This window comes from Sander lucioperca, chromosome 1 (assembly GCF_008315115.2).
Source record: "Sander lucioperca isolate FBNREF2018 chromosome 1, SLUC_FBN_1.2, whole genome shotgun sequence".
Lineage (NCBI taxonomy): Eukaryota > Metazoa > Chordata > Actinopteri > Perciformes > Percidae > Sander > Sander lucioperca.
Window position 1 is genome coordinate 34,720,524 of NC_050173.1, and position 138,367 is coordinate 34,858,890.

General features: G+C 40.4%; 14 protein-coding genes across 34 annotated transcripts in view; 5 read left to right on the forward strand and 9 right to left on the reverse strand.

Annotated features, from left to right (window-relative positions):
* Positions 1–15,205, forward strand: part of si:ch211-203d1.3 (protein phosphatase Slingshot homolog 3) — a 15,709-nt gene extending 504 nt beyond the window's left edge. The window contains exons 1-18 of one of the 3 annotated variants that reach the window (XM_036007482.1): positions 672–826; positions 1,495–1,505; positions 2,218–2,255; positions 2,360–2,531; positions 4,331–4,446; positions 4,566–4,634; positions 5,494–5,559; positions 5,730–5,912; positions 8,076–8,169; positions 8,308–8,436; positions 8,677–8,723; positions 8,889–9,035; positions 11,511–11,711; positions 11,899–12,139; positions 12,230–12,334; positions 12,532–12,618; positions 12,989–13,999; positions 14,732–15,205. In XM_036007482.1, the coding sequence (XP_035863375.1) occupies positions 2,493–2,531; positions 4,331–4,446; positions 4,566–4,634; positions 5,494–5,559; positions 5,730–5,912; positions 8,076–8,169; positions 8,308–8,436; positions 8,677–8,723; positions 8,889–9,035; positions 11,511–11,711; positions 11,899–12,139; positions 12,230–12,334; positions 12,532–12,618; positions 12,989–13,126 (1,662 nt within the window). In that variant the 5' untranslated portion in view covers positions 672–826; positions 1,495–1,505; positions 2,218–2,255; positions 2,360–2,492 and the 3' untranslated portion in view covers positions 13,127–13,999; positions 14,732–15,205. Of the gene's footprint in view, positions 1–671; positions 827–1,494; positions 1,506–2,217; positions 2,256–2,359; positions 2,532–4,330; positions 4,447–4,565; positions 4,635–5,493; positions 5,560–5,729; positions 5,913–8,075; positions 8,170–8,307; positions 8,437–8,676; positions 8,724–8,888; positions 9,036–11,510; positions 11,712–11,898; positions 12,140–12,229; positions 12,335–12,531; positions 12,619–12,988; positions 14,000–14,731 lie in introns of those variants that run through there. The other 2 variants (XM_031319533.2, XM_031319534.2) reach the window with 2 other exon arrangements.
* A 45-nt stretch (positions 15,206–15,250) lies between these two features.
* On the reverse strand, positions 15,251–17,542 carry mrpl18 (mitochondrial ribosomal protein L18). 3 transcript variants are annotated; one of them, XM_031319535.2, is made up of 4 exons: positions 17,262–17,542; positions 16,961–17,144; positions 15,595–15,829; positions 15,251–15,490 (listed from the first exon to the last, which is right to left on the reverse strand). In XM_031319535.2, exons 1-4 carry the CDS (start codon positions 17,344–17,346, stop codon positions 15,413–15,415), a joined length of 582 nt encoding a protein of 193 aa, XP_031175395.1. In that variant the 5' UTR covers positions 17,347–17,542; the 3' UTR covers positions 15,251–15,412. The 3 variants fall into 3 exon arrangements, with proteins under 3 accessions (XP_031175395.1, XP_031175398.1, XP_031175396.1); XM_031319538.2 differs by having other exon boundaries at positions 16,961–17,161; XM_031319536.2 differs by having other exon boundaries at positions 16,961–17,129; positions 17,262–17,540.
* Positions 17,543–18,439: 897 nt separating this feature from the next.
* On the reverse strand, positions 18,440–28,117 carry LOC116064402 (V-type proton ATPase 116 kDa subunit a3-like). Of its 2 annotated transcripts, none has more exons than XM_031319596.2 (21): positions 27,873–28,117; positions 26,264–26,386; positions 25,770–25,848; positions 25,518–25,666; positions 25,307–25,402; positions 25,123–25,184; positions 24,904–25,030; positions 24,709–24,791; positions 24,504–24,597; positions 24,094–24,306; positions 23,849–23,999; positions 23,568–23,707; positions 23,289–23,446; positions 23,105–23,195; positions 22,880–22,998; positions 22,526–22,739; positions 21,443–21,553; positions 21,270–21,356; positions 21,050–21,170; positions 20,684–20,855; positions 18,440–19,315 (listed from the first exon to the last, which is right to left on the reverse strand). In XM_031319596.2, exons 2-21 carry the CDS (start codon positions 26,378–26,380, stop codon positions 19,222–19,224), a joined length of 2,478 nt encoding a protein of 825 aa, XP_031175456.1. In that variant the 5' UTR covers positions 26,381–26,386; positions 27,873–28,117; the 3' UTR covers positions 18,440–19,221. The 2 variants fall into 2 exon arrangements, with proteins under 2 accessions (XP_031175456.1, XP_031175455.1); XM_031319595.2 differs by having other exon boundaries at positions 21,270–21,362.
* A 1,207-nt stretch (positions 28,118–29,324) lies between these two features.
* prpf19 (pre-mRNA processing factor 19) lies at positions 29,325–37,607 on the reverse strand. Its single transcript, XM_031319642.2, has 16 exons — positions 37,377–37,607; positions 37,036–37,185; positions 33,731–33,807; positions 33,360–33,501; positions 33,107–33,180; positions 32,930–32,995; positions 32,789–32,830; positions 32,594–32,668; positions 32,367–32,442; positions 32,147–32,256; positions 31,797–31,952; positions 31,621–31,690; positions 31,362–31,535; positions 31,007–31,089; positions 30,235–30,340; positions 29,325–30,137 (listed from the first exon to the last, which is right to left on the reverse strand). Exons 1-16 carry the CDS (start codon positions 37,393–37,395, stop codon positions 30,040–30,042), a joined length of 1,518 nt encoding a protein of 505 aa, XP_031175502.1. The 5' UTR covers positions 37,396–37,607; the 3' UTR covers positions 29,325–30,039.
* A 1,216-nt stretch (positions 37,608–38,823) lies between these two features.
* Positions 38,824–45,995, reverse strand: LOC116064438. The gene is made up of 11 exons (XM_031319668.2): positions 45,861–45,995; positions 45,441–45,498; positions 43,481–43,495; positions 43,268–43,398; positions 43,045–43,180; positions 42,074–42,355; positions 41,546–41,884; positions 41,265–41,446; positions 39,651–39,752; positions 39,435–39,530; positions 38,824–39,351 (listed from the first exon to the last, which is right to left on the reverse strand). Exons 2-11 carry the CDS (start codon positions 45,490–45,492, stop codon positions 39,124–39,126), a joined length of 1,563 nt encoding a protein of 520 aa, XP_031175528.1. The 5' UTR covers positions 45,493–45,498; positions 45,861–45,995; the 3' UTR covers positions 38,824–39,123.
* A 1,378-nt stretch (positions 45,996–47,373) lies between these two features.
* Positions 47,374–62,880, forward strand: LOC116064435. Of its 6 annotated transcripts, none has more exons than XM_031319661.2 (10): positions 47,374–47,473; positions 47,584–47,632; positions 49,577–49,725; positions 49,891–50,023; positions 50,128–50,400; positions 50,497–50,772; positions 50,872–51,044; positions 51,129–51,245; positions 52,855–53,054; positions 62,293–62,880. In XM_031319661.2, the coding sequence occupies exons 2-9, from the start codon at positions 47,587–47,589 to the stop codon at positions 53,032–53,034; spliced, it is 1,347 nt and encodes a 448-aa protein (XP_031175521.1). In that variant the 5' UTR covers positions 47,374–47,473; positions 47,584–47,586; the 3' UTR covers positions 53,035–53,054; positions 62,293–62,880. The 6 variants fall into 6 exon arrangements, with proteins under 6 accessions (XP_031175521.1, XP_031175524.1, XP_031175522.1 ...); XM_031319664.2 differs by lacking the exon at positions 62,293–62,880 and adding an exon at positions 49,008–49,042 and having other exon boundaries at positions 52,855–54,223; XM_031319662.2 differs by lacking the exon at positions 62,293–62,880 and having other exon boundaries at positions 51,129–51,168; positions 51,211–51,245; positions 52,855–54,223.
* On the forward strand, positions 57,010–62,880 carry LOC116064437. 2 transcript variants are annotated; one of them, XM_031319666.2, is made up of 9 exons: positions 57,010–57,115; positions 57,255–57,306; positions 58,804–58,955; positions 59,119–59,251; positions 59,380–59,652; positions 59,749–60,024; positions 60,115–60,287; positions 60,372–60,470; positions 62,092–62,880. In XM_031319666.2, exons 2-9 carry the CDS (start codon positions 57,258–57,260, stop codon positions 62,269–62,271), a joined length of 1,335 nt encoding a protein of 444 aa, XP_031175526.1. In that variant the 5' UTR covers positions 57,010–57,115; positions 57,255–57,257; the 3' UTR covers positions 62,272–62,880. The 2 variants fall into 2 exon arrangements, with proteins under 2 accessions (XP_031175526.1, XP_031175527.1); XM_031319667.2 differs by lacking the exon at positions 60,372–60,470.
* A 12,157-nt stretch (positions 62,881–75,037) lies between these two features.
* Positions 75,038–79,357, reverse strand: si:dkey-74k8.3. Of its 2 annotated transcripts, XM_031319723.2 has the most exons (4): positions 78,371–79,357; positions 77,924–77,983; positions 75,916–76,018; positions 75,038–75,532 (listed from the first exon to the last, which is right to left on the reverse strand). In XM_031319723.2, exons 1-4 carry the CDS (start codon positions 78,608–78,610, stop codon positions 75,117–75,119), a joined length of 819 nt encoding a protein of 272 aa, XP_031175583.1. In that variant the 5' UTR covers positions 78,611–79,357; the 3' UTR covers positions 75,038–75,116. The 2 variants fall into 2 exon arrangements, with proteins under 2 accessions (XP_031175583.1, XP_031175584.1); XM_031319724.2 differs by lacking the exon at positions 77,924–77,983 and having other exon boundaries at positions 78,371–79,348.
* rnf20 (ring finger protein 20, E3 ubiquitin protein ligase) lies at positions 78,761–91,395 on the reverse strand. Of its 2 annotated transcripts, none has more exons than XM_031319720.2 (22): positions 91,261–91,395; positions 90,846–91,026; positions 90,644–90,712; positions 90,416–90,514; positions 90,191–90,338; positions 89,783–89,968; positions 89,523–89,638; positions 88,962–89,108; positions 88,772–88,846; positions 88,527–88,646; positions 87,748–87,927; positions 87,430–87,565; positions 87,156–87,277; positions 86,863–86,980; positions 86,385–86,709; positions 84,399–84,516; positions 83,740–83,889; positions 83,439–83,651; positions 82,850–82,975; positions 82,069–82,209; positions 81,369–81,473; positions 78,761–80,351 (listed from the first exon to the last, which is right to left on the reverse strand). In XM_031319720.2, the coding sequence occupies exons 2-22, from the start codon at positions 91,014–91,016 to the stop codon at positions 80,175–80,177; spliced, it is 3,042 nt and encodes a 1,013-aa protein (XP_031175580.1). In that variant the 5' UTR covers positions 91,017–91,026; positions 91,261–91,395; the 3' UTR covers positions 78,761–80,174. The 2 variants fall into 2 exon arrangements, with proteins under 2 accessions (XP_031175580.1, XP_031175578.1); XM_031319718.2 differs by having other exon boundaries at positions 86,863–87,019; positions 91,261–91,393.
* A 3,404-nt stretch (positions 91,396–94,799) lies between these two features.
* On the forward strand, positions 94,800–97,919 carry aldob (aldolase b, fructose-bisphosphate). Its single transcript, XM_031319722.2, has 9 exons — positions 94,800–95,061; positions 95,769–95,881; positions 95,974–96,185; positions 96,297–96,351; positions 96,478–96,638; positions 96,734–96,817; positions 96,923–97,097; positions 97,201–97,400; positions 97,652–97,919. The coding sequence occupies exons 2-9, from the start codon at positions 95,770–95,772 to the stop codon at positions 97,745–97,747; spliced, it is 1,095 nt and encodes a 364-aa protein (XP_031175582.1). The 5' UTR covers positions 94,800–95,061; position 95,769; the 3' UTR covers positions 97,748–97,919.
* Positions 97,920–99,838: 1,919 nt separating this feature from the next.
* LOC116064487 lies at positions 99,839–102,721 on the reverse strand. 2 transcript variants are annotated; one of them, XM_031319725.2, is made up of 7 exons: positions 102,614–102,721; positions 102,295–102,443; positions 101,724–101,834; positions 100,872–100,928; positions 100,626–100,772; positions 100,426–100,539; positions 99,839–99,955 (listed from the first exon to the last, which is right to left on the reverse strand). In XM_031319725.2, exons 2-7 carry the CDS (start codon positions 102,424–102,426, stop codon positions 99,905–99,907), a joined length of 612 nt encoding a protein of 203 aa, XP_031175585.1. In that variant the 5' UTR covers positions 102,427–102,443; positions 102,614–102,721; the 3' UTR covers positions 99,839–99,904. The 2 variants fall into 2 exon arrangements, with proteins under 2 accessions (XP_031175585.1, XP_035863739.1); XM_036007846.1 differs by having other exon boundaries at positions 102,295–102,437; positions 102,615–102,713.
* A 902-nt stretch (positions 102,722–103,623) lies between these two features.
* On the reverse strand, positions 103,624–112,749 carry tmco6 (transmembrane and coiled-coil domains 6). Its single transcript, XM_031319721.2, has 13 exons — positions 112,527–112,749; positions 110,631–110,737; positions 110,438–110,550; positions 110,144–110,327; positions 109,940–110,044; positions 109,667–109,758; positions 109,440–109,556; positions 109,221–109,335; positions 105,752–105,932; positions 104,537–104,631; positions 104,215–104,382; positions 103,956–104,090; positions 103,624–103,865 (listed from the first exon to the last, which is right to left on the reverse strand). Exons 1-13 carry the CDS (start codon positions 112,615–112,617, stop codon positions 103,842–103,844), a joined length of 1,527 nt encoding a protein of 508 aa, XP_031175581.1. The 5' UTR covers positions 112,618–112,749; the 3' UTR covers positions 103,624–103,841.
* Positions 112,750–114,346: 1,597 nt separating this feature from the next.
* Positions 114,347–121,438, reverse strand: tcof1 (treacle ribosome biogenesis factor 1). Of its 7 annotated transcripts, none has more exons than XM_031319447.2 (9): positions 121,322–121,438; positions 121,101–121,201; positions 119,941–119,993; positions 119,787–119,839; positions 119,214–119,272; positions 118,918–119,092; positions 116,789–117,928; positions 114,689–114,801; positions 114,347–114,570 (listed from the first exon to the last, which is right to left on the reverse strand). In XM_031319447.2, coding segments are annotated over exons 1-9 (1,731 nt in total). In that variant the 5' UTR covers positions 121,323–121,438; the 3' UTR covers positions 114,347–114,534. The 7 variants fall into 7 exon arrangements, with proteins under 7 accessions (XP_031175307.1, XP_035863443.1, XP_031175306.1 ...); XM_036007550.1 differs by having other exon boundaries at positions 119,941–119,996; XM_031319446.2 differs by having other exon boundaries at positions 121,101–121,370.
* Positions 121,439–129,254: 7,816 nt separating this feature from the next.
* Positions 129,255–133,723, forward strand: arsia (arylsulfatase family, member Ia). Its single transcript, XM_031319450.2, has 2 exons — positions 129,255–129,866; positions 132,194–133,723. The coding sequence occupies exons 1-2, from the start codon at positions 129,529–129,531 to the stop codon at positions 133,587–133,589; spliced, it is 1,734 nt and encodes a 577-aa protein (XP_031175310.1). The 5' UTR covers positions 129,255–129,528; the 3' UTR covers positions 133,590–133,723.
* Positions 133,724–138,367: the final 4,644 nt, after the last annotated feature.

Sequence of the window (138,367 nt, forward strand, 5' to 3'; positions counted from 1 at the left end):
ACCATTTATGGGAAGATCTTATATAGGCCTACTTTATTATTCATATTGGCTAATGCATGATGACCTAAACCATAGTCTATGCCTAAAACGCATCCTTATTTGCAAGACGGCTACTTAATTAGCAATCATTAAACTCTAATATGCACAAGAGGGAGTATTTTATCTTATTTCATTTTTATAGTCGGTCTTTTCTATCTGCTTTTATAACGTACACAATACAAGTGTGTGGCACTTTAGGAATGCAGTTTCGTTCCTGTATATAGAAAGAATCTGGGACATGTGATTTAAAATCGTCTATCAGTCTATGTCATTTTATACCATGTTATTGATATATCATGACAATATTATGACATTTATGACATTATTATAACAGTTACCAAAATATCAAGGCACTTCATCACATAGATTCAAAAATCCTGTAAATCCAGTAATGTCATTGAGCAATGTTGGCATAATACAACCTAGATGTGACAAAACCTCTGACATTATTTTGTACAGTCTATGTATTTATCCTTACATTTCCCAACTCTACTTCTACTGGATTAAACTATTCCTTCCATTTCATAGGACTCCATGTAGCAGACAACTACCGCTATCCTCTTCTCTAGGAATATCTGGCATAACGCCTATTTATTGGATGAATTCAAATCCAAATATCGTTGTCGTTTCAGAAGAAAATATCACTATTCGCCCGCCCACTTCTGGCTGAGGAACCTGCAGTGCCTGTCTGAGCCTGCCCGCAACAGCAGGTTTAGTGGAGACACATCTGTACTCTGCAATGGCTCTGTTGACTCTGCATAGACTCCCATCCATCTCCACTGCTCCAGTGAGTTCAGTCATCCACATGCTGTGTTGTACACACAAAAAGTAGGGCATTTTGCATCATATCCTCAGATATGTCATTTTTAAAGTTTTCTTTACAAATAGGGTTTCCGACCTGTACGAGCTGTTCATGCTGGACCGTCCAAGTTCTGCATGAAGAGCAGCCATCACTACGTTTGCCTGAAAGATAATAAGGGCCGTTTAAGTTTTTCAGTTGCTGCCAGTGATGTGATTGCATTGATGGGCTTACAGGGCAAACCTGCCACAGATTTAGTCGTCAACATCGTCAAAATGATTTAGCTGCATTTCACATTCATTACAGTGTCAGAGAGTGATTGGATCACCTTATTTCATAGCCACTGTAGGTGTTTAACTTTTATCTCCTCTCATTCTGTCACTCTATCATTAAGATTATTTAACTTTACATCCAAAGCCTGGCTTTTCTTCTGGTCTTTGTCATTGCTAGCTAAACCATAAATGACCTGACTGTGGGTCCAAGTCTCATTTTGTGCATATTTGGTCACATTATCTAATCACTCTACTATCTTAACTTGTGTTTTCTCCTTTTTTCTTCTTCTTCTTCTTCAAACCCTCATCATTCCTCTCCTGGCTCCTGCTCACTTCTCCTCTTTAATTTGTTTTTTTTTTCTTGACTCTGTCTGGACTTGTCAGTTGCGTAACAGGTAATGTTACTGTCTCAAGTTTCTTTCCCTGTTAACCCTTGTTACTACTGCTACTCCTTGCTCTTTTGTGTTTCTTTCTCCTTCCCCTCTCGTGCTCTGTGTTTCTGCTTAATTTGTTATCCTTTCACTAACTCCACCCCCTTAGATTCCTCTTCCCTGTGCTTACACGTCACTCTTTGTGTCTGTCCCCTCACTTCAGTCTTCCACTGCACCTTATCTTTGTTGCACCACATTTCACTCGAGAAATTACTGAACATTGTTTTCCAGCCTTTTCTGTCCACACTTCACAACAGGAAAGACATCACGCACACTGCCTCCAATGTTCCCAGAAGATTTGTCACAGTGTTCCAACACGTTAGTCCTCATCAAGTTAGAAATGTGCCATTTTGGGAGCATTAAAAACAATGTTTACTCATGTTATCTACTGTATTACAACTCCTCATCTGCTTAGAACTTTCTTTGGGGATGAGCATATGTCAACCCCTTTTTCACGATTTCAAACAGTCTGCACAACTGAAATGTTACAGTCTGCTGGAATGTATAGAACAGATCATGTGATTTACAAAAAACTAATTGTAAAAATCATCATTAAAAGAAAAAAAAACCCTTTGAGATAACTGAATCACACAAACACAATAGAAGTTAATTATCTAATTTTTCAGTCTTCTTGATGAGGCTTTCTTGTGATTTGATTTGATTGATTTTTTTTAAGGATGAAAGCCTCCAAAGAAGAGGGAGACTTCAGAAAAGGTAGATGTGCACCAGTGTTGTCTTTGAATTGCCATCTAATAACAGTCCTGACAAAATGATTCCCAGTTGGTGGATTACAGCGGCTGATCTCTGTCTATCTGTAGGGAGAGCTTTGCCCTCGTGAAGGGGGCAGCCCTTCTGCTGGAAGAGGGCAAGGGCGGGGGCCTCAGTGAGGGGGCTCCACCTTCTTCTGTAAAAGAAGGCGGTGGAGCTCCACGGCACAGACAACTTCATGCCATGGTTGAACAGCTCCGACCAGAAGATACCATCAAGCTGGTGAGGCCTCATGTTTACCTGCAGTTTGCAAATCAAATCAGTAAAAGTTGACATGCAGGAAGAATTTTGCTTGGTAAGCTAAGTAATCCTTTTCCATCAACATGTATAATCATATATCTCAGGTAAAGGTCATAACATCAGTACGTATAGTTCAATCATATATCGAGTTGATTATGGTGGAATCATCTTGCTAATTTGAGAGCAGTTCTGACTGTTGGAGTAATTCACTTCTTCTGTTCAGTCAGACCGTCACATAGTGAGAAGTTTAAACATGGTCCAACAGTTTACCTGTGAAAAATGATTAGGCTTGAGTTGATGCACCAGAGCAGGCACTCCGAATGCAAAACGTCTCACACACATCACACCTAATCAATTTAATTTGATTGTAATTATTATACGATTAATTGTACAGATGTAAGTGGAAAGTGTGCTGTGGCTGGGACACATCAGATAGACAGTCTTATTCTATAAGTTGTTAAAGGTCCCATGGCATGAAAATTTCACTTTATGAGGTTTTTTTTAAACATTAATATGAGTTCCCCCAGCCTGCCTATGGTCCCCAGTGGCTAGAAATGGCGATAGGTGTAAACCGAGCCCTGGTATCCTGCTCCACCTTTGAGAAAATGAAAGCTCAGATGGGCCAATCTGGAATCTCCTCCTTATGACCTCATAAGGAGCAAGGTTACCTCCCCTTTCTCTGCTTTGCCCGCCCAGAGAATTTGGCCCACCCATGAGAAAGAGAGAGACATCATGGCTTGCAAACAAGCAAAGTGGCAGTTGGTCAAGGCCACACCCCCACCCTCCACCTTGCCCCCCCCCTCTCTCCTCCTCAATAGCATTTAAAGCTACAGACACAGAAATGGCACATACTAAGTAAAGCTCATTGTGGGACAGGCTCTAGTGGCTGTAATTCTGCACCAAGGCTGAATTTCGGGAAAGAGACTTCAGATATAGTATTAAGGGACCACTAAAGGCCTATATAAAAGCATCCAAAAAGCAGCATGTCATAGGACCTTTAAGGACAACATGACTATGGGATATTAAAGTTTAATGTAAACATGTAAGCTGAACTCCACATCAATGGACTATACTGTATACTGTTCTGTACTAGCTATGCATGTTTCAGTCCAGTACTGCAAAACAACATATTTCTGATGCTTTCCAAAGCATTCCACAGATTTTTGGATTAAGCAGTAATTTGTTCAGGCAGCTGCTGGATTCATTTCAGCTCTAAAATGTGAAAGCGTGCTGCAGAGACCTGAAACATCCCTTATGCTGAACACTAAGTTGTTTTTTATTGCATCAGTTATGTTATTATTCCACAGTGATACAGCTGAAATCCTGACAAATTCAAATTCAGAAGATAAACAAAAAAATCGTACATCTTTTATTCAGTAGTCAGCTCTTATAGTCATGGTTTAAGAAATGCCCACTAGGACTTGAATACACCACTTTCACCTGTATCACCATGCATCAATGTGGGAAGAAGGACTAATAATTGTGTGTGATGGACTATCCAGAAATATATTTAAACCAGTGTGGATGGCAGAAAAAAATTAAACAATACATCTAAAACATAATGGAGTTACTGGGCTAAAACATGTGAAAAGAGCACAGGAGTGGTCATTTAAGCGGATTATAGCCAGTATATGTGTTTCTCTTTTAAAAACAACATTGACTTCCCTAATTTGATTTTCCCAGACTTCAGAGGAAACATGTTGCATATAAGTACATTAATTGTACTTGTCCTCTCTCCTTTTTGTCTCCCTGCTGCTCTCGTCCTCTGCACTGTCATGCAGGCGGTGCAGTTGGAGTCCATCAGCACGGTTAGAGTCAGGTATCTGATCATTGTCTCCACCCTCGGCAAAAAACACGAGAGCATCCTACTGGGCATGGATTTTCCCAACTCAGAGAGGTGTGTGTAACCAAGATGCAGGTGTACTGTGTCACAGAGATAAGATTTCCGTTCAGTTCATAATTTCTGGTTTAGCTACCACAAGTCACTATTCCTGTGTCCTCCCTGCCTCTTTGCAGTGATCAGTGCACCATCGGTCTGGTTCTGCCAGTATGGAGCGACACCCAGGTGTATCTGGATGGAGACGGGTAAGAACTATTTAAAAAAAAGGGAATGAGGAATAAATTGAAAGTGTAAATGCACAAGCAGGGAGTTTGTGAGGCTGCAGCACAGATGGTGCAGCCTGATGTCTGGGATTCTGGCCAGAGATAATGTGAATGAGTAATGGCCTCTCTATTTATGGAGCTGAATCATTCTTCATAAATTACAACTGCTCCTATCACTCACTCAGACCCTTACATAAGCATGGAGATCATGCATTTGTGCTCTGAAATGAAAGTAAAGTATGTTTGGCTTCTTTCTGAATCAGTAAAGATTCACTATCACTAAAAGCAACTCCCTTGTTACATTGTGGGGCATCCAGAACCCCAAACATCTACTAACTCAGTTTTAGTGTCGATTGTAGTGACCTTAACAACCAGCTATGCTTTGATTAAAATGGGTGAGGCTGTTTTTATGGCTTGTGGCCACTCATTTCAGTGTTCTTATTAGCCGTCGATGCTAAGAGGAGGATGTAGAGAAGGGCACTGAAACTGAGAGTTAACAGTGCTAAAAACAGTCGAGCTCTGCTGTGGACTGCTGTGTTTTAACTCATCTGCTGTCGCATGATGTGTAAAAAAAAAAAAAAAAAAAAAGCTCTGATCGGCTGCCATGTCACAGGAGCATGTTCACCCTCATCAGTCTGGTTCACACCTCCAACTGTGCTAATTCCTCTCTCTCTGTCCTCACATTCTTCACAAGAACCATCACAAATTTACACTGAATAATTTCTCTGTCTTCTTCGTTGTAGTCCAACAGTGCTTCTAATAAGTATTACTTCCTCAGTTCTCTCTTTCTGCTCTTTATTCTCAGTATTGTAGCTTATACTTCTTTCTTTTTTTTCCACAGTGGTTTTAGCGTTACGACAGCTGAAGAGATCAGAATTTTTAAGCCTGTTTCAATGCAGACCATGTGGTGAGTGAAAATGCTGACCCCCACGCATTAATGTTAAAACATTAATGTCCCTACTATGGCATGCAGTGCACATCACTTCTGCATTTCTAACCTCTGTAGCTCCTTTCTGAGGTTTTCATTGTCCTCAAATATACATCATCTTCTGTCCCCCGCCTCCCTGCCGCTGTAAGGTCAGTGCTGCAGGCGTTGCACGGCTGCTGCGAGCGAGCGGTCAAGGCAGCAGTGATCCCAGGCAACGGCCTGGAGTGGGCCCAGCACTACCACCAGCACATCGAGTCAGACCGCTTCTGCCTCAACGAGTGGGAAGCTATGAACGACCTAGAGTCGGTCCGCAGGGACAGTAATGGACAGAGGTAAGTAAAATACAAGTACTTCTAAACTGTAGTTAAAGTGCTCATATTATGCTTTTTTGCTTTTTCCCTTTCCTTTATTGTGTTATATATCTTTTTGTGCATGTTATAGGTTTACAAAGTGAAAAAGCCCAAAGTCCACCCCAAAGGGAGTTACCATCTCCAAAAGAAAACACTGTTCACAAACTGCTCCAAACAGCTCTGTTGTAGTCCAGCCTTCACTTTGTAACACGTTATAATGCTCGCCTAGCTGCTAGCATGGCACGACCTCATGCTCTGCAACTGACTAGCTAGCAGTGCTGACCTAGGTACTGCGCATGTGCGACTCCCAACAAAGATGGAACAGAAGTGAGATGCCTCACTTACAGATCCATTTTTTGCGACACGACTGAAGCGTAGTGTCGCGACGTCATACATCCATTGTTGATGATCCACGCCCTCGACCGGCAGCTGATTGGACGAACGCGTCACGTGGGTCTGGCTGCTCCTGAATTTCAAAACGACCATCATGGCACCTCATTCAGAATACGATCTCGTAGCAGCATTTTTTCAAATGCAGCGCTGCCTTCCCGGGATGCTTTGCAGGCGCGTTAAAGTCACTTGACGTCACTCATAGGAATAAAGTGGAGCGTGGCGCGACAGAAGCGTCGCACGGCCAGGTGGATCAGCACTGTCACTCTGCAGCTAAAACGGAGAGCTCAACACGCAGGGTGAAAAGAGGAGCTGCAGCAGTGTGCAGTACAACAAAAATATGGTGTTTTTTGAAAATTAAACCGTGTAAACCTATTCTGATATTTGAAATTTATTGTTAGGAGGATAACCCCTTGAGATGAAGCATCTCGTTTTCGAGGGGGTCCTCGAGACATAAGACAAAGACAATACAGCACATGTACATTCACACTCGCTAAAGCTCTCCCTCATCCCGCCTCACCCCACCCGCCCCACCGACTCCTTATTGGAAACAAATCCATGTATAAAACATATTGCAGTATTAAGAGGCATGACAACATTTAGCCCATACATACACATATGTATATACATACTGTACATATATACATATATATATACATACCCACACCTACACCCATACTCGCATGTATACACACAAATAAAAGGAAAGGACAAAAAGTATCCAGAATATTTGGGTATATAAAACAAAATGAGGAAAACATTTAGAGCAGCTGTTTGCATGCAAGTAAGTAAAGAGCGATGTTTTGAAGGAGTGCAAAGAAGTGACAGATCTTAGAGACCCAGGCAGGCTATTCCAGTCTGAAGGGGCTTTAAATTTAAAGGTATGTCTACCACTGTCTTTGTAGATGTTTGGCACAGTGAAGAAGAGATATTCAGTGTCTCAATCTATAGCTGGGCCTATATATAATTAAATATTCCTTCAGGTAAGGAGGATAATCAGAGTACACACATTTAAAAATAACCTGGTACCAGTGATACTGTCTTCTGGCTTTTGGTGATAATAAAAGTAATAAAAGTTCAGTGAGTCATACATTACGCTGTGGTGAGTAGTAAGAGGACATCTCAGCACAAATCTGCATATATTATTGAAAGCAACATTTAATGCTTTCAGATTTGATTCTGATGTGTTTTGATACATCCGCATAGTCTAATATAGGAAATATTAACTGACACAATTCTTAACCTAATCAATTGAGAGAAACAGTTAATAGAGCGATACAATATTCGTAAATTACAGTTGATCTTTTTTACAACAGAATTAATATGATACCTAAAGGAAAGTTGTGAATCAAGCCAAAGGCCCAGATATTTAAGTTCATCAACTTGTACAAGTGGAGTATCGTCTAAGAATGTAAGTGAAAGATTGTTATCTTGATTCATTGTAGCTGATCTGGTAGGGAACAGTATGCTATATGACTTTTTCTTATTCAGTAGGAGGTGGTTGGATTGGAACCAAAGTTGAATGGCATTAAAGTTAGATTGCAGTGAGGATTGAATCTTAGAGACAGACACATTAGATGTGTAGATCACTGTGATATAACCTCTAAATACAATTATGAACCTGAAAATAAGCAAAATATAAGCACTTTAAGTGTAGTAATATATTTAGTTACATTCCACCTCTGCTATGAATGTGGAAATACAATGAAAGTTGTCAGCTTGTACTTTAAGTTTCCCTTGTTCTTGCTTGGGAAGCTCGGCAGACCGCATTTCCAACGAGGTGCTGATCAAAGAGCATCTGAGAGACATCATGAGGACTGAAGACCTGGACAATCTCACGTCTAAAATGGTAAGACATGTGGGCCGATATAAAGAGGAAGTTGGCTTGAAGAGTGTCAGAGAACTACTAGGGGAAAATAATAATAGGTCACAAAAAAAGAGAATGTATGTATGCCTGTATAACTTGATCTTTCCTTTGCTACTGTAGGTGCACTCTGCCCTGGAGACCAGGATAGGCTTTGACATGAGACCCTTTAAGGAGTACATTGACAACGAGATCCTGGTCACTATGGCTCAGATGGACAAACCTTCCAAAATATTTGACTACCTTTACCTGGTAAGTGATTGCTGGGCTTCAAAGACAGTAATGATCTTCATTTTACCAGCATGGCAAGAAGCCTTTCTTATGCTTTAGGCAATAAACTGACGGAAGTGTGCTTTTTATCAGGATGTTAATGTGAGCGTAACTTCCCCTTTGTGGAACATCTGTGTTGACAACGATAGGGAAGACGTCTCTGTTGGCCCTTTCCTTTTTGTCATGTGACCTCAAGTGAACCTCTCCTTTATCTGGTTTCAGGGCTCTGAGTGGAACGCAGCTAACTTTGAGGAGCTGCAGAAAAACAAGTCAGTGTTTTTCACCTGCAACATTTTTCTATAGCTCTGTGTATTAGTGTTGTTGTTGTCCATCTCTAGTTCCAATTGTCTCATGACATGGGTAAAACTGAATTGTGCATTGTGTTTTGCTTAGTCACCACTGTTTTACTAAGTGTGTGTCTGTATGTTTTTCAGTGTGGGCTATATTCTGAATGTGACAAGGGAGATTGACAACTTTTTCCCAGAGTCCTTCACTTATATGAACATCAGAGTGTACGATGTGGAAGCCACCGACCTGCTCTCTCACTGGACAGACACGTACAACTTCATCAACACTGCAAGGTAGTCCTGAAACCCCAAACACACCAGAAAACAATTAAAATACAAACTTGTCAAAAGGCATTGTCCTGTATTTTGCAGTACTACAACTGTAGACAATCACATTGCTACCACATCACATTTAGATTTGTCCAGCTAAAATCATATCAGTAATAACATGTTTCATACTTCCGACTGCTGCAACCAGACTGAAGCTCAATCAGGAGGTGGAATGTTTGACACTAAATCCCCTGATACTAAAAGTTGATTTGTACCAACAGTCCATGATAACCTCCTGTATTGTTACACAGACCAGTACAGATTGTCTACAGTCCTTTAAAGCAGGTGTTCAACATTTTTGGAAAATACACATAGAGTTAGATGATAAGATTGATACCACTCTCACATGTGTCTGCCAAATATGAAGCTAGACCCACAAGATGGTTATCTTAGCACAAAGACTTGAATCAGATAGCCCAGCCTAGCCTAGCGTGTGGGGTACCTCAAGGTTCAATTCTGGTATCTCTCTTATTCAACCTATATATGCTCCCACTAGGCCTAATTATGAAAAAAAAAACAATCACTTACCATTACAATGCAGACGACACATTATACATAGCTCTCTCATCAAGTGACTTTGCCCCCGTAGACTCACTGCGTCTATGCATTGACCAAATCAATGGCTGGATGTGCCACAGTTCCCAGCAACTAAACAAAGATAAGACTGATGTAATTGTCTTTGGTACCACTGAAGAAAGGCTGAAAATGTAGGCACATCTTAATTCCCTTTTTTTGAAGCCTTAAAAGCCAAGTAAGAAATATTGATATCATTATTAAGTCAGATCTTGATTTTAACTCCCACATCCAATTTATTAAAAAGAATCTGCCTATTACCATCTTAAAAACATAGCAAGAATTAAAGGATACATGTCAAAACAAAGACCCAGAAAAAGTAATTCACGCTTTTATCTCCAGTAGGTTAGAATACTGTAACAGTATCTCAGGCCTTCCCAAAAACGCTACAGCTCATGCAGAATGCTGCTGCCAGAGTTCTAACTAAGACTAAGAAAATTGAACGTATTTCACTAGTTCTCAGGTCTCTGCATTGGCTACTAGTCTATCATAGAATTGACTTCAAAATACTGCTACTTGTTTGCAAATCAATCAATGGTCTATGCCCAAAATACATCTCTGACTTGCTTCTACACTATGAACCCTTTAATAATAATAATAATAATAATAATAATATTTCATTATATTTATATAGCGCTTTATCATAGACACTAAAAGTGCTTCTGGGGGGGGTACTCTCTACCACCACCAATGTGTAGCACCCACCTGGGTGATGCACGGCAGCTTTACGACGCCAGATGCTCACCACACATCAGCTCAGTAGCAGTAGACTTCTTAGGTCCTCAGGGATCGGTCTGCTAACTGTTCCTAGGACCAAAACAAAACACGGTAAAGCTGCTTTCAGTTCTTATGCTCCACATTATTGGAATAAACTTCCAGAAGGTCTTAGATCTGCCTCAACTCTGGTCATTTTTAAAAATAGGCTCAAAATGTTTGATTGCCTCTACTGCCTGGTAAACTCTGCCTAAATTGCTGCACTAAATTTGCACTAAAAATATCTTGTTGTCTTAGTATGTTTTATACACTTTTTTAAAATTATTTTCTTTTAAATGGTCTTTTTGTACATTTTGTGTAAAGCACTTTGAATTGTCTCTGTGTATGAAAATGTGCTATATAAGTAAACCCACCTTGCCTGGCTCTGTCCAATAGTAACAAATCTGTCCAACAGCTCCTCTAAAGCTCACTAATTGCTGGACTATTTCTTGGCTCTTAGCAGTTGCCTGGCAACCGGTGGACACTACAGGAAGTTACTGTGTTCCTGGCCAAGAAAATAGTCCCAAAAGAGCTCTTTAAAACGTTGTTTGTACACTTTGGTTTTTGTATGGATTAAACAAACGGTAATATAACGTGTTAATTTATGATTTTCAGAGGTGCTGGTAGGCAGATTTCTTTTAACTATGGACAGGCTAGCTGTATGCTAAGCTAAGCTTACTGGCTGTAGACTTAGAGACTTAGACTTAGACTTCTCTTTATTGATCCTTTTGGGATGACTCCTGCAAGGAAATTAAATATCCAGCAGCAGATTTTAGCAGCATACAAACAAAACACTCTTTAAATAAAGAGGTATAGAAAACAAAAAATACAGTATAGCTTAGCTTCATATTGAGCGCACACACACAAGAGAGTGCTATCAGTCATCTCATCTAACTCTGCCAGAAAAGTGAATAAGTGCATTTCTTAAAATGTTTAACTCCTGCTTTATATCATGTACTTTGTTCCTAGCTTTGCCTCACCAGCAAAGTTGCTGCAGTTTTGAGTTGTCACATTGTGACTAATACTTCCATTCAGTTAATTATCCTTTCACTATTTGTCAAGCAAAATACCTAAATAACTGAGTGAGTTCCTCTTGATCTTTGTGTATCGCAGGAAAAGTGGACAGGCCGTGTTGGTGCACTGTAAGATGGGCGTTTCTCGCTCGGCATCCACGGTGATCTCCTACGCCATGAAGCAGCAGCACTGGTCACTGGATATGGCGTTGTCCTACGTTAGGAGTTGCCGGTCCATTGTCAAGCCCAACGAAGGCTTCATGAAGCAGCTGCACACCTACAGCGGCATCCTCAATGCAAGGTCAGCCATGGTGTTTGGTATAATGCTCTATAAAGATCTCTGTTCCAAAATGGTAAAGCTTTGCTGACATAACAATTACAAAACAATATCAACATGTTTGTTTGTTTGCTGCTGTCTGTGGCTTTTTGAGGTATTGATTTGTGGGCTTATGTAAGAATTGTGCTGTTATGTTTTTTCATCGTTCCAGCCAGCAGCGTCACAGCGCACTCTGGAGGCGAAAGTCGAGAGACCAAAGACAAAAGTCAGTACGCAAGGAGGAGGGAGGGGAGAAAAGAAATCCAGCAGAGGAAGAAGAGGAGGATGATGATGATGATGATTATGAGGGACTTGATGATTATGAGCCGGGTGATGAGGAGGATGCAGAGAGTCTAGATGAAAAAGATTTGGGTAGCCCAGATGAAATAGAAGATCCAGAGGAACACACAGAGGTAATTAGTTACATCACTGATATGTTATTAGAGTTTTAAATCCTGCAGATGTTTAATCTTCAATCCTTTTATCTTCCAAAACACACCCAGGTGTTTGAAGAGCCCCCCCCCCAGTCTGAGAACAACCAGTGGCCGGGGCAGACAGGACCACCAGACGCCTGTCCTACTATCAAAGTAAATGAAGAACCAGACAAGGTGATCAGACTGCCTGGCACAAATGTACGCATGCACACACACACACACACACACACACACACACACACACACACACACACACACACACACACACACACACACACACACACACACACACACACACACACACAGAAAGACGTTCCTGCAATGTATAGATAGATGTGTCCACACTCACTTTTCCTCTCTCTCATCCCAAGGTTGCTCTGAGTGCTAATCGCAGTGGCAGGATGAACCTCTTCTCCCTCATGCAGTCCATCAGCGAGGAGGATAAAGGACGTGAACAGGTAAATGAAGCCGAGCGCCAGTATCTCTTTCATGCTCTTTATAGTTTAGTTGCACACACAAATGGCTGATTTGTAAGTTGAGGAAATTCAGAGGAGCTTTGTGTTGAAATTAACTCCAGAATGAGGTGTGCGATACAAGCAATATGAGTTTAGTCGGTACTGAAAGTGCAAAATACAATCTCACTTTAATTTTGATAGTTGAAGTTCTTTTGTATTTAAAATAAAATCTCACTTTTTGATTTAAAGAGATATATCTTATCGTTCTTTCCCGGATTTAAGGTTGGAAAACTGTCAAAATCTTTGTTGAGTGCCAATGCTTAAATTTAGCTGCTCTGTAAGATACACTTTCACTTCTTTGTTGCCTTCAAAGCTGCTTGGCAGTCCGAGGGAGTCTCCTGGGCAGCGGAGGCGTAGCCAAGGGCGACGGGGTCTGATTCACCAGAGAGCATGTGTGGATGTCTCACCTGAACCACGAAGCCTGCCAGACACCGGTCAAAGCAAACCCTAAAGTGATCAAAGGGATGGAAGAGCATAGACAGGAGGGAGAGGGATCCATTAAGGAGGAATTATATGGTGGGGAGAAATAATCCTGAAAACACCTGAAGGAAAGTGTGCGCTGGTAATATCTATGCTAAGGTTTTCATACAATGATACACTCTATCTTTATATTTGAGATATTTAGATGATGAACGTTTTAATTTGTTTCATTGCATATCTCTTTTAATAATTATTACAGCTGATGGTTCACTGTTGTTAAAATGATCTTGCTGTAGAGCCAGCATATCTGAAGGCTGAAGTCATTATCAGTGTACATTGTAGTATTATGTTTATCAGTGTTTTAGAGTCACATACATAAGTACTGGTCTCTCCCTCAGTGTTCCCTCTCCCCTTCTTCAGCTCTTGCATCAACACTCCAGAGATGATATCTATGCAATTACTGTTTTCCTTTCTTTTTTCTCTATATATGAGTATGCTGCCAATCCGAGGTAGATGGTTTTAAATGTTTTTCACAAGATGTTCATTGTTGACGGATGGGAGGGTTTCACTGTATGTAAGCTGTGCATCATGGACCAAGTCAGGGCCAGTTTTATGGCACTAGCCTGTTCCTGTTCCTATTCCAATGTGCCAATGAATATATTACATAGAAAATATTTTATCATGTCAGTATGTTAAGAACCAAAGTCTCCAATTTTAGTTTTGATTCATTCTATTTAAACACCAGGGCTGCATGAGTGCCTTGTACCTGAGAATGAAATACGACTCTATGACTGGTGTTTTTACTACGCGGTGGTGGCTGCATATTGTATGTATGAATCTTGTACTGTTTCTCTAATTGCAGTACAAATGTGACTCCCCAAAGTGTTGCATGTATGCATATACAGTCATGTGAAAAAATTAGGACACCCATGCTAAAGTTGACTAAAAAGAGGAATAAAAAAATCATCTTTTGGAAATTGATCTTAATGCCTTAATTACAAAAAATTAGGAAAAATCCAATCTTTTAAGGACACCAATTTTCTTTGTGAATGAATAATGTATCGTCAATAAATAAATGTTCTTCCTTAAAATACAGGGGGCATAAGTAAGTACACCCCTATGTTAAATTCCCATAGAGGCAGGCAGATTTTTATTTTTAAAGGCCAGTTATTTCATGGATCCAGGATACTATGCATCCTGATAAAGTTCCCTTGGCCTTTGGAATTAAAATAGCCCCACATCATCACATACCCTTCACCATACCTAGAGATTGGCATGGGGTACTTTCCATAAAATCATCTCTCAATGCAAATCAAACCAGCTATTAGGCTAACTGAAATAAAACCATGCCAATCTCTAGGTATTTATTTAAAAATAAAAATCTGCCTGCCTCTATGGGAATTTAACATAGGGTGTACTTATTTATGCCCCCTGTATTTTAAGGAAGAACATTTATTTATTTACGATACATTATTCATTCACAAAGAAAATTGGTGTCCTTAAAGATTGGATTTTTCCTCATTTTTTTAATTAAGGCATTAAGATCAATTTCCTAAAGATAATTTTTTTATTCCTCTTTTTAGTCAACTTTAGCATGGGTGTCCTAATTTGTTCACATGACTGTATATACACACAGTATGTATGTATCAACCCCTAATTGCTAATGACCTGGGTGCATGTTATGTGTGTTTATACAAACATGCGAGAGCAAATGTTCAGGGTTTTCTCATGTATTTATATTGACGTTTAATGGACTGAGGTAAATTATTAAAAATACTGTTTTTAGACTTCTGATCACTGGATGCTGATCTGGAATATTCGTATTTCATGCTGGTGTTACTTTAACTGAACCCAAGCTAAAGCTTACTTTATTTAACCTGCATGCTCTCCGTTAAAGAAAACATGCACTTTATAATCCCACAGCACACACTGTCCCCACTGCCTGAGCCAACATCACACTGTACTATGAATAAAATGATCAATTGTTTTTTTTCTTTTCTTTTCCGTATCTCTATGCCTTATTGTATTAAGCTCTTCACTGTCTGTGCCTCACTCTTGTTTACATGAAGCCCTATGAGTGGAAAAAATAAATGATTATACTCAAACCGAACGCTTTTTTTCTTGATTAACTAATACACCAGAGGAGGACTGCTTCTGCTCAGAAACATTTTATCTACAAGAGACAAAGCCCAGGAACAAGCAACCTTTACTTTCATCATCTTTATATCGGTACAGTCATAATTCACAAAAGAGTAGAGGCTAAGGGATACAGGGGACATTTTTACAAAACAATAGATGCAATAGATGACATCTAAATTCAGATACTGATGTATTTCCTTCTGGGTTCACTGAGGATGATTCCTCCCTCTTTCATTGCCGACCTAAATGACTGAACCTGTGAAAGAGAAAAGTCAACGAGAGAAAAACATGAAGCAGCTGATGACTTAAGGAAAAAGGCAAATCAATTTTCTAACGGCAGTTTGTGCTGCATGTACTCACAGCGTCAGAGCGGTACGTCCAGGGAATAGCCCTGTACACCATCCTGGTGATGCCAGCCTGCTGGCATCGGTGTGCCAGCACCTCACCCACAGCCTGGCACGCTGCCACGCAGCTTGTGGAAGCCAGCTCTTTCTTCAGTGACCACTCCTTGGTTGAACAGGAAAGCACCGGGACAGGAGAGCTGCTGGAGAACACGTGTGCCGTTACATGGTGCTGGGTGCGAGAAAACTCCAACCTGAAAAGACGAGAGATACAAACATGACGAAACGGAATTGAGAGGGGCAGGAGGAATAGAATATAGAAAAGTATCTTTTTTTTGTCCACCAGGGTGGCAATTTGTCTTTGACTCACCAAACAAGAAACAACAGCATAAAAACCAGACAAGCAGGTAGTCAAACAAATACATAGGGAATTTAGATCTGCAGGATTAAATGCCTGGTAAAGATACATTTATGTAGTTCTGATTTTACTCTATGTACTCAGGTCTCCCATAATAATAAGATATCAGTCTAACTGATTCAATTAAGGTCTGCAGTTACAGTACGAGCGTTAATACAGACTAAGGAAGAGCCACACAGAATGTGCATTTTTATCTTTTGTACATATGAAATTGACAGCAGTTGTTTGACAGTGTGATGAACATCAACAGGAAAATTAAACACTTGATTTTACGATGCACCTCTGTTACATGCTCCCTGCCCTGCTCTGTTTTTCCTCTGTTCATCTCAGGTGTTCCTGATAGCTGACTGAGGGTGGCCCCGCCCCCAGATATTAATAAGAGAGGCTGGGAGACAGAAATCTCTCTCTGAGACTGAAGCAGCACTGATCACCGTTGTCTTCTGCCGTTTTCTGTTATCTTCTTTTGTGTTTCATTGCTTTGAGGATGGAGGTCTGGTAGTCTAGTTTTCGCGGCTTTGTTTCTATTAGTTAGTCTACTCTTTAGTTTAGTTTGGGGGGGGGTTCTGGGTCCTAGGGCCCTTGATGGGTTGGCTCAGGCTTCTTCCCTTCTTTTTTTCTTTTTGGCCAGACCTCCAGACTCTCATAGTTTTGGTTTAATCAATAATAGTTAATTTGTGAATAAACCTTAATTTACTTTAACTATCCTCGGGTTTGGGTGTTATTAGATGTTGACGGTCACATTTAAATTGTGTTTGTTTGCTGTGGCCGTAGCACCTATCTAATCAAGTTTGTGATATTTTAACGCGCGCGCGCGCACACACACACACACACACACACACACACACACACACACACACACACACACACACACACACACACACACACACACACACACACACACACACACACACACACACACACACACACACACACACACACACACACACACACACACACACACACACACCTGTGGTAGAATTCCCGGTGAGGCCAGATCGTCTTCCAGCCCCGGTCCTTCACAGCCAGAGCCATCTGCTCCAGGTTCCGGGGGTTTCTGTTCACAAATGTCGGGTTCACGGCTTCATTGTCATGTGCGCGGGGCTCCGGCTGAGAGGCTGGCTGACTCAGACACCGTGCTGGACAACAGACAGCTTTCATAAAACAAATACTACAGATAAACACACCAAAGCTATACGGTGAGCTGTACACAAAATATGATTCGCATAACAGACAAAACAGCTGTGATTATAATAACTTAGCTAACTCACCTGTCTGGTTTGTAGCCATAACTGGACGACATCGTTGAATTTGACCTAACAACCGTACACTGCGACTGATTACGCGCAAAGCCATCTCCTTCTCAGCTTCTTTTACTTCATGAATTAAAATAAAAGTCCAGTCAACGTGCTACCATCCGGTAAAACGTTAAGCCCTTAAAAATACGAAAACATCTTTGACTCTTGCTATCGGATAAGAATTCACCGTGACATGTGGAGCGCCATCTTTGACATTCAGACAACATCCGGGTCACTTGCACTGACAGAAACAAACACCAGCGGTTCAGAAGTTCCGCTTACATATGGCTTAACAAAATAATAAAACAAAAAAGCGCTGTGCTGTCCATTAGGCTACTCTACAGAAACTTTCAGTGGGGGAAAGATTAAACAATTTTTGAGCTTAAGGTGCTGTATGTCTGTTTTTTTAGGTACTTTTACCATTTCTATTTTATACTGTCTCACTACCTTTCAGACTTTCCTCCACTAGCTACATCTGATCGATAAATAACTAGCATATTCAGATTTAACACATGTAATCATTTTAAAAATATGATGCATTATTAGAGATGAACATACTCACAGTATGGTATAGTTAAACCGAGCTCCACCTAGGTCAACTACATTAAAATGCCGTTCAAGTTAAGTTTAATTCGTCATATGTAGGTTAACACAGGGTCGACGGTACAATGAAATGCATTTGATAATAGAACGGGTCAGCTCAGCAATAAATAGCACTGGTCATATATATAAGCTAGAATAAGATAATAGACAATAAGATAAAATTACAAAAAAATTTAAAATGATAAGATGTAAGATGGGAAGATATATTACTATACAAATATATGAAAATGAGGATTGTGCGGAAGTAATTGACAAGTTTATCCAACAGAGCATGCTAATAAATCAATAATATATCATTCATACACCTCTCTGCTTAACAGGTTATTTTACTTCAGATTTTGAATGCTAGATTTCTTACTTGTAATGGCCTTTTTTTTTTTTTTTACATTGTGGTGTTACTTCTTATACTTACACCCAAGTAAAGGATTTGAATACTTCTTCCATCACTCGTGACTTCATAAATTAGTTAGAGACATATATGACAGTAAATAGTGTGACTACACAACAGGTTAGGTAGTCTGTTCAGTGAATGGCTTCCCACAATGAGATTAAACAAGAAAATCATATTTAATTTCAGTTCAAATTTGATCCATTTTACAATGCAAACAGGCAGGAAAAAAAGAGAAATGTCCAAGCAGAGTTTTGTTCAAAATAGTGGCATGATAATGGAGGTTACGATCTGCCCAAAATAATTAATGGATAAACAAGCAGTCAGTTCCAGTAAGGCACCTGAAAAAACTTTTGCTACCAATACATACCTTTGTGTGCTTGGAAGACATAAAAGAAAAGTATCTTTGGCTCATGAAAATCATTAAGATAACTCCCTGATATCATTTGAAGAATCCTACAGGGCTGGCTTATCAAAGCACAATACGTATACCAAATCCACAATCATACCTTCCCTTAAACTGCAGAACAATCATTAATGGTGTGTTTTCCCTTTTCATAACTGATGTCTTTAATACATGTTCATACAGTGAAAACTTAATGATAACTATGTTTTGAGTTACTAAAGGATTAATTAAAAAGCAGTGCATAACACTGATAGTGAAACAAAATTAGAAAGGGGATACAAAAGTATATTTTTTCATTTCCTATAATGCAATTATAATTCATTATATAGGGCTCATTCTACTGATGCAAAAATAACAGTCTTTAGCATCGTGATCATTGTGCAAGTCAATTAAACCATTCATAGCCTACAGGCGTTAGAACACCATTGTTAAGACGGAGAGACAAAGTCATTCTGTGTGTAGTTGTAGTCCAAGTACTCAATAACATACATAAGTTAACATAACCTTTTGGCAATCCTAAGAAAGGGTTTTGCCGATCATATTGGAGCTGATGGATTGATCAGATATGAGAAAGAGAAAGGGCTCAGCTTGTAGCCTGATCCACTGTAGAACTTGTTCTGAAACTCCACCCTGTAAGAGAGAGAAGCAAAGTCAACATGTGATAATACAAACTACTACAAACGTCCACTCCATTCCCCTACATCTCTTCACCACTCATCCTGTCCAGTTTATTCTACAGTGGACATAAAGCTGAATATAATTTCTCATTTAGAAATTATTGATGTGGTGCTGCTCTGACCTTTTTTATGGTACCCCTGTTTTAATCCATAAATGGATTAAAATAAGAAAGAAAACTAAAATGTGGATATTCATCGATCTAAATGAATTTTTGGTGACCTCTGAATCTCTTCTCTAGCACCACCATGAGGCAAACATTTCCATTTACACACAAATATCCAAATGTAATGTGCAGACGGCTATGAAATGTACTGAGCACATCTTTGAGCCTCCCTGAGCACCCTTAATCCAAAAAGTCAACTTTGCATGCAAAATGCATAACTCAATCAAATAGGAAGCTTTGCTGAGCATATTTATTACCTCCCACACATTTATGCTTGATGGTGTTTTAAGCCCCCAACGTCTCCTTCCAGGGAGTGCTGTGACCGTTGAATTCAAGGCACCTAACCCTAACCTTAACCCTAACACTAACCTTAACCCTAACCATTGCCTAATCCTAGTGCCTTCCAGTAATGCGCTGCCTGGAAGGAGACGTTGGGGGCTTAAATCACAGATAAAGCACATTTATCAGGTGAATAAATGTTAACAGAGTGCAATGTGTACACCAATATGAAAATAAGAAACATGTGTAAGGAAACTCGGTGAATGGATTACTAAATGATCTGGATAACTTTGATAGTAAATCCCAGGACTCTTTATCCATGAGGAAGGTGTGTTGATGTTTGTTACAAACCTAAATTACAAACATATTGTCTGATGAAAAATGACTACAGTGTAGAGCCTTATGTGAAGCAGATTTCTGTGTGCACAGTTATGTTGAGGTACATTGCATTGGCCATTAGAAACAGACACACTTTACACTTTGTTATGTGATTTAGATGAGACTAAAGATAAAGTGCATTTCATGGTTTATTGTTCATTGTATGCAGATTTAAGAGCTACACTTTTAGTAAAACGTCCATTTCTGATGAGTTCTACTGGTTAGATGATCATCAAAACTGGAGTTGTGTTTTAGGAAGGAAACCTTTTCTTGTGGCAGCTTGGGACAGGAGACAATGTACTTGTCAATGTCTGACTAATGTTTGTGTTTTTGGTGTCTTATAGGTCTATAAATAACATACCTGACTAACTAACTGCCTTAAACATGGACTAAAGCAAAAAGCTATTAAAGATTGTACTCAGTGCAGATATTTAGCCTACTTATTAGTATTGTTTAGCAACACATTTTCCCCTTTGTCTTCTCCTCCCTCCCATCCTTACCAGTGCAGACGGAGTGCGTGCAGGAAGGCTGAGAGTCCCTCCATAACCAGCAGGATGGAGACAGTCAACATAGCAAAGAAGGCAAAAACCACAAAGAGGACTACAGATCCCACATATCCCTCCCATTTCAGCGCAATACGCATCACCATCACCCACAACACCTCTGACAGCTCTGTGGAGACACAAATAACTCACTGTCAGACAGCCATCAGTGCTTGGTAAAAATCTATCATGTGCATGTGAATAACTGGCTGAAAAAAGAATAGTATGAGTGTGTAGTAGAGAGGAAGTCTGTCTGTGTGTGTACATCATGTGAGTATGAACATGTATATTGCGTTTGTGTGTGTCAGTATGGGTGCCACTAACGTGCGTGCGCCAAACTGAGAGCCCAGAGTCGGAGATAAGAGGCGGTGTTGGAGATGCAGCCCAAGCAGTACTCTATGGTGTGGATGGCCTGATGCATGAACACATCTGCAGCATCAAACTCCTGCAGACAACACAGATTAAACACTTCCAGAATCACAACAACACATCTCTGACTGTATTTAGTCTGTTCAGAATTAAGTTATTCAGGATTCTCTCTTACCTCCTCCTCAGCAGCTCCTCCCTCCACCTCCCCCTGACAAGTGTTGATGGAGCCTTCATCGACCACCAGCGGATGTCTTTCTTCCTCCTGATGCTGCAGAGAACCAGAAATCCCGTCAGAAAAGACATCCAATTTTAGAATAAGGATCAAAGTTCAGTCAAACACACACTCACAATGTGACGTCGTCTTCTCTTGAATGTGATGTATTCGTACATGGGCTTCCCGAGCAGGAGGACCGGGACAGAGCACAGGGCCAGCACCACCAGGATCTTCTGCACCACAATCTGCACATGAAGAGTGACAAGACTGGCTGTTATGCTTTTAGGCAACACATGCTCACTTTGCATATTGTTGCACATTTACTACAGAAAGCATGTACTTTAACTTCTGCAAACCATTTTCCAAAGTATGCCACAATTTTTGGGGGTTGAAGTGCTTTTTATTCCTACTTTCAAGATGTTCACTGGTTTCCGGGGGAATACACATAAAAAAAAACAATACTATGTCTTATGGCATGTTTTTGGTTAAAAGTATGCCTATTAACTGGAATTCTAACCATGCACTGCATTCAGCAGCACACTCTTCCATCACATACACAGATTATTTTCCAGCATCCAATGTAGCTTGATTGAGCATGCTAATTAAGTAGTTTTAATCAATCTATTTCCATTTATTCTTTATTGTAAAACATTTTTTATAAATTACTTTATTTTAAACACTATGTTTGCACAGAGCCCAATTGTCAGCTCAAATTTGGTATCCATTAGTTAAGTTGCTAGCTAGCCAACTCCCACATTGGCATTCACCTTGTATGTACAGTATCTGACAAATTAATGGATTATGTCTGCTTATGATATGGGAAAAGGTTTATTTCTATCTGCACATGACACGATAAATACAGCCTGAGCAAATACCCCTGTATTTAAACACCCCATTATTTCCCATATGTTCCCCATAAATTCCTGTTTATTCCCGTGAAAAGTTTTCATCTTGAATATTCCTGGAATTTTGCAACCCTAATATTGACATACGATAATGTTACACTAAATGTTCGCTGTGATAGGTTCCATGTCTCAACCAAGTTTCACTCATCTTCGAGGTGATTTTCATACTGTACTTAGAAAATAAAATATGACAAATGGTTTCCAGGAACATAGGAAAATGCATTCATCACTATAAAAAACTATAGCATAAATTGTAGAGCATGACTTAAAACACTGATCTGTTTCTTTTAGGGAAATCAACAAACCACACACCTGTCCTTCATAGAGCTTTGGGTTCTCAGGGTTGTCTGTGAAGAGGAACATGTCTATGAAGTGGATAAGTATACTCGGAGCGATTTTGGACTGGGCGGGAGTGTAGGCGATCCACTTGAAGACCACCATGAACACCAGGTAGCCAAACAGACACACCATGAAGAACAGCTCAGGGATCAGCACAAAGAACACACTGCTTATCTGACCAAAGTGCCTGGAGAAAACACAAACGACAACAAGGGAAAGCACCAAACAAGGATATGTGAAGCCAAGGCAGAATAAATATGAAAAGACACAAGAATGGAGGTGTACACACAACACAAGCCTACAGAAAAGTAAAACGTGATTGCTTACCAGTAGTTAAAGAATGACAAGCAGACTCCAAAAGTCATGTGTATGACACCGATGATGACTGACATCTTCATCTTGTACGAGTTAAGGAAAGTTAGTTTGTTGTTGGACAGCCCCCAGACCTGACACCACCACACAAAGCAAGAGAGAATGAGGATGGATGCAGTGACAAACAAGATGACAGCTTGAAAGACAATGGAGTCGGGTTCATGAGTGTGACGGCCATACCGGGTCAATGCCAAATGGATAGGGGCTGGTGAAAACACCAGACACAACGGGATCCATGGACAAGTACTGGTTGCCAGCGAGGACTGATGAACTGAAAGAAATAAAATACTATTAGGTAAGATGGACAAGAAACAACATGTGTGGAGATTGGAGAAAACAAAAAAAAGGTATGACATGTCCTCACTTCCAAATGTTCTTCTCGAACATCGGGCCGACGTGCCACGCTGAGTTGAAGGTAGTGAGGCCTCTGCTGAAGCACTCGTTGTAAATGGCCCCCGTGTAGATAGAGAACAGTCCCATCAGCAGAATCAGATACCGTCCTCCAAACATCATCCTCCAGATCTGAAACACACAGGGACAGGTAACAACTTCATTTCACTATTTCATTTGCAAGGTGGAAAACACGTTTCAGCTCTTTTGTTTGACAGTTGATTGCACTGTGAGTGAATATCCCCTAAATTACCTCATTGTTGTTGCTCTTTAGTTTAGGGTCCTTCTCCTCAAGGACCATCCAGAGGGCAGCCACAGTCATCAGTAAACCATGACCCACATCCCCAAACATCACAGCAAACAGGAAGGGGAATGTAATTATGGTGTACACCGCTGCATTGAGAGACAAGACTTGATTTAAAATACATGTGAAGTTGAGCATTCTCTGGATTCTACTTTGAACATCTGACATGTCCATTTTCTTTCAAGGCATTAATGAAGAAACGTTTTTTTAGCGGTGTGCAGCAGACGTACCTGGATTGACTTCACGGTAGCTGGCCACTCCGTAGGCATCAACAATGTTCTGGAAACCAGCTGTGAAGGAGTTGATGGGAAACAGGGTAGGTGGAGCGGTGGAGGAAGGCAGGCGGTTGTAGAAAGAGTCGACACCACTGCCACTCTTTCTCTGAGGATGGAGAAGAGGGTGGGGAAAAAGATGAAGAGAGGGAGAAATTAGGCACGTTACTTACTTATTTATGTCGAGTCAGCCTTTGTCTTACCCCTCCCTCTCTCAGAGCGCTCTGCAGTTCAGGAAGCTTGCCAACGGGACACCAGGCCTCAGCGATCAAGCATTTGTCTGTGACCGAGGGGCTGCAGAGATTCAAAACCATCTGGACCGCCTTACACTTCTGCACACGCACCTTCCACTGGGGCAACACAGCTACTGCCCGCATCAGCAGCTGCTGCAGGAAGGACTCGGTCTGTGACAAGACCTGAAGTAGAGGTAAATGAGAGGGTTTTAGAAGTACTGAGCAGAAGAAAAGAAAAAAAAACACATTACTGCTATTTTTGTGCTTTCTAGTATTTTCAAGTGTGATACAGACATTGGAAAAGACTGGGCAATGCTGGTGATTGTATCAGTGTTCAACAGATAGTGCTCTGTGCTTTTATAAACATGCACTACACTTACTGATTTGATATCTTCAATTCTGCTTTGAAGTCCCTGGAGAATCTCCTCTCTCTCAGCAGTGCTCTCAGGGTATGCAAATGTCTGTGTGCGAAAGCTGTGAGGAGGGGAAATCCAAAGATGTTCAACAGGTTCAACAGACATTGCAGTGTGGAAATCCACAAGTAAAAAAAAAACAAAAAAAAACCTGATGCACAGGTTTACGCACCAATCACATATCTTCTTGACCTTCTGTCCGATCTGATCTCCCCAATAGGAGATGAGGAACACTGTCCATTGCACCATTTCCCCCTGCAAACGAAGAAACAGCAAACGGAATGATCAGAGACTATCCCTGCCACACAAAAAACTTCCATATCCATCTCTCAACCATGATCCCCTCTCTCTTTCTCCCGGTTCCCACCGTGACCGGATGCTCGAGTCGATCCTCCATTTCTCTGAAATCCACGATGGTGTAACCGCGACATGCCCGCCATAACAACCGTTCAAATGAGGGGACCTTCCAAGGATGGACCACTCCAGCCACGAAACTGAGAGAGAGAGAGGCGATGCAGTGTTAAACACGTTGAATGTAGATTAAAAACATTAAACACATAATGGACATCTTAGAAAATTAATCTACCTGAGGTGGACATCTTGGCGGTTATCAAACAGACCTTGGCTTTCCAGTACAGGTGGTGGTGCCTGTGAGGTGAAGCCAACGTTTGTAGTTTTAGTTTGCAGACAGTTTGCTCACACCAACATAATAGCTAAAGAAAATGTAATACATGATGCAGGAATGTTTGCAGAAATGTAGTTTGTCCCACCTGTAAGGCTGTGAGAGAGTGCGTCCTGGTCAGGACTCCTTGGTACTGGCTGAGCTGGGTCAGCTGAGCCCGGAGGCTGTCTCTGTTCCTGGACACCTGGTGAGACACAAAAAAAACTGTCAGGCCAATAAGCTCAACCTTTTTTGATGGTGTATTAATGAGATAACAGAGGCTTTTCATTTATCATCTCAGCCTTGTTTTTAGCGCTCGCCTCTTTGAGCTCTCGGGCCAGCCTCTCGCACTCCTCTTCTATGGTGATGAGTTCACGGGGCTGAGGGGCCAAAGGCGTCGGGCATGGAGGAGGGAGGGGACACTGCAAGGGTGGAGACAGGGAGCGATTGATCTCCTGCTCCAGGAAGCCTGAAGGCCAGATAAAGAAGGTAAGAAAGGAGAATCTTAACAAAACTAATAAATAAAGAACATGGACGAAAATATAGGTGGGAAACAATGAGTCAATACTTACTTAAAGTTTTCTCAAGTTCCTCGCATCGTCTAACCTCGCCGACAAACTTCCTCTGAAAGGCGTTCACGTTAGGATTTAACTAAAACATCAGAGCAGAGGAAAAAGGTTACTCATGTTCATCTTATGACAATAATTTACTGCGTTTCACAGTGACTCACAGCAACCATCAGTTCACCATCTCATCTAAACTCAGATTTAGAAATGCTGCAGATTCCAAAGTGACTTCATAAGATAATCACATTCAGTTGTAAACCGATCAATTACAGTGTTCTGGGTTGTTTTGAGAATGAGAGGGATGATCAGCGGCTTCTGATATGAGCCAACTCACAAGCATTTAGGCTTAATAGGAGGCAAAATAGTTGCACATGGTATTCTGGCCCAAACAGTAGCTGACTAGTTCACGATGCTATTGGGCCTCCATTTGTATTGGACTCTGAGCTTTTCACCACATGATCACAAACCAAGATTGCGAACCAAGAGTTTAAGTTACTCACATCTCTGAACTCAACCAGGCCCAGTTCTCCCAGCTCACTGACACAATTGTAGGCCGAGCCGGACTGAAGGAAGAGCTGCACCAGGCACACCTCCTCACTGCGAAACATGGAGCCCATAACTGCCTGCACAGAAACATGTCCAAATTAATATTTTCCCTGACAACGTAGCCAAAGTACTGCAGTTTATAGTGGAATGAGGGGTATTGGTGAGAAAGTGAAGAGAAAAGAGGCAGTAAACGGTTAAAAGAATGTTAACAGAGGGCATTTATTTTTAGTTAGGACAATAAAAGCCTCTCTGTGACAATGCAGAAGCTTATGAGTGGAAACTGAAGAAAAGGGAAGCATTAATTCCTCCTGACTGTGAAGCTCAGGTGGGATTTCCATTCTTGCACAGAAATGTTTCTGCCAATTTTACAAGCTTAGTTTCGTTCATTTGTGAATTAAATCCCTCTTCAATGCACTAAAAAAATATAGCTGCATGTAGAAATATACAGTTGCCAGGTTATTAAATCCACCTTGGTCAAACTACAAGTGCTCTGCAATAAATCCTACCTGTACCTTTATGAAGGTTATAACATTCTGATTTTGTTGATCTCTGTTTCAGAGAGGATTCAACGTTGTCGTCATTTTGGAGGCTGCCGTTTGCGGTGCTGTATTGTTATATTTAGACTAATCTCAGTAATGTCATGCTGCCTTAGTTTTGATTGATTGATTGATTGATTTTATTCATGGATATAGAAGACGAACAATCCAAAGCATAACATGAAGTGCAAACACTCATTTCCAACATGGTCCCTGATGTCATAGAAAACAGGACATACCATCACACATAACATGCACACAATCCCTAAAAGAATAAGCAACAAAAGCACATCTTACAAATAAAAAAAACAAACAGCAGAAACAAAACTTAAAAACCTCTTCTATCTCATTATCTCCCTTATTTTTACAATATGTCCTAAAATCATTCCCCAAACCACTAAAATAGACATAATAAAAGTGTTCACAATAAAAAAAACAAGTAACAAAACATAATACAATTTGAAAAAAACTTACATACACAATAGCTAGGAGTACATGTGTTATTACATTCATGAAGACTAGGTGTTACCTAAATAAACATTAAAGGCAACATGACTTAAAACTGCAAACACATAGGCTAAATGCAAGTAACGTTATACAAAGAAAAAAATATATCTAAAAGGCACTTTGGCCTTTTTTAAAACGAATAATCCCAGCTATTCCACATCTGTAATTTCTACATTTTTTTTGCCATAATCATCAGAATTAGGGCAAGAAGTTTCGTTTCTAATGGTACGCCATGCTAATGAGTCTGAAGTCTGAAAGAATGGCAATCACACAAAAGATGTACGATAACGTAAAAGAATAGTCTGGCTATCACCAGACCAAGCTCAGTCTTTTAAGAGCTGCAGGGCGAAATCAAATCGCCGGCAGGTCGGGCTGGGTTTACCCAGTCTAGTAAAAAGAAGGACTGTCTTGATTGGTTCGGGGAATTCCATAAAGGGAAAAAGCATGACAATAGCGGTGGATAGAGGTAGAAAACCGCTTCATGTCAGAACAAAATGACGCTAAATATGAGATATCTCACCTGTCTGCCTCCTAAATCCCGCTGGACTCCAACCTGCTGTGTTTCAGGCTGTCCAGCTCCGTACCGACGGACAGACCAGTGACTGTTGTCGGGACAAACCAGACGTGTTTATCAGAAGTGCTCGGTTTTGGTATTGTGTCTCACTTCCCGTTTGGTCACGTTGCTGCAGCCTCACGTGACAGTTGGCGTTCGTCTCTCATTTGGCCACGAGGGGTCGAGATCTTCACTCAGTTCCTTAAATGGCGGTTAATAACGTAACGTTAAACGTTTGTCGGTTTTTGGATGAGTCGATGTTATATTGTTCTATAGATAATATCATTAACATATATAAAAGGATAATATGTGTGGAGTAGTTTGATTTGCTAACAGTAACTTTAGTTGCTTAGCGACACCATAATGATATGAGTGGCATATGACTGTCATTAAAGTATGGCTGGGACTACCTTAATCACTCATTCACTACTTCCTATAAAGCGGTTGAGAAAACGGATGCTTTTTAGAATATAATAGAATGTTGTGACAACCTAAAAATGCGTGCCCTGGGTGGTTTAACATGCAGTAACAATCTGGTGGAAGAAGTATTGAGATCTTTTACTACAGGTAAATTAATACCACAGTATAAAAATATAAATAAATAGAAGTAAAAGTAATGTTCTATTCATACTTGTATATAAGCATCAAAATGTAAAGTATAAGTCCATGAACCCACTCAGTGTTAATTGTCCAGGTATGGCTAATTTAACTACTTAATATACTGTTTACAAGAATGCAAACTGATCTTGTGTTTTATGTTAAATCTTGACCTGAAAAGTAACTCCAGCTGTCAGTAAATGTAGTGCAGTTAAAAGTACAATATTTCTCTCTGAAATGTGGTGGAATACAAGTATAAAGTTGCAGAAAATTTAAAAAGTACCTAAAATTGTTCTTTAGTACAGTACTTAAATAAGTGGACTTTGTTACATTCTACCACTACACTACAACTATTTGTGTGATATGGGTTTTCCCACAAAAAAGGTAAATTACTTTGTGATTGATCCATAAAATTACATCTTCTCATTCTCCCCCATTTCAAAATCAAAAATATATTAAACACTTGACTTTCACTGAAAAGTCAGTTGTCAGTGCATGTGTAGTGGTTGCTTCAACATTCCACATCAAACTTGTGTTAGAGGCTTTCCTGAACCATGATTGGCTTCTAAACTAGTTGTAATATCTCATAATCATAGTATATCTCATAAACAAGGTGAGGACAGAATCTTCTTAATGTTAAAACAGCTTTCTGTTGTTAAACTACACATACATCATTTTGCGATGAAGCTCAAACATTGAGGAAAAACACCTTGGAGTGCAGTGCTGGGACTTTAAGTACACGCACAGTGAAATCCTTCTAATTACTGCAGAGGATCCACAAGTGCCCTTGTTCTTGATCTGACAAACCAATGAATGGCAATAGAAAAGATATTTCATTTTATTGTAAAAAGGTCAGAGTTGCGACAGGTAAAATAGCAAGTAATGAGAAATATACAATTGGAAAAAGTCAAAAGTTTAAATGGAACAAATGAAAGAGGAAATTAAAGTGAAGGAAGGTTAAACAAGACAAATTTTTTTTAAGAGGAGCATTAATCTCATACACCGGTTTATTTTTCACTTAGTTGTACTGTACCTCACTACAGATGTATTTTCATCTTACCCTAAATAGACTGTAATGAAGAAGGTCTACATTAAGAAGCAAAGCAGATTGTTGTCACACCAATTTTAGTCCCCAACAGTGTACGACAACACTTTGGAGTTGTATTCCAAGCAACTTTAGACCCACACACACACAAAAAAAGAAAATACTACAGTAAAATCATAATTGCTAGAAAATCAGACAGGAACATTTCACTGGCTTCTGCATCGCAGTTCACATCATTTACATTTTGGACTTACAATGCCAACAAACATGTTATCCTAACCATGTTGCTGTAGTTTCATATAGCAGACAACTTTTTAGGGTCTCATTCCTGGACAGGGGGACTAAAACTAATGAAGCAAAGTTAGCAGTGATTTCTTTTCTCATCCTTTTCTAAGAATTACAGGTCTGTGTCCACGATAGTGACTGCTCAGACATAGAGACCAGTTTATCCTCCTCTAAATTGTCCTCCCTTAATCCAAAATGTATCATTTTCTACAAACTGTAAAATTTGAGACTTCTGTCCATTCCTGCAGAGGTGAGGAACTGAGCGTTCTCTCCAAAGGCCACTCCAGTCACCAATCCTGTATGGTCTACAATGACAACGGCAAAAAGCAAGGTCAGAAATCTGCTACTTCCTCAGCACGCACGCACACACACACACACACACACACACACACACACACACACCTGTGAAGTTGAGGACCTCAGACCACTGTTTGCAGATGTACACACGGATGTCAGACCCTCCAACAGCCAGGTAAGTTCCACTCTGGTCAAACACAAGGGACTTCACCTGAGAGAGAAAGAAAAAACACACAGAAATGAGATTCAGACGCACAGAGGGATAAGAGACTGGATAACAGAGGAATGGCGCTGTTAAAAAAAAATCCATGATTCTTTCTTGCATGCTCAGTGTTGCAGTTAAATCCACATACATGTGTATGCAAATCAACTTAATGATTGCTAAGCTCATATTCCAATTAATGATCTGTTCGTAGCACTTATCAGACTCTTCCTTCAAGTCATCTTAGTTTTAAGATCACATGAGATGCGGTTAATTGTTTTCTTGCCGAGAGTTAGATGTGAGGATCAATACCACTTTGGGTAAAAATGAAACTAGAGCTTAGCGTTAGCGTGGTTCTTTCCAAAGTTGAAACATCCCACCTACCAGCAACTTTATATTTTACTAATTAAAACATATCTCGTTTGTTTAACCCGTACACAAGCAGAAATGTAAAAGCACCAAGTTGAGATTTTACAGGTTACATGCTGTAACTATTTCTCTTTGGCCGCAGTGACTTCCTGGAGTCGGCACAAGATTCCTGCATGTCACTGTGCCAGGCCAATAAATGGTTTCCAGTCTTTATGCTAAGCTAAGCTAATTGCCTGCTGGTTTTAGCTTCATATTTAGTGTATAGACATTAGCATTTTCATAGGAGAACTACCCGCAATTTCCTACCTCATAGTTGTTGTCCAGAGTGATGGTCTTGAAGTTCTTCAGCTTCCTCAGATCCCACAGTTTCAGAGAGCTATCCTGGGCACCTGGAGCACAGCACCAGACATGGATGTTAGGGTATTTAAAACAAACAATTAAATATACAGTTCCAGATCCCTTTAGTGCAAAAACAATGGCTGAAGATGGTAGTAGAATTTTAAGATATTGTAGGCCAGTGTACAAGTTAATGTGACGTGTGTGTGCAATTGTTTGATATCTAAATATAAATGTTTCTGCAACTTTGCAACCCAATGTAGAACACTTGCACATCAAAGATTAGCAGCAACACTGTGTAAAAACAGTAGTTTGTAGTTCTAACCTGTGGCCAGATAGTATCCGTTCTCAGAGAAAGCAATGGAGGTGACGGGGCCAGAGTGGCCTGGGAAGTTGGCCACGTTGGTGCGCTCCTTCAGATCCCAGATCTTGATTTGGGAATCAGCCGTCCCAGTGCCAAAAATAAGACCATCAGGGTGGAACTGAGCACAGGTTAGAGCTGAAGAGGGCAGACAGAAACATTACCACCTGGAACAGGAAGACTCGTATTAAGACTGCCAAACAGTTTACATAGAGGCACTTACCACAGCCAGCACTTTCATCAGTAACTTTGGTGAGGACTCGACCAGTCTGGATATCAGAAAAGGCCCAGTACTGCAGAACAGCGAGTAAAAAAAGTCAGTGACCAGAAGAAGAAGTCAGAAGAGATCACTTTTACTTCAGTGTTAAATATAGCTAGGGTCTGTCAGTACACACACACCTGATCCTCAGAGGAGCTGAGCAGGTAGTCCCCAGTAGCGTGTAGAGAGAGTCCAGTGACACCTGCCTCGTGGGCACGCACAACCTGGACACAGTTACCCCCGGCGACAGACCACACACGGATGGTGTTGTCTGGAGACGCAGAAAAGACCACGGACTAGAGGGGGAGAGACAGCAAGGGTGCGAGGGACGGAAAAAAAGAGCAAACAATGAGAAAGAATAACCAATCATATTTAGCCTGTGTTTTAATAACTCAAACAGTTTCTTCACTTGTGTGAAGAGTGCAGTCACAGGATTTGTTTGTTGAAGTAAGATTGGACTGGTTGATGTTTGAAACAAAGAAAACGTTACCTGGGATGGATGATAAATGACAGAGGTGACCTTCTTGGTGTGACCCTTCAGTGTTGCAACAATCTGTTCCTCGCTCTTGTCAAACACCACCACGTTCTTATCAGCTCCACCTGAAGAACACCAGAGGGTCGATATCAAATACAAGTCTTCAACGTGTAGTGTGTAAACAAATCACAAAAATGAAAAAGATGCAGCCGAGCACTGGATGAAATCAACGTACCGGTGAGAACTTTGTTGGTGTCTGAGGGACACAGATCCAGAGCCAGAATACCAGGGATGCTGGCACTATGAAGACCCTGAAGACATCACAGAGATAGGATGTTGACACTATGTACATCAATTCAATAATCACTGTTTCAGCTCTCTGATTAAATGGAGGAAAAAAAAAAAAAAAGTAATTTATACTCAGAAACAAATTTATAACAAACTACAGAAATCTATGCTTACAGCATGCGAGGCCACTTGGCGGTATTTGCTGAGATCCTCAGCTCTAACGAGCTCCTCTGGGACAGTTTTTCCTCTCTGGAAAAATACAGTGAAGCAGTTAAAAGGAGTGCGAGTGTAAATTACATCATAACACAACAGTGAGATGTTACAACAGAAATGGGCATTAAGTAGCTAAATAAAAGAGAAATATAATACCTTCTTTCTTTCTGTAGTGAGGATAGTAGCTTTGTCTTGGAGCTGCAAACAGAAAAAGGCATATTGAAACATCTTAGACCTGCAAAATGGCCTGCTCATGGCCAAATAACCATTTATGTAGATAAAAGAAAACCTTTTTACCTTCTGGATGATCTCTGGGGTCATTCCCACCTGTTCACTAATCTCCATGGGCTCTCCACCAGCACCCTGAGATACAGAAGGCAAAAATAGAGATTGTTAGGAGGAAGTACAAAAAAGATTACGATGAGCATTTCTGTTCAGTATCTTATCGACTGGAATTAAAAGTCAATCACTCACTGCTGCGGCTGGCTGAGAGGCGGGGACTGCCTGAGGGGCAACCAATCCAGCCTGGGGTTTGAGTGTGGCAAGAGCTGTAAAAAGGAAATAGACCCCGTCAGAAAAACATGCTCTCCCAATATTATCTTTGAGCTCATGTTGGTGCGGGGCAGATTCTGGACAGACTCTAATGACCCTGTAAGAGCCGTCCTATGTGCTTTACAAGTGGAATTATGTCCTCCAATAGAGGACACACAAACTGCTCTCAACCCACCTTCTCTCGCAGCGGTGACCTCTTTGGTGAGTCGAGCGATGACTCTGCAGGCAGCATCATGTTGGTAGAGAGCATGAGACAGTTCTTGGCGAGTAGTCTGCAGCTGTTGCCGCAGGGTGAAGCTGTGAAGCATAACAGCATCCTAAAAGAGAAAACAGAAGGAACTCTTCTCATGTTCTAAAATCAATATTTTAAAAAATAAAGATTTTTTTTGCAATTATCAACTTGCCTCATAATTTTTAAACAAACTGTCAGTGGAAATATTGGTACATCCTGCTCCACCTAAGGTTTACTACCGTTACTTGTAAATTCACATTTACAGTGTGACTGTGTTTTGTATCTCATTTGCCACTAAGGATAACAATACTTACCCACTCATCTTGAAGGGACTTAAGAATGGCAGGAATACTTGTTGCTGATGGAGCCTTTGGTCTAATAGGATGGGACACTGAAAGAGAGAAAAGGTGCTCATGTTTAGAACAAGCAGTCATCTTATTTCAATAATTAAGTTGGTCTTGTTTATTTATTGTAATTTTTGAAGTTTCAATAACCATGCTGCAGGATAGGACGAGTTACACAATACTCTAATATACTACTATTGGGGATTTATTGATTCATCTTAAAGCAAGTACAACTGTACAATCAGATATTCGCCCAAACATACATTTAAAATCACGACAGCTAAAAAAATAAATTGGTAAACTAAGCAATAGATCAATTGACGGTCCGTGTACGTTTTGATAGTTTGTTTTTTCGTTTGAACCACAAAACAAAATAACGAGAAACCACCTGTTTTTCGTTTGTCGTTTCAAACCAAAAACAAAGAAATGATAAAAAAAAAGAGCCGTTCTCCCGTTTTTGGTTTCTGAATCCAAAAACGAAAAACGACTAAACCAAATTAAAATAACGGTCCGATTTTGTTTTTTTGAAATTCCTTTTTTCATTTCTCCGTTTGAATACCTACATTAAAAGAAAGACAAGTTGGCCAAGTGACCCAGAAGTAATTGTAAATATAGCCTATAAAAATAAAAGCCAAGCTTTCAGAACGGTGTGTGTGACGGCCGATGAGCCGTCACACACACACGCACGCAACAGACAAAGGCGGGGGAGAGAGAGAGATACCCTTTTCTCTTCGGGAGACTTGTTTAAATTATGACAAAAATGCTTTATACATTAGATTTAGTTCATACTTTTTTTGGTGTATTTGTTTTCTGATTTTAACGCTATAAAGACCGTCGCCGTGCTTACATCACTCTCTTACCCCTCCTACCAGTCCCTATGGCCACTTGGCCAGTGGGAATGCAAACGGAAAAAACGGTTTTGGGGGAGAGTAGCCTAGTTCTTAGAACTGCTTAGAAGTGTAGGCTACTTTTCCTCTAAAAAGTACAAGTACTATCCGGTTGGAAAGCCCCTATAATATGCAGCACTAACGTTATACCAGAGTAACGTTAGAAGAAAAAAAAAATCAATCAATAAATAGGCTTATATAAACCTGGACCGAAAGAAATATGTTAGCAACAGTAGTTTATTACAGTGATTTAATATCGTGCCTATCCACGTAGGCCTACACATCACCAGTCACGTTTAATGAGCGCATTGTTTGGTTCAATACAGTTGGTAATAGTTAACCTAAGAACTTATTGTGTGTGCAGAGTTGTTACTGTTAGCACTATATTATATAATTAAATTAATATTTAATGTGGTTTCCACCTTAATGGACCAAACTGTTCCCCCTTTCTACCAGCAGGTGGCAGTATTTAAATGACTGACTGTATTGTGTCTTTGGTAACTGTTTTAAATCAAGATTACTGATACAGATGTATTTATTGTTGTTCATTTCATTTGGATTTTGATTTTATTTGCAACCTAGTTATCATCATCATCATTCACCCCCAGCCCAGAGTTAAACCTGCATGCCCTTCTGTTTTAACCTGATTCTAACACTGCTATCAGCTTCTTAGCAGCTCAGACAACAAACTCACATCAGAAATGTCCTAATGTAGGCCATCTGGCCAAAAGAATGATTTACCCGTGTGCTATATACTGTGTGAATCGTTCTTCTCTATACACATTCCAGTGTGTATAACATACAACACTCCCATTGTGTCATGCAAGTGAAGAGAATCCATACAAGTCTTAAACATGTATTCAACATATATAGCACATACATGCTTTCAAAGGCATTGCATGTACAATCTATGGCTGCAGAACATTTACTGTGAAGCCCTAAGGTAAGAAGGCTAGGCAATAGCCTACATAATGATGGCAGTTGTTAAGTAGGCTATTCTGCTTAATATTACCAATATGCCTAGTAATTGCTGACAACAACTAGCCTTTATAATCAATCTGGAATGTAAACAAAACATTTTCAAGGTACACATTTCAAAGAAGACTACTTGAATGAATATGAGGTGCTAGAAAAACAAAATGCATCAGGCGGTATCCAATGATAGCCCCACCATGGGCCCAACACTTTTCTGTAGCTTTTCCATTATATTAATTTAATTATATAAAATAGTGCTAACAGTAACAACTCTGCACACACAATAAGTTCTTAGGTTAACTATTACCAACTGTATTGAAAACGGTGTGCTCATTAAACATGACTGGTGATGTGTATGTGGATAGGCACGATATTAAATCACTGTAATAAACTACTGTTGCTAACATATTTCTTCCGGTCCAGGTTTATATAAGCCTATTTATTGATTGATTTTTTTTCTTCTAACGTTACTCTGGTATAACGTTAGTGCTGCATATTATGACCGTTCTGAAAGCTTGGCTTTTATTTTCATAGCCTATATTTACTATTACTTCCGGGTCACTTGGCCAACCTGTCTGTCTTTCTTTTAATGTAGATATTCAAACGGAGAAATGAAAAAAGGAATTTCAAAAAACCAAAATCGGACCGTTATTTTAATTTGGTTTAGTCGTTTTTCGTTTTTGGATTCAGAAACCAAAAACGGGAGAACGGCTCTTTTTTTATCGTTTCTTTGTTTTTGGTTTGAAACGACAAACGAAAAACAGGTGGTTTCTCGTTATTTTGTTTTGTGGTTCAAACGAAAAAACAAACTATCAAAACGTACACGGACCATTGACAGATGAATCAACAACTATCTTGATAATCCATTAATAAGATTTAAAGCAAAATGTCAACTTCTAGTTTTTCAGTTGTGATAAAAAATAATCTTTTATGTGACAGTGAACTTATTAGGACATTGTGACTGCCATTTTTCATTATTTTCTAACATTTTATAAACTAAGGGCTTTGTAGAGAAATCAAAAATGAAAATAATCGTTAGTTGCAGCACTGTTCATCGCTATCCCAACGTTGGCTGGTAAGGTTACAAATAATACCAGATTAACACCGATATATTTTTTAAAGCCTTCTCTCAGGTATGCCACGTTATCAGGTTACGTTACACCTCGCTATAACTAATGCAGTTTCATACAGAAACCCTGCAAATGATCCTACTTTCACAATGTCCGGTTTTGTTGAAACTGCTTTAGAGAAACGTTCATTCATTCATTCGTTTTGGGGCTGGTAGTTTGTGTTGCAGTTGAATATCACTTTGTTATACTGAGTAATTACACTGCATTAGTTTAAGTTAGGTGTAACATTATCTAATAAACTGGCAACAGGGTGTAGATCTGCAGCTGCTCCCAGTAGTTTTACCTTTGATATCTACGAGCTGCTCCTCAGACAGGGGTTGTCCGTTCATCGGGTCGGTCCCATTCTCTGCGATGTACTTCTCGATCAGCCTGCGCTCAAACACCTGGCTGGATACCGGGGAGACGCACGGGTGCTCCGGCACCTCGTTGGAGACTAGATACAATGCAGTTACAGCTTAAAGACCACATGATACCAACAACAAAATTACCACAAACAGAACCGATGAACCTTAAGTGGAAGGAGGCTCTGCGTGGCCGCTAGCGTTAGCTAAATTAGCTAGTAGCATTAGCGCGGTGTCTAGCTAACCTACACTACCTCCGTCATATCAATTCAACTTCACTTACTTGCACAAACCAAAGACATCTTCCCGACGAAGTCCTTATAATCTCTTCTGAAATTGAAATGATGCTCGTCCTGTGGTGTGATAGTAATTATCGCTAATGTACACTTAACTTATGTTTTGCTCAAATTTGAAGTAGCACGCTGTCCTTTCATTGCCGCTACAAACGGGTCTCCTTCTTCTTCTACGCTTTCTTCCAGTCTCTCTGAGCGCCAAAGCCTCACATGCGCTCCACTGCCCTCTACTGCCGGAAATAACCGGTGCTGCAATGATGAGTGGACTACATCCATGGGTGTCAAACTCAGTTTCCCTAAGGGCCACACTAGAAAATGAGAATCACATCAAAGAATCAAGGGCCAGACATAGATGCTTTTATGTCATGGGAAAAGTCAAATATCTTTGACTGCATTATTGCATGTCTCATATAGGCTTCTCACTTACAGTTTGGTCGACAAAAATGTCGAAGAAAATGCCAAAAACGTTTGGAAAAAGCATAAAAAATGTAGAAAAAAACGTTGTGAAAAGTGAGGAAAAAGTAGGTGGGCCATAATGTATTGTGAACCTAAACGTATATAGGGGCCGGATCAAAATTAGCAAGGGCATTTGGCCTTGAGTTTGACACGTACAGATAATTGATTGACAACCATTTTGACAGTAGGTTAATCGTTAAATACATTTATCAAGTAAAAATACAAAGTATTCTATGTTTACAGCTTCTCAATTGTGATAGAATAAGTTGAATATCTTAGGGTTTAGGATTTTAAGGTAAACTTTGGGGGAACTGATGGCCATTTGCCACTTTCCAACATTTGATAGCCTATAATTAATCACAAAAAAGATCCAGATTAATCCCTAATGAAAATAATAGTTAGTTACAGCCAAACATACAGTACATTCATCTAAAATGTGCGTGTTGAAGATATATTTTATTATTTAGGAGATGACATTTTGATAGTCTAAAAATACCACAAGGGTTATTAGGGTGTATGGTGATAAGATATTGTCCTGTACACATAATTCCCATATTCATATGCTATTGCAATATTTGGTGGAACATGTTACATTTCACATAGCTATTACTACAATAACCTCAATGGTAAAAACACTATATCATTGCAAAAAATCACTGAACTGCAGAGCAGACATTTACTGTAACATAACAATTAATTGTTGTAGTTAGGAATGGTAAACATGATGGATGGAGAAAAACATACAACAACTAACTCTCTATTACTGTACAGTACTTAATAATTCCCTTTTGCAAACCTTTGTATCACAACTCTTATTTCTATGTAGCCCTAGAGATCCTATCACAAACATACTCGTACCAACACTCAGCAAATTCAGTGCAGATCATATTGGTCCTGAGGGTCTGGAGGTAGGTAACAGCAGGAGATTTCAGGAGCAACATCAACAGTGTCAACAATATGCAATTTGAGACAGGAAGGATTAATGTCTTTTTAAATGTCCTTTTAATGTTTTATGTAAAGCGTTTTGGATTGCCTTGTTGTGGAAATGTGCTACATAAATAAACTTTCCTTGCCTTGCCTTAAACTCAACTCATGCTTCAGAAAATTACACGAAAAAAATGACATGCAACATGATACCAAACCATTAAAACTAGGCTAAGATGCAAAAGGCACAGGTAAGGTCTTTCTTGTCCAAAACAGCTTTCTCCACTTGAGAATCCAATACTGTAGTTTCTCCATGCCTTACGTTTCCTCTTCTTCCTTCAGCTCCAATTCTCTGTTTTATAAGAAGTTCAATTTCTCCGAAGTGTACACACTGCAGGATTCAGAGGTGTCCGTGTCTAGCGGCAGTGTGGAAAAGTATCTTTGTGATTTGCTCCACCTTTCTTTATCTTCATCTTTCTTGATCTGGAATTGAACACAGTCCTCAGAGGAGTGGAGGCAGTCTGAAGACCCGGCAACTGAAAAGGAAATCCTTCTCTCCTCCCCATTGTTGTGACATATGTCCCCCTAGGAAGGGATGAAAACATATGTTTAAAAAACACTTGAGTCTGCGTGACATAAAAATACTCACTGCTGGAGTATAGTATTACCTCAGTAGTTGAATTATGACAAGGGGAGCTCCTAGCTGCCAATCTATGTGCTTCCTGGTTCTCAGCTCTCGGAGTACCTATAACGGGACTGTAACCCTGGAAATACAAACGGCAGAACACAAGCACATACAGTACATGCACACAGACACAATACTTATTAACAATTCTAAGCAAAGACACAAAACCAGCTAACTTAATTCAGTTAATCAACCTTACAGTATGAGTAGGACTGGCTCTAGGGGTCAATTTTCTTGGTGTTTCAGGCTGCTGAGAGTGACTGTAGCAGCCTGAGGGCGGAGTGCTGGGCTGGCTGTAGTCCTGTACAGACAAACATACATAAACACATTCAAGTCAGCGCACCCATACATTGTTATAGTGAAAGTACCTCACATACTTTGTGTTTTATTGGGGTGATAGCTAAACTTTGCAATCCTAGCACAACCTTTTACCTACAGATGGGTGACAAATTAAGTAAGGAGATTGACCACCATAAGCCACAAGAACAGCTTAATGCTCCTTGTCATAGATTGTTGAAGTATGTGGATCTCTACTGAACAGACAAAGTCCAAATTATTAAGTGACCCCTCACAGTATGTAAGCATCAGCATTTGCTATGTTTCTCTAAACATTTATTCAGGTTCATTTTTAATTTGTCACCTGCCTGTATGTGTTAGTTGTATGTCTCTTGCATGTCTCAAATAACCTGAGCATTTTGGCAAAAACAAATAGGAGCATTTAAGCCTCTCTCATACAACATAAGGATTCAAAAAGTATGGAAGCTTTAAGAGATGGATTAAATCATATATGTGGTTAAGCTCCAAACGCCTTGATTTATAAAGCAGTAATGTCCTCTAATGGCCCTGTTAATGCCATATGGTTATTTAATCTGTTCCACCCACATGGCGTACTACTACTCTAACCAACACTACTTCTTTTCCCCCCACCTGCGTGCATACATGCTTTATTAACATACTTTATTTTCATGTATTTAATTATTTTTTGTAATTGTTTATGTGCTCTAATATGTGAAAATGTTTTTACGTGAAACTGCTTATAAAATAATAATAATAATACTTATAGTTTATACTTTATTATACCTATACATGCACCAATGGAGAGATGTCAGAGTGAGGGGGCTGCAGCTGTCGATGGACAAGCAGTTGGGTGTTCGGTGCCTTGCTCAAGAGCACCTTGATGCCTACCACCATACTTTGGTCCATATGGGGACTTGACCAGCGACCCTCCGGTTCCCAACCCAACTCCCTACAGACTGAGCTACTGCCGCCCCATGTTATTATTATGTTGCCGTCTTGACCAGGACTCTATGGAAGAAAACATCTTGTATCTCTATGGGACCTTCCAGGCTAAATAAAGAATTATATAATTAATTAATTATATATATAATATATAATATTATATATAATATATGAGAGCATAATATATTATATATATATATATCAACTGAATTATTTTGCGGGAGGGGCTCCTGTATCTGGTGTTTTAGATTTTCTTTAAATGTATTGAATGTAAATAATTGAAAACATCTGGAAACTGAATAAAGACAACCTGAAATAATAAAAAGTGAAAATATATTGAAATAATACTGCACTATGTAAGATGCTGAGACCAAAATAAAATATTAATTCAAGTATAAGATGGCAAGCTTTTATGTAACTACTAGACCTACTAAGTACTAAAATTAGCCAGGACCAGAATTATTTTTAGAACATGAGACAAAGCTAAAAGAATAAACCTCACATATTAATTCTCCTACCTGCACAGCCATCTCAGCCAGGAGGGCCACTAACCAGGTTCTCCTGATTTCCTCACCTGGATGTTGATCCTCGGAGGGTTGGCTGGTGGAGTGCGGTTTGCTCTGAGGCCAGCGATGATGTGTGACAGGCTGCAGTTTGGGTATCGCCTCATGAACAGGATAAAACCAGCCAATGACACAAACATGCCAGAAGGGACCGTAATGGTCTTGAGAAGTGCTCGCCATCTGCCTCCCTTTTCTAGAGAGAGAGGAGACACAGAGACAGGACGGATGTCAGAATGAATGCGAGAAAGTGAAGAATTCACATGCAAAAAAAACATTTCAACGCGTCACTCACCAATCACCTGCAACCAGGTGGAGGATACCAGGTTGCCATCCCCATCTCTGATTTCGTACATCCCATCGTGCCTTGAGGACAACCTCCCTATCACGACCTCATTGATGGTGCCGTTCCTGCCCAGAGAGATGAGGCCCCTGTAGCGCATGTCGTAGTCCGTTATATGGCCCTCGCGGATCAGCTGCACAGGGCCACGGGGGGGCTTGGGGTCAAAAGGCCCCAGGGGGGATTTGTCAGGGTAGCGGGTGGGGGTAAAAATGAGGTGGGCATGCGGGACAGGAAGAAACAGGGGCAGGTTAAGAGACTCCCTTGTGAAGCGGGTGACATTGAAGGAGTGCCCTGCACCCACATGCAGGATCATGAACACAGAAACAGGGGTGCAGAATAAAGGAAATGCGATGGTATGAGAGGGTGTCGGTAGGAAAAGAAAAGATAACATATAAATGTTATAGATTACAGGATCCTAAAGTTAGATAAATTCATCAGTCAGCTTCCTAAAACTCATTCTCTCGTCTTTTGTCTGCTCACCGCGGACAGTGAGTGTGCTTCGGGACAGGACCATCCCATTGCCGTCTCTCACAGTGTAGTTGCCTTGGTCCGCTTGCGTCACTCTTTCGGCCACCCAGACCTTCCCGCCCCGCAGCCGCCCCCGGCCCACATCACTGGTCTCAGGGTCCGTCCGGTTCCACAGCACAACTGGCATTGCCTCAGGTGGAGCACCCCGGGGAGAAAACTCCAGCAGAGAGCCATTTTCAGGGATGATGTGCTCAAATTTATCCCCATAGTTTCTGTGGTGGGACTTAATGCACTCTGAAGCAGGACAAAGGAGTGAGCCATGAGAGAGCGGTAGATCAGCAGTAGTGGAAAGTAACTACGTACATTTACTCAAGTACTGTTCTTAAGTACAATTGTATGCAACTTTATACTTTTCAGAAGGAATATTGTTGTTTTTAATTCACTACATTGTCACTTGGGGTTATTAACTACCTTTGGAATTAAGATTTTGCATAAAAAAACACTTGATACACTTCAATAATACAGAACGCATTGTTAAAGAATAAAGCAGGGGTTCCCAACATTTTTGACTTGAGACCCCTTACTAAAAAACTATTTGGTGGCCTTTACATTTTAGATGTCTATAAGTTGTCAGCAGTTCAACCAAAGAGACATTTCCCCTTTAAACTTCTCATATGGTTTTATATTAATAATTCAAAAGAGAACAGATTATACAATATTTCAAAACAAAGCAAAAAGAAATGTCTAAAAATGAATAAACATTTGTAGCATAACTTTCATCTTTAATCATCTCTTGACCCCTCCAGTGTATCTTGTAGCCCTGAGAATGGGGCGTGACCCCTAATTTGGGAACCACTAGACTTTACTACAGAATTGTATACAAAATAAAACTAGCTTCACATCGACCAGATAAAGGTACAATTCTTAGTATTAACAATCTAAATACAGGGGATGGATTTCAGAATAAAAGGAAACTATTGTACCTGAAACAGTCAAACGAACAGTCTCGTAGGTGAATCCAGAGAACAGTTTGATGGCGTAAAGTCCCTGATCACCATGAGTGACTTCTTTCAGGACCAGCATTTTATCTCTAGTCCACTCGAAACGCGGGTCCTTTACCTGCAGTTGCACAGTAAATAGGTTTTAGAAATCTGTACATACACATCAAACAAACAAAAACCCAAGCACAGACACACTTCCACTCACAATGGTTTTGTCCAGCAGGACACGCCTCTGCCCCTCAAGGTTTGGTGTAAAAGTCACTGTTCTGGATGTTGAGTACACCGGTAGACGAAATTCCCTCCCGGCACACACCATCTGGGCTTCTTCTCTTTCACCTTTAAAAGCAGAAAAGAAAGTCAGCATCATCTTCAGAGAATATGTTCTGTAGGTGAAGGATATGTGATGCATTTGACTCACCCAATACAACCCAACCTGTAGGGAGAGCATAATTAATCTAATTATTAATAATTTTGTCCAGCATAATGCTAAGACCTAGCATACACTAGAATATTACTGAGGAAATTGTAGTACCGCTTTCTAATAGAGCTTAGAATTACATGTAAAGGTGTGTTTATGTTTTTCAGTTCAAGTATGGTGTTCCCCAAGGGTCCATTCTCAGACCGCTTTTATTTAAAAAAATAAAAATAAAACAGGATGTTCTCCATTACTGTTACACAGATTACATTTAATAACACTAATAGCAGCTAATCTACTTGCCTGCCTCATTGATATAGAATGCTGGATGTCCGCAAACGTAAAAACAACAAAGATAAATCAGACAGTCATTGTTTGGAGCCAAAAAAATGTACCAGCCTTTTTAATGGCAAGCTAGGCTGCCTGTGGAAAAAAAATATTAAGCCTACAGCTCGTAATCTTGGTGTAATTTTCTGTTTTGATAAACAAGTAATGAATACTATTCTCATTAAGATTAAAGGGGAACTATGCAGTTTTTTTTACCTTAATTTACCTTAACTGAACAGCTTCGGAGTCATTGGAATGGTTATATGACTTTTTTCGAGTTCAATGGTGGTCGTGTCGCTCCCCCCTAGCACCTGTGAGCTGAAAAACCATCCTTGCAACTTTCGGCCGGCGAGCCGTAACGAATTGCTTCATGGCACTGCACGCATACGCCTATTCAGGAACCGGCTAGCAAGGTAGTGCTGGAGTTTTTCATACTATCGTCATGGCTGAGCTGGCTAAAAAGAAGCAGAAAGCTATAAAGCATTGTCGGAGGAACAGAGAAAGAGAAAACGGCAGACTGACCGTGCGAGGAGCATAGACATATATAAAAGGCGAGGAGTCAGACACAAGTAAACATAAGAGCTGCCAAATATCTATTCCGAAGCTGTAGGGGGAGCTCTATAGAGAAACCTGCGAGCAAAAAGCGAGAAAACAGTGAAGAAATGCCCAAAACTGCAACGCGCCCCTTTAAACAAGACAACATATTAAAAAAATATTCTATAAGAAAGCTTTTATAAATAATAATAATAATAATAATAATAATAATAATAATAATAATAATTATAATTATAATTATAATAATGTTTCTTGTAGTTTTCCATGCCATTTTATATTCTTCGGTTTTAACTTTTTAATCTGTTTGATATATCTGTTTGCCTGTTTTTACTATTAGCCCTTTCTCTTGTAACACATTTAATGAGAAAGTGCTGTACAAATAAGGTATCATTATTATTATTATTATTACTACTAATGCTTTACAGATCAGTTCGAAGTCAACAATATGAACAAGTTTTCCAAGTTGTGAAATTTATCCTCCTCCAGTATGACACTTGATTTGCCTTTTTAGCTCTTTAAATCAGCACAATTATGCACTAAACATCTGCCTATAAACAGCAATGTAAAGCAAAAGTAGCTGCTCATGTGTCATTTGAGCGGATTTTATTAACAATTAATAGGCTGACAAATCTAGAGTGCCACTTTTTTGTTTATTGGAAATATGACCCTCAAATGTTTGACCTCTGGGCAAATAGCTGCAGATTATAATCCATTTATTAGCAACACGTTAACATTCCACAAGTGTGGATTTGACATATTGTGTTAAGAACCCTTTATTGATGACTTGTATAATTGAAAATCTGTGAGTCTTTATTAATTACTTTAACATTTGTATATGAAAACTGCACTTCTTATTAAAAATAGAGAAACCAATGCAGTTGATGGTTTATCAAAATTAATACCAGGGATTTTTACAACCTGGCATCCCAAATGATTTCTTCTTAGAGGTGTTGCATAACTGATAGGCCTATATAATTAATTAGTAAATTATCAATGAAAGTTATTTAAGCTATTAGTTACAACGTAGGGTAGGCTCCAACGTTATTTAACGTGGTAGCAAAATTAATATTCAAGAACTTACCCACAGCAAGAGGAAGCGCAAAAAGGGCAGTGAGCAGGACACAGAAGGACATCTTCACCTGTGAAGACAGAACAGATTGTTTCATCTACAATCACAGAGACAGTGACACTCTGAAGACAATTAAGCCGCGGGACATGCGTCAACAATCAACACGCCACACAAGGGGGAGCTCAAAGACAATTGTGGGGATGTTTCTGCAAAGCGATTCATACTACGTACATAAATAAAAACATCAATATTGTCATATAATATAGTGATCCATGAGTCCATGACGTCCTGTCTGAAGTCATGTCCAGTCAGGTGTCCAACATGTTTCCCAGCCGATTAACACAATTTACAGCGAAAGAGGATCATAGGCCGCCAATTACATAATGTAGATACAGATGATCAACAAATGTGGCAACTTTAGTCTGAACTCACCTGCACGATGTGTGAAGAATAAATCCACCGCTGAATATTTGGGATGTTTCTATGAGCGAGGATAAGAGGATAACGACGTCCTCTGCAGAGCGCGCATGGGCATTGGCCCCCTTCTTTTATGTATGGCGATGGTAGGCTTTATTCTCAGCATCTCCTACGCAAGGTGCGTCACATGTTTACGTTATTTTTGCCAGTTCCTGGGTATAAATACGCTATTAACGCAAGCGATTTCACAGTTAGAAAGTAGGATCCGCCAGACAGGCTGTGTGTCAAGATTAAACCTAAAATGTTCTCAGGGATTTACAAAAACACGAGGAAAGGTGCTCACTTGTGAAAATATTTTCTCTGCAGAGAAATGCACTGTAGCCTTCTGAAGTAGCCTACAGATCTATAGGCTACTTACTTGAGTAAGCTATTTTCATTCAATGCTACTTAATACTAGGACTCCTCAATTTAGATGGAAGTATTGTAGATTGCGCTTTACTCTACTAGCCTACATTTATTCAACAAATCCAAATTAAGATTTTGCATAAGAAAATATGATTTTCTTATAAAATATGATTTGATGTTTCTACCAATTACCAAACACAATTAGATCCTTCTCGACCAACTACAACATGCACTAGTGCATCAGTAATATAATCAAATAATATAATATAATATACACTATTTGTGTAAAAAAAAACAGAATCAGAATCTTTCAAAATCTTACTTAAGTAAAAGCACATAAGTAGGATAAGCATCGAAAATAGGCTACTAAACGTATCAAAAGTACTCATAGGCAGAATGGCACCTTTCAGAATACAACATCAGAGAATATAAACAACAACAACAAACAAGCGAAGAAGTCGAGCCTGCTTATTAAAATGATTTATGTCATACTGTATGGATTTTCTCTTTAAAGTAAAGTTTCCAGCAGCTGTCACAATAAATTGTATCTCTGTTGCATATTCTACTTCAACATATTTTAAATTAAAATTTTAGTTTCTTTAATCTCTCAAGAAAATCAATAGGCCTATGCTACACGAAATAAACAGTAGCTCATAGAGAGCAGTTGATTTTTAAATGGTTTCATTTGAAATAAAGTGATGAAAGAATTCAGATTTCACAAGAAAAAGGAAAAGAAAAGGGTCAACCACACACTCTGGCTGGGAAACACCACCCGGTGGACGGTAGACTCATATATGCGTTGTTTGCGCGGATATTGCGCAGTTAGGAAGATGAAGAAGAGTGTGATGTAAATTTCATGCGCCCCTTTTTTCATGTATGTATGTATGTTCCCTTAATACCGCTTAATAGCTTACCTTATATATATATATATATATATATATATATATATATATATATATATATATATAAAATATATATATATATATATATATATGTGTCAATGTTTAATACATCCATGGTATGGTACCGACAGTATGTAGGCCTATGCATTTAATGTTTTCAATATGTTTGTATAATAAAGTTTTTTGAAGACAAAAAAAAAAAAAGAAAAAAGAAAAAAAGAAAAAGCTCGCCCAGTCTAGTTTTCTGTCCGGTGTCGATAGTAAAGAAGTAAACCACCAACACACAAACTCGACTGTAACAAAGAAGGAAATAGCTTTGAAGTGAGTAGACAACCTCTTGTGTGTATGTTTTCTTAAAATGTGCTCGATGTTCACTTTTGTGCTCTCTGGGTTGTTGTTACGTATTACAAGTTAACACTCTCTCTCTGCAGGACATGTTGCTATTATACCTGACTACTGTTTCGTGCGTCGTGTTTGGTGGTGAGTATAAATCATACAGCCTCACAGAAGAAATGCTACGATGAAGGTTCAGTTTTTTCAATAGCGTAGTCTTCGCGCTTTGCCAGACCTTCCTGTTCAACGCTGCGGAGGAGGAGGGTCTGGCTAGTCAATGGTCCACACCATGGATGCATTAGAGAACTGCCCACACAGCATTCCAGCCTTCTCTTAATACATCCATGATTCCAGCATGGGAGAAAAATGTGCTCTGGTTTATTGGCATTTCTTTAAACCAATCACGCTAAGCGCTGCAAGGAGCCCCAGTGCCGCTGGAAAATAGCTCCCATGGAAAATAGCCTCGGGAAGGAACATGTTAGAAGTCTTCCACATATCCAGAGGTGGAAGAAGTATTCAGATCCTTACATCTCTTCAATGCATGACAAAGGAAAACGCCAAGAGACTCTTTTATTTGTTGGACTTACATTCGCTACTTGACTAAAAAAAACCTCAGTATCTTTATTTTGTATATATTCATTCTCTCTACCTCGATCAATACTGTGAACACTTTTTTTGACAAATGTACAAACACATTGTGCCTTGATTGTTTGTATCACTATTGTACAATAAAGAATAAAAAAGAATAATAATAAAAAAAAGTATTCAGATCCTTTACCAAAGTAAAAGTACTAATACTGCACTGTAAAAATACTCTGTTACCAGTAAAAGTTTGCATTGAAAATGTTAATTAATTAAAAATATGTAAGTATCATCAGGGAAATGTACTTAAAGTATTTAAAGTAAAAGTAGGCCTATTCAATGCAGAAAATTCCTCACATTTTAGAAACTGGAAAAGATCTAAGCAGTTCTGTGTTTAATCGGCTAATCATTTCAGCTGTACTTGTAGGTCTATATTGTCGGGTAGTTTTATTCATAATAAAACATATTTTATAAAGCACAGTGTGTTTAGTGTGCAAAAATCTTAATTTGTAAAATAACTATAGTAATTTAAGCTGTCAGATTAATGTAGTGGAGTAAAAAGTACAATATTTCTCTCTGAAATGTAGTGGAGTAGAAGTAGAAAGTGGCATGAAATGAAAAGACTCAAGTAAAGTACACGTATCTCAAATTTGTACTTTAGTACAGTACTTGAGTGTACTTAGTTACATTCCACCACTGCACATATATGTGGGCTGTCTCTACAACTTGTACAAAATATGCCAACTATGTGAACTGTGGCAATTGCGTTGAAAACAACTGCAGAGTGAAATGTGTTATAACATAGGATGTTCTGTGAGTAGAGTAACGTTATAGCAGGGGCTGGCGAATTAACATTTGACATGAGAACAAATCAAACAGGAAACAACAGCCACCATTTTTATAATAAGTCAGTATACTTGGAGTTTTTTTAATCTTTCAGACACGGCTATTTACCCCCTTATTGCGCCACAACTTGTAAGTTAAAAGTTTTTTAGACATGATTACATAAATTGAATGAATTCATTAAAATGTAATAAAACAAGAATTTACAAATTCTAAACCTCAATTACGCTTTATTAGTTTAAAATGTGTTTTTTTCTTATTTAAATTGTATTGATTTATACACTATTTGATACATTTGAACTTTTTATTAATTCACTTATTTAGTCAATAATTAGGTAAACTCTGATGTTCAAATTTAAAGGTGATTTAAAGGTGAAAGGATTTGTGGTCACTAATCTGACACAAAGTAGAATTGAAGTACTGGGATATCCCAGCCTGAAATTTTGAAGTTGTGTCAATTAAAACAATGGCTTCATTTGTACTTATTATGTGACATGACAGTAGATATGGATTCAATAGAGCCTTCATTGATTATTTTGTGGGCACAGGAACAAATGGAACATGCTAACATTTTGGTTTACATCCGCAGCTAGTATTACATTCTATACATTATACAATATGTATGTAATATTCTTAATATCTCTGCTTGTATCTTTCTGATTTAAGGTTCATCCGCTGGGTTTTACGAAAAAAGTGAGTGCTATGGCAAATTTTTGAGATTCCCATTTACTTATACGCCACCTCGTTTCAATGGACAGTTGTACTTCACTCCGAAGAAGGGTGGATCCAGGAAGCTAGTGATGGATAAGGACGAGGTAAGCAGCTTTTACCGCTATCATTTATACTATCACCAATATCGCTATGACGTCCATGAATGGCAAGATCTTGAATATCACAAAAGTCAGAACAAACCAGGTTTTGAATGAACAGAATCTACTCTCTTTCCTAAATAAATGCATGTGTGTTATTCTCCAATTCAGGCAAAGGACCCACGCCTCCAAATTTCCATTGGCTCAGTTGTACTCACAGATTTGACAGAAAGAGATGAGGGAACGTTTTCTGTCTCAGTTGGTGATGCTATGCCATACGATATTATCAAACTGGAAATTTTGGGTAAGAATATTACACTATACTGTATATTTAAAAGCACTATTCTATCAGAAAACCTTGTGTGTGCAATAAATCCAACCTGTTTTTTTCTTTATGTGCTTTTTCAGATTGTGCTTACAAGGAGTATAGGATTTACGGGAACCCATATTTCTTTGTTGCTCCTGAACTAACTGAATACATAGAATTCCTTCACTTTCACAGTGAGGACCTGCCGAGGGTCGTGTGGAATCGCACCGACCCTGAGACCAATAAGGGAAGCAGATGGCAGATGAAGGGTTCTATCTGGGAGATTAAGAGCCTCAATCAGGCAGATGGCGGCTACTACAACTTCAGAAAAAAAGACAAAACAGTGCTGTCTAGGATACGGATTGTAGTAGCAGGTGATTTAAAAAACAGATAGAAGCTGCACGTGAGCTGTTAGACTGTTGTGTATCTGATTAAATGTTTTGATACAATATACTCTTTATCACACACAGAGAACAAGAGACGCTTTTATACAAATGTGAATGAACGGCTCGTCATCGACAATCCTTCGCTCGATGCCACATGGACTGTGACTTTTACACCGGCAGGGGAAGTGGAAAAGAACACATTGATGGAAGCAGGCAATCTGGTCACAGACGATAGGAGGATTCAGATCATGCCTAAGGGCATAGAGATTAATCCTGTAAATATCATAGACTCTGGCACCTTTGAGTTCAGAGACCAGCAAGGCCACCTGGCCCAGATTGTGATAGTGATGGTAGAAGATGGTGAGCAATAGCACACATTATTTTGGAAAAATGTATGAACAAACTGTTACTGATGATTTAAATTAACATAGCCCCGCTCCCCTTCTTCTCGTTTTACAGAACCACCTCCTCCCGTCCTTCATCCATATGTTTATATTGCGATCATTGGCGGGATTATCTTTGCGGTGGTTGTCTGCTGTTGCTGTGTGAAAAAGTGCTGTTGTAGAAACAGCTCTTCCAAAAGGCACGAGTCTGCTCCTGAGACTGCAGCCGCACCTGCTGTGTATTGCCATGTAAGTACTTCCTCAAATAAGCATTCAGACCAACTGTTTATATATGTTGTTATTTTAACTTCATTGTCCTCCTTCCAATTGCAGGATTTGATTCAACCTGCTGGCCCAAGTTACTCTGTTGCACCTGTGCCAGATAACTCTTATCAGCCAATGAATTCCCTTGTTTCTGGAGAACCTACAACTACCTCCCTTGAGCCATCGGTAGGTTTTATACAACTTTTCAAATTTAAAGCATGCCTCCCCAGTGGGGCACAGCAGAGTTGTCTTACAAGTTAAGCAACATTAATTCAAGGATGACGTTTGCGACGAAAAAGACCAAATTTGGAAAACTTCACAAAATGTGAACCTATTCTTTAACACACAGTCATGGTACACACATGTATAAGTTCAGTGTTCAAGTTAATAACTTCCCACTTGACCTGACAGGTTTATGTACAGTAACTTAGATGGCAGTTGCAATCCAAGCTTATCAGTTTTTTTGTTTTGAGAACCGGTTTGGCAAGGCAGAGACAGGCGCTAAAATTGAGCATTTTAGACTAAGGGGGAAATAAAGCATGCAAACGTGTTCTAGTACAGCGGTTTTCAATAGCAAAGAGCCACAGGGGAGGCGCGACGCGCAAAGAAAAAATAACTGCATGCAGCTCTATTGATATCGGTAGGCTAATTGTGCGTGCATGTATTAGCTTTAAAATGCATCGTTTCCTTGTCCCAAGTCAACAGAAGTCAGCATTAAGGGACGAGACAGGACCCAGCAAAAAACTTAGGAAATATGATCCTGAGTACTTAAAGTTAGGTTTTACCTGGTCGGGGTCCGAGGCTGCACCTCTGCCGCAGTGTGTGGTCTGCAAGGAGGTGCTAGCAAATGATAGCATGAGACTTCAGCGTCAAATTGAAACTAAGCACACAAATTTAGTGAACAAGCCAATTGAGTTTTTTGAGAGGAAGCGTGATGATTTGAAGTCACAAAAAAGCATAATAACCCTAACCCTAACCCATTTGGCACTATTAACATGAAGGCGACAGAAGCATCTTATTGTGTCGTGCTAAGTATAGCGAAGGCAGGCAAACCCCATAACATCGGCGAAACATTGCTACTCCCTGCAGCTAGAGATACGTGTTCAGTGATGCTGGGAGAAGCAGCTGCTGCAATCTCTGACAATACCATCCAGCGATGAATATCAGACATGGCTTGTGATGTCAAAGAGCAGGTCCTGGACGGTGTTTGTGAAAGTCCCTTTCACGCCATTCAGCTGACTTCGCACACTGTGCTCAATTAATGGTGTATGTTCGATTTATCAAACAGCTCAGTGTGATCAGAGAGCTGTCCATTGTGCTGATTTTGTTTGAGACGATGTGCATCTCCTTCAAATGTGCGCGCCGATTTCAGCCGTCGGTAGCTTTTAAAAGTAGCCTCAATTAGGCCTGCATGAAGTTGGAAATGATTTGCTGTTGCAAAGAATTGTTTATGAATGCACTTTTAAAAAAGTTGTGGAAATAAAATGTCTTCAAATACAATATTTCAATAACGGTTGTTATTGAAACTTATTGCCTGGAACACACAAAAGATGGCATTTACTGTCCTTGCCTACTCTAAGGGGAGGCTCACATTCACCCAATTTGAAAACCCCTGTTCTAGTAGAAACCAAAAATACAAGTATGAACTTTAAAATGAGCATAATATAGGACAAAGAGCAAAAAGTCCTCATTCTAATATTTATTTTGGATCATTTTAGAATCTTTAACACTTACTGACACATATTCATTAACTCACACATCTGCATTGTTTTTTTCACTCGCTCACTCTCTCCAGGTTGAACCTCTAGGAGGGCAGGGAGGCTATCCAGCTCCTACATTCGGCTCTGATTTTCTCTCCTCAGACCCTGTGCCAAAGTTTGAGCTCAAAGGACTGTCCATTCCCTCTGCACTCCCCCTCGTTTCAGACTCAACTTTCTGTGATGTTTACACCTCAGATAAACTCAACTTTCTGTAAGGAGCACACCATAAATTCAAGTGATGCAGAGTAGAATTTGGGAATACAGCCATTTCAGTGTTTCATTGCGTGAAAAAACAAAGTTCCCGCAAACTTGCAAAGGCGTGGTAATAGTTGTACAGAAAAGGACCATGTATTCCTGTTTCATATGGAATATAAATGTGTTTCATAAACTCAGGTTATAATTAAAATGCATAATTTACACTTTATGCTGCTGCCAAAGCTATCAAAGAAAGGGGAGATGATGTTACAATGGGACTGAAAGTGAGTCTGGGTAACAGATTTTACAAATTGAGGACTTCAAACTGACTTCAACTAGCCTAGAAATCTAGACGCACCCTAGTGGCAGCAAATGTAATTTGCAGCCAGGACCAACATCTTGATGTGGGTCTGGCTTGTCAGGCTAGACTTCAACACTCATGGAGATCAAAACGCGACATTCAGCAATTTAAACCACTGTCACCAGCTTTACTTATATATTCTTTTTCATATGGTTGTTTCAAACCCTTATGCCTTCAGTCTCATATATAGCAACTTGTTTGTGTGGCTTTTATCATTACATTCTAGAAATTATATATGATATTATTTTTTGTCTTTATGCTTTGTATTAATTTCAAGTACTACATAAGGAAATGTCTGTATGTTTTGAAGAGCTTTTTCCATAAGCCCTTCTTGCAGCTTTGATAAACTACCTTGATCATTTTGCCATGAAATCAAATTGTAATATTTGATACAAATACAACATATGTAACTATACTTACTTTTACATTTTTATGCCTCCACGCCGACAACAGCATTGGCCTGAGGCAACTTCACTGTGACATCTAAATGATCTGCAAAAAAACTTTTCTGGTATTTATTCAACGCCATAACTCAGGAGGGGAGATTGTGACCATATTTAACATTTGGTCCGATTCCGGGGTGGTGACACTAATCTCGGGTGCCCACCTTGAACCTAATTTCATGTTGGTGGTTAAAGGTATTGAAAGCCTTTTTTCACAATCTTTTTCTTAGCAATGCGTGAACGTGAATATACTGTTTACATCTAAAGTTGGTACTTTTTTGTTGTTTGCCAAAAAAGATGTGTTTTTCCTGTTGTTTTGATCTTCTGACTTCTTCATTTGAATTGTAAGGGCTTTGAAATAATAAAGATCATGTCACATTATCAGTCAGAGTTCTGACTGTTGAATTGATGAATTGTGATTGAATGTGATCAAACTACACTCAGAATATTGATGGAGCAGCTAAGTTTTTGGCTGTTAAACTATTAAAGGGGTACTCTAGCAATTTATTATTGCACTTTAATAGAATTAGGGGAGGGGACATGTGAGACTTGACAGAGCTCCTCCAGAGCCACAGAAAACCTGTGGTGGAAGAAGTACTCAGATCTTTTACTTAAAAGTAGTAATAGGCTACCACAGTGTACACATCTATGGTCTCTCTGTAATAAGTAAAAGGCATTAGCAAAGTATTAGCAGAAAAATACTTAAAGTACGCTATCCAAAGTAAAAGGGCATATACAGAATGGCCCATTAATATATGTTGTATTATTAGATTATAATTATTGATGCCTTAATTTGTTCATGACTTTAAAGCTATAGTTCATTTCTGTCTCCCCATGAGGAATTCTAAGTAATGACAACAAAACTGTTGGCACGTCCACATGACCGAATTTCATGACTGCGCACCGCACCTGTAGGTTGTGTAGTAGCCTACTCCTCTTGGTGCCCCTTCTTTTATTTATTGCGATGGTAGGATTTATTCTCATCATCTACTACGCAAGGTGCGTCATATGTTTCCGTTATTTTTGCCAGTCCCTGGGTAGGCTATAAAGAGCCTAACGCAAGATAATTTACAGTTACAAAGTAGGATCCTCTTGACAAGCTGTGTGCCAAGATTAAATCTCTCAGGGATTTACAAAAACTCGAGGACAGGTGCTCACTTATGAAAAAAAGGACTTTTCTGCACAGACATGCACTGTAACCAATGCTACTTGTACCTGAGTAGCCTATTTCCATTCATTGACAATTCAGAGGGAAGTATTATGTTTTTACTCCACTACATTTATTCAAGAAAGTTACATTAGGATTTTACATAAAACATATGATGATTTTATGAAATATGATGCTATGTTGATACCAACTACCAAACAGTAGTTAAAATTAGTTCAATCTCAACCAACTATAACATATATTGTACATAATTGGTGCAGTATGTAAGTAATAATAGGTTAATCAAATAATATAATTTAACAGAGACAATGTATCACTATTAGGCCTCCTTTACATTGTGCGTATGACAAGTGTCATCTTCAATACAGGGCAGTGTAAAAAAAAAAAGACTCAAAATAAGAATCAAAATCATTCAAATGACTTAAGTAAAAATAGCCTATGTAGGCCTAAGTATTAGCATTAAAAATGTAGGCTACTTAATGCAGCCTATCAAAAGTATTCATATGCAAAATGGCCCATTTCAGAATAGTACAACATCAGAGAATATAAACAGCAACAACAGCATGGTTTATATTTCATTGTTACTGTATGGATTTTCTCTTTGAAGTGAAGTTTCCAGTAGATATAACATTAAACTACATCTCCGTTGCATACAGACTTCTACTTCGACTGTACTCTAAACTACAATTTTTGTCTCTCAAGAAAACAAATAAATAGTATCCCAGAGAGAGCAGTTCAACCAAAGAGCAATTTTTCCTTTAAAAATTGTTTAATTTCAATGTGTAGGGGCCTGAACAGGTGAAAGAATCCAGATTCTTACAAGAAAAACAATTATTTTTATCATATTGTGACCAGTGTTCAGAATTAGCACCAGCTATGCCAGTGTTTCTCAGAGTTGTTCAGACCAAGGACCACTTACCCATTAAAAATAAAACTCCAGACCACATACAGTAACTGCCAAAATATTCTCAAAAACAATACTGCCCTACAAAGCAAAAAGGCAGTAACTACACAGAGTGCAGAACTGAGAAAAATGACTTTAAAGTTATCCTGTCATCCAGCTAAGTAGTTGTAGGTAGATTATTGGACATGTGGCTGTTTTTGTTACTTTATATTAGCTTATTCTCTGTACATATCAATCCTCATATTTAATTTGATATTTTACCCCTATTTTGCAGTTACTGTATTCTTGCTTTGTTTCACTAGGGCTTTTTGCAGTTACTGTACAAACGACTACCATTTTTCTCCAAAACTTGAGATAAGATGTTTTGTCACATAACAAAGGATGCCTTGAATGTCATGAAAATGATAATAACTCATTTTTGACCAAAAATGCAGTTACTGCCTTTTTGTTTTGTAGGGCAGAATAGGCATCCTACTTTAACACTATATTACAAACTATAGCCTAATTGAATGACAGTTTTACAACAGTCACTCATTGCTTTAGTAAGAATGGTGCTGCTTATGCTGAGAATGCATTTACCGTAAACTTTATTTCTATGGATTTTCTTCAAATGTCACGTGATCTTTTGTGATGTAAATGGGAGGCAGTATTGCAAAAGGGACAGCTTTATTGCTGAAGTCCATGAGAAACCACATAACACATCTATGATCCTCAATGTTAGGTGTTGGAGTTGCTGCCACACAGTTTGAGAAACACTGTTTTGGATTTTAAATTAAAAACATGATACTTTACCAAATCTACTCAAGGTCCACCAGGAGTCAGTCCGCGGACCACTCTTTGAGGAATACTGATCTAGGCCTACCAGCCAAATTCTGGTACAATACAATTTGTTATTTTTATTCATTAAAACAATGGTAATCTATTAAGTGGCTGGTAAAATCAAAACATTCACTAGCCATTTGGCTAGTGGACAAAAAAGTAAATTTTGAACCCTGATTGTGACCCCTGGGGCCATAGCATTCTAGTTGGGAACCACCTCCGGATAGACAGTATATGCGCAGTTATGAAGATGACAGAGTGAAGGAAGCCTCGCCCAGTCTAGTTTTTCTGTCTGACGGACAGTACAAACTCACACACCGATCCATGACACACACCCATCCACACACACACTCACACTCACACACTCACAGAACTCGACTGTAACACAAAAGGAAATTACTTTGCAGTGAGTATACAACCTCTTGTCTGTCAGTTTTTCAAATCTTGTGTCGTGTTGTTGTGATGTTTATTTTTTTGCTCTCTGGGTTCAGAGAAACGTTGTGATCTTAGCCTATTACAAGTTAACATGCATACTCTCTCTGCAGGACATGTTATTGTTATTATACGTGACTACTGTTTCCTGCGTCTTGTTTGGTGGTGAGTATAAATCATATAGCCTCATAGAAGAAATGCTATGCAGGTTTAACCCATTTGAAACTTAACTTTACAGCCTTCTTCTTCTTTTTCATTAGTGAATACTTGGCTCCACATATGTTTGGGCTCTGTCTCTACAACTTGTTCAAAATATGCCAAATATGTCAACTATGTCAACTATCTATGTCCTGCAAGGCATAGATAGTTATACTTTGCTATACTTTATTTGTATAGCACATTTTAGCAACAAGGCAATTCAAAGTGCTTTACATAAAACATTAAAGAGCAGTTGAAAACAGTTAAAAATATAAAAACAGGTAACAGGCTAAAATATGAGAATAAAAGTTACAGTGCAGTTTAAGAAATAAACAATGATTTAAGGAAAGGCAGCTTAAAAAAGAAAGGTCTTCAGCTTTGATTTAAAAGGGCTGAGAGTTGCAGCGGACCTGCAGTTTTCTGGGACTTGTTCCAGATATGTGGTGCATATAAACTGAACGCTGCTTCTCCCTGTTTAGTTCTGACGCTGAGGATGTCCCAGACCACCTGGGAGGTCTGGGTGGTTCATAATGTAGCAGCCGATCAGATATGTATTTTGGCCCCAAACCGTTTAGTGCTTTATAAACCAACAGAAGGAGCCTATTTTGAAATCAATTCTTTGAGGGACAGGAAGCCAGTGCAAAGACTTCAGAACTGGACTGATGTGATCCACTTTCTTGGTCTTTGTGAGAACTAAAGCAACAGCGTTCTTAATCAGCTGCAGCTGTCTGATTGGACAAGTTTCTCCAAATCCTGCTGGGACATAAGTCCTTTAACCCTTGATATATTCTTAAGGTGATAGTAGGCTGACTTTGTAATCTATTAGGCCTGGTAAACTTGATTCCTTTTAAGGATTCAGGTTATATTCTGAGTCACTCACTAAACTGATCCGGGTTGTACGACTCACTTGAGTCACTTGAGTCAGTATTGATCTGTAGGTGAGCCGAGGCGAGCTTGCAATGTTTCGGACTGTCTGCTCGACCTAATTGCATAACATACTATATTTATACACCAAACCTACAGTGGGCCTAGCTCGGCTACGTGCAGAACACTGTATTGTGTTATTTCAGAAGTGAAAGAATGGCTTTTGTTGTGGATTTGCTTTTCACCCTGACTCGAGGAGAGACCTGCTGTACATTCACCACTTCTAAACAGAGGCAGAACATAACCTAATCTTGGCGCTTATTCTCCACAGCGCCGTGCAATGTGAAACTATCTCGGAGCTATTTCACATTGCTCAATGAGATTCAATATAGGGCCCTCATTGATTATATTTTGGGCACAGGAACAAATGAAACATTCACACATATATAAAATAATGCACACATTTTCTTTCTGTTATATGTGATATCAAATGTATTGAAGTTGCTTATAGTATGTTTTCCACATGTCCTCATGTTTTGTATCCGACCTGTCATATTCCCTCCATCTATCTCTTCTTCACTGGTATCTTTCTGATTTCAGGTTCATCCGCATCCGAGTTTTTTGAAAAAAGTATGTGCTATGGCAGAAGTTTGAGATTGCCGTTTAGTTTTACCCCACCTCTTTTCAATGGACAGTTGTACTTCACTCCGAAGAAGGGTGGATCCAGGAAGCTAGTGATGGATAAGGACGAGGTGAGCAGCTTTTGGCGCTATAATTTATACTATCACCAATATCGCTATGACATCCATGAATGGCAAGATCTTGAATGTGACAAAAGTCAGAACAAACCAGGTTTTGAATGAACAGAATCTACTCTGTCCTAAATAAATGCATGTGTGTTATTCTCCAATTCAGGCAAAGGACCCACGCCTCCAAATTTCCATTGGCTCAGTTGAACTCACAGATTTGACAGAAAGAGATGAGGGAACTTTTTCTGTCTCAGTTGGTGATGCTATGCCATACGATGTTATCAAACTGGAAATTGTGGGTAAGAATATTACACTATACTGTATATTTAAAAGCGCTATTCTATTAGAAAACCTTTGTGGAAATATGGTATTTCTATTAGGTGTGTGCAATAACCTAACTCTGTTTTTTCTTTATTTGCTTTTTCAGAGTGTGCTTACAAGATGTATAGGAATTATGGGAAATCATATTCCTATACTGTTCCTAGACAGACTGAATTTGTGGAGTTCACTCCCCTTCACAGTGAGGACCTGCCGAGGGTCCTGTGGAATCGCACCGACCCTGAGGCCAATAAGGGAAGCAGATGGCAGATGAAGGGTTTTATCTTGGCGATTAAGAACGTCAATCAGGCAGATAGCGGCTACTACAACTTCAGAAAAAAAGACAACACTTTGCTGTCTAGGATACGGCTCACAGTGAAAGGTGATGTTAGTTATGGATAGAAGCTGCATGTGAGCTTTTAGACTGCTGTGTATCTGATTAAATTTGTTGATACAATATACTCTTTATCACACACAGAGAACAATAGACACTATCATACAAATGTGAATGAACGGCTCCTCATCCAAAATCCTTCGTTCGATGCCACATGGACTGTGACTTTTACACCGGCAGGGGAAGTGGAAAACAACACATTGATGGAAGCAGGCAATCTGGTCACAGACGATAGGAGGATTCAGATCATGCCTAAGGGCATAGAGATTAATCCTGTAAATATCATAGACTCTGGCACCTTTGAGTTCAGAGACCAGCAAGGCCACCTGGCCCAGATTGTGATAGTGGAGGTAGAAGATGGTGAGCAACAGCACACATTTCGAAAAAATGTATGAACAAACTGTTGATTCAAATTAACATAGCCCCACTCCCCTTCTTCTGCTCTTACAGAACCTCTTCCTTACGTCCTTCATCCATATGTTTATATTGCGATCATTGGCGGGATTATCTTTGCGGTGGTTGTCTGCTGTTGCTGTGTGAAAAAGTGCTGTTGTAGAAACAGCTCTTCCAAAAGGCACGAGTTTGCTCCTGAGACTGCAGCAGCACCTGCTGTGTATTACCACGTAAGTACTTCCTCAAATAAGCATTCAGACCAACTGTTTATATATGTTGTGATTTTTACTTCAATATCCTCCTTCAAATTGCAGGATTTGATTCAACCTGCTGGCCCTGTGCCAGATAACTCTTATCAGCCAATGAATTCCCTTGTTTCTGGAGAACCTACAACTACCTCCCTTGAGCCATCGGTAAGTTTTATACAAAGCATTTCAAACTGAGGTGTGCCTTTCCAGTGAGGCACAGGAGAGTTGTTGGTGGCAAAGCAAAGAAGGAGATACTTGAGGCAAAGATACTGTGTGAGGTAAAAGGTTGGTGCATGCTAATGTTCTGAAATCAATGGAAGTCAAACTAGTTATTGTAGTTTGACCCACTGATTTGGTCCAAGTCTGTCATAAAACTATACTCGCACGCCCATGTGTATTAAAAAAAGCTCACTGTAATCATACTTCTTGTTCATAAGAGATCCATTATTGATGTGCTTCAATGTAAGTGATGGGGGGGATATCCACAGTCCTCATTCTGTGCAAAAATCATCCCAAAGTATCTATTCTATCTATCTATTCTTACAAGGCTGCAACAGTCTGAGTTAATCAAATCAAGTTGGTATCTTCCAAAGTTACTGCCTTGTTAGTACCAAATTACATCCTTATTGTTCCCTGGACAGTGCTTTCTTGCTGAGCTGTGGCATAGCGACATAAATACAAGGATGACGTTTTGTACGAATAAGACTAAGTTTGGAATAGTTGGAGATTTTGTCCCCTGTCACTTACATTGATTTTTTTTTTTTTTTGTCACTTACATTGATATCACAATAAGGGAACTCTTAATGGCCAGGATGACCAGGACGGATCATTACAGCAAGAACAATGTGTTTCATAGTTCACATGGGCACCAGTCTATTGTTTTAAGATGGACAAAATGTGAACCTATCCTTTAACAGACAAACTAATGATAAACACATTTATAAGTTCAGTGTGACTTACACCGAGAGCGCAGATGCGGGTGACCCAGAAACGTTGACCTAAGACCCATTAATACGGCAGCAAACAAATATTTGCTTAAAGACATAGTGGAGTTATGGCATCCTGAGCAGAGAATTAAATCACACTTCCTCTGTGTGTTGCAATCCAAGCATCTCTGTTCTTTGTTTTGATAACCGGTCTGACAAGGCAAGCATGTAAGTGCCTTGTGTGTCGACAGGCTCCGAAGGCCGCGACAAAGCGTCGGCATCTGATGGGAAACGGAATGTGAGAACTGTGTGAAGTCAATCCCAGGCCATTATTCTAAATATCTAGTATATCCCTTTTGTTTTTGTTTTTTTAAGATAATTTTTTTTGGCATTTTAGGCCTTTATTTCCAACAGGACAGCTTAGACTTGAAAGGGGAGAGAGAGGGGCAATGACATGCAGAAAGTGCCGCAGGTCTGAGTTGAACCCGTGGCTGCTGCGTCAAGGACTAAGCCTTTTTATATGGGCACGCGCTCTAGAAGGTGAGCTACCCAGGCGCCCTAGTATAGCCCATTTTGCAGAGACAGGTGCTAAAATGGAGTGTTTTAGACTGAGGGTGAATACAGGTATATTCAGACAGACAGTATGAGAAAAGGAATATTTTTTGAACATTAAAGCATGTAAACGTGTTCTAGTAGAAACCAAAAATACAAGTATGAACATGAAAATTAGCATAATATAGGACAAAGAGCAAGAAAGTCCTCATCTAATATTTATTTTGGATTATTTTAGAATCTTTAACACTTACCGACAGATTTATTAACTCACACATCTGCATTGTTTTGTTCACTTCTCTCTCCAGGTTGAACCTCTAGGAGGGCAGGGAGGCTATCCATCTCCTACATTCGGCTCTGATTGTCACTCCTCAGACCCTGTACCAAGGTTTGAGCTCAAAAGACAGTCCATTCCCTCTGCACTCCCCCTCGTTTCAGACTCAACTTTCTGTGATGTTTACACCTCAGATAAGCTCAACTTTCTGTAAGGAGCGCACCGTAAATTCAAGTGATGCAGAGTTGAATTTAATATTGTGCATCGTGACTAGCGGAAATAGAGCCATTTCAGTGGTGTACAGAAAAAGGACCATCTATTCCTGTTTAATATGGAATATAAATGTGTTTCATAAAATCAGGTTATAATTAAAATGCATAACTTACACTGTATGCTGCTGCCAAAGATATCAAAGAAAGGGGAGATGATTTTACAATGAGGACTGAAAGTGAGTCTGGGTATCAGATTTTGCAAATTGAGGACTTCAAACTGACAATACTCATGGAGATCAAAACACAACACGCAATTTAAACCAGCTTTACTTATATATTCTTTTTATATGGTTGTTTTAAACCCTTATCATGTTCATTCAGCCTCATATATAGCAATGTGTTTGATTGGCTTTTATCATTACATTCTGGGAAATTTTATATGATATTATTTTTGTCTTTATGCTTTGTATAAATTTCAAGTCTTCCACAAGGAAATGTCATGTTTTGAAAAACAAAACCTTTCAATTTCTGTGGGACTGGGATCGCACTCAGAAGTGTAAAGAATTTTGTAAAAGTCAGCAAATATAATATAATATATGTTCATTTTTGTATTTGAGTGTATATCTCTAGATGTGAGCTGGAACTTTTTTCCATAAGCCCTTTTTGCGGCTTTGAGAAACTGCACTGATCATTAGGCCATGAAATCAATGTGAAATTGTAATATTATGCCGATGACAGCCGTGGCCTGAGGCATTATGTTTTCAGGGTGTCTGTCCGTCCAGTTGTTGTGAACGCAACATCTCAGGAACACCTTTAGAGGATTTTTTAACTTCATGTTGGTGGTTAAAGGCATTGAAAACCTTTTTTCACAATATTTTTCTTAGCAATGGGGAGTGAACATGAATATACAGTTTACTTCTAAAGTTAGTACTTTTTTGTTGTTTTTCCAACAAAGATGTCTGTGTTTTTCCGGCTTCTGACTTCTTTTTTTGAAGTGTAATGGCTAAATGTTTTTTTTTTAGTTTAGTCAATTTATTGAACATGTTAAAAAATAAAATAAAATAACTGTTGGATAAAGATCACTTTTTTTCCGTTTATGTTACGACTACAAGAGAGTTCCGACTGTTGATTGAATGTGATCAAACTACTGGATTTCTTCCAGGCCAAAGTGGACCTTATCCATGAGCACCTCCTGGTGTGTACCCCATCCACTTCTAATACCAATCAACCACAGGACATCGCTCCCTCCCCTACTTATCTGCCTCAGTGCTGCCTCTCTTCCTTCACGCCTGTGGAGAACCATCTAGTGACCAAACTGGTCACAAAAGCAAAGGCTTCCACTTGCTCCCTGGATCCAATTCCTACAGCCCTGGTCAAAGTGTGTCTGCCTGTCCTGTGTCCCATCTTGGTGGATATCATCAACTGCTCCTTGGAATCTGGCATAGTACCCACCTACTTAAAAACTGCCTCAGTCATCCCTGTCCTCAAGAAGCCAGGTTCGGATCTGGAGGATGCAAACAACTACCGGCCAATCTACAACCTTCCATTCCAAGTAAAATCCTGGAAAAAGCAGTTGCCGCCCAAGTCCATCAGTATATAATATGTCCAACCGTGAGCTCTATGAACCCCTTCAGTCAGGATTCAGACATTATCATAGTACAGAGACTGCCCTCATCAAAATCACAAATTACCTACTCACCACTGCTGACACTGGACACATATAACATACTCATTCTCCTCGACCTCTCCACAGCCTTTGACACAATCTCCCATACCATTCTCCTCAACCGCCTATCCCATCACCTTGGTATCACTGGCACAGCTCTCTCCTCATTTCAGTCTTACCTCTCACACAAGAAGCAATTTGTCACCATTAGCAACTCCTGCTCTCATCCAGCTCCAGTCAACCAAGGCGTGCCTCAATGGCTCTGTGCTTGGACCCATGCTCTTCACCATTTAAGTGTCATCCCCCTGGTCAGATTATCCAGCAACATGGTCTCAGTTTCCACTTCTATGCCGATGATACACAGCTCTATATCAGCACCAAAACCATCCACTCAGCTCCCCCCTCTCCCTGGTCAATTGTCTGCATGACATCAAAGTCTGTATGTCAACCAACCTACTCAAACTGAACAGCAATAAAACAGAGCTCTCGGTTGTGGCACCCAAGGCGCTGCTCCAGAAGGTTGGAGATCTCATCCGGGATGTTGATGGGTGCACCATCTGCCCATCCTCTGAGGTCCGCAACCTTGGTGTAATCCTGGACTCCACCCTCTCTTTCCATACTCACATCAAATCTATCACCAAATCAGCCTTTTTTAATCTCAAAAACATCTCCAGACTCCAGCCATCACTCTCTGACTCCGTGGCAGAAACTCTCATTCATGCTTTTATAACCTCCCGTTTGGACTATACTGCAGTAGTAGGAGTCCTGTCTGGGGTCCCCAGCAAAACCCTAGACAGGCTCCAGTATGTCCAAAACTCTGCCACCAGGGTCCTCACCCACACCAAGACCTGGCAGCACATCCCCCCAGCCCTCATCCACCTTCACTGGCTCCCAATTATGTCCAGCATTACATATAAAATCCCTCCATGCCCTGGCCCCACAGTACCTCTCCGACCTCCTCCATCCACCCCACCCCGAAACCTGCGGTCCTCAGACGCTGGCCTGCTCTCCATTCTCCACACCAGACTCTGTACCTTTGGAGACAGAGCCTTTAGTGTAGCAGTCCCATCCCTCTGGAACACCCTCCCTGCAGATAACCAAAATGCTACATCCCTGGACATTTAAAAAAAACACACTGAAAAACACCACCTGTTTACCACAGCATACAACCTCATTTAGCTTAGCCACAGTAATTCTGTAAAGTGTCCTTGGTTTTCTTTCAAGGCACTATACAAATAAAAGTTATTATTATTATTATTACACTCAAAGAATCTTGATTTAGTTGCTGAGAAGGGGTACTCCAGCAATACTGTTAACCCGAATTAGTTGACTTTACTAGAAATGTGCATGGAAACACGTTGCCTTAAACCATTTTTCCAAAAGTTGAAACTTAACAGGTCAAGTTGTATTAACACAGACCGGTAAGTTAATGCAGTAGACAAACCAAGTTTACATCATTACTAAAACCATTAGTAAACTTAATTTACTTTTGTTGAAATATAATAAATCATTCTTATAAATATGTCTTTTTCTTTATAACAGTATAGTTTTAAGAACAATGTATTCAATACATTAGTTCCAGTTAAACGGAAAGGATGACAATGCTTAGATTGTAATTTCCAACGTTCTCTGCATGGATCTGAGTTACCATTTTCTGCCTCACTGCCCAAACCCCATCAGTCCCCACCCAGGTCTTGGTCATGGTGCAACAATAAAGGTAGACAAACATTAACAGAACATTTTTAAAACACTTTATAGGACAGAAACCGCTCAGAACATATAGTTTTTCCCATGAGCCTTTGCATCGCATCAGCACAGAACAATTCAAATGACCCCACCCCTCCCATACAAAAACATAACATCCTCAGTTATCTCTGCTTAATATGATCTGTGCACTGCATACTTAAGCTGATTATTACAAACAACTAATGTGATTTAGTAGGCTAATGATTATGTTTTTCAACAAAACATGAAAGAATAAGTAGTGACCACTAAAAAGTTTAATTACAACTAATTCTGGGTTTACAGTGAATTTACTGTTGCCCTTTCATAAAATTAGGGGACATTCGACTTGAATGTCTGAGAAGTCTCGAATGATTTGAGACTTCTCAGACTTGACAAAACTCCTCCAGAGCCACAGGAGACATGTGGGGGAAGAAGTACTCAGATATTTTACTTAAAAGTAGTAATACCACAGTGTACACATTTGTGGTCTCTCTGTAACAAGTACAAATCATGCATTAGAAGTATTAGCAGAAAAAAGATACTTAAAGTTCACGACTTTAATATTGCAGCTGGTGTTGGGTTTACTTTTACTAATTACTGGGAAACGTGTGAACTTTACCAAGGGATAAATACAATCTTATCTTTATATATAATAATAAATCATCATTATTTGTTGATTATATGTTGTATTATTAATCTGAATCGGCAAAGTAGGCTAACTAAATCAAATAAATGAGGAGTAAAAAGAACAATATTTCCCTCTGATTTATAGTAAGGTTGAATTAGCCTATGAAGTAGCAGAAGTAGTCTACTACTTGATTAAATGTACTTAATTACGTATCACCACTGCCTACAACTCCTCTTGGTGAGTAAACTGATGTCATGTGAAAAATCCCTTTAATGAACATAAGGATTTCCGCTCTTTACTTAATGCCTTTACGTGCGACATTCCAAATATTTTTACAATGCGGGTTTAAAACATCAACGGTAAACGCCCCCTTAAATAGCCTACCTCTGCATCAAATTTTACTTACTCTCGAGCTCTCCAGGATAAAACGTTTTTTTTTTCAGTGAATAAAGACCCTTTAGTTGTTTTCTTTAGTTCTTCTTATCGTCTTTTATTATTTTAGTCTGCATTTCATAGGCTATTTTTTCAGCTTTCTACTTGCTTGTGTTTTCTGTTGTGAAGCACTTTGTGATGTCTGCTCTTGAAAAATAAATAAATAAACTTTTATTATGATTATGATTATTAGCCTATTATTTACATGCATGTCTACTTAATGAGGTGACTTCCTGGTTGCAGACTTGCCATATAGTAGGCTATATAAGAGTCTACAGGATGGATGTATGAAGAGAACTTGTACTTGTAACAAAGTAGTATTTACATTGTGGTAATGTTACTTTTAGTTAAGTACAATATCTGATTAGTGAATACTAATAAGCACCTGTAGTCATATAAACGAATAGTTAGTACATATCTTAATTTGCTGTTCTGTGACATGTGTCAGAGTTTATTATTACTTTAAATCATTTAGAAAAAAAAGCCAAAGGGATCTCTGGTGGTACTTCCATTAAGTTTCTGTTGGACTTTCTCTCATTAGGCCTCTCACATGACAGTTATCAAGAAAATGAGTATGGGAACTCAGAGAAGATTCAGCAGTAAACACTCACTTCATCGAGTTCAGCCCCAAGAACAACTCATATGTGACGATCTTGTGGAAACGGGGTAACCCTCCAACTATAAACAGAAAGCGTATAATGTGGTATAATGTCTACAATCAGATTTATAATTTAACTCAGAAAGACAGTGGTTGCTACATAATGAGAGACACACCCTTGAAGTAAAAGGTAAAGATCCTTCATAATTTTCGATTTATTTAATTTCCTATCCTGGCATTTCTTTTTGTCAAGACACTGTGGCTGTCTGTCACACTCTTTTCTTGGTGATTTGGCTTTAAGCATTTAAGTATAATATTATATTGACTGTAGGAGAGTATATTATTAGGCTATGTGGGTCAAGATAATACTGGGTTTAACAAAATGATCACTCAAAAATGCATGATGGTCAAGCTAAAAAGAAGACATAGTTTCATTTTCTTTGGAAGTGGAGTAGTGTAGTATTGAAGTGTTTGATACTCAAAAGACTTTGGTTCTTGTGCATCCTGTCTTCCAGGAGCCACAAGGAACTATAAATGGAAACCTGCTGAACCCCTCAGCTTCACTTTTAAACTGGAACCAAACTCCTGCAACATTTACTTCTTCCCAGGAAGCAACCATGAACCGGGAGAATTGAAGATTGAGATAGTTCATTGAGGCAAGCTGCAGGGGGGTTTGGATAAATTAGATTGTGTAGGGTTAGATCTGTTAAAGCCATATGGGCTTTCAAATAAGGTCCTCCAGGTGTCATGCAACCGACGATTCGAGGTCAGAGATCAGAATGACGACACGGTGTTAGAGGTGTCCTGGAAATGGAGACGGGTAAGTAACCTTTGTGTTTTATATTAAGTGACATATGACTTTGTTATTTAAGTATCACCCTGTCATAAAACCTATTTGCTATTATGTACGTCCAGAAACTTGGCACAGATGTTCCTCTACACTGTGCCAGCCACTTGGTTATAGCGTTGTTATGTGCTGGACTGTCTCTGGGACATCTTTACACAGCCTGCACCTGGGGTCCTGTCTGGTATGGTAGAGCCCGACCTCTATTGATCTTGTGCTCAAAGCTTGTTCTCGTGCTGCTTCTGCCTGTGATTCGTAGTGCCTCTGTGCTATCTTTCAGACCAGCCTTTTCCAGCCACTAGTTCCAGAGGGTACTCTTTCTCTTAGCCTTGGTAATTGACCAAGTATCCAGCTTACTTATGATCATCTCTGTCTGTTCTTGGGGCTTGGTACCCAACCTTGGCTGAGCTTGTGTCCTGGCTCCCCCTTGAGGTAGCATCTTTGTTGTACCTCGTCAATCTGTAGTTGTGTGTTGGGTTTTGAAATATCCATTGGTCCCACATTCTCTTCAGGAATGTGCTCATGAATGCTCATACTCGAGGTAGGCATCAAGGGTCTTGCCGGAAGACCCACACTGGATTCAATGTTAGCCATGGCCTGCTAACACACATATATATATATATATATATATATATATATATATATATATATACATAGAAAACATTATTGCTCTTTGCTCTTAATTAATTACTTATTGGGTTTCTGTTTAATTCAAACTTCAGTATGACAATGAGCCTGTTGAACCCAGGCCAGACCAACTCAGTCAGCCCTCTGGGTCACCATACCCCGCTCAGCCTTCTTATACTCTGACCGGCCCGCTGGTGTGTGTTGCATTACACGGAGAGAGAACTTCTTCTCTGTTGTTGCCTCAACACTACAGCTCTGTTTATACTCTTTATTCTTCGTTCCACTAATAATATGTTATGTTTTGATTCACTCTGCAGACCAACAATTGTTTATTGCTTATTCTGATGTATAAAGTACTTAATAAATCCAAGTGCAAGTGTATTTTTTAACATCTTTTTATAAACCAAATTGGTATTTTTTAGTAGCTGTTATATTCTGTATATATTCTTCACTGTTTAATGTTACTAGATATAACAATGATAACCCAGATTATTGGCATTTCTTTAAACCAATCACAATTCTCTTGGCCGCTGCTAAGAGCCAGACGCAGCATAATAGCCTTGGGAAGGAACTTGTTTTGGTGGAACGTGTAGTTGGGAGGCGAGCTCTGGAATTAAAATGGCTAATTCCCAGCAAAAGAAAACGCTGCATAACATAATAAATGAGGTATGTCGAGTGTGTGATGAGAATTTGACTCAAAAAAGGATAAACATAATTTTATTGTCGGTGCCCTAGAGTTGAAGCCTGCCTATACTTTAGCTGTGGAAGAGCTCACAGCAGCAAGTTTTTCCTCCATGTCTTTATCTTGCCTGGCGTAAACTGCAGCTACGCCACTTGACTGCAGGGTTTTCACCTGGTCCTCCATTATTGCAACCAAGGGGGACACAACCAAAACCATGGCATTTTCACGCCATTTATCTGTGTTTAACGTTTCCCTCGCTAGCTCACTGCAGACGATAGGCCATGCTTGGAAAATAAAACTTTTTCCATAGCCGGTGGGCAAACATGCTAGCACGTCCCTATTGGATAGTAAATGCCGTAAACATATTCTTTGTCAATCTTTACAATCAATCACCGAAAGAACCAAGCAGACCTGCCGTATTGCACGATCCAATTTCAATGTGTGGCTTGCCAGCTCAAAGCGTTTCCAAAATCGATCTGAGTTTATTACGGCAATACAAAAGAAGCGAAAGATAGTGGAAATCCGGCCCAAAAATAGGACATCCGGAGCAATTTCCGGCAGCACCGGAGCAATCCCGTAAGTGGAACGTTGAGGATATAGACTACCCAAAACCCATCAGGTGTATCTCACTACGGATCTTATAGTAGCCCAAAATACACAACACATGCCTTTGATGTTGCATTGTTTCTTTGCGTGTTACCATATCCAGCCGTTCAATGGAATAATGTGAAACTATTGGCAGCAATGTATATTGTATTTTCCTTTATGTAAAAGTAGAAGCATGTTGAAAAGGATTTTTTACTATAAAGTTAAGCTGTTGTGGAGCTTTCCCAGTTCAATTCAATTTCTCTGAGCACTTAAAGATCTTCTTGTCCACGTTGGCTGAAGATAGAAAGTTTCTTCAGTTTCTACTACAGTAGAAGACAAACTCACAACACCAAACGAGTCAATGGCAGAATAAGCTGTTTGGCATTGGCAGAGAAGATTTGGCAAATTTTTCATGGGCGCAACCCACATACTCAGCGCTGCTGCTCATCCCACAAATGCATGTTCCTTACAAATGGGGCACCATTTGAAAGGGAACTAAACAGGCTTTCCAACGGTATAAGATTTATTGCCAAAAAGCATTGTTACCACAGAGAAATAATCTACCAAACACAAATTTCCTTACTTTTTGTGCTAAGTTTAGAAGGTAAAAAAGAACAACATAGTCCCTGATACCATAGAAAAAAAACAGGAAGACAAACGCATAACATACACAGAAATCCTAAAAACAATTAGCAACAATAATCAAGAACATCCTACAAATGATTTTTTTAAAAACACGTCCACAGTTAATAAACTGTAACAAAAACACAAACACAATAGAACACCCAGGACATCGACCCCAGATATGAGGTGATTCTAACAGGGTCCCTTTAACATCGCAGACCTGGTTTCTCCCTGTAAGGTACAACTTGACCCAAGTTTACAGCCATATACCCTAGTCCCATACACCGCAGTTCGCGGTACAGTATGGAGTGGTCTACTGTGTCAACGCTTTTTGTAAGTCAAGCAAGAAGATGCCGGTGAAATTACCATTTTCACTTTCTCGTTTGATGTAATCACCAAGGTCAGTGAGGCAGGTGTCTGTGTAGTGGGCTACTCTAAAGCCACACTGAAGCTCATACAGTTCGTGCAGAACTAAATATTCTTCAATCTTATCATACACTACCCTCTCCAATGACTTAGATATCTCCTATCGCCTTTAGTCTCCAACATCTGACTTGCTGTTCTTCCTCCTTGCTGTTCTTCTTAAACAGGGGAAGAGCTCTGGTCACTCCACTGAGTGAATAGCTCCTTCATTCCTGCAGTTCTGTCAGGGATACATAATTTATTGCTGAGCAGGTTGACTGTGAACATTTTCAGGGAAGACACAAACATGAAGTAACCTTATCTCTGCAAAGCTCTCTGTATTTAAATGTGGTAAACAAGACTTCATTGTACTTGAGTTACTTGCACATTTGCTTGGCATTCTGTATGGAATTCAGCATGCAGCTCTAGTGCATTTAGAAAGTTCTTATATTCAATGCTTGAGTTGCATTATATAGTTGAAAGTAGATTCTGAATTAGAATTAACTTCAAATGAGTTGTAGATATTTACTCATATTGATATTTCTACTGTATTTCATTTGCTCAGGTGAGTCACATATCTAAATGTTTGGAATTTTACCATATAAAAATCAATACATTTGTGACTTTTACACACAGTCGCTCACATGTACACTAAACAGAACTCTACAGCCATATTTGGAACTTTAATAATTATCTATTAAATAGTTGCAATTAGTAATGTTGCAATAGTTGGTTATTATTATTTTAATTGTGTATTTTTGAACATGTTGTAATGCTTGTCACAGTTTATAATTGTTTAAATGTGTATATATGAGTAAATGGTTTTGTTTAAGCACTAACATGAACATTTGTAAAAGATATATGTATGTCTAAACAAGTGAACAAGTGAGCATTTTGTGTTTGTATCATTGTGTATTTAGGCTTTGTGTCAGGTGCATTAAATTTAATAACAGCCCACTATATGGTTTGCATTTTTTCCACTGTATTGATGTCTTCACATACAGCTTAATTTATTGTAGTTCTGTGACACTAGCACCACCAACCCGACATGTCTCCACAGAGCTAAAAGTTCATCCAGGCATATTCATTCCTTCCCACTACACCAACTGGGTCACAGAAGAAACTCAACTGAGCAGAAGTTAGAATACACATTTCAGATCCTGAAAAAGTTTGCCACATCCTTGTGCTTTACGTAGGGCTGCAACATGCATTAAAGCTATCTTTATGAATAGAAACAAATTATAAACTAAAACCTGTAACCCTAATTGTGAGAAAAGAAAACTAGAACTCACAAAAACTAACCGTCTCACAAACTCATATATGTAGTGAACACTTTGAAGCAATGTAATAAAAGGCATTAAGTGTATGTTTTGTATTTTGTCACTTAATTTTGAGCTTAAGACCTGTGAATTTGACTCACGAGTCAGCGCAGCGTGATCATTTTTTATGTAAATTTATCAGGAGTTAAATATAGTATGTTTTACTGTTTCTTTTGGAAGTTAGATGAAGATAGAAAATGTGTTTTTCCCAAACAGAACCAGGCTAAGCCAGGTGAAATCGAGAAATTGTTGGTTTGTTTTTTTAGCCACTTGGGGGCAGTAGAAACAAGTTGTGAACACAACATTGACACATTATTATCACCTTTTAAAGGGTAACTAGCGTTTTTTTCAACCTGCCTTCACAAAAGTGCTCGTGTTGCAACTGACAGGCTCAGATTAATATTCTAAGTGTCTGAGAACATAATGGAAAGGATTTCTAAGGAGGTCGACCTTTCTGTGAAAGAGTAAGATCCTTTTTTTAAACAAAAACATCAGCGAAATTACGTTCGCTAAACCTACCAGACTCCATGTAAATAATCCATCATCAATAATCATTTTAGCATCGTAAAATTCTCTTCATTCAAAGTCGACAGAAACAAAATAAAACTATGAAAAGCCGTTTTGGGTTGTCTTTCCACTTTTCCAACCATCACAACTCTAGTTTTGGGTGAAATAAACACATAGCTTACCGATTTACGTGTGAAAATATGTTGGCTCTATACACGATTTAAGTATTGCTTTTTTAAATGGAGTCTGGTGGTTTTAGCTTTAGCGACTTCAGAGCTGTTTGTGGTTAAACAGAAAGGTCTCAAATATGTTTTAAATGTCTATCTCTGAAGGGATCCTTTCCATAATGTTGTCAGACACTTAGAAAATTAATCTGTCTGTCAGTGGAAAAACGAGCACTTTTGTGAAGGTAAATACAAGCTGGACAATTGCCCTATTAACTTACATTGTAGCTTGTTTCGCCGCTGCCGACTGCAGCGATCTCGCTTAATACTGGACCACTGTCAAAGGTTGTTGTTCCCATCAGTTACTTAGACACAAAAACATACAAAAATAGGGTCCAGGTTTAAAAAAACGGTAGTTACCCTTTATATTGTTATGGCGAACTCGATAGCAAACAGTTGCTAATTTACACATCTAACTGAGCTGGAGCAACATTAGCATTTATTTGGAGTAATGTTTCTGGTTACTTGGTGAGTGTACGTCCAACATTTGCTCTATTTTAGCTCTGTTTGGACATCCACCAACTCCTAAGGAAAATATCTGGTTCTTTAGAGGTATTTCACTGAAAACAGCTGTGTGCTGCAGCAGCGAGAGTAAACCAAGTTCCTTTTTACCAACCTACATCAAGTTGGAGGCTGGAACACCAAAATAATCAACTGAAAGACACTTTAAAGCTCTGTATAGCTGAGACTAACAGAGTCAGGTGATCATTTTTCTGTGATTTTATCAGTATTGTAACATGTAAAATATTAATCATCGTAAAAATCTTATCTTCTGTGTGGTCCTCTCATATTGGTATTTTATTTTTACAATAAGATTATCATCAAATAATTTTATAAATGCATTTAGGTCTACAATCAGGTTACCATCACTCTCCATCTTTGGCTTTGTGATGATGCAGGGAGCTGGTAACACAGCGAGTTAGTTTCACTGTGGATTTGGTATTCCACCACAGCAGTGGTGTAGGAGGGAAGTGAGTTTCACTGCTTCAGGGTGATCGAGCAAGAATGATAATTCTGGCACTGAGGTCAGGTTGTTCCACTTGGCTGGAGTGGCAGTGGTAGTAAAGACCGGTGGTGTGAACCCGGAGGATTAAAAAAGCTTCCAGCTGACTGAGCAGCAGGGAACCAACCAGGAACAGGAGACTGAAGGAGCTCTGTAAACAGGCCACAGGTCAGTCTGGGTTGAAGAAACTAAGGTGGTTGTGGCAAGTTAAAACTGAGACATCAAAAATGAGATTGGCTGATTGATGCTGGATTATTTCAGTTTCTTGATAAATAATCTAAAAGGGAAGGATCTAAAATACTTTCCACCCACAGGTCTGTTGATCGGTCAACCACTTAGGTCCAGACGAAATTATCTCAACAACTATTGGATGGATTGCCATGACATTTGGTACAAATAAATGGTGCCCAGAAAATGAATCCTAATGACTTTTTCCCCACTGATATTTTATTTAAGGCCACCATCATGTAAAAATGTGTCCAATGCTTTTGTTTATGACCAAATACCTGCAAAACTAACAATATTTCCATCAGCCTCAGCTGTACTTTGTATTTAGTGCTAATTAGCAAATGTTAATATACGTACACACTAAATGTAAACCGGGTAAACATTACCTGCTAAGCATCACCACGTTGACATTGTTATTGTGAAGATGTTTGCATGCTGATGTTAGTGTGGCTGTTTAAGAATTATGTCAAATGTTGCCTTGATTTTTATTTGTATGTAACTGTGGAGAAGATAATATAGAAAGAGGACAGTTTACGATCTGACTTGTGGAACTATCTGATCCTCTGTGCACACTAGCCTTTTACTGCCTTTATGATTGCAGTTATTTATTATAGTACAGAATATTCCATGTGGTTTAATTATTTTTGGCTTTTTCTCAAACAAAGAGAGCATTTCTGATTAAAAATCCCAGAGATTACTTTATTTCCCATAATAGTTTGACACATACGAACCATCAATGTTACTGTTTTCTTAACCAACATTACCATCACCTTTGTCCATCTTAACTCCTTTCCCTGCACCCTCTCCGGTCACTATTCCCTTCCTCTTCTCTACTACCTTCACCCGGCCCTCCAAGCAGCTCAGCCGGTGCTCCACTGCACAAGTCTTTTCAGAGGAACAAGTGAGCAGAGTCAGCAAGACGCATCCCAGCACCAGGCCGCCCAGTCGAACCGCCGTGATGTCTGCAGTGGCATGCTTGTCAGTCACGATCAGTCCGAAAAGCCAGAGCGCCAAGACGGTTTTCACCACCCAGAACACCTGCCTCACCACGCCAATCAGCAGACGCAGAATGATTGTCAGCACCCAGTAGCCAATCAGGGCCACCAGACCCCACTGGGCAATGGCGGCCACACCCTCTGGAGTGAAGCGGGGCAACGTCAGTGCAACTGTGGAGGGAGGAAATCCAGTTTAGGCATATTTTCATCAGGTTACTCAGGATGAAACAGGAGTGAACATAAAACACAATACAACACACATAAAAAAGGAGTGGCAGACACATTGCCTGAGGGAAAGGAAAGTCTGCATATTTTCACTTAAAACTTTCATTTCCGCAGAACCGCTCTTACTCCTGCAGACAATTTGCAGAAAGCTACAAATACAGGGAGGAAAAAGTAGAGAGTACACGCATGCACGCACACGCGCACACACACACACACACACACACACACACACACACACACACACACACACACACACACACACACACACACACACACACACACACACACACACACACACACACACACACACACACACACACACAACCCACCATCGAATCCTGTGACCCTGAGGATCTCTGTGACATAAACAGCAATGACGTTAAGGCCGCTTGCAGCTCCTTCAGCGAGGAACCGGATCACCATCTCAAAAACCTGTGGTGGTGTGGAGGGAGGGTGGAGACATGTCTTACTTTGTTATTATTCAAGAAAGGCAGCATTCTGATCATATTAATAATCATGCAGAGAGAGATCGTTTAACAGAAACACAGCCTACCTAGATGTATTCTCAGGGCTCTAATGCACAGGCAGATACAGTTTATTTAATTGTTCTGGTATATGTACCAGCAAGACTGATATTCACAGCAGCTGATATACAGTATAATATATATTATTATACAAACTTGATGATTACCTTAATAGTAGGGCTATGCAATTAATCAAATTTTGATCGCAATTTCGATTCCTAACGATCACAAAAACAATGTAATCGCAAAAAGGAATTATTTTGCACATTACGTTTTGCAAGTGAACTCTTATTTTGGCTTTTGGTGTAAATGGGGAAAAAGTCCAACAGGAAAAGTATTGAGGGAAATTTCACAGTTCAAGGTGTTTTCACTGTTGATTTGTTTAACTGTTTCAGTGTTATAGTGCAATAAATGCAACATATTTCCAAAAGTCAATGAGTATTTGTGTTAAATAATCGTGATTTTAATATTGACCAAAATAATTGTGATTGTAGTTTCCTAATTAACTGAGAACTCTTATAGACTGTAAGTGCTGCTGAGCTGCACCTTAAGATAGAAGAAGTGCTGTATTGTTGACTTGGACAAACAGCTGTGCATGTGAGTGACAGCTGGAAGGTGACCCGCTCTATTCCTGTACAGTTCTGCTCACCACCCCCCAAAAAACACACACGGTCAAGGGTAGCCCAGTAAGTTGGACAAGTATCTTATCTGCACCTGTTGCGCTACACACTGGCCCATACATGAGGACTGTTCAGTATGTCAGAGCCAGAGTCAAACATCTGTCACTCTATGTCTGTTTGTTTGACAACACACCTAATCATTTATGCCCTGTTTGATATTATAAGCTCAATTTTCTTACCAGGGACATACTTGAATGTTTTAGTGAGGACTAATCAAAGCCCACGATTAATGCTAAAGGCAGGCTGCTGTAGCCAGAGACGTTTCAGAAGGCGTGATGCAGCCCATACAGGGAAATAAAACGGCATATATAATTTTCCGCTCTTTTATTTTGAACAAAAATGCTGAAAATGCTAAATTTAAGTGTCTTTCTGTGGGCTTTCAAACATACAATGCTATACTTCTTTTATTCCACTTAATGCAATCTCATATTAATGCTCCAAAGCGGATTAACTTTTGAAGACAGTGTAGAGCATGAACAAAGACTTACTTACAGGTGGATCAAAAAAACAAACTGAAGGCAAAAGTTATACAAAAGATCTGTACACTGTACTGGCAGCCCCCAATACATTTAACAGAGCAATGTTATCAGGCGATCTCTGAAACAGACCTTTATGTTGCTCTGTTACATAATTGGGAGCTGTCGGTCTGGAGTGCAGATCTTTTGTCTAACTTTTGCCTTGAGGATTTAATTTATCACTAAATTAGATTATTTATTCCATTTAAACTGGGTTTTCTCGCTGGAAACATAATCATATGAAACCAAATTCACATGGAATAAGGTTCTATTTCAGTTCAGGGATTTCAAAATATTTATCTCATCCAAGGATAATGTACACACCCTGTATTTTGCATTCAGAGCTACCAAATGAGTAATGTTGAACCCTATATATCAGCCTACTTATCAGCTTGCCAGCACTTACCACTACACTCTCACATGAAGGACTATATTGTGGCCTCTCATGCAAGCGCCACTCTACAGAAATGAACATAAAGCCAGTTTCACTACAGTCATGCTCCTACTTTCTGCACTAACTATAGGGTGACATGAGCCAAAACAGAGCCACATGAGGGGACTCTGTTTAAGGGATCCTGTCAGGGCAGGCTAGACGGAGACACCCAGGAGGTTTCTTACCATGGCCACTGAATAGATGTTCTCCTGCCCAAGCAATGACTCAAGAAACAACACTGCACTCTGGGGAAAAGGGAGCCACAGCCAGGTGGAAGCATGGGAGGCAGAAAAGTGTGTGGGTATGGGTGAGGGGGGGATGCATGGATATAAGAAGACGTGAAAAGAGGGCAGAGAAGATGAGGGGATCAGGGGAGAGATTAACAAGTTGAGGGGCATTGGGAGAGGGATTTGTGTGAAGGGTGAGGAAATGGATGGAGAGAGATGGCAGGGTTGGAGTTGAAAATTCGTGATTCCAGTTATTGATCAAGAAAAGAAAACAGTGAAGTTAGACCAAACACCCAGGAAAATAGGATATTAAAAATGAAGATAGAGATGAGTATAAAGCCACTTCCTGTTGGAAAGAAACAGTAGTGCTATGAACCAGTGGTGCACCTCCGCTCTGTAGCCTACCTCAGCAGCTGACCGGATCACACCGCTCCCCACCACTGACTCCGCGTACCGCTGGATCTCCTGGCAGGTTCCGATGATGAGAGTCCGGAGAGTGACCGCCGGTGGGTTCTCCCCGGTCGGTTTGGCCTGCTCAGCTTCAGCCCAGCCCACCGAAAACGCCAGCACTAACACAGAGGTGGTGAGGAAAACCCGAGCCATGGCAGATCCGCCGCGCCCAGAGCCAGACGCACAAAAAGTCATTGTAACGGATTTAAAAACAATAGAGAAAAAAATGTGCTAAAAATACTGCAGCCCAGAGCAGGTTGAGCAGCTCGTGTTCAATGACTGTAACTGAAAGACTTAAAAATGGCTTCTGTTGAGAGCAGTCATCGGGTTACGAGCGGGTTTTAAAACACGAACGCTGCAGTTGACAATAGGCAGAAAAATTTTAAAAACCGCACCAGCTTCTAAATGACCACACCAACTGAATAAGTGTCCAATTTACGAATTAGATCAAATGTTTTGGTTAAAAAAACACACCGTAACGACTCAAAATGATCTGAAAATGTAATTCTAGACTTTGGCAGCGATGCAAATATCCAATTTAGGAGCGCTCAGCTCCGTCAAGGACACTCCAGCATTAAGAGTGGCTATATTTGGTTAGAAACAGTTAAAGGCTTAAGATCCAGCAGCGATCGAGATATTTGATCGTCAGATGCAACATAAAGAAAAAAAAAAAAAAGATATAGTGCAGAAATGCCTTCTAAAGTTTTATTTATTGTAGTTTTGCGCGTAAAAGAAAACGGTAGAAACGTGTTGAGCTGACCACGAGTCTTAAAGCTTCTTATTTCGGCGCTGAGCTCCACAAGTTTGGTGCTCCTTTGTTTCTGAGCTTGCATCAAATACTCTGCTGAGATGGATTACGTTGCACACCCTTTAAAAAAAAAAAAAAAAACACACTCCCTTGTCGCTGTCCCCGCATGACGCTCCCTTCCTTCCAGCGTATCTGACGACAGCTCCCAGTGTGCAAACACGTCTGAATTCTCAGGGAGAAAGAGGAAGAGGAGGGGTAGAGGAAGGCGCTGCACACGGATAAACAGAGATTTGCACACTGGGATTTGTGGTTTAATACTCCAGGTCAACTATTAAGATTATTCACAGAATTTGAAAAATTGATCAAATAGATTTGGAAAAAAATAGTGAAATGGAAGAAGAACTCGGACAATTGAGATGTCATTTTAATAACTAACAGAACAGCAATTAACACAGCATCGAGTCAGATTTGAGAGATTTCAGGACAGCAAGAATTAAAAAAAAAAAAAGATAAGAAAAAAACACAATGACACACACACACACACACAATACAAACAGCCACTACACTTTGTTTTCTCACTGTACTATTTTTTTTCTTTGTATACTGGTTTGTGTAATTGCCTGTCTGTTCTCAAATGCGCGCACACACACACACACACACACACACACACACACACACACACACACATTCTCCCTGGACCAGTATCTGAACATACAGTAAAGTAGTGGATAGAAGCTGAATTCAGTCATTGTAAAAAAAACAAAAAACAAAAAAAAACTAAACAAATTTGAAAGCGTTCTGTTCAGAGCATCACTACTCTTCCTTTCGAAACTGGAATATTCTGGAGATAATCACACTGATGGTATCCTGTATACACGTACAGGAGCATGGGAGGTACATGTTCAGAGGAGATCTGTGAGTGCAGTGTTGAGTCTTGCTCCCAGCACCATTTGTACTACTGCTTTTTTTTTGACCCTTTTCCTTGCAAGTATCTGCGGTAAAAACGCAGCTTTAGCCGATGTATATGCGATGGAAGTCGTTTGCTCCAAAGGCGGCGTTGCACTTGGGGCACTTCCTCTGGCGTGTGTCGTAGCGTGTCTTGACGCACTCGAAGCAGAAGACGTGGAAGCACTTTGTGAGTACTGCATCCTTCACCCGAGAGTTGCAGCACGGACACGTTAAGCGTGCCTGGGGGGGAGAGAGAGAGATAGAGGGAGGAAGAGAGGGGGAGGGAATGGTTTAAACAATAAACTAAGAAGCCATTTTTGTCCTGAGCTGAGTGGTTTGTATTGAGTGGACACAAATATCTTCAAGCTCAACTGCATCACATGTTATGAAGGCTTATTATTACTGCGATGTGGCCACGACTGATTCTCAAGACCATGGAGAGTAACAGAGTTGACCCACAAATTTTGTAGTATAGCAGGTCACATTAGAGCATTTGGACCCCTCATGCTTACCTCAAACCACTTACAAGTTTATAACCAAATCTGAAAAATTCTGAGCATGATCCATTTGGCTTTCTGTTTGAGCTATAGAGATCTAAATGGACATTGACCAGCCAAACTACTTGCAAAAGTTGGTTGTTCAATGTGCGGTTTGAGTCTTTGCACAGTTGGTCTGAATTTTAAGTGTCCTTGTGTGTTCCTGTCAAAATAGTGTGATCACACTGACAGTTGGTCTCATTTGGGGGGAACCGGAGTGATAAAGATTACTCTGGCTCATTCAGTTGCTTACTTACAAGAGAAGCAGAGCCTCTAGAGTGCCACTTATCTCTTTTCTTGCAGAGTTAAATACTGATACCACTCTAATTATGGTAAATATGAAGTCACAGGCAGCAACTGGTTACTTTGCTTAGCACAAAGGCTATAAACAGCTAGCCTGTCTCTGTCCAAATGTAACATAATCTGTGCAAAGACCAAAGTATAAAACCCCCATTTTACTGGGGGTTATGGTCGGGACTATTTCTTGATTTGGGACCAGTAATTACCTTAAGTCTCAACTTCTTCTGATCCAACTCCCAGCAGGAAAGCGAATGAGTATGTGAGAATATGAGTGACACCTGACTTGGAAATAAATTGTTCTCATCTCCAAAATGAAATGTACCAAAGGAGTAAACAACCCCTGACCAGCGTCCATGATGCTTCAGTGACTGATTCTGCTGAACAGGCAGGTTTTCATATTTTTTGTATCACAGAAACTTACCTTATAGTCATTGATTTCTTCATTTAGGATATCATCTCCATTGCTGATTTTCTCAGCCGGTTTCTTGGCCTTCTCGATCTTTCCCCTTAGTTTGGAGATGTCCTCCTGAAACACAGTCAGAGTTAACAGCTGTTAAGTAAAATGAGTCTGTTTTGACAACAGACGTCATAAATGCAATACTGGAGATTTAAGATATTGGAGCTTCCCATCATCATGTAAATGCACAACATGAATCTAACATCGGTAAGCCTCACAGTGAAAATGTTTGAGATGTGGAACATTTTCACAATTTCAGTAGAGGACAACAAAATGGAAACTGGCAATAACTATTTAGCCTACATACAGCGAGGACACAAAGGGCTTCAATGCACAAATCTAAGTTGTCCTTTGAAAACACAGAGTATTTTAGGAAAGAGTCATAATTTGTTCTTCCTGTGTTAACTACAATTTGCATTTAAGATAATTATTTTGTCAATCTCATATCACATGTATCAAGGCTATGGAAAAAATAACAGTTTTAAAACATTTAATAGAATAGAATAAAAAGCCTTTATTGTCACTGTATTAATACAACAAAATTAGGAGCGCAACTCCTGATCAGTGCAAAGAGCTACATGTCTCGCCTTTTAAGTCCATGCACTAGTTTATGTTTGGCTTGAGTTTATGTTGTGCGTACATGTTTGTTTGTGGATGTTGTTACCTGTGCTCGTCGTGCGTTAAAGGACTCTTTCTCCCTGGAGATGCTGTTCTCTATGACTTCCTCTCTGACCAGGTTGAGCCTCTGCTGTACCTGCTCCAGCTGAGTTCGCAAATCCTCCGACTGCAACGCAGACTCCTGAGCCTGGAGGACGACAGAGAGATGTAATTTTGCCTCAATGGGAATGTGATTTCTTCTCACACAACGATCCTTTATGTATAGTATCTGAATGTGCATATCTAAATGCCATTTCAGTTTTATTTCCTTGCTAGCAGCTCATAGTCTGGCTATCACCAGACCAAGTTCAGTCTTTTAAGATTGAACATTAGTCTGTTAGTCTGGGGAGTCTGCTCTGTATTTTCTGCTGCACAAGAGGCGTGATCAACGGGCATAGTTCAAATGACTCTGTACGCATTTGGATAGTCCTTCAACCAATCACACCAACGATCCGGGTGACGTAGCAGCGACAGTGGCATCAACGGGTTGCTGTGCTTCGGTGGACGCCGTGTTGAATGTAAACAAAAAGCTGCTTGCCGTCGCTTCTCTATCATCATCGTGTTAAACCCGCCAATAGCGCGCCAGGTGGATAAGCCAGTTTGTGATTGGTCCCCGCAGATTTGTAACGGAAGCAGGATAGAAAGATATACAGGTTTCCAGCCTGAGCTGCAGGGCGAAATCAAATCGCCGGCAGATCGGGCTGGGTTTACCCAGTCTAAGAAGCTCAGCCTTTTTGGGATCATTTTACCCTGCAGCTGTGGCTCTTCATTACTGAATGATGTGTTACCTTGCGTTTGTTCATGTCCAAAGCTTGTGTACGAAGTGCCAACTCTCTCTCAGCAGTGCTGATGGTGCCCTGTAGGAGGCGCTCCTTTTCCTCAAGCTTCCTCACCACTTGTAGCTGGGCATCCACCTGACAAATGGACACAGTCCCCAAAAAATTTAAAGTGAAGGAAGGTTAAAAAACAAACAATTTTCTTAAAAAAATAACCATCAGAACTAGAAGACATCAAACAAGAAATTGGGCAATTGGGCAAACAAGTAGAAGCCGATTAGTACTACTAAGCTACTAAGCTACTACCGGTTACTACTAAGCTACTACCGGCTACTACCGAAGCCGGTAGTAGTGAGCACAGCTTGTACAGTATGTGCGACATATGTAGATTTTTTTCCTACTTTATTTATTTATTGACAAGCTGTTTTATTGAAGAACAAAAATGGTTGGGCTTTTTTGGTGTTGAATGTAATCTGTAGTGCATTCAAAGAAAGTAAGATGTGACTCCAGGTGGTTCCCACTGCATTTTAACTGTGTCTATGTCACAGCACCTGCGTGTACAAACCCGTATTCTTGCAGATTGCACCATATGGTGGCTCACCTGAGTTTTTAAAGTGAGCAGTTGGTCGGCGAGCTCCTCCTTCTCCTCTTTTAGCAGCTTGTGGATCTGGTTGGACTTGATCCGCTCGCTCATCAGCTTGAAGTTGGCATCGTCTTTTTCCCTGAGCTGCTGCATCAGACGGATGTTCTGTTCCTGCATGTCCTCGAAGGCCTGGCCCGTCACGTCCATCTCGCTCAGCAGCGCGTCCTCCTCCTGCAGAGCCAGCGGCGAGGAGACACAGTGTTAGAGAGGGAAAGCAGGTTTCGTTTCTGCATAAAAACACAATGACCAGCTCACACACCTGTTTGGCTATAGAGAGCTTCTTGTTGAGGATATCGATCTGCTCCTCCACAGAGCGGATCTTCCTCAGAGCCTCTTCGTCGGCCATTTTCTTACCCTCCCTCCTCTCCCTCTCCTCCAGCTCCCTCAGCCTCTGCCGCAGCTCTTCTCCCTGGAATCGGCAAAGTTATTATGGGACTGCCACAATACAACACTTTTAATAATTACTTTCAAGGTTCATACGCATTTTAACCAATACTTTTTCATGACCTTTTGGCAAATTTCTATGACTATGTATTCCTGAAAATGTTAGTCGACATTATACAATAAGAATAAAAATATGTGTTAAAAGTTTACCCTCAGAGGTTTAACAATAAAATGAATGACAATTTATGTGGTTCATAGTGGGAGTCGTAGTATCGCGCCCCGAATAGAACGGTGAGGTTAGGACGACGTGAAATACATTTATTAATCACATATTATTATACTGTGTTAAAAAAAAAAAAATTACATGACTTTTCCAAAACTTTCTGGGTCTTTTTATGTTTCCAAAACCTTTTCCAGGTTTTTTCAAAACGTATGAACCCTGTACTTTGGAGCACAACTATCCATAAATCACGTAAGAAATTGCAATGAATGGAATCGGGTCCGTAGCTTGAGTCTTCCACATATCAAAATCACCTCTGACTTGGACTTCTTCTCTGCAGCCATGAGCTGGACTTTGTCCCTCTGCTCCTTTGGTGCTGAGCGGTACATGTCCAGCAGCAGCTTCATCTCCCTCTGGGACTCCTGGGCTTTCCTGCACAGTCAAGGTAAGAGTCTTTAACAAAACTATCACCATCATCCAGGGTCAGAAAGCAATACTACTTCTGCACATTGTTTTTTTTTTTCAAAAAGATCTTAAAATGAAATCGAGGGAGGAAATCATCGTCTTTTTCACCCATTTCTCAGTGGTAACATTTATTGTTTACCTGCCATGTATAACTGAGAAAAGAGTCTATTATTCCATGTGAGCCCCTGCTGCTGATTCACAGAATCATATGACTGGTGATTTCATTCCCATGTCTTGTGGGGTTAGACGAACGATACGCATTTTTATTGGACGCTACAGCGTGATGCTGACACACAGAAACAAAAGCTTTACGAACGTACGTATGACCTAAAACAGGCGTAGGACGGGCGTATGCCGATTCCTAGGCAAAGCAAGGGATTTAACCCCATAGGCTGTGATAAAATCTCACGTCTGGTCTGAACTCGTGTACACAAGTTTTCAAGTCAGTGTGGACTTGTGGTGCAGCATATAATCAGTTTAACAGGAGAAGGAGAAGTCATCAGCTGATCACTTATCAGCAATGGCAGATCTGGCTCTTTTAAAAGACCTCTATGTGCCGGTACAACAGTGCACACGTACGTGCACGTGCCCCGGTGGAGCGCTCTATCGGATTGATTAAGGGCAGATGGCTCTGTCTTGCATCAGCGTACCCATACACGGCAGAAAAAGTCTGCAACATTGTTTTAGCCTGTGGCGTTCTGCACAACATCATGCAGGAAAACAGGGTGCTATAAATGTAGTGATGGAGCCAGATGACCCGATGCCCAGAGAGCAGTGTCCAGCACAGCCCCAAGTGGGAGACGAAGGAGACAGGATATTATTCCTCACTTTTAAAAGGTATAGTGTTATGTTTGGCAATGATACTCAATACAGAAAACATGACGATGTACAACATTTTTATTTATTCTTCAGGTTTTCGTTTCTCTTTTAAAGTGTCGTTAATGGCCACAAGTGAACGATTGGGGAACGCGCTCTTCCTCACAGCTGTTACCTGGTTCTGACTCATGAAAAAAACATGAGAAAAATAAAAGACACTGCATAAACTCTGCTACTGTGTGTGTTTATTTAAATATAGGTACACCATGTAGGCCTTAGATATTGCATATGTCAAGGATGTACATTAAATAAACTTCAGCTGGAGTCCGATTTACCACGGCAACACTGTTGACTGCATCAGTGATCTCTTTCCATTCTGCATTCTTTCTACAGCCTTTAATACCAGTTTCCAGGCTGACAAATAGTACATACGTTGGTGCAAATGAACCTGAGATATCAGGGTTTCAATCTCCACCTCTGAAAAGTGCCGCTTCTCAGCCGGATTACGTCTCGCCATGTCGTAAATTGTAGGGGCGAGGCCTCAAAACCGATAATATATTGTGGCGTGATATTTAAATTACGATTGTTTCCAGCCGCTGCATTTATCAATGTACGACCACTCTTACGCTCTGATTGGTGTGATACAAACGTTTCATGAATCACACGTGAAGCCTGTCGTAAGATGATTTCTGCGCTCATATCTGCACTGGTTTCTACGTTAGGTTGATAAATGAGAGCCCTTATCACTAACTAGGTGTGGGTGAGAGCGACATAACATCCATGATATCTTACAGTATATGTGACAATATTTTTCAGCTTCTCTAATTTCCTTTCAACGTGCGCTTTTTGTTTATGTATGTGTTTTTGACTATCGATGCTCCAGCATGATTGAATTCTTGCCGATACATGGACAACAGTATCAGTAACCATCAGGCTGCACAGTTTTTCCTCATTTATTTGGTAGTTAAAAAAATAAGCCCCATCTAAAGTAAAAACCAACTCCCACACGCGCGACTTACTTGAGTTCCGCTCGGACGATCTTCAGCTGCTCCATCTCTTTCCTCTTTGACCCTCCGACCATAGTTAGGCGCTCCCCGGCTGACTCCTCTGGTTGGCTGCTGCTCCCCGGCTTCTCCTTCTCTTCCTTTATCGCGCTGCTGCTCCCACCGCCCCGGGTCGGCCTCTCTCTCTCCCTTTCCTTCTCTTTCTCCCGCTCTCGGTCTTTCTCCTCTTTCTTTATAATGTCTTTTTCTTTCTTGTCCTCCTTCTCTTTCTTTTCGTCTTTCTCCTCCTCTTTAACGGTGGCCTCGGGTTCTACTCCAGGCTCCGTTTTCACCGAGGCTCCTATAGAAAGATAATGGTCAAACGGTCAAACAGGACAGTCCTTGCATGCCAATTATGCATCATAGAAACGCTGGGAAATCAGTTAAAAAAAAAAAAAAAGAGAAGCTATTTCATTTATTTACATTCATAGTCGGTCAACTAGGTGTTAGTTACCAGTGCTGCTGGGTGTGGAGGAGCCGTTGTCAGGCTCTGTCTTGACCACAGGTTCCCCAGAGATGGCTGGGGTCGATGGAGAGGTTATCTCATCCTTCACGTCCATCTCTGTGCTCGACTGGGATTGGAGGATGGCGTTGCCCTTTGAAGCGCGGACCTCAAGAGGCAACAGATGAATGGGTTTTAGTCTAAAGTGCTGTTGTGCTTTAATTATCCTATCAGATGTAATACTACCTATACGTATTTATTTTGCTGGTAAGAGGCGACTGCACAAGTTTCTCTTTATGACCTACCTGGTTGAGCTCAGCTTGTGTCTCTCTCAGTCTAATCTTGTATTTCACCACCTCTCCCTTCATCTGCTGGTTGTGGGTTTGCAGCGTGCTGATCAGGTGACGCATCTCCCTGTTGATAGGACCTGAGAGAAAGGAAGAGTAAAACGGGGGGAAAAAAGAGAATACAAGCTAGGACTGTGAACCTAGTCAGTTTGACAGCGAGGAGCTACCGTGAATCTAAGTTCTACTGCATTTTCAGCACAATTCATGCACCTAATCCACTTCTGTTAGTTACCTGCTTGCTCGTTGGCAGCGAGAGTCTGTTCAAATTCGATGCGCAGCATCTCGTACTCCTTCCTGACCTGAGCCAGCGTGTCCTCCAGCTGAAACACTTCTGTACGAACCTTCCTCTGCAGAGCCACCTCATCATTCTGCACACAGAGGGGATGAGAGTAAGAAAAGATCTCACGCGCGCGCACACACACACACACACACACACACACACGCGCACACACACACGCACACACACACGCACACATGCACACGCATGCACACACACACACACACACACGCACGCACGCACACACACGCACGCACACACACACACACTTGCCTCCATGTGCTCCAGCTGTCGAAGCCTCGCCGTCCTGGTAGTGTTGAGACGAGCGCGTGTCTCATCTAATTGGGCCTTGAGGATCAGAGACTCGTTGTAGAGCACAGAAAACTGTGACTGCAGGCAGCGATACTCAGAAGTCTCCCTTACCACGCCTTCCGCTCGACTCAGCAGCTCCGTCTGAGGGAAAGAGAGAGAAAGGAGGAAAGAAAGAATGGCAGAGATAACAGCCAAAGAGAAAACAATATTTAATACAATAAAGTAATGAATGTAGGGCTGTGCTCGATTGAAGAAATTCTTCGACTAACACTCATTCAATTGTATCGACTAATCGATTAGTTGATTTAATCGACAGATCTGTAAATCTGAGTTTCTCCGCAAAGAGTCATGCAAAAGCACCACTTTAATTCTTGTGTTTACCAGAGATGTGCTCGTACGTTTCTTGGAAATAAGTCATTCAGCATGAAAAAAGCATAAAACATGACTAATCGACTAAAGAAATCTTAGTTGACTGAGACCAAAACGACCGATTAGTCGACTAATCGACTAAGAGGGAGCAGCCCTAAATGAATGACTAGCTTTTTAGAAGTGTAAGGAGTTTTTGGTAAACATTTACACAGAGGTGGTATTTCTTTTTCCCAGGGATAATCTTTGACCCATGTCTTCTTTTTTTAATACTCATCATAGCAGTAAATAAAAGTTAGAAATGTGCCACCATAATTCATAGAATACTGTAATCCATTAATTGGTCATTTTGTGTGTGAGAAACACAAGTCCACCTTCATGTTGTTGTTTTCCTGGTGCACACTCTGCAGGTCCTGCTGGAGCTTCTGCAGCTCAACCAGGCGGTTGTCTGCCAGCTCCGTGTTCTCCTCCATATCGCTGTTCATTTCTTCAAACTTGACAGGAGAGGAGAGGGAAAATGTCAACAAGTATGAAAAGCAAGGCGTGGAAAGAAAAACTGCAACATTAAGAACCTCACACCTTGATCTTAATTAACAAAGTTGTGAAATCCCATTCCTACCTTTCTCTTGTTAATAGTGATGGTCCCACAAACGCTGCTGGCTTCTCCACACACCTTATAGCCTTTGCTGTTCACCTGGGATGCGTTACAAAGAGTGTTATAACATACCTCAAAATAATATAAAAGGTTTGCACAACACTGTCATGGACAAATCCTGAGACACACAGAGAGAGAGCGAACACATCCTCACCCTCTCCAGTATCTCAGTCAGGTGTGCATTTAGTCGGTTTTCTCGGCGGCGGATCTTCTCCATGTCCCACTGGAGCTCCTCGATCAGAACCTGCAGCTCGCTGACACGCTGGTCCGCTTTGTTAGCTGCACGACCCAGGGGCCGAGACTGGACAAGACAGGAACACACAGGAAGACTTTGACACCACACACACACACAAGAGCTAATAGAAGCATAATCCTTCCTGAGATATCACTCTGCAACAAAGCAGCTGTTCCTACTAGAGGATGATGGTTAACAGAAAAAACAGATAAACAACATACTTAATAATTTGCTTTACACAAAGTCATAATGAGTTTGAAAGAGTGTAATATTTTACAAAATCTATCATGAACAATTTCGTGCCTAAATTGTAAACAGCCTCCAATGTAGTAGCAAAGACTTAAGACTAGGTTTATTACAGAGTGCAGCAGCCCCAGAATTTTTTTTAGGAATTACACTTCACACTGATTTTTATAACTGTTAACATTGGCTTCCCCTGGGGGGTGCAACAGTAAATAGGGAACGGCATATGATTTGTACCTCGCTCGTCATGTGAATGTGCTTCTGCTTAAGGTCCTCAGTCAGCTGTTGCAGCCGCTTGTTTTCGCTGGTCAGGAGGGAATTCAGTTTGAAAGCCGCCTGCCATAGACTGCCCTCTGAAAAGATCACATTTCATGGGTTCAAACACATAAACTGACTTGATGAATTCGTCCCGAATAAATGTAATCCTCCGCCGTACTCCATTACTGCAATTTCATCACGTCTTTCTCCACCTGAAACCTTCCCACCTTTCATCTCACCTGCTCCAGGGTCCAGCTCTGCCTTCAGTTGGTCCACGGTCCTCTTCAGACACTCGTAGATCTCCACCACGTGACTGGCCTGCTTCAGGCTGGACTCCACCCTCTCCTGAAGCTCAGCCTCCATCTCCTCACTGCTGCTGCTCGCCAGCGTTGCCAGGAAAGAGTTGTTTGTCTCTCCCTGATTGCCTGAGTGACCACAGCAGGAAAGAGGGGTTTGGCTACGATGTCTGGTTTGTTAATCAACATTCAAACACCAATGGTGGTGGAGCCAACACGCGTGGCACAGGCCTGCCCATCGGGAGCAACTTAGGGTTCAGTGTCTCGTCAAAGACACTTCAACGTGCAGACAGGAGAAGCCGGGGACTGGCTTATTTCAAAGACATGATCCTGTGTCACCTCCGTCTTTACCTCTATCCTTGGCCCGCTCCTGGTTGGAGTCGCCATCAGGTTCTGGAGTTTCCGGCTTGAGGCTCCGTCCCTCCCCAGCCAGAGATTTCTCAGGTTCGCTGCTTGCTTGATCATAACGCCTGATGGTCAGTTTAACGTTTTCATCAAACTAAAGGGGAGAAAAGGTAATCACATTTAGACTCTTTGATCTTTACAGGAGAGGAGAATCTCGTTAATCTCGTTTACCTGGTTCCAGTATCTGTTGAGGATCAGCAGACTGGCATCATCAGTGGCCTGCCGCGTCTCTAGTCTCTCAATTCGCTCTCGCAATTCATCCTCAATCACCTGCAAACCAACAAGGCTAGAGATGAATCTCTCTCCAAACAGAGAGTGCATCAGTGCAGCTTCCTGTGTGTGTGTGTGTGTGTGTGTGTGTGTAAAGAGTTATAAACATATATTGGAGGATTATTTTACCTGTCTCTGATCAAGAGATTCTCCTAATTTTCGGTTCTTAGCCTGGAGAGCTTTGATGTCTTGCTCTTCCTGCAAAAAGTGTTAATTCAAACATGAGTACAAAAAGAAGAAGCAGCCATACAAACAGACATGCTTTACACTTCTGAGATGAAGCTTGTGAATACATATATAAGCCGTAGTGAATAATAAAAAGGGGCCTCACGGAGTTGGACACTCCTCCCAGTTTGATGACTGTCTCCACCGCGGTGCTCCCCCCGGCAGCGGCGCTGACACCGGCAGCTCCGTCCTCTCCTTCCCTCTCCCTCCGCTTCTCAGGGGGGGCACCGGAAGACGAGGGACCGCTGGGGTCGGCAGGACGCTTCAGTCCCGACATCCTCAGACTCCTGAAACAAAGGGAGGAAAAAGCAGAAAGTGACTGATAAAGAAGGTGGACTGTTAGATTCAGATGGTTCAGCTGGATCAACGGCAAAGCTACGCTACATGTAGCTAGCTAACGTTAAAGTGGTCGAAGATGAGTACCTAATTTTTACTAATGTTTATCTAAATTCTGACACGACATATCAATGCATTTACTTTGTAATAGTATCAATATCAATCACGCCTAACGAAAGTCTTACCGCTTTTAATGTTACGAGTTGTATGTTATTGACTAAATCTGTATGTGGCTGTTGATATTGCGGCTCCCTGCCTCTCGGAAACGGAAGTGTAGGCGCTCTTAGTGGGACAACCTTGAGCTGACACAGCGCCGCCTGCCGTCAGGGAGGGAACCAGACTCTGATCAACACTTGTGCAGTTAGGGCGCCCCCTGGCAAAACACTTGCTGTTGGGCCCTAGTGTCCAAGTTCCCATCAAGAGGAATGCATATAGCCTATTTAGCCTACAAGACTGACTCATCATTTACTAACTCACTCATGTGCAATATCAAGGTTTACTTATCTGTGCAATTTCATTATCAATATGTTATCTGTGAATCCTGTGAATATTGTGTATTCAACATTTCAGTCTGTTGACTTAGTATATTTTGCCTATACTGTTTTTTACTATCATGTTTACATATTTATTATTACATCTTGCATGTCTTACTGATGCCTCTTGTTTTTGCACTATCCCCTTTGCTGCTGCAACTGCAAATTTCTTTTTGTGGGACTAATAAAGGATTATCTTATCTTATCTTATTTTAGATGACTGATTCATTATATGTAGCACCGCCCAGGTTTCCTGCTCAGTTGGTTTGTGGTGATTTTATGAAACTATTTTAATTTAGCAGAATGCACCATGTGAGCACAATATACTGTACATTACATTAGTTAAGGTGTTGGGACTAGATTTTGACACAGGGTTCTTCTAGTATAAAGTGCAGTTTAATGGGTCAATATCACTGTAGAGTGCCTTTTTTTCTGTCCTGGACACAAATAACTCATTTATCATGATAACTTAACATTAAAATGACTATGAAATAGTTTGTTATCTTAGGTTATGTTTATATTAATAAATAAAGCATTACTTGGCTTTTAAGATACATTTTCTAGATTTTGTTTTGTTTTGGATGCATGCTACTTTGCTATGTCCAATGAATGCACTGCTCATAAAATTTCAACAAGAGTAAAATATGTTCAAATCATAATTTTAAAATTTTTGTTTTCATATTCATATTTTGTTAAATAAGAGATTACTCAATTTGAGTGCATTGATCATTTTGTAATAAAAACAATATTTTTTTTATTGCATAAAAAAGACCATGTCCATATGTCCACCCTGTCGTATTGTGGAATCCGCCCCTTTAAGAAAAGACCATTTGTAACATCAGAAGAACCATTTTTTTGTCTATTCAGTGGCAGGAAATTCAACTGCTGAGGTGAGTGAGTCATTGATTTTCCAAATGACAAATTTTCTTTGTATGAGTTTGCTTACCTATTTTCCCAAAGCTTAACATGTCCACCCTATCGGCATAAACTATGCTGGAAGTGATAAGAATACAGTGTTTTCCTATGCAAGTTTAACGACACCAGCTAGTTAGCTAGTTACAGTTTGTTGTAAGCTAATGTTAACATGCTAACTGAAGCTCAAAATGTCCACCCTGTCGGCCACTTACACTGATAGGGTGGACATGTAGCTACACAAAATTGTGGGCCCTGTAGAAAGGCATTTTCTATGGGCCCCTCCCCGCATACACAGCTATTCATTCTAGCATCTTTTTGGGCCCTCCTCACATGAGGGCCCTTGGTACTCAGTCCCCTTTTTTTCCCAACGCCCCTGCATACACATGATAGGGTGGCCATATAGCTAATTCATTTGTAGTTAATATTGCAATATATAGAAATATAATCAGTGGTTCTCAAATGGGGGTATGCGTCTGAGTGCAGAAGAAATTGCAGGGCAAGATATGGGAACGCCGGAATGCAAACATTGAAAGAAGAGAAGCATACCTTCAGAAAGAAAGGGAGAGGTGGACGAGAGCTAAGGATACAGGGAAGAAGAAAGGAATTGATGAACTCACTGAGAGAGGGAAGCAAAGTCAAAGGAAGAAATGGAAGGACGCAAAGAAAGCTGCCAGAGCTTTAAAGGCTGACAAAAATATAAAAAGAGGTACCAGAGGATGAAGAGAGAATATAAATCAACTAGATCCCAAACATTGAAAGCAGAAAAGCAAGCAAGTAAAAATGTATTAATATCTCAATAGGGAAATTCAATTTTTACACTCGTATGTTACACATATACTTGAAATACACTCACATGCACACACAGGAACGATCGACATGCATAAGATAAGATAAGAAGCCTTTATTGTCATACTATTAATGACACAACATTGCAATAATAACATAATATTGCACAGATCAGTAAAAATGAATGAAAGAACAATAATAAAATGCAATAAAATGTGCAAAATGGGGTGCAGAGTCATTTCGTGTGTAAATGTAGAGTCTGGATGGCCTTAGGAAAGAAAGTGTTCATTAGTGTGGTGGTTGTGCTCTGATGGACCGTAGCGTCTCCCTGACACCAAGAGATCAAACAGGTGGTGTCCAGGGTGAGAACAGAGACGGGAGAGATGTCAGAGTGCAGGGGCTGCCACAAAGTCTACGCTCCAAACAGTTGGGAGTTCTATGCCTTGCTCAAGGGCACCTCGGCAGAGCCCAGGAGGAGAGCTGGCCCCTCTCCAGAAAACATTCCTCTGCTGCTCAACGTTTTTAGTTCATATACTTGTGGGGGCAAGCAAATGTGTCTGGACAACATTTTGCTCTTTCCCGACTCTCTTTTTCCCTTAGCCAGTTCTTACGTAAAAAGATAACATGGACAGAGGCTGAACTCTGATCAGCACTATTAAAGAGTACATTGCACAGGGTGCACAGTCCAGATTGTGAAAAAGTCATTAATTGTGAGTGACAGATCTACCCCAACCTATCGATTCAAATATCTGCTGAGGTCACTCATGGAGGTGAGAGCATTACAAACACCCACGGTTTTTTGGGCCATTTTCAGCAATCAATAGGAGAATTGTTTATGCATGACGTGCTTGACAAGCAATGTGACGCATGAGGCAGATACACAAGGTAGCATGAAAAGGCATGTTTTTTTGTTGGAACAAATGGCATATTTTTGTCCAATAATGTGCCTAAACTTGGTCCTATTGTGATTACTAAATCTGAAAGTAAAACAATTGTTGATCAATGTTTCTCCTGGTGTAAAATGTAGACAGGGCTGATCAATTACATTTTTTGAGTTTTGTTTATTCATACAGGTTTAAATCAAAGAAACAGCATACACATGACAATGCATGTGTAGGGAGAGGGAAAAGTTATTAATTCTAAAACATAATAATATAAAAAACAAATGCACACTGTTATTTCATTAAATATAGGCTATTATGCTCTGACTTTGGAAGATTTGGAAATGAAAAGCTATAACTGTCCTCTGAATATTCCCGAATGACACAGACAGACATTATCACATGCTGTTGTAATCTAAACAAGAAACAATGAAACTTGCATTGCAACATTGCAGCTGGCCTCTCATATTACATTTCATCATGTTTTCAACGTCAAGCAAAAAAAAAGGGGAGGCGGGTTGCTGTGTGATGCGTGCGTGCAGGCATGCTGACTTGTTTTAGACGACACACAGTGTCCCCTTCATGTTTTCGACTCATCCGCCCAGTTTCTGATATGAGCATAAAGTCCACAAAAGAGCACTGATTCCATATCATGCAAACACCGCCCCTGTCTGTCTCACCGGGCCAATTGCGTTACCTGGGTGACACACGCCCCGCCACATCACGAGCGCCTCCTCCACAGCACCAAATCAGCCTTTAAATACAGCTCCGTGCCCAGTTTTCGGCCTCTCAATCAGTCAAATTACTGCTGAGAGGCTGTAAAGGCCTTTTTCTACTTCTGTTGCCGTTGCTGTTTGAAAAAACTCTAAAAGTAAGTCGTCTTTCTAGTTTGTAGCTGTTGCAGACTGTTGCTGTCGCTGATTCCCACTTGTTTTCATGAAAACTGAACTGAACCATGTCGCCTGGTTTCTGCGAGATTTAGTCATAGACAGTATGCAACTTTGGGTTTCCTTAGGTTTCTGAAAGTGCAGCGATGGAAGTAATGTTGCAGAACTTTATGAAGATGCACGTTTTCAATAGTCTTAACTTTTGTAGAACTGGATAAACAGGCTGTCAAGTTGGTTTCTTGAATTGCATTGACAAAGTCAATAGCCTACTTATTTTTTTTGCAATATAGATTGGTGGTGATTTGATTTTGAAAGAGTTTAAATGTCGAGGTATGATGCTGATTGTATGTGTGCAAATTATGCTCGTGATTTGAATTCTTATCCTTCATGTTGCTGTTTTTTGTGTGTGGGTGTGGGTCTTCTGCAGAAAGTTTTGGAAAACGTCATGCAGTCAACAACTTTGAGTGAACTGAACTATGAACTTTAGTTACAAATCTAAAGGTAGAACCTGGTCTGTTTTTAAAGGCCAAAGTTCAACCATTCAAGCCAAATATTTACAGAGGTGGCGCAAGAGAGGGAGGAAGTCAGATGTGTTTTTTTTTTTTTTCCCATTTGGAACAATAGATTTAATCTTTCTCGTAGGCTACTTCATTTTGGACCAACTGCGAAATAACTGGTTTCTCTCCTCTAGGATGACTCATCAGTTCCCATCCCTCTCTCCGGAGCAGAAGAAGGAGCTCTCTGACATTGCTCAGAGGATCGTGGCTCCAGGAAAGGGAATCCTGGCTGCAGATGAATCAACAGGTGAGCCTTAAGTCTCTAATTATGATTCTATGATGAAGGGGACTGCAGAGTGTGCAACTGAAATGATTGTCATACCCTCTTCTTCTTTCAAGGAACCATGGGAAAGCGTCTCCAGAAAATCAATGTAGAAAACAACGAGGAGAACCGTCGCTACTTCCGTGACCTCCTCTTCTCCTCTGACCCCTTAATCTCCAACTGTGTGGGTGGGGTCATCTTCTTCCATGAGACTCTCTACCAGAAATCAGACAGCGGCAAGCTCTTCCCCCAAGTCATCAAGGATCAGGGGATTGTCGTCGGCATCAAGGTGAGGAGCCTTCAAGTGGAGATCGAGCCTAGTCGAATGCACACATCTTCAGCTCTTTCACACATTGACCCTTGTAAGTTAATGGGTGTGTTTTTGATTTTCTTGTTTCAGGTGGACAAAGGCACAGCCGGTCTAAACGGAACAGATGGAGAGACCACCACACAAGGTGAAAATGGATTGTATAGCTATTCTAATTCAAAGCACAGAAGTGCAAGCCTTCTTTATTGCTAAATCTTTACACGCTTCAACACGGCAGCGTACCAACATTCTATGGCTTATTGTTTTTCCATAGGTCTCGACGGCCTCTCAGAGCGCTGTGCCCAGTATAAGAAGGACGGTTGTGACTTTGCCAAGTGGAGGTGTGTGCTCAAGATCTCAGATAGCTGCCCATCAGCACTCGCCATTGCAGAGAATGCCAATGTCCTTGCCAGATATGCCAGTATCTGCCAACAGGTGTGTGCGGCCATAGTCACTATATAGAAATGACCGACTCAAAAATGTTGGCGGGAAGTCATCATTTTTAAATTGACATTTATGTTCTCCACCAGAATGGCCTGGTGCCTATTGTGGAGCCAGAGATCCTGCCTGATGGAGACCATGACCTGCTGCGCTGCCAGTACGTCACAGAAAAGGTTGGTTCATCATCTTTGGCTTTGTCAGCCAAACCACCAGCTGTAATTTCCCCATCAGATATTTTAAAGCATGTGTAGTAATAAATCTGCCTCTCCATGTTTTAGGTTCTGGCTGCTGTGTACAAGGCTCTGTCCGATCACCATGTGTACCTGGAGGGCACTCTGCTGAAGCCCAACATGGTCACTGCCGGACACTCCTGCACTAAGAAGTTCACCCCTCAGGAGGTTGGCATGGCCACCGTGACCGCTCTTAGGCGCACCGTCCCCGCTTCTGTGCCAGGTGAGTGTCATGATCCTAGCTTTCCTCTTCTTAACAAACCAGTTTAAGAAAAGCACAGATGGCTGAGTTTCTTAGTGGCATGCTGCTTTCTGTGTCTTTCCAGGCATTTGTTTCCTGTCTGGAGGCCAGAGTGAGGAGGAGGCGTCCTGCAACCTGAACGCCATCAACCAGGTGCCCCTCCATCGCCCCTGGAAGCTGACCTTTTCTTACGGCCGTGCACTCCAGGCCTCTGCTCTTGCAGCCTGGCAGGGCAAAGCTGCCAACAAGGCAGCTGCACAGAAAGCATTCTGCACCAGGGCCAAGGTTAGTTTCGGAGGGCATGACTAATACTGAATAGACACTGATACATTATACCCACTTATCAATTTGTAGTTGGACTGTGCACAAAACTAGCTCCTAAATTACTCTGTATTACCTAACTTTATACTGACTGGTAAATTATTGATACTAAAAAGCTTTTTGTCTATTCAGTCCCGCACTAATGTGGCCCAGGCTGATCATTAACACTCAGATTTGACTTTGACCTAACTTTCTCCCTCTGTTGCTCCCTTCAGATCAATGGCCTGGCTGCCAAAGGAGAGTACAAGCCCTCCGGCTCAGCTGACCAGGCCTCCGTGCAGTCTCTGTACACAGCCAGCTACGTCTATTAAATACTGTGAACGTTAAAAAATAAAACCAAATGAAAATGGACCAAATATGACCAGAAATGCCTCTGCTGGATTTCCTAGACTACAAACACCAGGAGAAGACGTCCATTATAATGTTGAACTACTGTTTGTCTACTCAGTTAAAATGACTGGAAATAAATTAAGTGACCAAAATGTTGCTGGTGTAATTGCAGATTTTGTGATTTCAGAGACTGTCAATTTTAAATCATCAGCTATAAATTGTAGACTTTCATGCCTGGGAACATGGCTGTTTTCCCTAACTTGGGTGAATGGACATGGACAGTGAAAAGCTATTAGATCGTAACATTATTGTTTGTATGTTTTTTATCCACCACTGACTCTTATGTCTTGCATATAGAAGGGTAAGTTAAGAAATAATGCATCACTCAAGTCAAATCATTGTCACAATGACTGAAGTGTGGTGCATGGCTGTGCAGCTCATCTAAGTTTATATCAACCTAATGCCAAGCTCACAGCAAGAATTGATCCATCTTTTCAACAATAGATGGCAGCACGCACACAAGTGATAATCACCAGAACAGGAGTCAAAATGCATTTGAATCTATGCTAAGGAGCAAACTCATGTTTATGCAATGGAATGCACTGCAAAGGGGATGTCTGTGGAATTAAAAAAAAAAGAACTAGAAAGATGCCATTGTGCTTCTGCAACAGTCACGGGGAAATATTGGAAGCATTTAAAGACAGTCCAGTGATCTAACTAAGTGTGTTGCTCCAGCTGCACCACCAACATTCAACACAGGATAAGAACCTTAGAAGCACTTTGAAATGTTCAGGTATTTTTAAACACCAAATGTTCTGATGCTGATCAGTTTGGTAACATTAAACTAACTTTCTTCTGTAAGTCAAGGTATTAAAATATACATATTTTAATATACCTAAGATTTATATGTCTAACAGAATTAAAGGTTGGGCCTTTAACTTAGTATACTGTATTGTACTCTGACAAAAAAGAGAGATACTGATTCATTATTTACTAACTAGCTAGGCGTTCAAAGTACTCTTGCAGACACATTTTCCTTAGGGCTGTCCTCTATAATTAACGATAATAGTGCATTGTGTTTGAGTGGTTTGTGTGTGCATTCAGTATGTGTGAGTGCAGTCAATGCATATGGATGTACAAATGGTAGTTTGTGTGTAATATGGTTATCAATCTGAGCACAATTTTAATTCATTTTATTATTTAGTTAACAAAGACAATGCATTACATTTATTGCACCACATACAGCTTAAAGCTAAAATCCAATTGTGTTTTTCACACATTCACAGGCAAAAGACGGCCACAGGTTTCCCCGCAGGCTCTTCATAGCACAGTCATGTAGATAAACATGCTGAACTATATAAACATATATATGAAGTCATAAGCTTTGAAAAAAAATGCTGGACGGATGTCACTTCATTCTTTCAGTTCATCATCAGAAGGATATTAAAAACACAAATGTCACAAGTTGATGTGCTGTCCTGTAACCAAAACACAGAGCACACATCTGCTCATTTAAATTCACACTGTAAATATCTGCAGCTAAGCGTATACGTAGGTTCAAATGGATTAATAAAAGCTGCAAGAAGAGTTTAAAAACTATGCCCATATGTGTTCAAAAAATAACAGGGATGAATATGTTATTAACTACTATTATTTTGTCATTGATATAATTTCCGCTGCTCAGGGACAATAAACTGATGACGATGACAGCGGTGTGTATGGTAGATTCACAGTGCATAGAAAAGTAACATTTATAACACAGGCATAGTAGCCGACAGTCTTCTTGTACTTATTCGCTAACTACCAAGCTATTTGGCACTCAATTAGTGTGATGAACATTGTTTTAGCAGTGCTTATCATTGCGCATTAGTTAATAATTCTCAACTCTCATCTGCGATATTATGTAAAAGCAAATAAATGTGGTTCAGTAATGCATTTCTTACTGCATTTACACATAGGCTCCTTTAGAATGAAGTGTAAATGTAGGTATCTAAAAAACGCTGTGGCTTCATAGAGCTACTCCCTCTAGGTGGTCCACATGTGATATACTGTACAGAATGATGTATCTTTCACACGGTCAGTTAGCTGCAGGAAAACCACTGGAAGTTATTGTAGAATAACACTTGAAAAGGTTGAGATTAGTTTGATGTTGTGTCACTCAGTGGTGCTGGTATGTGCTGGACAATAACCTGTTGAAGATACAGAGATGGTATGTGTTAGAGCACAGGACAACAAGAAGGCAATAACATGATGGCAGACACACAGTTAGTGAATAATATTATCAGATGGCACTGTTGTTGCAATCTTTGTAGATGTATTACACAGAATGTATTACCATTTAACAAGGTATCATCAGTTGCAACCATTAACAAATACTTTTTTATAAAACGTGTGCAACAAACTTTTAAAATAATTGTAGCACTACTAATAATTAGTAAACACTGTATTGTTTGTTAACAGGAAAATAACTATTAACTTAAGTTTAATTAACTATCAATTTATTTATTTATGATGGTTATTACCATTCTTTGAACATTGTCGTATGCAAATTCATGCCGTCAAAAATATCTCCCTTCATGGGGTTAAATTTGAATTATGAATCTCTAACCTCAGTGGGAAAGGCCTGATTTAGATGAAGTAACAATGAAAAATGTTTTACCTGAGTGTGTGTGGATTTCAGAGCCAAACGTGCAATGGCAACCAAGAAGATGAGAAGCACAGACACACACAGAGAGGAAGTGAATAATAGGCCTTCAATACCCCAAAGCTGGTCCTAAAGCAAGAGGAAGTGACAGCGAGAGTTATTCATACATGGTGAAATGTGTCCATTTAGTCTAAAACATATATGCTGTAACTCACCATTCTGTAAATGGCCCAAATCTCCTCCGAATAGTGTCCTGCCCTGTACTTAAGGTAGTCATATTCGATGAAGAGGTATATCCTGTAGCTAATTGAGACCACGATTCCCAAAAGAGAAACCACATACATAGCCAAACACACAGTCATCTGGAAAAACACATTCAACAAGATAAGTTGCGTTAGTGACAACCAAGAGAAACTGAGGGTGATTAAAGTTAAACACTAACAAAATCCCCAAATACCTACCATCTTCTTGGATGGATGTATCTCAGTGTAGATAGACAGGTTTCCACAGACAAGAAACTTAAAAAACAAACATCCAAGGAAATTATTATCATATCATTTTTTCTTTATCATTTACTTAAAGTCCACAGTCTACCTAATACAATTTAAAGATGCTTTTGGGTTGTCAAAAGTAAGTGCTACTTGAGCCTAACTTGACTTAAATAGTTTGACATTTTGGGAAATACGCTTATTTGCACCTTTTTTTTGCCAAGAGTTAGGTGAAAATTGATAAAACCCTCACGTCTGTTCAGTAAATACAAGGCTACAGCCAGCAGCTGCTTAGCTCAGCATAAAGACTAGAAACAGGGCTAAACAGCTAACCTGGCTCTGTCCAAAAGTTTAAATAAAATCCACCTTCCAGCTTTTCTAAAGCTCACTAATTGACAGGTTATATCTCAAATATTTAATTCGTACAAAAGCCAAAGTATGTAAACCAAGTTGCTACTCAAAGCCGAGAAATAACCCTGATGGCATAAATTATAATTATTTACATTTCTTTTTTTGTTTGTTTGTTTTGTAATAATCAAACACACAAGATAACATGTGTTGATAAGTGATCTTTAGAGATGCTGGTGTTGACTGTGTTACCTTCAGACAGTCAGGCTAGCTTCGTTTCTATTTTCCAGTCTTTATACTAAGCTAAGCTAATTAGCTGCTGGTTGTAACCTCATATTTACCATAAATACATGAGTGGTATTGATCTTCTTATGCAACATTTCCTGAAATAAGGTTTCAGAAGATTTAAGGAGCCACTCTGGTACTGTAGCTTCATTGTAATTTTGAAGACAAGCGCATGTGCCAGATGTTATGTACCAGAATTCCCTGCCAGAAGGGAATGTAGATTGCACAAGAAGTCTGCACATTTTCTTTGGACAGCTGAAATCCCATCAGAAGCTCTGCACAGCCAAAGATCAGAATGACAATCTGGGAAAGAGAAGAGGAAGGATGGATGAATAAGAGTAGCATACAGAGGGCAGAACAACAGTTTGCAGCTGCTCTTGCATGTTCAAGAACATGCCAAACTGCAGCGCATGATAAAGCCAGCAGGTAGGATCATTGGGGTTGTTCCTCAACGATCCTATCCATCCTCTACACCTGATCAGAAAAAAGGTTTGTGTATTTTTTATTATGTTTGACTATTTATATTTAGATTGTATAATGTATATTTAATATTGCCAGCATTGCCCCAGGATGTGTGTGTGTGGTTGTGTTAGTACACATCCTATAAACCTCTGTGCTTTTTGTACCTGTTTTAAACAGAACGTGTATGATCATATGAATTCCCCCTTGTGGGATAACAAAGTATACCTTAACCTTAATCTGTGTATACAACTAGGTTCATTTAACGGTCATTTCTGTGTCCCTGGATTGTGTCATGTGTTACCCCAAGACTTCTGGGCTCTTTTTGGATGAAGCGATGCAGAGGTTTGCTGGACATCAGCAGCATGTGGTTTGGCGCCTGACTCCCATTCCTTCCTGTTGTTCTCTCTCTAGTGGTTGACTCAGTTCCCTCCATTGCCAGTGAACGTTACGCTGTTAGGTTGTGGGAGGAGAGAAGAATTAATCAGAACAGATGTATACTCTCCACTACTAAGCAGATTTAAAGTGGCAGAATTAGTTTAGATACCTGCTGCATGCAAGATGAAGATGAAAAGCAGTCTCAAAGAATGCAGGGATATGTACAAAAACATAAAGTGACCCACCTTGTTTTAGTTTTTCATCCAGAGAAGTGGTGTGAATGATAAGAGGAGGGGAATGTTGTGGGGCGAAAGAGGAAGTGTGGAAATTTGAGACTTTAGCTTTTTTTCCCACTTAGGGGAGGGGCTGAACAACGTAAGTTCTCTCCCTGTTCCTCAGTACAATGTTCACTCTATGTGGAAATCCAGGGACAGGAAGACAACAACGTCAAATGTTAATTTGAAAAGTGGTGCTTTGTCGGTAAAGAACATTTTAAAATGTTTTATTTCAAAATGGTACTAAACACAAGAGCAAACTTCTGATGTATATCTGTCTTCCTAGTGTGACACAAAGTGGATTTTGACTATTAATGTATACATTCTGCTCTCATTGGATTCATGGTTGCACAGAGCAACAGCTGGGATAACAGTCCCAAATGTTGTTGTTGATCTGGAGCAATGACCCTTATGCTCATTATTATTCCTTATTAATTACGTCAAACCAAAAAATAAAAATAAAACTTACATATTGCTATCCAGAAAATACAGTCTTCAATGTGTAGTAAATTTGATATTTATTTATTTATAATTTATTTTAATTATACAATGACATCATTACACTATATAATGAATACAATGACATTCATTAATGACAATGCATGATTGGCTCCAGATACGTGATACTGAGTCACAGAGTCTATTAAAATATTTCATCTTTACATACATTAAAATACCATTGATAATAACACTGAAGATGGTTCACGTCAAAATATCAGTAGATAATCAAAAGATATTAAAAACGACTTTAAATATAACATTGTTTGTACAATAATACAGATTGCAGGATGTAAACAAGCAGTCCTGTACTCTCAGGCATGTTCTCACTCCCAACTCATCAAATACAGCAGCTTGGTCAGTGGCCCTCAGCGTCTAATACCGATGCACCGGGCTTTTCAGAGCAGCTGTGAGATAACGTAGCACAAAGATTGACAAAGTCTGCATAGGGAGAAGGTTGGGGTGCATGAATGGGTCAAACAAACGCAAGTTACGTAACAAACCACAATCTTTTCCTAAACCTAACCAACTTGTTTTGTTTAACCTTACCCTGCATGCTGAAAAATGTCGCCAAAGGGGTCATGACCAAGCAGCCGTGTGTGACGAGTTGGGAGTGAGAATGAATAGAGTGTTGCCTCATGGTATACTGTAGGTGACACACTGTACTCCATAGGTGTGAATGTGATGCCTCCCTGTTGCTTCAGGAACATGGGATGTTGTCCAACTGCAACGAAACAGATCATGCAAGTTAGTTTTTAAAATTCTGAATTAGTACAAATTCAACAAACAAAGCAAACTGCACTGAAGTCTTTACCGAGCAATATGTTGAGGAGGACAGTGGGTGGTGCTCCAGGAGACGTGTTGCTCTTTGTCTAATCTCTCCTTCACTGTTGTACTGAATGGCTTCTAACAGCGAAAGCCCGCCTTGCCTCACAAACTCCTCAGCCACCTAAGGGGAAAGAATAGCTTTGGTAACTGTCACAACTACAGTAGCTTGGTAAAAGCTAATCATTTGTCTGGTTTGGCTAACCCTACTGAGCAGCATCACAGTTTCAAAGGCTGTTCTAATTTACCTGTGGACCACTGACTACCAGCACGGACAGGACATCCATACTCAGGGTCACCATCTCTTGGTCGGCCATTTTAAGTGTGGCACAGAGTGCAGAAAGCAATCCATGATGGGCCAGCTGGACACACAACTCCTTTTTCTTGTGGGCAACATTTGCTAGAACCCTCAGGATCTGAGTTTAAGGCACAGACCAGTGAGATTAGTGTAACATTGTCGGGACCAACATAATAAGCAAAACAAACATTGTCCATCATCGCCTGCTACAATGACAGTGGAATATTCTATGAAGTCAATGATATCAAAGTTTGGCTTTAGCTTGCACAGACCATGGTATTGATGCCTTGAGAGAAAGGGAGGAGCTGGATCAGTCCAGGGACCAAGTTGAGAGTCAGCAGAGCAGAGCAGAAAGCACTGGAGTGAGCTGTAGCAGCGAGATGGAAAATGCATTGGAACAAACTTCATTACACACACATGAACTCCTAATAAATATATCAATCCTTTGGTCTAAATTCTCAATTCATAGTACCGAGGGAAAAGCCATAATTTCATATGTCAACAACAGATCTTCCTCTGCAAAACTAACAGTTCAACAGTAAAATTAAAATAAATCTGGTACCAGATAAATATGATTTTAAAGTTGTATAAAGCATTTTAATGAGTTGTATACTTAAACAATTATTCAGTCATGTTTAATAGGTGATGCACAGGTGCTGAGGACATGTTGCCAAAATAAAGCCGTGGGTGGCTTGTGGCTCAGGGGTAGAGTGGTCGCCCCACAACCACAAGGTTGGTGATTCAATCCCAGACTCTTCCTCATTTTTGTTGTTGTTAAAGGTCCAATGTGTAGGAATTTCTCCCATCTAGCGTTGAGCTCATATATCGCAATCAACTCTCTCGCACCACGCAGTTCAAAGTACATATTACAGCTACGGTAGCCTTCACGCTTCAAAAAGCCGGTCTCTTGCTCTTTTCAATATCCTTTTTCTTTTTCTGGGCGAAGAAGAAGACTCCTGTTCCTGAAATTTGGATTTTGAATACGTGTGGTCCTCCATGTTTCCTTCTTCAAACTTGCCGGGGCCGGGAAGCTACGATACCCATTGTTACTGGCTACTGGCTATCGTATTTCAAGATGGTGCATGAATATGGAGCATCTACCCCAGTTCATGCAAATGTAAAATTACAAGCCAAAAGGAATACTTGGAATTGATGGTGGTGGTAAATATTCATGAAAAAGGACAAGTTTGTGAATGGGCAACACAGATTTTGATAATGAACACCACGTTACACACTGGGCCTTTAAAACAAACTCTCAACTAAATTCAACAACTATTTGGGTGATGCGTACAATGATCAAGTGTAAAGTGTCTTTTGTGTGCTTACGTCCTTAATAATGTCTGCTGGTATGAGCTGTCCCTAAACCAAGCTGGTCCCTGAGCCAAATAACCCAGAGAATACATTAAACAGAAATCCCAATATCAGTGCAGAAGTATGTGTTTGAGATTCAGCAGAGATCAGGTGTGACTCAGACAGACTGTTCAAACCTGTGAGGTTGTTGAGGACCCAGGCACTCTCTCTAGCCAACGCTGGCTGAGCCTGCAGGTAGGCCTGAAGAAGTGCACACAGAGCGACCACAATACGAATGTCAGCCACTTGAGTGTTCAGGTCTTTCACTGGACAGGAGGACAGGAGGTTTCCCACACACCTCAGCAGAGGACAGATCAACTAGAGAGGAAGAAGGACACATTGAAAATCTCCGTTACACACTTCCATTTAAAGATTACAAATGGTGTACACTTGACATTGTGGCTGATTTTCCTGAGCATGGTTTATCTTAAATTGTTAGTTTTTGATTTTCTAGTAAGTAAGTAAGTAAGTAATTTATCACAGTGAAAATTGTACTCATCTTCAATAATTTATATGTCAAATTAAAAATATTTCTTTCTTTTTTGGTCAAAGTTATCATAATGAGATAATATAGCCAGAGGCCGATACTGTTTTAAAAACTACTTTACAATCTGTGTAACGCAAGAAAAAAACAAAAAAACACAATGAGTTTCATAGATTTCATTTTTGGTAATTGTTTGGATTGTCCGATAACATGGCTGGTGAATGTGATGCTTTTCAGCAGCTGACTCTGAAATCTCTGATGAGGAGGCTTCATTGAAAACATCAACAACAAAAACAGCATGCAACTGCTCTTTTGACAAAATAAATAAAAGCTTAAAATGTTGTTCACTGTGATGCATAAGCTTTTTCAGGCGTGCTTTAAGTCTCTGCATATTGATTTTAATTCCATGTTGACATGATGTGAAACCAATGAGGTCTGAATGGTAAAAACTCAATCCAAACAATAAAACAACAGGTTTGCTTTAAGATGGTCAGTGATGAAAAGTACTGGTGCACATGATTTCTTTTGAGACAGTAAAACAGAACAAACATTAAGCATTAAGCATTAAAATCCAACAAACACAATGAAAAACAGACTGTATTTAAAGGTGCAATATGTAATACTGACAGCTAGTGTTTAAAATAGTTATTGCGGTACAAATTCAAAATACTGGAGAGAGTCATCTCCCCCGCCCCCTCCTCCCCAGACTCAAAGTTCACGTTGGTTGCCAGGCTGAGACCGCGGCATCCACAACAATGCTGCTAGACGCTTGTCTCACATAGCCAGACATTACTTCACAGCACAGTGGAGTAGCTAACGTTAAATGCTGGCTACATTGACAGTCATAGAAGCCCGTGCTCACACGGAGCTCTGTACCCAACTGACAGACAGACTTCCTCGGCTTAGAATTATGGTAGGAACCGCTAAAAATAACACTACCTTGCCGTCCTCTCCACCCGACTGAACAAACTTTATTGGCTTAGAATTACAGCAACAATCGCTAAACACACTGCAAACTCACGGTCCTCTCTTCCCGATTTACAGCCCCCCTCTCTTGGCTTAAAATAACTCACCGTCGTTGGCTACGGCTGCTGAACAGGTTACACATTCTAAACAGCCGTGGCCGCTTGCCTGGTCCTCCGGTAACGTTAGCAGTTAGCAGGGTTAGCATGGCGGTGTTAGCCAGGACCAGTCGGGATCACTTTACTGTCTGTGTCTCAACTGTTTTTGCGAGTAACCAACTCGGGTACTCTAGCTATATAATTCAATGCGAGTACACAAATGTTGAAATTACATAAAATGCCCATCCTGTGATAAATTAGCCTGAAGCTAATGCTTACCTGTTCAGGAGGGAATTAGCCAACACAGCGTCCTTTTGGGCTCTAAGCTGACTCCATCTTTCAAATAACGTTACATCTCCAATATTTCCCTGGGGTTTGTTACGTCTCTGGTCACGCAACTGTTAGAAACCTGCTGTTTTTTTTAGGTGGGTAGAATGTAACTCCGTTGATCCTGTTTGTTTCTTTGCTGCTTTCATGGCTGTAATAACGTTACAGTTGTAGCGCGCTGGGTTTACGTTTTTACAGGTATATCTGGCAACCCGATGTGCCAGTTTAGCTGGTGATCATGTTAACTGGTGATATTTGCATAAAATCAGTGAATATTCAACAAGGCCCTGTCTACTTTTTAAGAGCGCTCTGCTCTGCTTCCGCCCCTCGAGTGCCAGAGGTTCACATTTTCACGAAGTGTTTGCAAGTGAGACAAAATAATGGATATCACTGAAAACATCACCAGTGTATGTGTAATACATGTCCGTTTAAGCATTATCCACACAAATACGACACATACTGTATGAACGGAAAAAAATAAAACGAAACAACGCACTAGAGATCTAGCTGGGATTTGAACCGAATGTGTAGGCCTATCTCAGCACAAACAGTCTCTTTCAACCTGTGCCACAAGTCAACTGATTATTGTTGTGTTTAATTTCATTAGACCCATATTAGGGTATGTCTATGTCGACCCAGAATCGCGATTTTTGTCTTATGATAGCCTATACACTATTGTTATGACCATATGGCCATTGAATGTTTTGCAGCAAGGTGCTGATCCTCATTTACACTCTGATGTACTGAGAGTTTGATAACATTCAGATGTTGCTGTTTCAGATTCCTAATATGAAAAAAAACAACTATAATCAGTTAACTTGGCACAGATTGATAGAGACTGTTTGTGCTGAGATAGGCCTACACATTCTTCGTATGAGATGGCCCACAATAACAATGATAAATGATCACGTTTGCGCATGACTGACGTGTTTCATTTTTACCCCCAAAACGGAATAAAGTGTTAAGTGGGGTCATGCCAGTTTGTTGTACATCAGTTACTGTTTGCCCATGTTAAATTGTGATCTCACCAGTTAACATGGGCGTATATTACTCTCATATGTTAACCTGTGTTAACTTAGACTAAAAGTCCAATATATAGATAGAAATCAACAAATCATGTCAGCAGTGTGTAGTGTAGTGGTATAGATGATGTAGAAGCTAGTCTGTTAACTTTTGTCCACGACATCCAAGGTTCGAATCCCAGCTAGATCTCTAGTGCGTTGTTTCGTTTTATTTTTTTCCGTTCATACAGTATGTGTCGTATTTGTGTGGATAATGCTTAAACGGACATGTATTACACATACACTGGTGATGTTTTCAGTGATATCCATTATTTTGTCCCACTTGCAAACACTTCGTGAAAATGTGAACCTCTGGCACTCGAGGGGCGGAGGCAGAGCAGAGCGCTCTTAAAAAGTAGGCAGGGCCTTGTTGAATATTCACTGATTTTACGCAAATATCACCAGTTAACATGATCACCAGCTAAAATGGCACACCGGCCTGGCTGTCAAACTGGGCAGGTGATAACAACACACAGGCAAAACACAAACAGAAATTCCCCCATGGAACAGAAATTTCAAAACGAGAAAATACTGGCATTAGCATTGTTGTCAGAAAAGATAGTATTTCAACTTAGCATGTTTCCTTAATATCTGATGACGCATTGGGGAATTTTTTGGATTTATTACAGTAAATATATTACATATTGGACCTTTAATCCATTAATTTCCTTACCAACTCCATTCCTTCTTCCTTGTTTCCTTCAGCCACAGCACCACCTAGTGACACTAACAGAGAACTGCACTGTAGCAGGGCCCCATGAGCCAACAGCACTCTGTTGTCCTTCATGCTTTGGAGTGAGATAAAGGCAGAAGAGGGCCCGTTTGTGAAGAAATTACATTAAATGACAACTGAGTAAATATAACTATTGCTGACTGTTGACACTTCTCTCACCTGCATGAGATGTAGTGCAGACACCATGCACACTCAATGGCAGGTGCCAGGCCAAACTTTGGGTCCGGAGTCAGGACTGATATCAAGTGTGAAGGTAAGCTGGAGGCAAGGACCATCCTGCAGACACAGAGGATGACTATTACACAACAGTGTATATTGTGAGCTACTCCTCACAAGAGAAAAGATCTGAGAGAACAGCAATGACGCAAATAAACTGGTGTCATTACGGGATTATTTTCTCTGCTGCATCTTTGGCTTGGAGAAGCTGAGAGAGGGTGAATCCCACAGCTTCCACCACCGCAAGGTTATGTCTCTGGTTCTGGACACACACAGAAACATCAAGAGAGACATGTTGACATTACTACATTTAACCTTGTGTGGCACCAGTTCAGATCTATGAGAGAAAGTAGATTTATATTCAGTTTCTTTGCAAAAACTCTACAAATGATTGAACAAAGATTTGACTGACATATTAACAAGGCGCAGTGAAGTGAAATTACCTCTATACAGTTGGCCAGAGCTGGTATGATTCCCTGGGCCAGGAGCTTCTCTTTCACAACATCACTGTCTGGGCATAAATTACCTAGCGTGTAGAGACACAGCTCCTGTGTACACACGAACATACACACATGGAAAGTCATAAATCTCCTGCATAATAATTAGGTGATGGTATTACACAACACCTGCTATGAGAGGGTACTCACAGTGAACTTGGTGCTCTGGCCAGACAGGTAGGTGAGCAGGTAAGGGGTGGCAGGCAGAAAGGCTGGTGCCACGTTGGTGTGGGGAGAATGAGACAGCTCATGAAGACACCGAACAGCCTGCAGACGGCACGTAGCATCTGAGCCGGTGAGGAGACCAACCAGAAGATGCATACTATTCTCCTGCCTACAGCGAGGAAAGATTTATACGCTGACATGACGCATGAGAAACAGATATACAATGTCAATAACATCATTTAAACTCATTTGATGTGGCAATAAAAGTTACCACCATACTTGATGAAGGTGAGCTGTGCTGATGGGTCGCGGAGAGCTTTACTCAAAGCTTTCAGGTGGCCCTCCCTCTCCGGCCCGCTGTGTTGAAGTTTGTGGAACAAACTGACCACGTCCTGGGGAATCGAGGAGCAGATTCGTATGGGAAGTTTTACCTTACCAACCCAAACATTATCTATCAGAACATCTGTCTCACCTGTTCCCCTGAGTTAGTGTCCATGGTGACCCCTGGCTGGTCCTCATCGTCATTCAGCAGGAGTCTCTTGCTTACAAGCTGTCTGTCTCTGCGGGCTTGTCTCAGTGCTACAGCATTTAACATAGACAAATATTACATCACCTTCAGCAAAGAAGAAACGTCATCTGAAAGTAGCCCATTATACTTAGCTCTTCAGTGTAAAGACGCCCTACAAACCATCAATCTGTCAAATTCAGAGACAAAGCTGCCCTGTGGATGATGAGTTACACATTGACTATAATCATGTCACAGTAGCTGGAGGAATTGCCAATGTCATTTTAACATCATGACTAGACATCAACTTGGATTTTTGTCCTCTATTATTATATAGATATGGTGTTATCTTCTCTTTACAGCTGTTAAAGTAATGCTGGTTTGCCATACCATTATTAAAAAGTTGCCAATTATTGCCGTACCCCAAAATTTTAGCGTTACATGATGACACATGATCGACATCTCTGTACTGAATGTAATACAGTAAGTGACCCCCACTGACAGATTCTGAACCCCCCCTTCACCCTCAGTCACTACACATCCTGGACTATTGTCCCTGACCATTGCACATATTATATGTCACATACTGTGAACTTTTGTACATCCCCTGATTAATATTTTGCACACCCTGCACAAAACCGTACACTTTTTTCCTTTCTCAAATGGATATATTGTACATATTTGTTATGTCTTTAACATATTTTTTAAAATGCAAGATTTCTATTCTATATTCATAATTGACTGTTGCAGTTATTGTTTATTTCCTTGTCATGTTTATTGAATGCATTAAACACACCAAAGCGAATTCCTGGCAAGTGAAAACTTACTTTGGCAATACTGTCGGTACACGATCCGTTCTGCCTGCACGATCCGTTCTGCACATGCGCAAGATAATACTGTTTTACCGAGGATACTGTCGGTACACGATCCGTTCTGCACATGCGCAAGATAATACTGTTTTACCGAGGATACGACCTGCACGATCTGTTCCACGCTAGCCTATGGCTAGCCTCCACCGGGAAGCTAACGTTAGTTTAGCTAACAGCTAATTCGGCTAACCGCTAGCTGACAGCTAGATTCAGTCTAAAATAACGTTAACTCAAACGTAATGGGAAAAGCAGGCTACAGCTAAATTAAGACTTCACAGTAATAACAATAAAGACAAGTATTGAGTGATTGTATTTTAAATGAGAACAAGTAAAGTAGAACTGACGTAACAGCTGTTATATATGTTAGGTGTTTGTTATATATGTCAACGTTTATTTTCAAGTTTTATTTTGAGGGTCTTTTAAAGTTATTACATGCTGTCTCAGCTAGCAGTTAGCCGAATTAGCTGTTAGCTAAACTAACGTTAGTTTGCCTGTGGAGGCTAACGGCAGACCGCTACAATCAGCTAGCGGTTAGCCGAATGAGCCGTTAGCTAAACTAACGTTAGCTTGCCTGTGGAGGCTAACGGCAGACCGCTACAATCAGCTAGCTGTTAGCTAAACTAACGTTAGCTTGGCTGTCGACCGGAAGCGTGGAACAGATCGTGCAGTGTCGTAAATCCTCGTACAACCGCGCATGCGCGAACATTTTGCGCATGTGCAGAACGGATCGTGCAGGCAGAACGGATCGTGTACCGACAAATACATCTCATTCTGTTTGTACGTCACTGAATGATTTCTCTGTTCACGATAACGAGTTCATGCTTTGCGATTGACATCATTACGTTATCTAACTTAACGTTAGCTGTAGCGTGAAAGAACCTCTTTTTCATTGCGTTGACAGGTAATGCAGCATAGTTACCTTTAGCCTGATTTTGCTAACTAGTCGTAACGTTAATGTGTGGATGTGACTGCTAACACGTTACTTAACACTCACCCTTTTCGTGCTCTCGCCTCTTTAACTTGAGCTCCTCCAAGCTGTCGCCTTGTCGGCCAGCTTTGTGGCCAACTTTTTTTAACCTCCACATTTGGTTATTTTGAGGTTAACAACTTGCAGTTAAAACACTTAAATGTTAGTTCAGCTAGTTGTTTATTTCATGGTGGCAAATGTTATTGCAGCCATCCTTGTGATGTAGCCACCGTAGTATGGTAGCCACATACAGTCTATGGGTAGCCACCAAACAGAATTGAAGTTCTTCTTCGGTTTCTTTAGGCGGACCTTTCAGCTGCTGCAGCGCCATCTAGTAGACACACCGGGCACAAACTACTACTTGACCTTCTTATATACTGTCTATGGCTGCAACTAACGATTATTTTCACTATCGATTCATTTCCTTGTCTATAAAATGTAAAAAAGGTGAAAAATGTCGATCAGTGTAAAGCCCAAGATGACATCCTTAAATGTCTTGTTTTGTCCACAACTCAGATATATTCAGTATACTGCCACAGAGCAGTGAAGAAGCTAGAAACTATTTACACTTAAGAAGCTGGAATTAGAGAATTAATGTTTAATAGCTGACAACTAATTGATTCATCTTCGTAACTAACTGCCACTGCCCTCAAAAACAGACTTCAGGCAGACGGAGAACATGCTTAAAAAACTATGGAGTTTAATTTGTATTAAAAGCAAAATGTACAATGCATATGCGAAAGCTTTATCAAACATTTAAAACTTTTGTTTACAAAACATGTTTTTCACAAACATAGGAATTTAACACAACATCAAATAGCCTTTTAAAACAATTGTCCACATATTTTTGAATAAATATAAAACTGGTCAAAAGTTGTGATGTGTTCTTTTTTTCTCCCCAAGAGCTGAGTTAATAGGCATATATTGAAGATTTACGACTGTGAAAACTTCCTGAGACGGAAAGAGAATGTGTTTAAGATCGACATTTTTCGGTTCAATCAATGACTGGATTTCACTCAAAGAAATATCGTGAGAGGGATCATCCATTCCATTCAACATTTAGGTATAAATCCCTTTCATATATTCATGCCATTAAAATGGCAACATCAGATAAAACCATAGACTGTATATTAATGGACAGTGCATGTGTGACGTCACCCATTGGTTTGTAGAGATCTGCTATCCGTTTGCGAGTTTGCCGTTACGGGCGCAGCCATCCTGGTTTCGGATGTGACGATTTTAGACGAGAGGGAGGAGTGAGGGAGGAGCTGCTTGCAAGGTTTTTTTTTGCAGGATGGTAGGGGAAGACTCATCCCTGATTGGCTCGCCCTGACATCCTTACCCTAACCATAACCAATCCCACTCCTCTTGCCTAAACCTAACCAACCCAACCAGAGCAGGCAACGAGTACTAGCCATTCAGAGATGAGTTCCCTAATGAATATTCATGAGTCTTCCTGCTATCATCCTGCAAAAAAAAATTCCGCGAGCTGCTTACACTCTACGTTACGTTACACACTTTCACTGGCAATCGCATCATAGCCACGCCCTAAAACACCCCCTGCTTTATCGCCGATTTTAAAATCAACGAGACCATAATTCAAAAAATTAACATCATTCTACATAAAACTAGCGATTGAGACCATGAACTCATTATGAAGATGTTTACTGAGGTAATAAATCAAGTGAGAAGTGGGTCACTTTCTCTTAGACTTCTACAGAAACCAAAATCCTTTTGCAACCGCACGTGTCGCCCCCTGCTGGAATTCAGATAGAATGCAGGTTTAAGGCACTTCACCGAACCGGATGCGTTGTCCATTAATATTAACAGTCTATGGATAAAACAGTGAAAAATAACAGCGGTGGCATAGTACACACAAAACAAATGAAAAATATTTTTTTTAAAATGTACCAAAATATAAAAAGTAATTTTCTCTTTAAAGTTCTAAGTGATCCTTCTGACCATTAAAATAGGATTAGAAATAAGGCGGACCGGATGTGTTGCCTTCATCCTTTGGTTCTGCAGCGATGAAGAATCAAACATCTTCACAACTCTTGGAGGATTTCCTTTTCTGTGAAGAACGACAGAAAAAGAAAAAAAAATTCAAGCAACTGAAGAACTACCTTCTAGCGCACAAACTAATGAAGCGCTGAAGCAGAGCGTTGGTGCCGACTAGGATTCTGGGATACCTTTTTGTGGCTGGTGTCACTTGAGGGCGTTTGGAGGGTTAGTGTGGCCGAAGCATCTTGGACAGAGACTGCAGGGGTTTCTGGGACCTCGGCTGATTTCAACTTGCTTTTTTCTGACAGAATGACATATTAAAAGGTGAATACAAACTTGCAAAAAAACCTCCCAAAAACTGCATTTTGTCATGATTAAACGAACACGCCGACTTATTGGGACTTTAGCTTATTCACCGTATCCCCCAGAGTTAGATAAGTCCATACATACCTTTCTCATCTCCGTGCGTGTTGTAACTCTGTCTGATGGCTCCACCGGTAGCTTAGCCTAGCACGGATCCTGAAGGTAATCGGTTCCAACTAGCCTACTGCTCCCAATAAGTGACAAAATAACACAACATGTTCCTATTTACATGTAGGCCTGTCACGACAACAAATTTTGCTGGACGATAAATTGTCCCAGAAATGATTGTGATAAACGATAATATTGTCGTTCTGAGACCATTTTCATCTAATATAATAAAAATGGCATAATAATGCAGGTACACCTTTTCAAAGATCAATAAACTTTTATTTATTTTTATTTCTAAAGAATATTTAACACTGGAATTGGAAGACATTTTAAATATCCACAATAAATGAACAAAACAACCAAAAACAATAAATAAAATGGACTCTCAGTCTCCGTTAACAAAAAATGCACTTGAATAAAAACCAAACACAACCAAAAACAATAAATAAAATGGAAATTTTTCCGGCCGCGATAATTTCCATTTAAAAATTATCAAGCTCATTTTTATATATCATGCGATTAATTGATTTATTGCATATTGCGACAGGCCTATTGACATGTTGTGATTTGTATAGTCACAGCGTGTACAAATAACAAGGTCACATGAGAGACAGCCATCTTCAAACTGTGTATAAACTGGGAACTATATTCTCAGAAAGGCGAAGCACTGTTACTTCTGCTACTTGGACAGAGTGATATGCTTGCACCTGAGAAGCCCCAAGCAGAGTAGCAATGCTTCGCCTTTCTGAGAATATAGTTCCCAGTTTATATACGGTTAAAGTACATACACACCGCCGCCGACTTGAGCTGCAAAGAAGCTCTGGCCGCCCTGTCAAGGACGCTTGTCAAAAAGTACGGGGAAGCTGTTTGACGCTTTGGCCGCTCTGACGTAGCAGCATTCTATGTTCGATCATGGAAAAAGCACAAGCAGCCACTGCACAGCCAATACACTGACACTAGAAACCTTTTATAAATGACATATATAATGACAGAATTTGTATTGGTTGTTGGTCGCAGCGGTGTCTGTTAGCAGTTAACTCGCTCGTTAGCCGCTGAACCGCAGCAGAATGCAGTCAGAGCGAGCAGCCGCCAGCTGTTGATCTGGTCAGACGATGTGACCGGCAGGTAACGTTAACTGGTCCCTATACGCAAATATCATTAATGATAGGGAACCCAGCAACGGCGATGATGAGCTTTTCCTCCTTTTTCTCGGAACTAATGTTTTGGTAGGAACGAAAGTTTACATCGTATGTTTCTCTGGAATCAGCCAGCGCGAAGGACGTCTATATTCCGATTGGTTGCCGCTGCTTGCCGCTGAACCGCGTCATAGCTCATTACCATAAAGTTGACCTACTTTCAACTTTCTGATTGACGCTCTGGTCGCTGAAAACGTCCAAAACGCGACGCCGACAGATTTGACGCTCCTTGCAGCTGAGAGAAGCCAGCTTCCATTGAAAATGAATGACTTCCGGTATCTTTAGAAGCTCAAGTTGGCGGCGGTGTGTACGTACAGTTAGAAGGTGGCTGTGTCTCATGTGACCTTGTTATTTGTACACGCTGTGACTATACAAATCACAACATGTAAATAGGAACATGTTGTGTTATTTTGTCACTTATTGGGAGCAGTAGGCTAGTTGGAACCGATTACCTTCAGGATCCGTGCTAGGCTAAGCTACCGGTGGAGCCGTCAGACAGAGTTACAACACGCACGGAGATGAGAAAGGTATGTATGGACTTATCTAACTCTGGGGGATACGGTGAATAAGCTAAAGTCCCAATAAGTCAGCTTGTGGCTTTAATGTGACTTATCTACTCACTTTTCTTCTTCTCTGTTGGAGGACTTGATGTCTCGGCGTCAGGTGGAGGTAGTGGTTCTTCTGTGTCATTTTTCAATGATGAGTCCTTTTTCTTTTTCTTCTTCTTCACTTCAGTCATCTGCTCTGGCGTTTCCTCTCCGTCACCGCTCTCTGATTTATTTGCCATCGTTGTATTTTCTTCGACTGTCTGCTCTGACGTCTCCTCATTATGACCACATTTGTGCTTTTTTTTCCTCGTCTTTTCTTCGCCTATCTGCTCTGAATTTTCTTCATCAGGTTTCTCCTTTTTCGTCTTTTTTGCTTTCTTTTCTTGAACTACCGGCTCTGAATGTCCTCGGTCTCCTTCTACTGGTTGCTCTGAATGTTCCTCACTACCAGCTGTCCTTTTCTTCTTTGCTTTCTTTTCCTCCGCTGTCTGCAGTGGATTTTCCTCACTATCAGTTTTCTCCTTTTTCTTCTTCTTGGCCTTCTTTTCTTGCACCATCGGCTCGGAAATGTCCTCGTTCTCAACATCTCCATTTTTCTTCTTCTCGATGTCTTCTTCCGTCTTGCTCATTTTACTTTCTCTCTTTGTTTCTTTTGCCTTTTTCTTCTCCTCTGCAGGTTTATCAGCAAACTCTTGCTCTGTGACTACAGTCTTCTTCTGCTTGTCACTGTCCTTGTCGTCTCCACCGGCCTCATTTGGATTCTCTTCCACCTTATCTTCAGTCATCTCCTTTTTCTTCTTCTTCTTCTTCTTCTTGGGCTCAGACGTTGTCTCATCCGTTTTTTCTTCACTCGGGGTCACATCTTTTTTTCTTTTCTCTTTCTGTGGCGTCTGTTTTGACGGGGAGAGAGTGGACGCTGCTGGCCTGTCCTCTACAGCGTTGATGCTTTGCTCTTGGCTCGGGGGGGCAGATGAGGTCACAGGTGAACTCTTCTTTGGCCTGCTCCTCTTGGGTTTACTATTTTTTGTTGCCGTTTGCGTCGTGGCTTTCCCCTCCACCATTTCATTCTTTCCGACCGTGCTGTTATTCTGTTGAACTGGAGTGTCGGTTTTGGCAGGAGGCTTGGCCCGGGGCTTCCTCACTCTCTTTTTAATGGCTGGCGGTGCAGACGAGTCCAGAGCATTGATGGTGTCCATCTTGGCCATGTCAGACTCTGTGGACAGAGTAAACACGGTGAAGACATGGAACAGACATTGCTAGGTGGCACAAATGCGTAAAAGAAAACATCAACGGCAGCCACACGGCTACACAGCTCTGTTAGTATGACATCACTGTTTCCCATGGTGGAGTCGTTCACCAGGGGTGTTCTTGTCTTTCTCCCTTTAAGTGAGAGGACCCAGCTTTCCCTGTCTTTTTATTTCCCACCATGTCCTGCATTTTTCAATCCTCTTAATGATCTCAACCTCGCCACCCTTCATTCTGTCTCTTTCAAATGTAAACAACACAAATTAGCTAGAGTGTCTGGCTATCTGAACTGGGGGTCAGCCCTATGTTCCCACATTTCTAAGATTTTTCTTAAAATTAGGCCCTATGTTAGGGTTAGGGTTACATTCCATCTGTAGTCCATTACTACTGGATAATAGGTTGGGTGTAATTGGCTACCAAATTGGGAGAAAGGGGGATAAAATCTGATACAAATTTATGAAAAAGGAAATGTGGGAACATAGGGCCTAATTTTGGAAAAAGGAATCTTAGAAATGTGGGAACTGTGGGAACATAGGGCCTAATTTTGAAAATAATCTTAGAAATGTGGGAACATAGGCACGCTCCCCTGAACTGTTTCCGTGCTTGGTCTTTGGAAATATTAGCAGTAACTTACAAATCCCAATTACAATGAAGTTGGGACATTGTGTAAAATGTAAATAAAAACAGAATACAATGATTTGCAAATCCTTTTCAACCTATATTTAATTGAATACACTACAAAGACAATATATTTAATGTTAAATCTGATCAACTTTATTGTTTTTTTTGTGCAAATATTTACTCATTTTGAATTTGACACGTTCCAAAAAAGCTGGGACAGGGGCATGTTTACCACTGTGTAACTGGTGTTACATCACCTTTCCTTTTAACAACACTCAATAAGAATTTGGGAACTGAGGACACTAATTGTGGACGAATTTAGCCTGTGGCACCTACCTGTCATCTGCAAGACCATTTTCTTCCATTTATCGACATCCAGACTGCTGTCAGAGTCTGAATCATCTCCTCCAGCGGCCACCAACTTGTCTTTTGTTTGGGTCTTTGATTTTTTCGCATTAGTGACATTTTCTGCAGATGTACCTTCACTTTTTTTCCTTTTCACTGGCACAGACTAAAAAGAAAAGAAACGAACAGACTAATTAGTAAAAAAGTTAAAGAACATGAATCGGACCAGTTGTTGGACCAGTTGCTTAAATGTCGCATTCAAAAATAAAAACAAAATAAGAAATCACCTTCTTTTTTTGTGTCTCTGCTTTGTTTGCAGATTTGTCCTTCTTCTTCTTTAGAGTGGCTGTACATAAAAAGTTTGCAGAAAGGGTTTTAAAAAAAAAAGTATTCAAGTGCACAACCAGATTATCATTTCTTAGTTCTTCTGTGACTGGGGTAAACCTCGCAGCAACAGGAGGTGCTGTTAAAACTGCTGATGACGCAGCAGCAGCTGGAGGCCGCTCAGAGGTGCTGCTGCGTTTCTTTCTTCGATTCACACAATCATTTAACTTACTGTAATTTAAACTTGACTTAAGTACTCAAATTTCAATACAAGTTCAGGAACATTGCATAATAAACAGTAGATCAGAAGGTTTTAGATAGGAGGAAAAACCAAAGTCATCCTAAAACAAGTCTGAGGCAAAAAAAGGAATGAAACGGGGACTAGTCTGACAAATCAGACCTCTCAACAGCCACCCACAACTCCAGTTTTGACAGGATGCAAACATGAAAAAGCAATTCAATCTAATTATCAAACTATGCACAAAGAGTTGGACCCTCTCCATGCTGTGTAAGGTTGAAGAAAGAAGCAGTCATACCCTTAACTGGAGTCCCTTTGGCTGACTCCGGCTGCTTTTTCTTTTTTGAGTCCCTGGCGGGAAAAGAAACAATACTTGGCACACATGTCATCACTACCAACAAAGTAAAATTGAGATGTTTGATTCCTGCAAAGAATTAAGAAATCATACTCACTTTAACCACGAACTGTAGATGTCCAATAATGTTGCAGATGTTTTTTTCTCCCCCTGCAGAAAAATAACAAAATCTAAATATCAAACCATGCAATGATTAGGCAGTTTATTAGGTATACTATTTAATACCGTTATACAGTCCTGATGTTGATAGCCTTACTAGCACGAGAATATGTTTTCAACATTTCCACATCAATCAAATTCACAGATCTGCTTTTGACATGTCACAGCAGGAAAAACACTTGATCACTGATCACATTACTGATGCCTCAATTCCAGCAATTATTGTTATGCAATGGAGCAAGTAATAATGTGATATTACTCAATCTTGTGTTTGACAAAAAAAGGGTGTGGTTTTTGTTCATGTTGGTCATGTCTGCCCAATAGGAAAGTGCTCTGTGTTTACCCAGTTTGGAGAACCTCTGCACTCAACTATGGTAAGGTTAGATTTAGCTGGCTGGGCCTTATGAACTAAAGCTATACTGGCAACTCGTATTATTCATTTAATCTTTTAAAATGTCCTGCATTAAGTTTTAACTGCTGAAAAAACACATGATGTGGGCAGCACTTAAGTCTGTCTACACATGTCATAATACTGTGAAGCCATTTTGAAGACCTAATCACCAGCAACATGACTAGGTCCTGACTGGCTGACAATAACAGCTCCTAAATGCATTCCCCCCCAAAAAATATGAATGCACATGAAACAAAAATACATGGGATGAACAGAAGACTAGCAGTTTGAAAACTACTGCAAAGAGTGTGGGAGTTAACTCTGAAAGAGTGTAAGTAAGCACACTATTACACTATATTTTAAGCAATGTTATTCATTACTCATAACAACGTCTGTGTGACGATAACTGGAGGATAGTTTAACGTGTGACAAAATACTGTTGTACCATATACTGTAAAAAAGAAACTAAAGTCGTTGTACACTTAACAGGTAGTAACGTTAGTTCAAAAGTAAAGGCAGCTTTGCCACAGGCAATTCCACTTCTCAAGTTGATCACTGGGAGTGTTTCCATTTTCAAACCGGAAACATGATGCAAACTCCACCAGTTACAGGCTACTTTACAGTGTGTGTGTGTGTGTGTGTGTGTGTGTGTGTGTGTGTGTGTGTGTGTGAGAGAGAGAGAGTGAGTGCAGTGTTGTGTTGTTGACCTGTAGGCTGTGCCTCTGTAGCTCATCTGCAGCTGAGTGGAAACCATGCTCCTTCAAATGGCGGTAGATCAGATGGGTCAGCTCGTGCTTTGATGCGTCCACTGACATGTTCGACACACGAAGACAAAATAAACACGCAAAAGTCACGACTAACTTAATAAAGTATATTCATATTAAAACAAACTGTACACACACTGCAGAGTCACTGCTACTCCACTTACTGAAACAAGCATGTTAGCATGTTGAACTCTGAACTCAGGACGTAGTTCCTTTTACCGCTGCAATGCACCATGGGATATGTAGTTCTTCCGCGAAAACAGCCCATATTCAGCCAGGGTACAGCCAGGCTGTCTTTTCCTTTCTTTTACTGTCTATGGTCTTTTCAGGGTCCCGCGGTCCTGTTTAGTTTCTGGTCGGATTCTTTTTTTGACTGTCTGGGCACAGTCTGTTGTTTCACCTATATTTGCTATTTTAAGCAGAATATCACACTGGCCCCAGTATTAAATTGCAATTCACACCAACCAACAAAGACCCTTTCTTTTTGAATTTTTATTTTTTATTTTTAACCTGCTCGTTACTTTCCTTTGATGTTGCTCAATTTTAGCTCAGTTGCATATCCTGTCTCAGGTAAGAAACTTGTTAACAGACGAGCGACTCCCTTAAACCAGTCAAGGCCTGTATGATTTATTACAGGTAATTTTCCCCAGGGGCAATCTGATTTTACTGATTTTTAAGAGATCATAGTGATCTGATCTTTTTTTTTCTTTTTCTGGCAGCCTCCTGAAGGATGCTTCTTCAGGACTTTCTGCAGAGTTGGTTTGTGGTGGTTCCACATCATTGATTATCATGTTGGCATACTTGGCTCGGTAAAAGTCTAGCAACTGATCTGACGGCTTGTTCTCATTTCCTTTAGATTTTGTTGTTCATTTAGTATCTACCTTTCAAAATGTCAGAAACATTTAGTCTACTTGTTCTTGGAACTTTTACTTCTGTCCTGGATGACAAAGATCCCCTAAAATCATAGTATAACAAAAACCATGTCAAGTGACCAGTGGTGGAGGATGTATTCAAATTCTATTCATTCAATTGCTTACTTAAATAAAAGTATGAACGTGTTATCAACAAATTAAGGCAGCGGGTTGTCTGTAGTTGACTGCCTGTCCCTGTTAAAGGTGCATAACTGAACGGTGGCATTTAGCGAACAAAGCAAGCCCTGATATCTCCAGCTGTGATGACTGTGTGCACACACAAAGTGAGAAATAAAAGAGAGGACCAACATAGACCACTGGGCCATACTTTGGGAAATAACACCGACATTATCTTGTAAGTCCTGTTGAAGATAAAAAAGTTAAAACCATGCCTATGTTTTGAAAACAATGTACTTTTGGTTTTATGTAGCCTGCAGCTAGATCTAATCAAATAACTACACTAATTAGCATTTGTCTGGCTCACACCTTCTCAAGCTTCTAAAGAATCATCAGGTCTTGTCTGACATTTAGCATACTGGAGGAGACTCATTGTCCCCACAGGAAAGGTAACTGTTGCTTCTGCCTTTTGGGGAGCCACTCCCTGCTGGCCCAGACTTGATTAGAACAAAGGAAATGCATATCTCTGTAAAGTTGAATATAATTGACACTACCATGATAAATGACCTTTGTCTGTGACCTGGAGTAAACCAGAATTCAGAGGTGTGTCCTTATCCTGGGAGAGTTTTCATTCAAGGAAACGCCCACAATTCCAAAGGAATATAGGGTGAAACTTTACAATGATTTGGGACTGTTTTGAATGTGACTCCCGAAGGGGAGGCATGTTTTAGCAGTTCACTGCTGGCAGTGTTTTACAGTGTATTGTTTTGTCATGTCACAAGACTGTTTTTATGTGACTCCATCAAGGAGAAGCATGATTCAGTCTGCTGTTAGTTGCAGTGTAACATTTGCTTTCTGTCTTGTCATTTTCATCATGTTGTTCATTAAACCTTTTTCTTAACTTTCAATTGGGCCAAGCCTCTCCTTCCTCCTCAGAAATCAAACGATCACGTCTTTTAGAATTTCTTCACAGTCCTTAAATAAACTGTCTCTTCTTGTCCCTTCTGGCTGCCATTTAAGTTGTTTCTCTTGTGGGTCTAGGTTTCTTGACTCAGCTCTCTTCTCAAATCTCTTCATGTTGTAAAAACATCCTTTAACATCAGAACCAGACAATCCACAAGGTAAGTCAAATTGACAAATCAGACTAACTTTTCAAAGGCTGCCAGGAAGGTCGATCTTCTGTTGATCAGGTGTATTTGGATAAATGCATGTCTTTTTTTTCCCTGCTGGTAAAGGTGTCTGGGCAGTGGATCTGAGAGAGCTGGTGGTGAGACCTTGGGTCAAACTGGAGGAGAGTATTGGGTAAGCAGAGGGTCAGCAGGAGCAAACAGCTGAAAGAGTCCCATTCATGGAGCAAAACCAGGAAAGGAAAGCAGTGTGTATTCCAAACTCAACGTCAGTGCTCAGGGGGTCTCACCAAGCTTGACACACACACACACACACACACACACACACACACACACACACACACACACACACACACACACACCACGGGTTTGGCAAAACGGCGTTGCTTATGAGGCTGACTCAGCTCCCATTCGTGTTGATGGGACAGACCACCAAGGATTTATGGAAGAATAACAATATGTAAAATGGGAAATGTAATATGTCCTCAGCCCACTTTTCTTCTAAATGCCATGATATATTAAACAAACAACTGATAGGTGTTACAGTAAATAGTATTTTAGAGAAGGAGGTAAAGTTATCAGAGATGCAGAGGAGACCAAATAAATTTACATCCTTGATCACAAGAAAAAAAGAAGCTGGACATTTCCCTCGGCTTTGATGACATGTCGCAGTAAAAATATTTGTACAGGTTAGCCTTGTAAATGGCACTCTGTTTCACAGGAAATAAATCTACTTTACATTCCACATGTTTAGCAGCTCACGTCTGCGCTCACTCTGCAGGTAATTACCTACAACTATACCCGGTGAGATTTGTTATTCCTGGGGACCTTTACTGTGTCACAGCCTGCCTTTTTGAGCAGTAGTAAAACAGTTGTAAGTAGAACACTTTAAGATGTATTAACATCTAGTTCTAAAAGATTATGACTGATTGCTTCATTAATTAAAAAGCAAGAACCCTTTAAGGAAATTTCAAATACACCTACACACAAAGTCCCACAGTGATTGTTCATTGAGTGCAGGGACGGGCACAGACCGAGTGACTCATAACTCAGCTAAAACGTCTCAGAGGAGTTTGAACCAGCTGATGGAGGCCACACTGATGTTTTCAACCTGGTCTCATGGGATATAGGCTACGTACCTCTGGCCACGTTTTTGCAGCGCTACAAATACGTACTGTCAGGTAGACTATATTCTGCCGTTTTGAAGAAGTTTTGAGAAACAAATGTCCTGTCCTGGAGGTGCTAAAGAGAAGAACTGTAATGTGGCTGAAATGGGTTGTACTTTTAATCAACATGATTTTAAGGCAGTTTTTTTTAATGATGCTTAGCACAAATTTCAAACTATCCATCCATCCATCCATCTTCTTCCGCTTATCCGGTAACGGGTCGCGGGGGTAGCAGCTCCAGCAGGGGACCCCAAACTTCCCTTTCCCGAGCCACATTAACCAGCTCCGACTGGGGGATCCCGAGGCGTTCCCAGGCCAGGTTGGAGATATAATCCCTCCACCTAGTCCTGGGTCTTCCCCGAGGCCTCCTCCCAGCTGGACGTGCCTGGAAAACCTCCCTAGGGAGGCACCCAGGGGGCATCCTTACCAGATGCCCGAACCACCTCAACTGGCTCCTTTCGACGCGAAGGAGCAGCGGCTCTACTCCGAGCTCCTCACGGATGACTGAGCTTCTCACCCTATCTCTAAGGGAGACGCCAGCCACCCTTCTGAGGAAACCCATTTCGGCCGCTTGTACCCTCAAACTAATGCATTTTTAATTAGAAATAGCTTATATTTCGTGCCTGTACCACATATTGTTTCTGTCAGAAAACTTACTCAACTTTACTAATGATGGACTGCCACAACAGCAAAACAAGTAAAAAAAATAAAAATAAAAGTTTATTTAGGTTTTTTCTCCAGAGGGGTAACTCAGCCAATAAGGGCAAACGGGTTGTTGCCCAGGCAACATTAGCCTGTACCTGTGCATGTCCTTTTCAGATGTCCATCCAGGTGGCTCTGCTAGAGGGTCATAATGAAGTGTTGTGTCTGGCCTTCCTGCCCAGCTGCTGCTGCAGATCCACAAGAGCCAAATCAAACACACCTTCAGTCTGGGGCTGAGGTCAGCACTGGAGCCCTGGACTGCCGCCTCACCTGTGAGGTCCCACCTGGTACGGCATGATGTGTGGATGTTAAAACTGTTGCAGAGAAGAGATGTTAGCTGAATACAACTGAGTGCTATATACGGATTGAAACAGAGCATCTTTTTTTTGCTAAATGTTTTTTTGCACTGCAGATCTACTGAAAGTGGAGGCTGTGGCTGTTGAAGCTGACATGGCAAACCACATCCACTCTTAGCGTGTGGCTTACCCACACCCACACCCACACCCAAATCTCATAGAACATGAAGACCTGGTTTAAGATTAGTTGTTACTTTATTTTGCTGTTATTAGCATATATTTGTCTTATCTTTACAAAGCCAAAACAAGTAACTGCCTATTTGGTCCAAGTTGAATTCAGACCAGTGAAAACAGCTTTTCAAATTAGCAGTGCAGTAACAGAGCAAAAAAAACCAAGCCAGTAAATTGTAACTGCACACTGACTGCACTTTGTCACAGAAAAACTGCCAACTAGATAGCTTAAGCAGAGCGTGCTGTACAGTATCAAGGGAAAGCTAGCTGGTGGTGCCACAGCTAGACTTCGCTAAACTAAAACTACTGTGTAATTTGACATGCTGTTATCAGCCTGAATGAAGCCGGGGCCTTTGAAATTCAGTTTCTCATTCCACATAACTAAATGAAGCCAGAAATCCAACCATGATGGGAAAATCCAAAGAAAGGTTGTATCTGCACCCATGCATCTCTGTTTTTAGGTATTTTAGGTGTACAATAATTAACCTTAAAAAGCATTAAATGAAGGAATTACAAAGTTTCTATCTATCATGCAGTTTGCAAGCCAGCCAGAACACTTTAAACCTTTATCTCTCAACATCTGTGCTTCTGTAGTTACTGCTGTCTGCCTTCGTAGGGCAATATAATCATTGACTCTTGCCCTAAAATGATGGGATTTGATGAAGGGATGTTGAAAAATTATAACAGATGAAAAAAGAGATGTTGATCAGACTCTCGAAACAAAGGTACTTTTGTACATAGTAGAGGGGCGACAAGCTGAATACAGACCTATTGAAGTGAAGGTTTTTGGCCCAAGGTTGGCGCACAGGAAGAAAGAAAACCTCCATCCACTCTCACTCAGATTAGAAAATTGGGCAAAGGGGGAGAAATGTGCAGGTTTACTGGCAGGGCTGCGTTGATTAGAAAGAGGGTAGTGTTCATGGCAAAGGGGAGCAGCTGTATTCAGTAACAGCCCCTCTTCCTTTAGCCAAAGCCAACATCTGGTGCCGACCAACACAGAGCAGCAGCAGCACCCCCAGCCTCTGCTTCCCTTTCCAACTATTGTATTTTATGGTTTCCCAGAAAAAGGCGTAGAACCTGGTCAGAAATTGGCGTAGAAGTAAGAAGATGCTGTGAACGTGTATGTCTGTGTTTCTGTGTTTGTTGGAGTTGGTTAAAACTAGTTCTTGGAGCTAATACACATATGAGTTTATACTGCTCTTGCGTTTTGTTCATTACGTTTATACTCTTGATCTGACAACAGAAGAAAATGTGAAAGGTTTTGAAAAGCTACTTGTACCTTTTTCTAACTTCATTCATGAGCCCCCTGTAGTTTGAAGTAATGAGCTCCTGTTTTATATATCCTCTTTCAATTAAAAAGTGGAGAAAAGGAAGTGTTGTTAAATTTACGATGTTCCACGAAACTCTGTTCATATCCTCTAGAAGGTGTTGGATAAATGGGAAGGGTATACTGCACAACTAACAAACACACCACAGATGTTCACAGCACAATAAATGCAACTCAGAGAGTTTTCATAGTAGCTTGATTTCAAAGTCACATCTATCTCCATTTACTGTAGTAAAGATATATTTTCCACTCAGAACCTCACTTTGAAAATGTCCTTTTCATATGTAGTCATTTAGGAAAGCAGGAGAGAGTGTTCAAGTAGATGAAAAGACTGAACTAAGAGTCTGAGAATGCGATCTGCAGTTTAAACTTACATTTCCACTGAGTCACAAATGGGTTAACAACAACTCAACATGACTGGTTCATTAAAGGAGAGTGCCCTTCTTCAGCGTGATTGCCCAATGTTTCTCTGATGTTTGGTGGGATTTTTGCGAAGACCTTTGGCTGTCCAAGCCGTTCCCTCTAGGAAAACTACATAAATAAACACGAGCGTGTAAAACTTCAGGTGCAGCTCAATCATTTTTTCTTCTCTTGACTTGCCCTAAACTCAAATGATGCTTTTGCTTCTGGGCAAACATCCCCGGCCGCAGCTTCATGCCCTTTACGGGAGGCTCATACTTCCTTTGGCTCCCCCCCGACCTCCATGCCCACAAGTCTCTCCGTAACCAATATCAACATTTGCAAGGTGTGATGTTTTACCTTCCAGTGTGTGTTTCTATGTGCAGGCCATGTTTCACTTCAACAACTTTAAGTTATTCAAAGGATTTAGGGTTTAGTGTGAAAATGATATTCGGACATATACCACAGTGAATGAACAGAAGCTGATAATATCTGGGCCTCTTATACAATCAATACCGTATTTTAGGACTAGATTGCACAAAACCCATGTAGTGTGCCATGGTGTCACTGATTGTGGTAGCACACTTCACGAGGCCATGATGGGATGCCAGATTTTTTTTCACCTAGTTTGGCAGTATGTAAGCTACAGCGTGTTCCATGACACCATGGTCGTTAATATTTCTGACCCTGTAAGTCTGGGCCCTCCTGCCTGACCACCTTCTCACATCATACAGGATGTGAAGTTTGCCAACATGTGGTCAAAATGTTACAATTTAGCACATAAAAATATGAAGTTCTTTCAAAATGACATATGAGAAACTAGATGATTTTAGTGGCTTGCCATAATGAAAGACAACATAGTCCGGGTTCAATGTGTAGACTGTTGTGTCTCTTGATAGGGTCACGGTAGGAGTTTAGGGCAACATGATCACTTAATCGTGACCATCTTAAAAGACATAAATGTTATGTTGCCTCACCTCATATGCTACATTATTAGCCATGTTCCTTAAAAATCGATACAATCGAAAATTGATTTACATATCCTTCTTTACAAATGAGTGTCCTTAATTCCTTGTTTCACGACTCTCCACAGAACTTCCTTGGTTCCCAGTTAATCTGCAGCATGTTGAAGGTCTACAGACAACATGCTGTCGGGTAATACGTTCACACAGGAGCTGTGGCTGAGGCTGTGCAGTCCTGCTGCTCTCTGTTGACCCGCTGGATGATTTGTAAAGTGGCTCTTTGAGGCCTGGTTGGAGATGTTATCAGAGTCTGGGAAGCCTGCGCTGTCTCTCTACTCGGGTCTGCAGCACTAAAACAGCAGGAATAATACGAGAGTGTTGGTGAGTGCAGGGGAGTGGAGTGAGGAACAGTGTCCGGGATTGTGTCTGTAGGGCCCCGTAGCTGCCCACAGACTCAAATCTCCCTCACACATCGTGTTTTTCTGAGTGAGGGTCTTTCTGTGGAGTCTCTGTCACCCACTGCTAAACCAGGTCAGATGGGAATGTTTTTTTTTTCTTGGTTTCTAGTAATTTGTAAAGTGTGCAGTGTGGTTCATTGAAATCCAACCATGAAATGGCAGGAATGAAGAGCAGAGTGCATGGAGTGAGGCTTTTTTTCTGTGTTCATGGTTGAAGCTGCTTTTACACTGAATGGAGCAAAATGTGAACGTTTGCAACAGAACTTTCATCAAATTCGTGAGGTTTTTCAGAAGAATATCTAAATTTAGCAAACATATCAGTGCCAACTGCCTAGATATATTAAAATGATACCACAAGAGATCAAATATGAGATGTAAACTCACTATTGGATGTAGCAGAAACATCACAATCTGTGAGTGTTTTTGGGTGCTAGGGGGCTGATGTTATTTCAGTGAGGCAGCGGGGCAAAGAGGCGGAGTTAATGGGACCACAAGGGAAAGTGAAATCTTTTCAAAGGAGGCTGAAACAGTTTGGAGAGTGTGTAAGGATGGAGGTGTAGCTTTTTGCTGGACCGCATTTCAGTGCCAAGAGTTTGAAATGTGTTCAACCTCAGCCTCACTGCACAATGATTTGCTGACAACATACTGAAAACTTAGTTTAGCTTAGTTTAACTGATGTCAAGTGTCACAGGAACCATGGCAACAACAGCTCTGACTGGATTCTCTATGATGAGCTTGCTCAGCCTCGGGTACCTGACCTGGGACCTGAGTCTGAGTCCTAACCAGGTGGAAAACGAGCCCGAGCACACTTTTGTTGACAGCTCTCCCGTCCCGCAGCCTCCTCACATCATTTTCATCATGACGGACGATCAGGGATTCAACGACATCGGCTATCACAGCTCTGACATCAGGACACCGGCGCTGGATAAACTGGCTGCGGACGGAGTGAAGCTGGAGAATTATTACATCCAGCCCATCTGCACGCCCTCTCGCAGTCAGCTCATCACTGGCAGGTAAAGTGTTTGTCCTCGGACTTGAGACTAGTTTAATTATTTAACTATGTACAAGACAAATATAGCTGCTATATATCTGCGGTTATAGTTCGATTAAATGTAAGACATTTAGGCTATGTATTTTTGTATTCTATAGTCTTTTGGAGTGTGTGTTTTGCATGTTTCTGAGAAAATAACTACAGTGGAAATGCCCTCTTATGCAGTATTTTTCTAATAAAATCAAAGGAGCATGATCATTTAGCTGGGCTTGAAAACTGCATAATTACAAAGCCAGTAAATAACCTTATATTCCCATCTTCATTTTTTAAATAAATTTAGATTTCACTGAGATGTGACGTTAAATTTTGCTGTCTGAAAAAGCAATAGGCTATTGAATGGAAATACTGTTTAAAACCTTTAGCTTTAAATGAGATCTGAGAATACATATGATAATATATTACAATACATTTGGATTAAATATTTCTTAAGGCCCTGATGATAGCCTACAACAACTACTGTTTATTAAAGGACAAATCCGGCGCAAAATGAACCTAGGGGTTAATAACACATGGGTACCGAGTCGACCATTCTCTGGGATTTGTTTTCATGCTAATCGAATGTGCCGCTAATTAGCTTATAACACTAGTCGTCGGGGCACGGGTAAAGTAGAAAGAAGTCGCTATTTCTATACTACTAACAAGGCTCAAAATTGCACCACACTTCCACAGTAGCATAATGAGCGTCTCTACATGTAAACCGAAGCATTGAGAACTTTGTAAGTGTACAGACAGTTCATTAAAAAGATAGATTATAAAGACAGTACCATTCACGTATACATGTGGGCGCCATCTTGGGAAAACAGTCACAACCAGTCAAAGGACGAACGCCGTGTAACCAGTAACCAGTAACATAGCTCAAGCACGGCGTTCGTCGTTCGACTAGTCGTGACTGTTTTCCCAAGATGGCACTTGCATGTATACGTGAACGGTACTGTCTTTATAAACTATCTTTTAACTGTCTGACCCTCATTATGCTACCATGGAAGTGTGGTGCTATTCTAGACTTTATGAACTAGATTTTAATATTTGTATTTGTTTATTATATATTTAATCTAGTCACACATTTGAATTAAACAACAACTTTGAATGCACCACAAGGCTATAAATTACTAGTTTCATTGAACGCACCGTCTGTGTTTTTCCGACAACAGCAGCTGCAGATTGTTACATCCCGGTGTCGGAATCCTCTACAGTGAAATACAGTCACACTTTACACCGCTTAGCGTTAGTTGTCGCATTGTAACCGTGTTTAATCCAGCTACTAGCTAGCGGTAGGCTAACGTTAGCTGCTGTCGAGTATAGTGTTAACTAGCGTCATGTCCAGTTATGTTTCTGTTGCCTGTAACGTCTGTTTCAGAGCATCAGAGAGAAGTGCAGACATATCAGTGGCACCAGAATGAGGCACCGAAATCCGCGTTGCTATTCCTGCAGCAGCAGGATGTGTTATGAGGAAGTACGGCAAAATAGTAGCCTGTTAGGCACGACGCAAAGCCGAGTGAAGTGAAAATAAATTAATAAATGGCAGCATGTGATTAATACGATTAAAAAAAATTAACGCATTATGCTCGACCCTTAATCACATCGCGATTAACGCGTTAATGCTGACAGCCCTAGTTATAAGCTAATTAGCGGTTTGCGCTAAAACCGGTCACATTCGATTAGCATGAAAACAAATCCCAGAGAACGGTCGACTCGGTGTGTTATTAACCCCTAGGTTCATTTTGCGCTGGATTTGTCCTTTAAACACTGTTTATTTTCTTAATGTCAATACCTTTTATTCACAGACATTTTGGCTTGTCATAGTAGGAAAACACAAGTCTAATTGATGACATCAAATATGACCGCATTCCATTTATGTGAGCCAGTTCCAGGGTGTTGGTATTGTGCATGCTGGCTCACTGTCATGGCTTTATGGGACACTTGATGGAACTGAGCCATCATGAATAAAAGTAGTTTCACTTGTGTTTGAACTACTATGACGAGTCAAAATGTCTATTGTATATCTAACCTGAGATAAGTAACACTAATGTTCTGATCAAAGCTCTGATCAAGTTTCAGACAAAAAACAAAATTTGTAGGCCCTTTATGCGGCCTGTCTGTCTTCACCTATTCAACATTTGTTAACTGCCCATGAAGTTGAGGGAGGAAATGGGAACAATCTCCCTCTCCCCTCCTCTCTTACTTCCTGTCCCATCCCTGTATGTGATTATCTAACCATCTGTTGGGTCTGATTATTCATTGATAACACATTTGTCCCTCTAACAGTGGTCTGAATGATTAACCCTACAGGTACCAAATTCACACTGGCCTGCAGCACTCCATCATCCGTCCCCGCCAGCCCAACTGCCTGCCCTTTGACCAGGTCACCCTCCCTCAGAGACTGCAGGAGCTCGGCTACTCCACCCACATGGTCGGCAAATGGCACTTGGGCTTCTACAAGAAGGAGTGCCTGCCCACTCGCCGTGGCTTTGACACATACTTTGGCTCCTTAACGGGCAGTGTGAACTACTACACCTACAACTCCTGTGACGGCCCCGGGCGGTGTGGATTCGACCTCCACGAGGGGGAGTCGGTTGCCTGGGATCAGAGGGGCAAATACTCCACCCATCTCTACACACAGAGAGTCCGCAAAATCCTGGCAACCCACGATCCTCAGTCCCAGCCGCTGTTCATCTTCCTCTCCTTCCAAGCTGTTCATACACCCCTGCAGTCTCCGCGGGAGTACATCTACCCTTACCGTGGGCTGGAAAACGTGGCCCGCAGGAAATACGCTGCTATGGTCTCAGCTGTAGACGAGGCAGTACATAATATAACGTACGCTCTTCGTAAGTATGGTTACTACCAGAACAGTGTCATCATCTTCTCCACTGACAACGGTGGCCAACCGTTGTCTGGCGGCAGTAACTGGCCGCTCAGAGGACGTAAAGGCACCTACTGGGAAGGCGGCGTCCGGGGTCTGGGGTTTGTCCACAGCCCTCTGTTAAGGAAGAAGAGGAGGGTGAGTAAAGCCCTAGTGCACATCACTGACTGGTACCCCACACTGGTGGGATTAGCAGGTGGCAATGAGTCCCTAACAGAGGGGGTGGATGGGTATGATGTTTGGGAAGCCATCAGTGATGGGAAGGAGTCACCCAGGTTAGAGATCCTCCACAATATTGACCCTCTGTATAACCATGCACGCAGTGGCTCCCTGCAGAAAGGATATGGGATTTGGAACACAGCTGTTCAGGCCTCCATAAGAGCTGGAGACTGGAAACTCCTAACAGGAGACCCCGGCTACGGAGACTGGATTCCGCCGCAGATGCTTCCGGGTTTCCCCGGCAGCTGGTGGAACCTGGAGCGCCACACTGTACAGAAATCTGTGTGGCTTTTCAACATCTCCGGAGATCCCAACGAGCGTTTTGACCTTTCTGAGCAGAGACCAGATGTTGTCAAAGAGCTGCTGGCTAGATTGGTGTTCTACAATCGCACAGCGGTGCCAGTAAGGTACCCATCAGAGGACCTACGGGCTGACCCCCACCTCAATGGAGGTGCCTGGGTGCCCTGGGTAGGAGATGAGGAGGAGGACAGCTGGGACACCGTCTACCAGAAAAAGAACAAGGATTGGACAAAGAAGCTGAAACTGTCCAAAAGCAGGTCATTTTTTAGGAGACTGAACACTAGGATCATGTCCAACAGGATATAGACATGACTAAAAAAAGGTTCAGAGGAGACCCTCCTAGGATAAGATTATATGAAGGAGAGTATTTTTGTTTTTGTTGAGTAAGGAATCAAGCTTCTGCAAGATACAGCTGCAGTTATCAGTTGTAGCTGCAGGTGTATGTTAGGGCTGGCAATCTTCCTCTATAATACTATTCGAATTCCATTTGTTATTTTATTTAATATTCAAATAATATTTGAATATTAAATGCTCAAATTCATCCTGTTATTAATATTTATGATATTACACAGGCTTATGGATCGCCAATGCCACTATCAGCATGTGGTTGTTGTTACACATTCTGTCCACTAGAGAGACTACTAACATTACAAAACAAACTTTTGAAAACATCGCTTTCTTATTAACAATAAAAACAGCGGGACAAAATTAATGACTTTAATTTGTCAACTTTAATGTACCTTGGTTCAAGCTCGTGAATAAAATATTTAAATCCAGACCCCTGCGTGATGTTGATCGGTCTCATATCTTTACATTTGAACCGTGTCAGTTTATGTGCACTGCACACTCTGTTATCGCCTGGCTGGTAAACCCCGTGATGAGGAGAGAGGCAGAAAAAAAGTAATTCTTGCCCGTTTTTAGCGGCAATTCCTCGCCTAGCTTGTCAGGGTGTAACGTTGTCAGGTGTGCCCTCAGGTCGCTCTCCGCCATTTTTGATAGTATTGTGATGATGATACCGCGTGGATGTATGTATTAAGGGAACGTGTACGATTGTGATACGATTCAAAAACTTTATTGTTCATCAGACTAAACAAAAGCATTTCATTTTCACATGAGTGTAGGCCAAGGCGAAGAGAAAGGCAAGATTGCATATAAAACATAAAATTCATAAAAAAAAGCAATATTCAAATAGTAATTTTAGCATTCGAATAGTATTGATTTTTTTAATCTTCGAATTATATTCAAATTTCGGAATTCGTTCCAACAGCCCTAGTGTATGTTCAGTCTCTATAGAAGAACTGTCTGATGAAAGAAATCTAATGAAAGTATTAATTGTTCAACTGGTTTGTATCTATTTTGAATAAAAAATGTGTGTGCCCCTAAATTTAAAATTCTGTCATGAAAAATGATTCCATCTTACAAGATGATACAAATATGTAAGCACATGTGTGTGCAAGAGAGACATACCAGATCGGGTTATTTTGTAACTCCTAAATAATGTTGATTACTCACTGACGTCCAGTGATCACCAGTTAATGAGACAGCGTTTGCAGCACCTTGCAGCAGTTCCAGTGTGGCTGCTTTCTCCGTGTGGTACAGGCTGTGTATGGTGAAACTACTGTCCCCCTCGACGGCAATGAGACAGGTCAGAAACATGCCAACTGTAGTACGTCTTTAAGACCCGAGTCCTCTACGATGCTGACAGGTCTGCAGTTAGTTGCCACCCGTTTCGCAAGAGCTGTAGTAATTTTTTGGGATTTGGTTTCATCCACAGGTCGGCAAGTAGCACTGTCCAAAATAGTGCTTTGCCTGAGTGGGTAGCATGCTAGCGGGTAGCATCACGTTAACTGTACTACTATGCTTAGCTCCGTAGGTGGTAGCTCAAGCTTGACGTGCTTCGGTGATATTTTAATTTGGCTTTACACAACGTGCATATGGCTTTTGACTTGTCTACAAGCCGTCCGGGAGTTTTGGAAAATAAAAAGCTCCATTCAGAGTTATTGCTGCTGTTTTTCTCCATCATGCCTACAGCCTGCAGCAGCAGGATGTGTTAGGAGGAAGTGGCAGCTTGATGATAAGTAACGGTGCTGCAAAGGGTCAAAATAGTAGCCTGTTAGGCACGACGCAAAGCCGAGTGAAGTGTAAAATAAATTAATAAATGCCGGCATGCGATTAATGCGATTAAAAAAATTAATCGCAATAACGCTGACAGCCCTAGTATTCTTGTGTTGGCTCATCAGGGGATATTAGCAAATCAGTGAATATTTCATCATGTACAAAGTTGTGCAGAAATGTTTGCTGATCTGGAACTCGGGGAGGAAACATAAAGTTGACCTTCTGCATGTTGGGCTTAAAGTTAAGGTTAACCTAACAGGTAGGTCTGTATGAAAGTTGTGTGACCATAATTCTCTTTTGATTAAGGGCACTGACAGATCTCTGGCCTCAAATGTATACAAGCCTCATGTTTGGGTAGAGTCTGTTTTTGTTTTTTTCAAACTGTTTACTTTTGTCTCATGCAGTCAACCACATGTGCATGCATAGTTATAATTTTCACTTCTGTTTCTCCCAGCAGAAGATGTACTAAAAACAGAACAAAACTCAAGGTTGCCTTGGCAAATGTAGCCTACAGTGGTTGAAACATGTTGAAACGGTCATCCCAGTCAGAGGATGTCGGCTATTGCAAACCTGTGACTCAGTTTCACATATTTCAACAGAGAGGGTCGAAATATGATTTCTTCATATGGGGAGAGCCTTGACACTTTAAACACTTTTTAATTAAACGTAATTTACAAAGCGATCGTATCGCACTGAAAGCTAATATTTTGTCACTAGCAACCTACACTTGTCATCTGTCAAATACAGTTGCATTTTCAGCTTTGAACAAAACCGTTCTGGAGTTATTACAGCAAAAGTGGGACGTGCGTAATCTTTCATTTGTCCCTCCTAGTCGGGACGATTGAAACAGCATGGGGGGATGAATGAAACATACAGTATAAACCATATAAACTTCCCACAACTTCAATATTTTACTATATATCATGAATGGTACTCCCAAAAGGTGTTATTTTAGATTAGATTTTGTTGCTGGGCTATACGTGAATGTCTGTTAACAACTCATTGCCGTCATCATAAAGCGTGTATGAAGCGGTTATTGAAATATCATGCACTCTACGATGTTTCTGCCATTTTTATAGCTAGAATAAGTTTTCCCGTTTATATCATGTTTCTATTGTAGAAAATGTCGTTTCACTAGGTTTTTACGTGGGTTAGGCCACTGCACATCCAAATAAGTGCCCTTAACGACCCACAGCTCGTCAGTCTCCATAGGATAATATGGGAAAACTCGACCCCCTACCTGGTGGGCCCAAATATATTTTCATCTTTCTAAAACTGCTTTTCTATGTCTCACCTCCATAAATTATTGTATAAACACAGATATGTGTGCATTTACTTAAAATACATGGAGTTACAGCTAGGTCATAGACATGGACATAGACATATGCCATTATAGCCTGTTTTGCTTTCCATGTAAACAAGCACTAAATGGTCTACTGAATAAGCAAGTCGAATCTTTAAATGAAAAACACTCATTAATAATCAAAAAAATGTAACTGCTAATGAAGTTTACTTTCGACCATCAAAACATGTTTATCGGCTGTAACTCCATGAAAAAAGGAAATAACAGGAAGATATTTGGCTGATAGAAGGAGGTTAACATGCTGTATGTTTTGACCTAAGGAAGTCTGTCTATCATCATTGCACTCAGAGAAAACTGGAAAGTTTCATTAGTCCTGCGTTTCAATCGTCCCGGCTCTCCCCACTACACACTGCCCTACAAAGGCAAAACACAGTTTACACATTTGGTCAAAATGTAATAATTACCTTTATCTCACTTTCTGACATCTGTCAGAAAGAAAAAAATGTATTATGTGATTTCCATGAAAAAGCAGTATCCACACTTTGGCTATGTAAATTCTCTACCTGGGTGGAAAAGGAGACTGAGTACCCAGGGCCCTCATGTGAGGAGGGCCCAAAAAGATGCTATAATGAATAGGATGCAGGGAGGGGCCAATAGAGAATGCCTTTCTACAGGGCCCAGAGTTTTGTGCTACGCCCCTGCTCTCTAGCACAGAAACTAGACAGCTAATGGAAGGGGGCTCGTGAGATAGCTGTGGTTAGCCTTAGATTTCTCCCTTCATTATTATCTGTTAATTATTATTTTTTGATGAACTTACATGTAGGTTATTCAGTTTGTTATTCCACATGATTAAATAAGGCAACACCTATATCAATTCAAGATGGAGAAAAAAACCCCCAGGTAACTCCTGCTAAAGTTAGCTAGCTTAACACATCACAGTTGCTGCCATCTAATTTTTAGACTCAAGTACATTTAATGTGATTTAGTGTGGTTAGGCAATCACATAGCCTACTTAAATGTGCAATTGTAAACAAATGTATTATGTAGACTTAAATACTTGGACAGATGAACTTGAGCCAAACACAGAAACTACTTTCCTATATGAAATGTACTGTAAATATTAATAAAAGTTCATTTTCTATAGTTAGATAAGAAAGCTGAGAACACATTGCAGTGTCTGCATTTATTAGGTAGGCCTATTATGTGGATTCTATGGCAATGATTTTTTTGGGTAAAATAATCAGCCTATAAAGACATAAAATGATAGCTTTGTGGGGCACTACACACGTATACAGCATGTTGCTAAAGACCTGCGTTTGCAGGGAGAAGTGAAACAGTTCCCTTCATTTCCTGCCTTCAGAACGCTGTATGAAACCGCCACATTTGTACTATTTCCTGTCAGTATCTGTGACAACCTGAGGTTCACCACCTCACTTTTATTTCACTGACTTTAACAGTGATTAGTTTATAATTTCTCTTGAGCAGTTCTTCTGGATGACAGACGAGTATGGAGCCAGTTGTAATTCTTCTTGTGATGTTAACTGGAGTATCGCATGGTAAAATCCTTATTATTGAATACACATTGTAATAATGTGTAAAAGGTGAATTACTTAAGCTGATTTCTTTTGAATATGCCTTTTCCTAGCTTTCTTTTCAGCTGCTGAGA

What these genes read in the sequence shown, in the direction of transcription:
- arsia (XM_031319450.2), top strand. Translation starts at nt 129,529, where the DNA reads ATGTCAAGTGTCACAGGAACCATGGCAACAACAGCTCTGACTGGATTC. An exon ending in AGTCAGCTCATCACTGGCAG is followed by an intron (nt 129,867 to 132,193) that starts GTAAAGTGTTTG and finishes TTAACCCTACAG; the next exon opens with GTACCAAATTCACACTGGCC.
- LOC116064437 (XM_031319666.2), top strand. Translation starts at nt 57,258, where the DNA reads ATGTTATTGTTATTATACGTGACTACTGTTTCCTGCGTCTTGTTTGGT. An exon ending in GATACGGCTCACAGTGAAAG is followed by an intron (nt 59,653 to 59,748) that starts GTGATGTTAGTT and finishes TATCACACACAG; the next exon opens with AGAACAATAGACACTATCAT. An exon ending in CTACCTCCCTTGAGCCATCG is followed by an intron (nt 60,471 to 62,091) that starts GTAAGTTTTATA and finishes TTCTCTCTCCAG; the next exon opens with GTTGAACCTCTAGGAGGGCA.
- tmco6 (XM_031319721.2), bottom strand. Translation starts at nt 112,617, where the DNA reads ATGTGGAGGTTAAAAAAAGTTGGCCACAAAGCTGGCCGACAAGGCGAC. An exon ending in ACACTAACTCAGGGGAACAG is followed by an intron (nt 110,551 to 110,630) that starts GTGAGACAGATG and finishes TCGATTCCCCAG; the next exon opens with GACGTGGTCAGTTTGTTCCA. An exon ending in CTCTGGCCAACTGTATAGAG is followed by an intron (nt 109,759 to 109,939) that starts GTAATTTCACTT and finishes GTGTGTGTCCAG; the next exon opens with AACCAGAGACATAACCTTGC.
- rnf20 (XM_031319718.2), bottom strand. Translation starts at nt 91,016, where the DNA reads ATGTCGGGACTGAAGCGTCCTGCCGACCCCAGCGGTCCCTCGTCTTCC. An exon ending in TCACTATTAACAAGAGAAAG is followed by an intron (nt 88,647 to 88,771) that starts GTAGGAATGGGA and finishes TCTCCTGTCAAG; the next exon opens with TTTGAAGAAATGAACAGCGA. An exon ending in AAGAAATCAATGACTATAAG is followed by an intron (nt 80,352 to 81,368) that starts GTAAGTTTCTGT and finishes TCTCCCCCCCAG; the next exon opens with GCACGCTTAACGTGTCCGTG.
- LOC116064402 (XM_031319595.2), bottom strand. Translation starts at nt 26,380, where the DNA reads ATGGGCTCCATGTTTCGCAGTGAGGAGGTGTGCCTGGTGCAGCTCTTC. An exon ending in CAAAGCTCTATGAAGGACAG is followed by an intron (nt 21,554 to 22,525) that starts GTGTGTGGTTTG and finishes CTTCATGTGCAG; the next exon opens with ATTGTGGTGCAGAAGATCCT. An exon ending in GAGGAGCTGCTGAGGAGGAG is followed by an intron (nt 21,171 to 21,269) that starts GTAAGAGAGAAT and finishes TGTTGTCTGCAG; the next exon opens with GAGTTTGATGCTGCAGATGT.
- LOC116064438 (XM_031319668.2), bottom strand. Translation starts at nt 45,492, where the DNA reads ATGTCCTTCTGTGTCCTGCTCACTGCCCTTTTTGCGCTTCCTCTTGCT. An exon ending in TGTTCGTTTGACTGTTTCAG is followed by an intron (nt 42,356 to 43,044) that starts GTACAATAGTTT and finishes GTCCTGCTTCAG; the next exon opens with AGTGCATTAAGTCCCACCAC. An exon ending in CTCCGAGGATCAACATCCAG is followed by an intron (nt 39,753 to 41,264) that starts GTGAGGAAATCA and finishes TTGTCTGTACAG; the next exon opens with GACTACAGCCAGCCCAGCAC.
- tcof1 (XM_036007540.1), bottom strand. Translation starts at nt 121,208, where the DNA reads ATGTCAGTGGACGCATCAAAGCACGAGCTGACCCATCTGATCTACCGC. An exon ending in ATCTACAGTTCGTGGTTAAA is followed by an intron (nt 119,840 to 119,940) that starts GTGAGTATGATT and finishes TTTTCCCGCCAG; the next exon opens with GGACTCAAAAAAGAAAAAGC. An exon ending in TCCAACAGAGAAGAAGAAAA is followed by an intron (nt 114,802 to 116,788) that starts GTGAGTAGATAA and finishes TCATTCTGTCAG; the next exon opens with AAAAAAGCAAGTTGAAATCA.
- si:dkey-74k8.3 (XM_031319723.2), bottom strand. Translation starts at nt 78,610, where the DNA reads ATGACTTTTTGTGCGTCTGGCTCTGGGCGCGGCGGATCTGCCATGGCT. An exon ending in ACATCTATTCAGTGGCCATG is followed by an intron (nt 76,019 to 77,923) that starts GTAAGAAACCTC and finishes ACACCACCACAG; the next exon opens with GTTTTTGAGATGGTGATCCG. An exon ending in CAGGGTCACAGGATTCGATG is followed by an intron (nt 75,533 to 75,915) that starts GTGGGTTGTGTG and finishes CTCCCTCCACAG; the next exon opens with TTGCACTGACGTTGCCCCGC.
- mrpl18 (XM_031319535.2), bottom strand. Translation starts at nt 17,346, where the DNA reads ATGGCTTTGCGCGTAATCAGTCGCAGTGTACGGTTGTTAGGTCAAATT. An exon ending in CACCGGGAATTCTACCACAG is followed by an intron (nt 15,830 to 16,960) that starts GTGTGTGTGTGT and finishes TCGTCTTTTCAG; the next exon opens with GTTGGAGTTTTCTCGCACCC. An exon ending in GGACGTACCGCTCTGACGCT is followed by an intron (nt 15,491 to 15,594) that starts GTGAGTACATGC and finishes TCTCTTTCACAG; the next exon opens with GTTCAGTCATTTAGGTCGGC.
- prpf19 (XM_031319642.2), bottom strand. An exon ending in TCACTACAGAAAGAAAGAAG is followed by an intron (nt 32,669 to 32,788) that starts GTATTATATTTC and finishes GTATTTTTCCAG; the next exon opens with AGAGGAAAAACTGTCCCAGA. An exon ending in TGAGGTCCTCAACTTCACAG is followed by an intron (nt 30,138 to 30,234) that starts GTGTGTGTGTGT and finishes TTGTCATTGTAG; the next exon opens with ACCATACAGGATTGGTGACT.
- aldob (XM_031319722.2), top strand. Translation starts at nt 95,770, where the DNA reads ATGACTCATCAGTTCCCATCCCTCTCTCCGGAGCAGAAGAAGGAGCTC. An exon ending in GGATTGTCGTCGGCATCAAG is followed by an intron (nt 96,186 to 96,296) that starts GTGAGGAGCCTT and finishes TTCTTGTTTCAG; the next exon opens with GTGGACAAAGGCACAGCCGG. An exon ending in ATGCCAGTATCTGCCAACAG is followed by an intron (nt 96,639 to 96,733) that starts GTGTGTGCGGCC and finishes GTTCTCCACCAG; the next exon opens with AATGGCCTGGTGCCTATTGT.
- LOC116064435 (XM_031319661.2), top strand. Translation starts at nt 47,587, where the DNA reads ATGTTGCTATTATACCTGACTACTGTTTCGTGCGTCGTGTTTGGTG. An exon ending in TTCGTGCGTCGTGTTTGGTG is followed by an intron (nt 47,633 to 49,576) that starts GTGAGTATAAAT and finishes TTCTGATTTAAG; the next exon opens with GTTCATCCGCTGGGTTTTAC. An exon ending in TATCAAACTGGAAATTTTGG is followed by an intron (nt 50,024 to 50,127) that starts GTAAGAATATTA and finishes GTGCTTTTTCAG; the next exon opens with ATTGTGCTTACAAGGAGTAT.
- LOC116064487 (XM_031319725.2), bottom strand. Translation starts at nt 102,426, where the DNA reads ATGGAGGGAACTGAGTCAACCACTAGAGAGAGAACAACAGGAAGGAAT. An exon ending in CCTTCTGGCAGGGAATTCTG is followed by an intron (nt 100,929 to 101,723) that starts GTACATAACATC and finishes TTGTTTTTTAAG; the next exon opens with TTTCTTGTCTGTGGAAACCT. An exon ending in TTTGGGCCATTTACAGAATG is followed by an intron (nt 100,540 to 100,625) that starts GTGAGTTACAGC and finishes CTCTTGCTTTAG; the next exon opens with GACCAGCTTTGGGGTATTGA.